This window comes from Ovis canadensis, chromosome 3 (assembly GCF_042477335.2).
Source record: "Ovis canadensis isolate MfBH-ARS-UI-01 breed Bighorn chromosome 3, ARS-UI_OviCan_v2, whole genome shotgun sequence".
NCBI lineage: Eukaryota > Metazoa > Chordata > Mammalia > Artiodactyla > Bovidae > Ovis > Ovis canadensis.
This window is the reverse complement of record NC_091247.1, coordinates 201,723,392-201,861,182: the sequence shown is the minus strand read 5'-3', so window position 1 is coordinate 201,861,182 and position 137,791 is coordinate 201,723,392. Positions and strand designations below refer to the sequence as shown.

General features: G+C 39.3%; 1 protein-coding gene and 2 pseudogenes across 3 annotated transcripts; 2 read left to right on the top strand and 1 right to left on the bottom strand.

Annotated features, from left to right (window-relative positions):
• Positions 1–16,261: 16,261 nt before the first annotated feature.
• AEBP2 (AE binding protein 2) lies at positions 16,262–82,180 on the top strand. 3 transcript variants are annotated; one of them, XM_069585593.1, is made up of 9 exons: positions 16,262–17,211; positions 39,529–39,736; positions 47,463–47,570; positions 66,239–66,425; positions 68,915–69,039; positions 75,597–75,664; positions 77,591–77,704; positions 80,004–80,030; positions 80,882–82,180. In XM_069585593.1, exons 1-9 carry the CDS (start codon positions 16,559–16,561, stop codon positions 80,952–80,954), a joined length of 1,563 nt encoding a protein of 520 aa, XP_069441694.1. In that variant the 5' UTR covers positions 16,262–16,558; the 3' UTR covers positions 80,955–82,180. The 3 variants fall into 3 exon arrangements, with proteins under 3 accessions (XP_069441694.1, XP_069441695.1, XP_069441696.1); XM_069585594.1 differs by having other exon boundaries at positions 80,577–82,180; XM_069585595.1 differs by lacking the exon at positions 16,262–17,211 and adding an exon at positions 17,488–17,573 and having other exon boundaries at positions 80,577–82,180.
• On the bottom strand, positions 50,742–51,201 carry LOC138437746 (BET1 homolog pseudogene; annotated as a pseudogene).
• Positions 82,181–125,315: 43,135 nt separating the features above from the next.
• On the top strand, positions 125,316–133,803 carry LOC138435231 (ubiquitin-conjugating enzyme E2 variant 1 pseudogene; annotated as a pseudogene).
• Positions 133,804–137,791: the final 3,988 nt, after the last annotated feature.

The window sequence follows — 137,791 nt, the reverse complement described above, 5'->3', positions numbered from 1 at the left end:
GGATTATATAGTCCATGGGGTCTCAAAGAGTCAAACACGACTGAGCAACTTTCACTTTCACTGTACACACTTCAGTTCAGTTCAGTTGCTCAGTTGTGTCCGACTCTTTGTGACCCCATGGACTGCAGCACACCAGGCCTCCCTGTCCATCACCAACTCCCAGAGCCTACCCAAACTCATGTCCATTCAGTTGGTGATGCCATCCAACTATCTCATCCTCTTGTTCCTTCTCCTCCCACCCTCAGTCTTGCCCAGCATCAGGGTCTTTTCAAATGAGTCAGCTCTGCGCATCAGGTGGCCAAAGTATTGAAGTTTCAGCTTCAACATCAGTCCTTCCAAAGAACTCCCACTGATGTCCTTTAGGATGGGCTGGTAGGATCTCCTTGCAGTCCAGGGGACTCTCAAGAGTCTTCTCCAACACCACAGTTCAAAAGCATCAGTTCTTCGGCACTCAGCTTTCTTTATACTCCAACTCTCACATCCATACATGACTATTGGAAAAACCATAGCTTTGACTAGACGAGCCTTTGTTGGCAAAGTAATGTCTCTGCTTTTTAATATGCTGTCTAGTTTGGTCATAACTTGCCTTCCAAGGAGTAAGCATCTTTTAATTTCATGGCTGCAATCACCATCTGCAGTGATTTTGGAGCCCCCAAAAATAAAGTCTGCCACTGTTTCCACTGTTTCCACTGTTTCCCATCGATTTGTCATGAAGTGATGGGACTGGATGCCATGATCTTTGTTTTCTGAATGTTGAGCTTTAAGCCAACTTTTTCACTCTCCACTTTCACTTTTGTCAAGAGGCCCTTTAGTTCTTTGCTTCCTGCCATAAGGGTGATGTCATCTGCATATCTGAGGTTATTGATATTTCTCCTGGCAATCTTGATTCCAGCTTATGCTTCTTCCAGCCCAGCGTTTCTCATGATGTACTCTGCATAGACGTCAAATAAGCAGGGTGACAATATACAGCCTTGACATACTCCTTTTCCTATTGGGAACCAGTCTGTTGTTCAGAACAGTCCAGTTCTAACTGTTGTTTCTTGACCTGCACACAGGTTTCTCAAGCGGCAGGTCAGGTGGTCTGATATTTCCATCTCTTTCAGAATTTTCCACAGTTTATTGTGATCCACACAGTCACAGGCTTTGGCACAGTCAGGAAAGCAGAAATAAATGTTTTTCTGAAACTCTCTTGCTTTTTCGATGATCCAGCGGATGTTGGCAATTTGATCTCTGGTTCCTCTGCCTTTTCTAAAACCAGCTTAAACATTGAAAGTTCACGATTTATGTATTGCTGAAGCTGCTTGGAGAATTTTGAGCATTACTTAACTAGGATGTGAGATGAGTGCAGTTGTGTGGTAGTTTGAGCATTCTTTGGCATTGCCTTTCTTTGGTTTAGGATTGAAATGAAAACTGACCTTTCCAAGTCCTTTGGCCACTGCTGAGTTTTCCAAATTTGCTGACATATTGAGTGCAGCACTTTCACAGCATCGTCTTTTAGGATTTGAAATAACTCAACCAGGATTCCATCACCTCCACTAGCTTTGTTCGTAGTGATGCTTCCTAAGGCCCACTTGGCTTCACAGTCCATCCAGGATGTCTGGCTCTAGGTGAGTTATCACACCATCGTGATTAACTGGGTCGTAAAGATCTTTTTTGTACAGTTCTGTGTATTCTTGCCACCTCTTCTTAATATCTTCTGCTTCTGTCAGGTCCATACCAATTCTGTCCTTTATTCTGTCCATCTTTGCATGAAATGTTCCCTTGGTATCTCTCATTTTCTTGAAGAGATCTCTAGTCTTTCCCATTTTATTGATTTCCTCTATTTCTTTGCTTTGATCACTGAGGAAGGCTTTCTTACCTGTCTTGCCTTGCTATTCTTTGGAACTCTGCATTTAGATGCTTATGTCTTTCCTTTTCTCCTTTGCTTTTCACTTCTCTTCTTTTCACAGCTATTTCTAAGGCCTCCTGAGGCAACCATTTTGCTTTTTTGCATTTCTTTTTCTTGGGGATGGTCTTGATCCCTGTCTGCTGTACAATGTCATGAACCTCCATCCATAGTTCATCAGGCACCCTGTCTATCAGATCTAGGCCCTGAAATCTATTTCTCACTTCCACTGTATAATCATAAGGGATTTGATTTAGGTCATACCTGAATGGTTTATTGGTTTTCTCCACTTTCTTCAATTTAAGTTTGAATTTGGCAATAAGAAGTTCATGATCTCAGCCAGAGTTCACTCTTGGTCTTGTTTTTGCTGACTGTATAGAGCTTCTCCATCTTTGGCTGCAAAGAATATAATCAGTCTGATTTCGATATTGGCCATCTGGTTGTGTCCCTGTGTAGAGTCTTCTCTTGTGTTTTTGGAAGAGGGTGTTTGCTGTGACCAGTGAGTTCTCTTGGTAAAAGTCTTCTAGTCTTTGCCCTGCTTCATTCTGTACTCCAAGGCCAAATTTGCCTGTTTTTCCAGGTGTTTCTTGACTTCCCACTTTTGCATTCCAGTCCCCTATAATGAAAAGGATATCTTTTTTGAGTATTAGTTCTAAACGGTCTTATAGGTCTTCATAGAACCGTTCAACTTCAGCTCCTTCAGCATTACTGGTCAGGGCACAGACTCGGATTGCCATGATATTGAATGGTTTGCCTTGGAAATGAACAGAGGTCATTCTGTACACACTACTATATTTAAAATGGATAATCAACAAAGCCCTGTTGTATAACACATGAAGCTGTGCTCAGTGTTACGTGCCAGCCTGAATGGGAGGGGAATTTGGGAGAGAACATATACATGCATATGTGTGGCTGAGTCTCTGCTTTTCACCTGAAACTACCACAACAATGTTAATTGGCTATACCCCAATGCAAAATGTTTTTGATGTTAAATATATATATATTTCTTAGACAAAAAAAGAAAAAAATTATTCAGTGATTTGAATTGTGTGGGTGCTGGCCATTCAAGATGAGTACAAAGCACAGAACAGTAGGCGAGGCCTGGAGACTCCTGATGCCTTTTTTTTACCCTGTAGTTGCTGGATCCTGAGGAGGATCTGGGAGTCCTAGGGAGGTAACATGCTTCAGAATTTTAAAAGCTCTGTGTGAAACTTGGGAGTTCTGAGCAACCACGCTTCCTGCCATGTTGTCGTATTGCCTCTGTAATAATTTACTTTAAAATACTTCCTTCTAAACAGTGTAATGTACTTGTGTGTAAATTAACTCTAATCTACACTCTAGGGGAGGTTAGTTATCATTAGAGTTAACCTATTAGGAATTCACACTCCAGAGGTGGTTAGTTATCATCTGAAGTGCCCTAATCAGGAATCCATACTCCCCAGGTGGCTACTTAAGCCTTTCAAGGATCTTTATTGAAATTTATATCAGAAGGTTCATTAATTAGCATAAGGGATGTTAGAAATACATTTTCATTGGTGAAATGAATGGTGTTCCTGATATATGGCTGGCCAGAAAGACTTCAGAGCCCTGTCATACTTGTGAGAATAAGGTACAAGAACACCTGATCAGAGTTAAGTTCCAGGAAAGCAGGAATTTTTCTTGGATTTAGCCCCCCATAGCTCTGTATCAGTGCTGAGAACAGTGCCTGACACATAGGATATACTCATAGATCCAATATATGGTGAATAAGTACTAGAAAGCCCAGCAACCTACTGCCTTCCCAATCGAAATTCTATATGATTCTGTGCTGTCTACCTCTCCCCAATGCCTTCTGTTCAGTTTTTTAAAAAATAGTGTCTTTTGTTTTCTTTATTCTTTTATTTTTTAAATTTAATTGAAGTTGATTTATAGTGTTGTATTAGTAATAGTTTGATATACAGCAAAGTGATTCAGTTACATATATTTTGTGTGTGTGTGTGTGTGTGTGTGTGTGTATGGAATTACTCAGTTGTGTTCAGCTTTTCGACCCCATGGACTGTAGCCTGCCAGGCTCCACTGTCCTTGGGATTTCCCAGGCAAAAATACTGGAGTGGGTTGCCATTTCTTCCTCCAGGAGATCTTCCCGAACCGGAGATTGAACCCCCATATCCTGTACTGGCAAGTGGATTTTTTATTGTTGAGCTTCCTGGGAAGCATACACACACACATACATACTCTTTTTCAGATTCTTTTCCATTGTACTTTATAACAAGATATTGAACATAGTTCCCTGTGCTATATAGTAGGTCATTGTCATGTATGGATGTGAGAGTTGGACTGTGAAGAAAGCTGAGTGCTGAAGAATTGATGCTTCTGAACTGTGGTGGTGGAGAAGACCCTTGACAGTCCCTTGGACTGCAAGGAGATCCAACCAGTCCATTCTGAAGGAGATCAGTTCTGGATGTTCATTGGAAGGACTGATGCTAAAGCTGAAGCTCCAATACTTTGGCCACCTCACGCGAAGAGTTGACTCATTGGAAAAGACTTTGATGCTGGGAGGGATTGGCGGCAGGAGGAGAAGGGGACGACAGAGGATGAGGTGGCTGGATGGCATCATGACTTGATGGACGTGAGTCTGAGTAAACTCCGGGAGGTGGTAATGGACAGGGAGGCCTGGCGTGCTGCGATTCATGGGGTCGCAAGGAGTTGGACTCGACTGAGTGACTGAACTGCACTGTTGTTTATCTACGGTATATATAGTAGTTGTTTCTGCTAATCCCAAACTCCTAATTTTTCCCTTCCCTACTTCCCCTTTGGTACCCATAAATTAATTTTTTATTTCTGTGAGCCTGTTTCTATTTTATAAATAAGTTCATTTGCATCATTTTGTTAAGATTGCACATATAAGTGATATCATGTGATACCTCTTTGTCTTTGTCTGGCTTGCTTCACTTAGTATGATAATCTCTAGGTCCACCTGCTATTCAATTCTTGGAGGTGTCTCTTGACTGACTGACTCTGCTGTTTGGACATTGCTCAACCCACGTCAGAGTGAGCCTCTCATACAAGATGCTTTAGGCATGCCTTAGGACAGAGAATGAGGATTTCCTTTACCTTAACTGGGCACATATGACTTCGTTTTTGTCCACTTGCAAATAAAAATTTATACATTTCGAAGAATTTGGACTAAGTAATCTTAGCCCAATCTTGCCTTGTAATCTACCATCTGATGTGAATGTTGGGTGGGGGAAGGGGCTTGCATAGCTTCCTCCTGATTCAATTAGTTGCCTCTGTTGATGTTCACTCAAAGAGCCTGACGGTTCCTGAAGGACACAAAAAAGCTGCAGTCAATTGGTAATACATGAGGAAACTGTGGGACAGACACACATACAGTTTTTTCTACTGGTGCCGTATAAATGAAGGAACCGCCATGTTAGGGAGGCATTGGTGCTCTCCAGCCATGTAGATAATGAATCTGAGAGACTGATCTCATCCTCTGTCGTCCCCTTCTCCTCCTGCCCTCAATCTTTCCCAGCATCAGTGTCTTTTCAAATGAGTCAGCTCTTCGCATCAGGTGGCCAAAGTATTGGAGTTTCAGCTTTAACATCAGTCCTTCCAATGAACACCCAGGACTGATCTTCAGAATGGACTGGTTGGATCTCCTTGCAGTCCAAGGGACTCTCAAGAGTCTTCTCTAACACCACAGGTCAAAAGCATCAATTCTTCGGCACTCAGCTTTCTTCACAGTCCAACTCTCACATCCATATATGACTACTGGAAAAACCATAGCCTTGACGAGACGGACCTTTGTTGACAAAGTAATGTCTCTGGTTTTTAATATGCTGTCTAGGTTGATCATAACTTTCCTTCTAAGGAGTAAGCGTCTTTTCATTTCATGGCTGCAATCACCATCTGCAGTGATTTTGGAGCTCCCCAAAATAAAACCTGCCACTGTTTTCACTGTTCTCCCATCTATTTGCCATGAAGTGATGGGACTAGATGCCATGATTTTAGTTTTCTGAACATTGAACCAGCTTTTTCACTCTCCTCTTTCACTTTTATCAAGAGGGTCTTTAGTTCTTCACTTTCTGCCATAAGGGTGGTGTCATCTGCATATCTGAGGTTACTGATATTTCTCCCAGCAGTCTTGATTCTAGCTTGTGCTTCTTCCAGCCCAGAGTTTCTCATGATGTACTCTGGATATAAGTTAAATAAGCAGGGTGACAATATACAGCCTTGACATACTCCTTTGTGGCATGAAAGAAATCAAGAGAGAAGAGGAAGATACTCCGCAAAGTGCATGCACAATACAGAATTTGATCTGAGACTTATTCTCATCATGATGTGATGGCAAATTTGTAAGGTCAGAACTGGATGGGCAATTAATGATTCTACTGAGTAGTTTATGAACATGTAGTGGGATCAGACATCATTTTGCAGTGGTGGTTTTGTCGCTAAGTTGTGTCCAACTCTTGTGATTCCATGGACAGAGGATCCTGGCAGGCTACAGTCCATGGGATTTCCCAGGCAAAAACACTGGAGTGGGTTGCCATGCCCTCCTCGAGAGTATCTTCCCAACCCAGGGATCAGACCCAGGTCTCCTGCATTGCAGGAAGATTCTTCACCAACCAAGTTAACAGGGAAGCCCATTAATGTGCAGTAGGGAGATAATATATGGGAGGTGAAAGAGTGAACAAGCAAGTGCAGTTCACATTTTTAGATGTTTAGATGAAAGTGGAATCAGTACTTTATAACCACAAAAGTACTTGATCATGTTTATGAACTGAAGAAAAGAATAAAAAAGGAGGATGTGATTGAATACTCAGAAGAGGAAATGGAAGCTAAAAAGTTAAGTTGTAAATGTTTGTTAATTTCAGTGAAGGCTAAGTTGCCATTTTAAGAAAAGTCAAGGCAGGACTTCCCTGGTGGTCCAGTGATTAAGAATCTGCCTGCCAATGCAAGGGACTTTTTTTTTTTTTTTTTTTGAATAGCTACAAAGACATGGCATATTTTATTTGTAAAATCATCTCTCCATAAAAACTGTACACAGTAATATCTATCTTATCATAGGAAAACTCATAAGGGCTACATTGCCACTTGTTGAAAAGGAACAAAGAAGATCACAAATGCCATGGGGCAACTGTGCCCATGTGCTGCAGCTACTCAAGCCCATGCATCCTACACCCTGTGCTCCACAATAAGAGAAGCCACCACAATGGGAAGCCTGTAGATTGCAACTAGAGAGAGGAACTCTGCCCACTGCAACTAGAGAAAGTCCTTGCGCAGCAATGAAGACCCAGTACAACAACAACAACAACAACAAAAGTCACTCTAAAATAGAGTAGCTTAAATAGAAGCTTTTTTCTCTGACAACATATAACAGTCTGGTAAGTCTGGATAGGCATGAAGCTTTACACCATGAAATCAGTCAGGGGTTCATATTCCTTTCATCTAGTTGCTTCGCCATCATGGCATGTTGAAGTTGGGTCGATGGCACAGCCCTGTTCAAGCACATGGGAAAGAAAGTCAAGGGCGCTTCAGGTGGAGGTTGTACTCATCACCTCTGCTCATATTTTCCTGGTGAGGATTTAGTCATGGAACTACCACTCACTGATAACATTTCTGTAATTCACTTAAAAATACTGTATTTCAGTATAGTTAGTGTGATGTTATATATATCTGCCAACAATGTAAGCTTTAATTCTGTAAAGGGTGAGCTTATGCTTAAAGAAACACTCAATTCAGTAGTCCTCTGCCAGCATTAAATCAGAAAGGGACACACTCCAGAGCTTGCTGATAACACATTCTTCTATGATGAATACCTCCATAAGCCTTGCTAATTGGCATACTGACTATAAAAATGGGTTTGGTATTGGTGAAGCTGGTGATTTGTTAAATAGAATGTGAATGTTAGAGTGAAATTAAAGTTACTCAAGGTATGAGGATTATCTGTAATGGTTAGGAAACTTATGCTTGCAAGAACAGTAACTTTGTTCTCTGATGCCCTTAGCAGTAACTCCTAAGCCATTCTCTGTTGAGCCAGGATTTCTGATTTCATCATAATAGCTCAAGGGCATAGAATCCTGCTCCTTAAATGTTTCTGTATCTGAAGTCACTGTTCATTCGGCAAGTAACTTTTGTCCTAAAAGTACAAAGGGAGCTAGATTTTCACCTGAGGTTATAGAACTGGTTATATTCACATATCTTTGGTAGCTGCTCCTCTCCACCCCAAAGAATCCACTGCTTGGATTGACCACATATGCTTAGGTCTATAAACTGGGTGTAAGGGAGCGTAAAGGATGCTGGAGAAGCATGATCTCCACCTGAGTTGCTGTGTGCCCAAGAAGTGGAAGAAAAGATCCATATATACACTTGTGGTCTTTTTTTTTTTTTTAAAGATATCTAAGACTCTGCAATAGTATAAACCTTGATTAGGATAGGGACAGAAAAATGAGTGAGGATATAGATGAGTTTATAGATGGAGAGGCAGGAAATTGAAGGATTTTACTCACCAGAGCCTCAAATTGCTAGAAAACAGGAAAGTATGTTTGTCTCTTTATTTCACCTGCATTAATTAAGATATTGATTTGGCCAGTTTAGAAATGACAAACTAAGTAAAAGATTTCTTTCTCTTTTACAAGGAAGTCTGAGTTGTTAATCCATGGGGGTGAGTGGCACTGAAGTCATGCCATGATGTCATCTGCAGGCTGGGGCCCTGTCATCCTAGGGTGTGGTCCTGGTAGGCATAGTGGAGGATGGCTCAGCCCCACCACCATGTGTGTGTTCTAATCTAAGGATGGGGCCCAGGAAGAGTGAAATGTTGTTGTTCAGTCTCTTAAGTTGTATCCAATCCCATGAACTACAGCACACCTGACTTCCCTGTCTTTTACCATCTCCCTGAGTTTGCTCAAACTCACATCCATTGAGTCAGTGATACCATCCAACCATCTCATCCTTTGTTGCCCCCTTCTTCTCTTGCCCTCAGTCTTTCCCAGCATCAGGGTCTTTTCCAGTGAGTCAGCTCTTGGCATCAGGTGGACAAAATATTAGAACTTCAGCTTCAGCATCAGTCTTTCCAATGAATATTCAGGGTTGATATCCTTTAGGATTGACTGGTTTGATCTCCTTGAGTCTTCTCCAGCACCACAATTTGAAAGCATCAATTCTTCGGCACTCTACCTTTTTTTGTGGTCCAGCTCTCACATGCGTATGTGACTGCTGGAAAAACTATAGCTTTGACTATAAGAATCTTTGTTGGCAAAGTGATGTCTCTGCTTTTTACTACACTGTGTATGTTTGTCAGAGCTTTTCTCCTAAGAAGCAAAGAGTGAAATAAGGGAGGGCAAGCAGCTTCCTTGGGAGTTTGTGATCCCTTCTGCTTATATATACAGCTCATTGGCCAGAACTTAGTCACATAGCCAAACTGAGTTGTCTGTGATGCTGGGTGGTTATATGCCCAGCAGATCCACATGGTGGGAGTGAGGAGGGAGGAGGCTTAGTAGGTTCTACAAAAACAAAACCAGAATAACTCAGTCAAATTCACTTGAGAAAATAATTTAACAAGATATATAAGGACTGTAAAATAGATAAGAGCAAGCAATGAAATAAGGGAGAAACGGAAGAGGAAGGAGAAAAAGAGGGTGAGTAAGATTAGTAGTCAAAACAGGAAAGGAAGAGGTGGGTTGCCTTTTTTTGGTTTGTTTTTATTTTGACTTCAAACAGGCTGTTTATCCAAACTGCTGATACGCTGTTTTTTTAAAACAAGCTCAAGGCTGCCTTTTTTTTTTTTTTTTGGCCATGCCCCTTGGCTTGTAGGATCCTTGTTCCCCAACCAGGGATTGAATCCAAACCTGGGGTGGCAGTGAAAGTGAAGAGTCCTAACCACTGGATTGCCAGGGAATTTCCAACTTTCTGCCTTCTTAGAGATTTGATGGATAAAGTGCTAACTAGTATTGTTACTTGCATGTTATAGTAACTAATCCATCAAGTTCAGTTTCCGTAACTGAGAGACTTTTGGATGTTGAAAAAAAGTTACTTGAAACATTGTAAATTGATAATACTTCAATAAAAAGTTTTTAAAAAGTTATTGGTTAGCAAGTTAGATATAAATTACATGAAAGGTCAAAACCATGGTGTTTATGTTATTTACTTTTCATACTTTTCCTATCCTTTCACTACTAGTTTACAGGAAAAGCATTTTACTAAATTAACAATGAGAAACTATTCAAAAATAGCAGACATGTATATGATCTCCTTATGGTAGAAAATTACCACCCAAAAAGCAGTTACATCTTTAAATGGTCCTACCGACGAAAGAACCTTAAAAAAAACTTTAATTGTGGGCTTTCCTGGTAGCTCAGCAGGTAAAGAATCTACCTGCAATGCGGGAGACCTGAGTTTGATCCCTGGATCAAGAAGATTTCCTGGAGAAGGGAAAGGCTACCCCCTCCAGTATTCTGGCCTGGTGAATTCCATGGGAATTCTGTATAGTCCATGGGATCGCAGAGTCAGACACGACTGAGTAACTTTTAGTCACTTTCCATCTGCAACATAGGAGATCCAGGTTCGATCCCTGATGCGGGAAGATTCCATATGCCTGGGAGCAACTAAGCCCATGCGCCACGACTATTGAGCCTGTAATCTAGAGCCCACGGGCCGCAGCTGGAGAAGCCATGCAATGAGAAACTCGCGCACTGCAAATGGCAAAAAGCCTGTGCAGCAAGAATATGCAGCACAACCATAGGTCAATAAAATCATTAAAAAAAAAATCCTATAATTCTCAAGATGATGATAATGATAGTAACTAACATGTATTCTTTTGAGCCCCTCATGGATACTCAACTTTTGATCTTCACAACAGCCCTCAAGGAAGTACTCTTTTACACCTCCTTTTACAGGTCAGAAAACAAGTAAGTTGCCCAAGGTCGCAAGTAATGACTGGAAGAAACACAATTTGAACCCAGGCAGTTTGGTCACAAAGCTCATGCTTTTAGCATCATGCCACACAGCTTTTCCAGTTTCATGAGATAAGGGATGCTACAAAGCTTTACAAACTAGAAAGTGCTACAGTAAATGTAAGATACTTCTATAAAAGCAAAAACTATAATCATTATTTGGTTGTATTTTGGTGGATGACAATCTACAAATTGGAGAAGCTTTCATCAGATTTTGAGTTATTTTCAGCTTTAGCGTGTTAGTCATTCAGTTGTGTCTGATATAGCCTGTCAGGCTCCGCTTTGCATGGGATTCTCCAGGCAAGAGTACTGGAATGTGTAGCCATTCCCTTCTCCAGGGGATCTTTCTGACCCCGCGATGAAACCCGCATCTCCTGCATGGGCAGGCAGGTTCTTTACGTCTGAGCCACCAGGGAAGATCTAATCATTCCATCTTCCAATAAGATATTGTCTCTTTTCACATATACTTTCTTTAGATGTCAAGTCAATCAGAGAGTGAGGTCATTACACTGTTACTGATTCTGCTCATCATGACATTGTTAACAAGAATGAGGAACCTTGAATAAAGACGCACAACCTGCTCTGGCTGTGTATTTTAGAGAATTTTTCAGAAATATGTTATGTGTGATGTAGTAGGAATCTCAGCCTGACTCTAAGCTGGGTGTGCTGCTGAGGTTCAGGCTTGTCTGGGCATGTCTGGGAACTGCTCAGGTAGGGCTGAAAGAAGCCTGCTTACCTGGGGGTGAAACTGCTTCCTCGAACAGGACTCATGTTCATGGAAGAGAATTAGAGAAGCCCTAGAAGAAAGACTTAGTCATTGGATGGGGAGTAATAAATACAGCTGGGAGTAGCTGTTAGTCAACTCTGTCGCCAATCTAGGTTCATGAAAGCATGTCTGGGTTCCTAAGAGAGACAGATCGCTGAGTAAAAACATAAAGAACTGTTTCATTGAAAACCGTGTGGGCCAAACAGTCTGCTCCAGGGTTCCCCTAAAAGAGGTCAACACAGTGATCTCCATTTCTTCAGGCTAGACCGTGGCTTTGGCTGTTACGCTTGTATTACAGGTCCAGGTAGTAATACCATTTACCTCAGACTGGGACTTGAACCCATGTGCTAGGACTCAAACCCAGCCAAAAGCCTAGTTTGAGACTCAAATCCACGTGGCCAGGACTTGAATCCAGTCAAAACCCTGCCTGTGACTTGAGCCCACATGGCTGGAACCCAAACCCAGCCAAGACTCATGGTCTTCCAACTGAGATCATAGAACCTGGTTTTAGGACCTAATGAAGCTCAGGTTCTTGATGTCTCATCACAGAAAGAATTCAGTGAGGGACAAAGTGTTGGGTAAGAACTGGATTTATTCAGAGAGAAGCACACTCTGCAGATAAGAGTATGGGCCATCTCAGAGGGTGAGTGCGGTGTGAAGAAGTGGTTAGTTTTTGTGGACTGGGTGAATTTCATAGGCTAATGAATAGGAGGATTATTTGAACTATTTGGGGAAAAGGGGTGGAGATTTCCAGGAATTGGAAATCCACTGCCCACTTTTTGGTTTTTTGACAGTGCCTTGGAACTGTCCTGGCACCTCTTGGTATGTCATTTAGCTTGCTGATTGAAGATCAAGGTCTAGCCCAAGTTGACTTGTCTGCCATCTTGGACCCATTTGGTTCTAATCAGTTTATGTTGTGCCCTCGGGCTATGTCATTCTTTCAAAAGTTGTGCCCTGCTCCCTTCCCTCTTGTTTCAGTAGGAATCTGCGGTTCCTGAAGGAGCAGAACTGGGGAGGGAGCCATTGGGTGAGCAGGGTGTGAGCAGAGGAGAGATTCCCCCATCCCAGGGGCTCCCAGAAAACTAGGGGTGAGCTGCCTATGTTAGTAGGCTTGGTAGGTGGAAGTGCCAGTGAAATTCAAGTTATCATTGTTAATTTGACCCCATTAGTACTGTGGTTGGTGAGTTTGAATACTATTCCTAATCAAATAGCTCTTATGCAATGGTGTGTTATTGGGTAACATAATTACAGGTAGAATCAGTCTCTAGGCAAGCAGGTGGGAAATACACAGCAGTGATTCTCAGTCTTTGAAGGACAGTGTTTTACTTTCCAGGGGACTGATACTTTTGGAAAATTACCAGATTAAGAAGATAAAAAATAAACTGACAACATAATAAAAAATAAAAGCCTCTTTTTGATGATTAGATTTGGCAGATATAAAGTTACTCTGCCAAGTTGTTATAGAAGTTCTGTGGGACTTTCCTGGTGGTTCAGTGGCCAAGACTTGGCACTCCTGATGTTCAATCCCTGGTGAGGGGACTAGATCCCATATGCTACAACTAAAAATCCCATATGTCCCAGCTAAGACCGGATGTAGCCAAATAAATAAATAAATACAAAAAGTTTCCTGAAGCTGATTTCCTGTAGCTAGCTGCAGGCTGGTAAGGACCAGGGAGTGGATGGGCACTGGTCTACAGACCATGGTGCTTTCATTTCATCCAGCCTCTCACCTGAAACCACCTGAAAAAATTCTGTCACCCAGAGGACTGCCTCTGGCCAAACACTTCATGAATCCCTCAGTGACATTGTGACCTAGTTCTAAGGAGATGCTTGCAGAGTGATTAATCTGCAATTAAACCAAAAGAAAGAAACAGAGACAGAGGGACATAGACTGCACAAATGTGGCAAAATACTAGTGATTGATGAATGTTGTCAGGTTAATGGGCTTCCCTGGTGGCTCAGATGGTAAAGAATCTGCCTCCAATGCAGGAGACCCAGGTTTGATCCCTGGGTCAGGAAGATCCCCTGGAGAAAGGAATGGCTACCCTCTCCAGTATTCTTCCCTGGAGAATCCCAGGGACGGGGGAGCCTGGTGGGCTAAGAGCTGGACACAACTGAGCAAGTAACACACATGCACACACACATACGCACACAGGCAAGCAGGTATACAAGTGTTTATTATTATCCAATTCTTTCAATTTTTCAAAAAATTGGCAATTAAAAAAAAACCACTCCAGTGATGGGAAACAAGAGCTGTTTTTTTTTTTTTTTTTTTCCCAGAAAGCCAGTTCTAAGATTGTTTTTGTCTTCAAGTAGAAATACTGCAGTCAGAGCATTCATTTGTGGGTTTGATACCTGCCATTTCCACTTAGCTAATTGCCATGCACGTTTCCATCCTTTCACGTTTTTCTCCATATCACCTGTAACATTAGATAACCTTATAACATAACTTAATCATATCACACCTTAAAAAATTTTTCTGACTACAAACACACACTCACTCACTCACTCACTCACTCACTCTGTCATCTTTCAAAGTCAACATTTTTTTACTTAGCGTTTTCTGTGATCTCATCTTGAAGTCTTTTTCACTTTTGTAGCTTCATTTTCTCATGCTTAACAGTCACAAATTAAATTTTTATGCTTTTCCAATGTCTCAGTCTTAGAATTCCCCCTCACACAGATTTCTCAGTCTATTCAATCTTCAAGATCTGGCTCCATCGTAAATGTATTGTATGTTATGTACACAACTGTTCAAATCCTACATTCTTCATGATGTTTTCCTTTAGTACGTCTGCCAAACGCAGCCAAAATCTCTAGGGCTTAATACAGTGCTTGGCACATACACTTAATACACACTTTTCAGTTAAACTATGATAGTTTTTAACTGACAACACAGGAGGATGAAAATACTTTCCCAGTCTATCTCAAAGAGTGGCTTTGAGGTTGAAATGTTTGTGGTTAGCATTTTGCCTTGTATGAGCGTTGTGAAGGTATCTGTGAGCCATAATGCCCCATGGTATTATTTATTATTTTTATTTTTGCTTTCTTTTGAGGCAACATACGGAACAAAGCTGTCCAAAGGCCTAAGGCTGTAGACATAATGCTGGGGTATTCATGATGTATGAAGACTTTCTAAGATGTGTTTGAGCACAGAGCCTGTTTTAAGGCAATCAGTTCTCTGATTCTCCCTTCTCTTACACCTAGAATTGATCTGTCTGAAAATGTGCCTCAGGGTCAGATGTGAGGTGGGCTCCTTTCCAGCTTCCCTTATCCCAAGTGACCCTTCACTGCTTTACAAAAGAAAGGCATAACTCTGCCTCACCCATCTTCCTAACCTACCTAGCAGGGTATGCAAAATCCTCCCGGACACCAGAAAAAGGAACAATCGAGTGGTGAATGAGAATAAGTAACACATCTTCTTACAAGTCAGGTGGTGTTCAGTTACTTGCTTTCGACAAAGTTGAAAGAGAACCTAGTCAGAGTTGTCAATGGATAGATCATTAAAAGTATTTTTTTCTTGTTAGATCTTTATGTGATTTTTTGGGGGACATATAATTTAGAAAGAGTTCAAAGAATCGAATTGCATTGCTCTGACAAAACTCCATTCATTCTCACGTACTTATTAATGTGAACAAGTTTTTTCAGTGCTTACATTCAAGAAATTAAAAGTTTGTAACTGAATGGAATCATCTCATTTTCATTCTAGAAATACTCGTCCACTGATCAATAATACAGCTTTTAAAAAAGTATTCAATTCCATTTCTGTAAGATGCATTGTCAACAAAATTCCAATTGGGGGTTTAGTATCTATTTGTAAATATTTGAAATATATTTGTTTTGATCAGTTGAAACAAGTGTTGAGTGTTATGATCTCAGGAGATTTAGAAACAACCCTTGAATTTCAATTTCGATACACATTTTTTGTGTATATAAGATGTATACAGGAAATATATAAGATGAACAATAAAACAGTTCAAATATAAAATATTAGGATAAAATTCTGCGAGATGTAAAATGTAAATGAGCTCCAGAGGATAAAGGATGGAAATTGCCCAAGTATAAACGAGACTGTATTTTAAAAGATATTGGTGGGTATTAAATCCGTATGGAATTTAGGATTCACTGGTTGACTACATTTACAAAAGTGTGACAGTCGTAAATTATGAGGCTGGGAAAAAATGTGGTTGTCACTTTAAACATGTGGATGTACGAAGATGTACAAAATCGTCTCAGAGGGCTCAGGAGCTAAAAAGTTTGAAGATCTTGCCCACAGATGTTTGCTCTCAGACTGAGATTTAACCAGTCCTCGGGGTATTCGAACGTAGGTTAGATAAAAACCTGTGGCTCTGCGTCGCGCGTATGGATTCAGTACCTAGCACTGTATTATTCATTTTTACTCATTTTCCTCGCCTCTCCTCTTAGACTGTCAGCTCTCAGGAGCCCAGGGACTTGTTCGATTCTTGGCTCAGCGCCCGCGCGCCGGGGACGCTCCCCAAACACTCCCGGAATGAATGACTCGATCGTGAGCCCTCGGGGCGGAGGCTGTTAGAATCCCCGCCCGGCGCCCAGCTTTTCGTTCCGCGTGTTCCGCCCGCCGCGCGGCCGGGGAAGGCGTGGGCAGGCCCCGCGGAAACTCTGAGTCCCGGCGGGCCGGGGCGGGGGCCCAGAGGGGGCGCGGCCGGGGGCGCGGGCGCGGAGCCGGCGGCCGAGGGGAGGCGCCACCGCGTGCCGCCGCGCAGGCGCGCAGCCGTCTCCGCGTGAGTGCGCGCAGTGGCGCGCCTGTCCCCGCGCGGGTTCCGTAGCGCGTGTGCAGGCTGACGCAGCTCGCGGGCCCTCCTCCCCCTCTGCCGCGGCGTCGGCCGAGTTTGGAGCGTTTGGGAGGGGGACGAGGGAGCGAGAGTCGAGAGAGGGAGGCGGCGGCGGCGGCGGGGAGGCGGAGGAGCCGGAGGAGGAGGAGGAGCAGGCGCCGCCATGGCCGCCGCTCTCACCGACATGGCCGACCTGGAGGAGCTCTCCCGCCTGAGCCCTCTGCCCCCCGGCAGCCCCGGGCCGGCGGCGCGGGGCCGGGCTGAGCCCCCCGAGGAGGAGGAGGAGGAAGAAGAGGAGGAGGAGGCGGAGGCCGAGGCGGTGGCGGCGCTGCTGCTGAACGGCGGTGGGGGCGGCGGCGGAGTGGGGGGCGGCGAGGCGGAGACGATGTCGGAGCCGAGCCCCGAGAGCGCCAGCCAGGCCGGGGAGGACGACGAGGAGGAGGAGGAAGACGACGAGGAGGAGGAGGACGAGAGCAGCAGCGGCGGGGGCGAGGAGGAGAGCAGCGCCGAGAGCCTGGTGGGCAGCAGCAGCGGCGGGAGCAGCAGCGACGAGACGCGCTCGCTGAGCCCCGGCGCCGCCAGCAGCAGCAGCGGGGATGGGGACGGCAAGGAGGGCCTGGAGGAGCCCAAGGGACCGCGGGGCAGCCAGGGCGGCGGCGGGGGCGGCAGCAGCAGCAGCAGCGTCGTCTCCAGCGGCGGCGACGAGGGCTACGGGACCGGGGGAGGCGGAAGCAGCGCGACCTCCGGGGGCCGGCGAGGCAGCTTGGAGATGTCGTCGGATGGGGAACCCCTGAGCCGCATGGACTCGGAGGACAGGTCAGTGCTCCGAAGCGTTCCTCCGCCTCCCTTCCTCCTCTGGCGCTCCTGGGCCCCTCCGAGGGGGACTTTTCTGCTGAGAGTCCCCCCTGTTCCCCGAATCCTCGGCCCCTCCCCCCTCCCCCCGGCTCTCAACTCGGAAACCTCTCCCTGCCGCCGCGCCCCTCTCGCTGCGGATAGCGGCTTCCAACTCTTCAAAACCCTTTTCCCCCCAACTCTCCTTTCCCCGCCCCCTTTCCCCCTCGGCTCTGCGCTCCGTTCGGACCGAAGGACGGCTCCAACTCGGAAACCATCCCCAAAGTAGGCCCAGAACCTCCGGCGGAGCCGAAGAGGGCCTTGATGTACACACCTCGGTACACAAGGTTAGCTTCCCCGGGCGATGTTGGCGAAGACTTGTCACAACTGTAACTGACAAGTGTTTTCCAACATGGCTGGTCTCGCCTGGATGTAAGAGAACTTCCTTGTTCAGGGAGGGGGACCCCAACCATCACTTTTCTTTTACTTAAAAAAAAAGACTATTCTTTTCTATTTGACTAGCGCTTCCAGAATTCCTCGTATCTTCCTTAACCTGGTCTCCAAAATGATTTTAATAATCTCTCTTTATTTGGTTGGTGGTCAAACTGGGGAGAAAGTTCTCAAACTGTATACATCGTTGTGTAAGAGAATAATGAGTTGGTGTCGTTTAAGGTAATTTTACCGAGCCGAAGAGAGTTGCAGTGGTAACAAAATGCAGTCTTAGGGTACAACATGTTAGTATGCGTTTTAAAATCTGTGTACACTAATGGTTCAACAAGAGCCGTGATTTTAGGTGATAGTATTTAAAGTCCTGTTTTGGCGAGATTTCTGAGGAGATTAGTAGTAGTTTTCTAAAGCTTTTTAGAAAGTGTGGAGACTGACAAAAATGCGCTTCATTTTCTGGGGTCTTTAAGATACTCATTGTTACGGTATGTTTCAGATGTTATTGTCATTTTTCATCTCCAGAAGATTTCATATTTTAACTAATTGGTTGTTAATGTATTTTATTTTGATAGAACAGAACCACGTCATGCGTATTGTACTGCATCTAAAGTATGTTAGCAATTATTTTGACCGTCTGCTAATGTTTGGATGAGCAGTAGAATTTTAACTATCGGTATTGGATTTGAAAGTTTAAGTATTCTAAAGTTCTAGGAATTCTATTGTTAACTGATAAAAAAGGAGCACCTTGGCTTATATTTAGTATTATGAGGAATTCACAGCCCTAAGTATTTTGAAAATACAGCATCAAATTCTATTTGACATTTATTTTAATATCTAAGGAAATGACCTTGAATGGGGTAACATAGACTGCAAACCTTGAAAAAATTGTCCTGAACTATGTATGCAGGATAGGAAGGAGAATGTCTTTAAGAAAATTAAAAGATTGGTGTGAACTGCCTAACGAAGCATGTTATTTGTCGTTTTACTGTATACGCCTTCGTTGGTACCAGTAGATATTTAAAAGTTGACATTAGTTCATACAATTCGGCGTCTTCCACAGTTGTTCCATTTACCTACCATACACACGTACTTGCCTAGTAGCACTGAAGGATTTAAATGTGCCAATCATGTCATTTTCACAACTCTGGTGCAAGACTTAAAAACAGAGAAGAAGCAAGTTAAGTGTCTTACTCAAAACAGTAACTATGGAATGGAAGTGGTGGAGCTGGATCTGAACAAAGGTTCTCAGGTCCCCTGCTAGTTCGACTTCACCAGAGTTAGAATTATTCTCTTTAAATAAGCTACAAGCAGTATGTGCCAGGTTTTTGTTTTTTTCGTTTTTTAAATTTAATGTCTATCTACTATGTCATTTTAGGAGACTGTGAGTAGTTGGTCCAGTAATACTTCAGCAAGTGGAGTTTTGACGTAATTTTTATTAGATACTCACTTGAATAAGTAATTCTTACTCATTTCAGAGTAAGGAGTAAGATACTGGTGCCACAAGTCCAAATAAGGTTAAAATTTGATTAAAAAAAAGCATGCTTGCTTTTCTGGATGCTTAAATATTAGAGACTACAAAATACTATAATCTTTTTCCTATTACAGGGTAATGAATTTATCACGTATGAAAAAACCTTTATTGCTAGTGAAACTGTTTGTGATCTTGATAATATTAACTTTGAAATGCCCCCCTCCTTTGCCTTTCAGTTTCTTTTTTTTTTTTTGAGTTCATAATTCTTATAAATTGATGCAGATTACATCAATCTGTGGATTTTATAGGTTGATTTCATGGTAGGAAGTCTTTATATTTGTAACTGATGGAAGGATATCGTGGTTTTAAAGTGCTTTTTAAAAACAGGAGGCATTCCTGTTGCAAAGATTTTATTATCCTTAGAATTTACTCTTGTTAGAATGTCTATTGAGCTTTCACCTTGAAATAAGATTATACTTTCGAGTTTATGTAACATTCTTTAGAACATGTTGAAATATCTTAAATATTTTTAACTTTAAGTGCTTCTTTTGAAGAAAGAACTAATTGTAAAGATTTGGATATAAAGCTTGTGATCAAGGAGCCAGTTTACAACACATATTTTAAGTGTTGTGAAAGTGATTAACTTATAAAATGATTAAGTCACACAATTCCAAAAACATTGTTTTCCCCAGGAGAAAGTTATTCAAAACCAGCCTTAAGTGTACTGATGTTTATTTTGGTAAGATTAGGAAACCTTAAAGTTGATACACAGTTTACTCTTACTTCCGTTATAAAGATAATGGAATTTTCTTTGGGGAGAATATTTAGCCATGTGAGGCCACTAAAAACTAGCTTTTATTTTACTTTGAATCTAAGCTTAAGTATGTTTTAAAAAGTTACCACCTTTTAAGTTAATTTCAGAGCCTAAGTTGACTTTTAAATAGAATTTTAGAACTTGAAATGCCTCTGAAATTTTTTTTTTAGTGTAAAAGTTAGTTTATATTTTTAGTTGTTTGTCTATATAAGTGAATTGATAATAACAGCCTGTATTTTGTGGTTATTTGTCTCTTTTTTGTATTATGGTTTTTCCTCCCCAGCTAGAATATAAGGTATGACTTATTTTGAAAAAGCCACTTTTATCAGCCTTTCTAGGTAAATTCAGATGTCAAGTGATGGGTCCATATAGGGAAGGGCATTTAGTGTGAAGCTTAATGATCAGCATAGACTGACTACAGGCCCTTACAGTTTTGAGAATTAACATTTGGATTCCCAGCCTTATGGGTTGCAAACTTCAAGGTATAATTAAAATCGTTTTGACACTGGGAAAACAGGGTTATGTTGCCCACTTTCCCAGTAGTATGATTGGGAAGATTTTTTTTCCTAGTATGGAGGCTAAACTTTTAAATTGGATTAATACTAGAAAGCTTCATGCTGAGGTTATCATCAAGATATATTAAGGCTCTGATATGGTTGAGACAATCAAATACTGATAAAAGTATTTTGCTCATACTTCATGGTGGAATTGCTTTTCACTATTTACCTTTCAACTCTGAAGCAGCTGCTCATAGTCTCTCCGGAACCACTTTTAGTTTTGACTAAATTTAGAGAAGAGCTGCTAACAAGTCTCAGTTTTCATTGATTATGTATTGTAATTCTCAGTTAAGGAAGGTATGGCTCTGTGCTAAAAATAAAAAGTAAACAACAATAAAACTACAGCTTTCAGGATTGAACTTATATGGAAAGATTCAAGGGAACCATTTTACTTTTAAGAAACTTTGAGGCTATTTCATTGGGTCAGTTAGGAAATCTTGTGTGTCTGCTAGTTTGTTACCAAGCTTAGATAATTACTATGTGCAGAAAGGACTCCATTGGATATGGTGAGAGAGAGACAAAAAGCTTCTCTCTCATCCATCTTGCATATTGCTCTGAAACTTTTAATTAGCACAAACTTTGATGCCAAACAAAGTTAGCGATTTCACACCTTGACTATTGTGTTAGCTATTTATTGCTGTCTAACAGATATGCTCCAGATTTAGCAACTTAAAGAAACAAACATTTATTATCATGTGGTTTATAAAAGTCAAGAATGGAGCTACTTAGCTGGGTGGTTCTGGCTTAGTCTCCTATTGCAGCGAAAGTGTTGGCCAGCACTGCAGTCATCTGAAGGCTTAACTGAGGCTGGAAACCATCTCACTTATATAGCTTTGGCAGGAGGCCTCAGTTATTCACCAAGTCAGTATCTCTATAAGGCTACTTGTGTGTTCTTAGGACCTAGCAACTAGTTTCCTCAGAGCAAGTCTTCTGAGAGAGAGAGCGCCAAGGATTTTATGACCTAAATGTACCTGCTCACATTTTCTTCATACATCTTCACTTAGCAGATATTTTCCCCACTTTTTTTTTTATTCATACTATGATACAAAATAATTGCTTCAAATTTCTGTTGATGGAGACAGCCTTTCAAAACCCATCAAAATACCACGACAAATTGTTTCCAGGTCTTTTTAAACGATATTAATTTCTTCTTCCTTTTAATGAAAAGGAAATATGCTCTTCCTTTTAATTAAAAGAAAATATGGTCTTTTAATTAAAAGGAAATATGGTATTGCTTTTAGTACCATATTTGTATTTCTTCCTTGCTTTTTCAACCCAGTTTTTGGCTCTGTTCTATATAGATGGAAGAATGTAGAATATTGCAACATGAATAGCCTATAATCAAGAGTCAAAGGATAAGATTCAAATCTTAGTATTGCTAACATCTTTGACCCTTAATTCCTTAACTGTAAGACCAGGTTAGGTTTTCCCATGAAGGTGTTTATTAAGGTTTACATGAATTTCTATTAAGGGACCCTGTCGACTATTCTGAAGAAGACCTCTTATTTGGATGCTTTGCTTCATCCTTTTTGTTGTAACATGGTAGTTTTGAGAGCAGGGACAGTTTAGCTCATTTCCATCTTTGTAGTATCTAACAGTATGTGCTTATGGTGTGTACTTAGTTATTAGAATTAAATACCAGCAGTAGAATTTGTATAAGGAAGACTATGAAGTGAGGGCCAGGAATTGATGCCTTTGGTTGGATTATTGTATTTGGTATAGTGATTTAAGGCCAACTTTTCTCTAGGGGCATACTCTAGTAAGGTCAGTGAGATTGAATGGAAAATTTTATGTGGACGTTTCTCTGAGAAGATGTCAGTAGTTTTTATCAGTCTCAGAAATGTCTGGTCTAAGCTAAGAACTGTCAGTTTAGAAGCAATCCAGAGGTGCCTAATAAATACTTTTTAAATGATTGGAAACTCTGTAAATTTCTGTAAAGAGCATATTTACAAAATAAGTTGATAGAAAAATCCAAAATGGATAGGCACTTGGGGTTTTTTGTTTTTATTTTAACCACTGTTTAGAAGCATTTATAGTAGAAAAATGCCCAACGTTTTATCAAAGGCAGATGGAAAATTTGAAGATAATGAGAGAAGGATAGCGAGAGAAGTGGTTAAAAGTATACTATGAGTCAGAATACTTGGATTTGAATTCTGGTCACTGAAGCTGGGTGACCGTGGGACAGTCATTTAGGTTATTTAACATCTTAATACTACTTCAAGTTTTTTATCTGCAGAAGAGGGACATTAATAGTTCCTTTCCTGTAAGGTGGTTGTGGTGATTACATGTGCAGTATTTGGCACACACTTTACTAAGCATTTATTACGTGATAGGTAGGTATTTAGTCCACAGATGTATGCAGAAGCCCCATTATGTGGGTAATGGGTATTCTAGGTGTTGGGTACACATGGCAGTGACTGAAACAAAGCACTTGACCTCATGGGCGGGGGCACAAACTGTGTTTGAGCCAATTGTAGCTAAGCTAACATTGGTCTCTTGTTGAAGCAGTTTAAGATCTGAAATGCCAAAAAATACTACGCTGTTGTTCAGTTGATCAGTTGTGTCTGACTCTTTGCAACCTCATAGCCTGTAGCCCGCCAGGCTCCTCTCTCCATGGGATTTTCAGGCAAGAAGACTGGAGTGGGTTGCCATTTCCTTCTCTAGGGGATGTTTTCCAGCCAGGGATCAAACCCGCATCTAAGGAGGATTTTCCTTTTTTTCTTTTTTTTTTCCACCACTGAGCCACCTGGGAAGCCACATCTAATTATGTGCAGTTCTCAGTTGCATCAGACTTTTTGCATCCCTTTGGCTCCTCTGTCCTTGGAATATTTCAGGCAAGAATACTGGAGTGGGTTGCCATTTCCTCCTCCAGGAGATCTTCCTGACCCAGGGATGGAACTTGGGTCTTTTCTTGCATTGGCAGGTGCATTCTTTATCATTGAGCCATCTGGGAAGCCCCCAAAAGTACTAAACAAGCTGTTAAATATGTGGCATGTTATCTGTAAATGAATGCTTCAGAAACTTGCAAAAGAATATGCCATATCAAAAGATTTTATTACAAAATCTGCATCTTAATCATTTACTTTAACATATATGGTTGACCTAAAAGGCTTCTTAATGCCTTTCATTTTTAATAGTTTTTGGTATGTAACACTGCTGATGTAATACTAAAGGGTTTTGGGATTTGTTTTCTAGTAATGGTGATGGGTTTGCAATTAATTTTACCACAGGTTGAGTTCATTTTTGTGACCGATAGTATACATTTGTGGAAATAATAATGACATTGACCTTAGAACTAACTGAACAGTTTTGGGCATGGATAGGAGCTCAGGTGGATGTTTGGATGTTTAAAAAATCTTTGTTGAGCAGTGAATGATGGTTGGCATTGAACCCTGTTTAGTGATACGAAATATATATGTGTTGTCTTACCATTTGGTTAGTTTTTAAGGAGACTAAAAAGACAATTCCATCATTTTCTAGTTTTTCTGTAAATTGTGACCCGGTATATTAAAGTTAAAGCTGTAGAGGACTTCCCTGGTGGTACAGTGGTTAAGAATCTGCCTGCCAGTGCAGGGAACAAGGGTTTGATACCTGGTCTGGGAAGATACCACATGCTGCGGAGCAACTAAGCTCATTCGCCACAAGGAACAGTAGCTTCTGCTCGCTGCAACTAGAGAAAGCCCTTGCGCAGCAAGAGACCCAGGGCAACCAAAAATAAAACGATGATTTTTAAAAGAAAAAAGCCGGTACTGTAGAGTATTACAGTCGATAACTAAAGTTTTGATGAGAGAAACGGACTGGATTTTAGGGTTAGTTGAGTAGTTGAGTGATGAAAATTTCTAGAAAGCTTAAATGAAACATAGGAAGGAAAGAGCCTAGCATATTCAGGAAACTTCCTGCTGAGAGAAGAGGTTCTACATTGAAAACTGGGAAATAATTAATGGGAAAAGTGTGGCCCTTTGTGCCAACACAGGTGTGCCCATCTTTCTCACTGTAGGTTGGTGAATTGGTTTCTTTGGCTCTCCCCGACTTCTGTTTTTGTAACTCCCAATCATGATCAGGTTTTCCCTTGAACATTTGCTCAAGCAGCCTCTCCATGATTCTTTGTTAGACACACAGTGCTAGCACTTCAAGTTCTGCCTTGCCTTTATCACAATTTGAGTGATGATTTACTGCTCGTCGCTCTTGGGAGACTGTGTGCTGCTTGAGAATGGGAACCGCGTCTGTTTTGATTATTGCTCTATCTGCATTACCTGGCACAGTGCCTAATGCTTATTTTAGGTATTTTAAAATGTATTTTGAACGAATGATGAAACTTTGTGTTACAGGAAAATTAATCACACGTGGCAAAGGTAGAGAAAGAAAGCTTGGGAGCTGGGAGACCAATTAGGAGGTAGAAGGAATAGTACAGGTGTGAAGTGAAGAGACTTTGAGCGGGGGTCAAGTTGGGGAAAAAGTCACACTTGGGAAATTGACTTAAAGGAAAGAAAAGCTAATCTCTGGAGTGATGAATAAGAGAAATAGTGTTACTATTTCTGAGTAAAAAGTTTTTTCCTTGAGGATTTTATTGGAACAATACCTTACTGTATTTTTGTAGACGTGTCTATCACTGAAACAATGAAAGGAACATTGGGTAGTGAAAGAGCATGAACCCGTTAAGTCAGAAAGCCTTGGTCTTATAATTTATCTTCTCAGAAGTTGTTTCCTTAGCTTTCAAAACAGGAGACATACCTTAGTGTTATGATTAAGTGAGATGGAGTATGTAAAGGGCCTAGGGCTGTGATTAATTCATATTGTCAATTACCCTCCCATTTCTCATGTGTAAAATGCGGAAAGAATACTCTAGTGAGAATAATCAGTATTGTAGCTCTGGCGTTACTAGAGACTGTCTGCAGGAAATCTGGCAGTGGATTTCGTTTCTCTGAACTTCAGTTTGACTCTCTCTCTTGGAAGTGAGGGTTTTGGACTAAACAATAAAAAGTGGTTTGGAACTCATATGATTTGGCAAGTGCTCTAAATGGAAGTCAGGAGATAAACATAGTAACTCCTATCTTGATTAGGACTTACCTTGAACAATTTCTTAGGCAGACTATCCCCAATACTCTGTTAGACTCATTGTCCATTTCAAATTCTGCATTAGCCCTGTCACAATTGGAGTATTTACTGTTCATCTCTTGTTAGAATGTGTGCTGAGAATAGGAAACTGTTAATATATCCTCAGTGTGTCTGTATTTCCTGTCCTTTAGATAAACCCAGAATATTGTAGGTTGTGTCTTTGCTATTTCCAAGATCTCAAAGATACTTCAGGTTCTTCTGGGTTCAAAAGTCACTGTAATTCTAATTCATATTTATGATGTTGTTTTGAAGTATCCATTTGTGTTTGTCTTCTGTAGGCTATAATATTTTAAAATCAGGTCCTATTTATCTTTATACTTCCAGCACTTAGCTATACTACACTGACATGTTACACTCTCTGTGTAAAGTAACTCATGAATTGAATTCAGCTGATTGTGGATGATGATTAGTTGCTAAGCCGTTTCCGACTCTGACCCCATGGACTGTAGCCTGCCGGGTTGCTTTGTCCACAGGGTTTCCCAGGCAAGAATACTGGAGTGGGTTGCCATTTCCTTCTTCAAGGGAGCTTCCCCACCCAGGGATCGAACCTGTGTCTCTGAAGGTGGATTCTTTACTGCTGAGCCAGTAGGGAAGCCCAACCGTGGGTGTAGATATTTCTTCTTTCTTGCTGTCATTTGTGTGGCTGCAGGAAACGAGGAGAAGAACCATCCTGTGCCTTAGGTCTTCCCCTAGTTCCTTTTAATCAAGTCAGTTCCGTCACTCAGTCATGTTCGACTCTTTGTGACCCCATGGACTGCAGCACTCAGGCCAGACTTCCCTGTCCATCACCAACTCCTAGAGCTTGCTCAAACTCATGTCCATCGAGTCAGTGATGCCATCCAACCATCTCATCCTCTTGTCCCCTTCTCCTCCTGTCTTCAATCTTTCCAGAATCAGGTCCTTTTCCAAAGAGTTGGCTCTTCGCATCAGGTGGCCAAAGTATCGGAGCTTCGGCATCAGTCCTTCCAATGAATATTCAGTTCCTTTTAATAGCATAAGCAGAAACAGTATTTGAAAAAAGTTGTGATTATTTAAATAGTTTTAAAAAGCAGGATTCCCAAACTTACATTTTCTCAGGAGAAAAAAAATAGATCGACACACTGTTTTAGAAGAAAACCACTATTGATTGTCTAGTTTGCTTAAGAATCTGAGGCTTGAGCTTATTGAAAGGATTTGATGAAGTTCACTGCATCCACATAGTTCACTGAAGCTGTGATTAAGTTCATAGCTTCCCTGGTGGCTGTCTGGGTCAGGAAGATCCCCTGGAGAAGGAAATGGCAACCCACTCCAGTACTCTTGCCTGGAAAATTCCATGGACCAAGGAGCCTGGTAGGCTACAGTCCATGGGGTCACAAAGAGTCGGAGACGACTGAGCAGCTTCACTTTCTTTCTTTCATAACTGCATCCACATAACCAGTGAGGTGAGAAAGTACACACAGACTGTATCCTGCCCAAAGTCACACAGCCCCTGCAGAAGGCTGGCGGTCCTGGCTCTGGGTGGGGTCTTAGCTGTTACACTGCCGGTAGGACTGTTTTAACAGCTTTGACCAGGGAAACTTAACTAAAATGTATTGGCTGTTTTAATATTCATCCTGTCTTTTTTGCAGAGTGTCTTCTGTGCTTGAGCTCATTTACATTTCTGGGCTTTAGTCTCTGTTTGTAATTGTGTAGTTAGACTAGATTCCTTTTAAGACAATGAAATACAGGAGTTAATTTTTTTGAAGTATTGTAGTTACTCAGTTTTTAGGGGAATAGTGTCTTTATTGACATTTTTTCTTTAATTGTAACATTTTTCAAAGTCCTTGACTTGTTTTCTGGTTTTGATTTATATTTCGAGTTTCTAGAAAGATAAAATATAAAACCAATTAGAGAAAACAAAGATTTTAGATGGGTATTAGTATTTCTTAGTAAATACACTTACTAGTTCATTTCTTTCTTTACTTTTATTAACATTTCTCTTTTATGTAGTTATTATTTATTTATGCCTGTGCTGGCTCTTCTCTGGTTGAGGCGGGCAGTGGCTGCTCCGTAGTTGCGGTGCACAGCTTCTCATTGCGGTGGCTCCAGTAGTTGGGGCACGTGGGCTCGGTGGTTGCAGCATGTAGGCTTAGGAGCACAGGCTCGGTTGTGTGGTGCAGGGGCTTAGCTGCTCCTCGGTGTGTGGGATCTTCCCAGACCAGGGATCAAACCCATGCCTCCTGCTTTGGCCAGTGGATTGTTTATTACTCAGCCACCAGGGAAGCCCACTAACTAGCTCATTTCTAAGTTATAAAATGTTTGTCATTCCTTTTATAAATACTTGTTAAAGTACTGAGGGTCGGATGAATGAGCAGTAGGCTTTTTAGTGATTAAAATTGCTGTGAGCAGTCATTCAAACATGTCTTTTGAGGTGTTGGATTCTACTGTAGTCGTTCTTAGGCTGAAGTCATCTGATAAAATCATTTTCATGATTTAACACTTAAACACAAAATGAATATGTGATTGCCTCTGTATAAAGTGAGTATTGTTTTTCATAGCAGATTTTTATATCATTGTGTATAGATAGTTTTTTGGAAACCTTTTTAAGAAGGTAAAAGATAACTCAGTGTAATTTTACTGAAGTAGAAATGTTTCTAATATTACAGTTTTTCTGAAGATAATTGCTTGCTGACGTCTTAAGCTGGGTGAGAAGCGTGGGTGGAGTAATCTTACAGGGCAGTAGACTGGAGGTGAGAAGCAGCTGGGCATAATGTGCACCGTGCATGGAGGGGATGCAAGACGCCATGCCTTGTTTTCCATGAGCTATATTTCATCATCGTTGCATAAAGTCCCTTTTGGCCAATTTGGTGAATACTGCTGGATCTTGGGGAAAAATCTTTTGTCTTTATTCAGAGAAATAATTGTGGGGATAGAGAGTAGTCTTTTTCTTGATTAGAAAAATCCATTTAGCTTTTTAAATTACAGTGATAATAGCTTGTAATTACAGTAATAATAGTAATAATAATATCTTGGTGTTGGCCAATGATTTTGTGTGCCTCTAATTAATTTTTATGATTAACTCAGTGTGACAAAGCCATATATTTTACTTGCCTTAGAACGCCTACTTAAATTTATCACTAAAATGTGAGCATTTCCCTTGTGCAAGGCACCAGCCAGGTTTAGGAGTTCAACCTGAATAAGAGGTTTATAGGTGACTGACTCATTGTATACATACAGATCAACTGGATCTTCCATCTTAGATGAGTAGGAAAGACCTTAGGGAAGTTTGACCTGAGCATATATAGCATTAAAATAAAAACAAGGCACTTACCTTTACTTTTTTCCCCCTACTTGCTTCTGAGTTTAAAGCTCTGAAAGCCTACAGGACCATGGCAGTTTGGAAGGCAAAACCAAGCAGTCTTAGAGAAATTAGATGTGGTCTAAATTCCTTAATTCTGGTTAAGACTAATCTCAAAACTTACTGTTTGTTTTTCATATGTGAAAACTAAAGTGACCGCTCGCTTCCTTGTCCCTGAAGCAAGTATTTTGGAGTTAAATTTTACACTGATATTGTTAGGTTCATGATCTGGTTCCGTGGGCTACGATCTAAATTTGGGACAAGTTCTATGTGAGAATAGTGTTGCTTTCTATGACTGACCTTGAGTTTATGAAACTAATTGACTTGTAGAAATCAAATTTAATACATCATCTTGTTAGTAAAACCATCTGTTCAAGCGAGGCAAATTACGTGTAGATGTTAAATATCTTCTGTGTGTATGTATGCATTGTAGATACAAAAGCAAAGAAATAGTTTCCTATGAGTACACACCAGCTGAAACTCTGTCGCCTTATCGTGATGTGTAATATAGGCAACATTTTCAGTATTTCTAAAAGCAGTAATTGACACATTTGTCCTTCATATAAATGCGACAGATTGTTTGGCATTAGTGCTCTGGACAAGTCACATAATTTTTGTGTCCCTTTTATCTGCTCAGTCTTTTTGCTCAGCCTCTTTTATCTGTAAGATGAGGCTACTCATACTTGAATATTAGTAAATAGTGATTCCCTCATGTGGCTGTTGTAAGCATTACATGAGTTAATACGCCTCAGGCATTGTTCCAGTTACTAGGGCTGCATGACAAGCAGCCCCAGCGTTTAGTGGTTTTAAAACATTACTTTGCTTACAAATACCCTGTCTGAGCAGGGCTTGACATGATTAGATCATTCCTGCTCCGCTTGGTGTCAGCTTGGAGGAACATAGAGTCTGCGGACACCAGTCGCCAGAAAACTCGCTCACGAAGCTGTCCCATGTGTGGGGCCTGGACCCAGAAGGCTCAGACAGCTGGAGCTGGAACAGCCGGGGCTCTGGCATCTCTAGCCCTGTGTACTTTCTTCCTGGGATCTCTTTAGCATAGTGGCTTCAGGAGAGCCAGGCTTCTCTACTGGGTGAGTGAGTGTGGTTCAGGGCTCCCACGCTGTGTCCCAAGAGCTAGACTGCCTTTGATGGCCCAGCCTAGGAAGTTCTGCAGTGTCACTTCTGCAAGAGTGGTAGGCTTGCTGAGATGAAGAGGAGGCAGGCTAGACACCCCTCCCCTCAGTCCCCCATTTCTTGATGCCATGTTGTAAGAAGAGGATGCGGGAAGCTGCGAGCATGGGGTGGACATCTCGGAAAATACAGTCTGACACAGTGCACAGAAAAGTGCAGGGCATGCAGCCAGCAAGGCAGGGCATATGGTAGTCCTCGTTCACTGTTGTGGGCAAGAGTGGGGAGTCGCCTAAAAATAGCAGAGCCTCCCTTTTGTGAGACAAATTTTGATATAGTAAGTTTCATAATCTCCTTTTTCCTTAGGATAAAGTCATAAAATGTAATCGGCAGAGGCAGTTCATAGTTTTCTTGAAATACCTATTTCTTTTAACTGGTTCAGTTTTAGCTTTTAATTTCTGTCAATTCCTGGAATAAAGAGCAGGGCACAAAATGAGAGTCTCTTCCAACAAAAGGAGGTGAGGGGTGGTATTAATAACTGAAGTAAAGATATGTAAGGTCTTAAAGTTGTGTAATATCAGGCATACAACTTCAGACTTTTCAAAAATACAGGATTGTCATTGATTGACGAGCAACTGGAACAGTTTGACATCAATATGGACTTACCATCCCCTCCACATGTGTCTTAGTTTGCCTAAAACAGAAAATATGGTCTTTGTTTTAATTAAATTAATTAAAATAAATTTATTTGAATTAAAAATAAAATATCTTAAATATTTTGTACTGTTGAATTTTAATTTTTAATAATTTGATTACAGGTATGGGGGAGACAGTCATCTTTGTAGTAGTGAGTGGCAGTTTTATTATGGATGAAAGGAGCATGCATCATCTTTTAACTAAATACTAGTTTACCTTGTTATATGATTAGATAAGGAATTCCCTGTGTGTAGTTAACATTTACCTACAACATTTACCTACAATTTGATAAGTACTTTGAAAGCTAATTTCTACCCAAAGTTTATTACCAATAACAAAATTAAACAAGGTTTATAATTTTTGTCCCTGTTTAAGTGTTCCTTAGAGTAATTGAATTTTTGTCTTAACTCATCACTTTCTTCAGTCCATATAGGGAACAATATTTCATTCTTAGTGAAGTACATTTATAGAATAAAAGTTAAAATTACAGAATATTTCTTTTGAAGTAATTCAGATACAATGAGCTGAAGACATCTTAAAGATTATGTATTTTCACTTATAGAACAAAAATAAAACAGCCTTGATCCTTAGAGATTAAAGGGGGTTCTTTTGTGTAACTTCCATGAGTAACTTCCAAATCTTGAAGAAAGTGGCTGGATGCCTTGATCATTCTGTTTTCCTCCTCCATTTTTTAAAGTTTATAACACTCGATCTGTATATAATAGAGCTCAGTGGTTTTTAACCTTTTTATAAAAGTTAGTAGTTTGGCAGTTTTGAGGTCTGTTGTTACAGATTTTTATCTGGAACCCCAATGCATAAGATACATTAAAATGGTGTTTTGTTACTATTTGTAAGTTCAAAAATTTGACAATTTGTCAAGTCAATTAAATCAGGAAAGTTTTTTGAGATGAACTTAAATTTCATGTTAGGTTTGTGGGTGATACAAGTTGATGTCAGTCTTTAGCATCCAGTTTTTTCCTTACTCTGTTTGGGCTGCATAGCTGTGAAAATGTGACTTGTGGACAAGAACACTTTGTCTTTAGCCTGCATTTACACTTTAATTCTCCTGGCAGAGAGCTGTGACGGGGAATTGCCAGTAGGGAAATCTTGTTTGGAAGACGCCATGAGTTAGTGGTTGGTCATAATAGTGTTTACTTCATATCACAAATACAACAGTGATCAGAATCTTAAATTTAAACAATAAAGAATATTGTTTCATGACAGCTCTTTGATTTGTTAGCAGCCACCTGGCCAGTCCTCTAGCAGAAGAGAGCATTCAGCAAGTAATTGAGTCTTGGGGAGACATTTAATTGGGTAAAGCATAAAGTGTATGATTCACAGACCTAACTTTTTATCAGAGTGGACAAGTGGAGACCTAAGTTAGGGTTGGAGAAGCACCAGTGCAGAGCTGCAGCTTTGCTAATCAATGTTATAGGAGATTCTGAAATTCCTATATTTTAGTTTTTTGAGAAGAATAAAATACATTTGATTTCATGTTATACATTTACATATCATGTTATACATTTGCTATGTATATCAAGTGTGTGTGTATATATGTACATAATCATAATGACACCTCATCCTCAACCCTCTTGTAAAGTTACACATTTCAGTAGCCTAGAAAAAGGAGAAGGACCCAGATTTAATAAGGAAAATTCATACCCCAGATGAGTTTCCTCACAGATAAGTGGAAAGAAGACTGTAGATAAGACTGCCCCCATCCATGTGACCTCAAAATGAATTTCAGATTCAGCAGTTAACCCTAGAATAAAATCAGGATATTCCAGGTCAGAAACATACTCTTTCCAAGCTATTTCAGAGAGACCTTGAAACTTTGCTTTAAATACAGTCTGGATCAGTGGTTCTCAAACATTTTGCTCTTAAGGACCGCTTTGCTTTCTTAAGTATGGAGAAATACAAATTAGATATCTCAGTAAAGCTGTTAAAAAAGTTATTGAAGAAACCAAAGAGCTTGTTTATGTAGAGTACAGTTACCACTATTACAGGGTCAAAAATCAAAACTGAGAACATTAAAAACATTTGTTAATTTTAAAATAAGCCAATTAAAAGTAATTTTTTAAAATAAAAAACTACTTTTCAGTTAAAAAAATAGAAGAGTGACACTGTTTTATGCTTAATGTCTGCTGATGCTAAGTCACTTCAGTTGTGTCCAACTCTTTGTGACCCCATAGATGGCAGCCCACCAGGCTCCCCCATCCCTGGGATTCTCCAGGGCAAGAACACTGGAGTGGGTTGCCATTTCCTTCTCCAGTGCATGAAAGTGAAAAGTGAGAGTGAAGTCGCTCAGTCATGTCCGACTCTTAGTGACCCCATGGACTGCAGCCCACCAGGCTCCTCCGTCCATGGCATTTTTCAGGCAAGAGTACTGGAGGCTTAATGTCTGGCTGAACAACTATTTCTCATGTCTGCTTCTGCATTCAGCCTGATGCAGTGAAGTGATTTGGTTGAGCCATATGAAGAAAATCTGGCTTCATGCAGATATTTAGTTGGAAAAAGAAGTATTTTAATATACTTTTTAAGTTAATTGTGTGGCAATTTGATAATTTGCCAGAACTTAACAGTTCGTTTGTTTTTTAAGAGACTGTTTGCAGTGTAGAATCTGAAACCATGTCAACAAACTTCTTTACTCTGTCACTTTAAGACCACTGTCTCATCCTTCTCCATAATGATAAGGTAGCATCCTTGTATTACTTCCTCTGCTCTTGTATCTTGGCATTTAGCAAGCTGATCTTCTCAGTATTGACAGCCCTATTGGCAGTGGTCATGTCTGCCAAACATGTTTTGCTTGGAAGTAGTTTGAGTTATCAAAGAAGAGGCTATTCTTTTTTTTTTTTTGAAGAGGCTATTCTTATATGTAAGTGTGAGTTGGCCCTTGAATTTCCAAAGGAAACCATTTTCATAAAATCCATGTAGTTGGTTACTCTAAATGTTAGTCTGATCTGCTAGATAGTTTCTTAACAGGGCCCACGGGAAAAAAAAGGAAACAGGGAATGTTGTTATGTTAAAAATAGCTTGTAGAAGTGAAGTGAAAGTTGCCCAGTCGTGTCCCGACTCTTTGCAACCCTGAACTGTAGCTCACCAGGCTCCTCTTTCCATGGGGATTCTTCAGGCAAGAATATTGGGGTAGGTTGCCATGCCCTCCTCCAGCTTATCTTCCCAACCCAGGGATCGAACCCAGGTCTCCATATTGCAGGCAGATTCTTTACCATCTGAGCCACCAGGGCAGCCCCAAAATGGCTTATGCCCTTCCCTAAATATTGCATAGGAATCTTTAGTAATGCGTGTGTGTTTTAACTTAAGGATTTTTGCTTGTCATGGTGTATGTGTGTTTGCTTTAGCTTACTATTCTACAGTAAGAGACAATTCCTTAGTTGGGTCAGTCTCAGTTGGGTAATAATAATGAAAGAGATCTTTTAGAGTCTTGCTACTTAAAATGTTGTAGCAGCATCATCAACAAGTAAGCTCTTGTTAAAAACACAGTATGTCAGGTCTTACCCCAAATCCACTGAATCAGACTCTGCAGTTAATAAGACCACAGATGTTCATATACATATTAGTTTGAAAAGCACTGCTTTAAGTTACTGAAACTTATCTGAATAGACTGAGTGCTTTTTCTGGCTCAGATTTTCTTCCATATCCCAGGCTGCTTTTGTTCACATCTTATAGAGTCAGTAAGTGTTCATTGGGAAGGAGAACTGACAATGAAAGATTTTAATATATGCTTGAACTTAGACATAAGATTGGGTGGAAGTGGTCAGTTTTTAGTTCTGATCATATTGTTATACTATAGGAAGAAGGACACTGCTTTCTGTGAAATCTGTATCTATCCTGTCAAGATTATAAATTACTTAGAATTTGTCTCCTTTGCTCTCCTGTATGAAAACTGTTGTCTTTACCAATCTTAAGACTGGAGGGAACCACTGATTCTGGCGTGAATCTGGGACCAAAAGAGAGCCTGGAGATTTAGGATTGGACTCTTTCTAGCAGTTGGAGGTGCCAAACAGGGGTCATGTGGCAGGACTCCACTTTGTCCTGCTGGGCAACGGGAGGCTTTGTGGGGATGCCGCCCAAATGTAGACTGTCTCTCGATCTTTCAGGGCAGAGAACGTGCGCCTTACCTCCTGCACTCTTGCATTTGCCAGTGGTAGGCAGAGTTCATGGGCTTTAATACCTGCAATATGCTCTCCTTTCATGAGCATCTGTATCCACATGAAGTACTGGTTTTCAAGTGAGTAATATTGCATGTGAGCAATATTTCACTATTGCTTAGTGTTCATGGCTATTTGGACTCAGAAGGCTCTCCTTCTGGGGTGAAGTTCATAAGCAAAACATGGTAGGCACTGCGTAGATGGACACTATTGCTAGTTGAATTTAGCGCAAGGGTGTGAGTCTCTTGACGTTGCTCTACTCTGTTCAATTTAAAGCAAATTAATTTGGTTTCATTTTCAGCTAATTTTGGACTTTCAAGTAAAAGCAATGGAGATATGTGGTTAAAGTAATACAGAAGTTTATTTATAGTTAAAGTCTGTCTTGCTTCTCCCGCCCGCTCCAACACAGACAGCACTTTGTGTATCCTTGAAAAGAGGTTTGCCTTTGGGGGGTGGCTGTATCTCTGTGTCTCCCTCCACTCAGGTATGCAGAGTGGAACAGTACTACCCTGCACTTGCGTGGCTCCTTTTTTTTTTTTTTCAGCTTGGAGGTTGTACCATAGTAGGTCATTGAGATTTACCTGTTTTCTGAGGTTGTTTATAAATTGAGCGTGCTGGATTGCTCATTTAAAATTACTATTTATTTGCCTTTGGAGTTAATCAGTATGGTTTATAAAAGTATGAACTTTACAGGGAAAATGTTTTCAAATATATGAAGCAAGTGTCAAGGAAAATAGGGGCCTCATGAAACTTGGAATTTCTGGGGCTCAAGTAAAAATTTGTATTTTAGTATAAACTATACTTACGGTTTATTTCTGCAGAAACAATATACAAATGAAATTTCATATATTCAAGAGTTGATTCACATTTAAGAGTTTTCTAGAGATTACGGAGTTTTAGAATGAAGGGTTAGAGCTGAAATTTAGAATCTGTAGATAGACTGGGAGATACTTAGCCAGATGAACTTAAATACGTGAATATCCTTTAAAGAGAAATCTTGAGTCATTTTTCCTATCTTTTAAAAATCTTTATTTATTTGTCTGTGCCATGTCTTAGTTGCAGCATTAGGGGATCTGGTCCACACATCGGCGGTGTGGACTCTCAACCACTGGACCACCAGGGAAGTTCCTATTTTTCATATCTGAACCATCCTAAAAACATTTTTGTTATCTTTGAAAAATGAATGCATTTTATTTTAGACAGTGCTGCTGCTGCTAATTCACTTCAGTCATGTCCAAGTCTGTGCCACCCCATACACAGTAGCCCACCAGGCTCCCCCGTCCCTGGGATTCTTCAGGCAAGAACACTGGAGTGGTTTGCCATTTCCTTCTCCAATGCATGAAAGTGAAAAGTGAAAGTGAAGTCGCTCAGTCGTGTCCAACCCTTAGCGACCCCATGGACTGCAGCCTACCAGGGTCCTCTGTCGATGGGATTTTCCAGGCAAGAGTACTGGAGTGGGGTGAATTTTAGACAATATATAAGTAAAATTTCAGATGTTCAAGAATTGATTCACATTTGAGAGTTTTCTAGAGATTATGGAGTTTTAGAATGAAGTGTTAGAGCTGAAATTTAGACTCTGTAGGTTGACTGGGAAATAGTTGGCCAGAGGACTTCAGTTCAGTTCACTAGCTCAGTTGTGTCTGACTCTTTGTGACCCCACGGACTGCAGCACTCCAGGTCTCCCTATCACCAACTCACAGAGTTTACTCGGACTCATGTCCATTGAGTCAGTGATGCCATCCAATCATCTCATCCTTTGTCGTCCCCTTCTCTGCCTGCTCTCACTCTTTCCCAACATCAGGGTCTTTCAAATGAGTCAGCTCTTCGCATCAGGTGGCCAAAGTATTGAAGTTTCAGCTTCAACATTAGTCTTTCCAGTGAACATTCAGAAATGATTTTCTTTAGGATGGACTAGTTGGATCTCCTTGCAGTCCAAGGGACTTTCAAGAGTCTTCTCCTACACCACAATTGAAAAACATCAATTCTTTGGTGCTCAGCTTTCTTTATAGTCCAACTCTCACATCCATACATGACCACTGGAAAAACCATAGCCTTGACTAGATGGATCTTTGTTGGCAAAGTAGTGTCTCTGCTTTTTAATATGCGTCTAGGTTGGTCATAACTTTCCTTCCAAGGAGCAGAAGGACTTAAGTATGTGAATATCCTTTAAAGAGAAATCTGAGACATTATTAAGCTTACTTAAGAAGTTAAAATTCAGTCTAAGTCTTAGGTGTGAACAAATAAGGTTGCAGTGGTTAAAGATGAATGTTCTTATTTTTAGAAGGGATGTGCTGAAATAATTGTGGTTGAAGTATCATGTTTGCAACCTGTGGATGATTGAGAAAGACAAATTATATATAACAAACAGGACAGTGTTAATATTGAGTTCAGATTTAATTATTCTTATTGCAATATAGTTGATGGTACAATATTATATATTTCAGGTGTGCAGCATAGTGGTTCATAGTTTTTAAAGGTTATGAAGATATCCTCTGCCCGCCTTTTGTCTGTAGAAAAAGCTTTAGCCAAAGAAAAAGTTTAATCAGAAATGTGAAAATGGAGAAACAACGGAAAACAGAGAACACCAAATAATGTAGTCAAGGACCTTTAGTTCCTTCTCAAGGGCTGTAGGTAATCCTCTGAGCCATATCCTGTGAGCAGTCTTAGATACTGAAACTCCCACCAGGTAGAGAAGTTAATGTACGTGATAACCAGACTGTGGCCATGACATAAGCTGCCACAATTCTGACAAGTGGCCTCCGGAAATGGAAACAAACGGACCCTGGAACTGAACTGAACTATACTTAAAACAATCAAGATGACTCTGATGAGACCACAGATGACCAATTTCTGTATGACTGTCAGAGCTGACTGTACTGTTTCTACATGTAACCCCCTCCCTCAGCCTATAAAAGGTCTTGCCCACTGATGGTCATTGGAAGATGTCGGCCCTTTGGACAGGTTCCCTCCCATTCCCCCCTCTCTGCCCCCATCCAAAAGAAAGCAAACTTGACTTTCCACCAGCCTGGCCTCTTTAATGATTGCTTTTGAGCAGCAAGCAAAGTAGCTGGACCCCACTTTTGATTACAGGTATATTCCATTTATTAGTTATATTCCCTGTGTTGTATAGTATATGCTGCTAAGTCACTTCAGTCGTGTCCTACTCTGTGCGACGCCGGAGACGGCAGCCCACCAGGCTCCCCCATCCCTGGGATTCTCCAGACAAGAACACTGGAGTGGGTTGCCATTTCCTTCTCCAATGCATGAAAGTGAAAAGTGACAGTGAAGTCGCTCAGTCTGTCCGACCCTCAGTGACCCCATGGACTGCAGCCTTCCAGGCTCCTCCGTCCATGGGATTTTCCAGGCAGGAGTGCTGGGGTGGGGTGCCATTGCCTTCTCCTAGCCTGTTTATTTTATACACAGTAGCTTGTACCTTTTCATCCCTCCCCCTTGTCTTTACTTCCCCACTACCTGCTGCCTGCTGGTAACCATGAGTTTGTAGTCTGTATCTGAGTTCAGGTTTAGATATACTTTTTTGTGTTTTTGAAATTTTCTATAATAAAAACTTAGTGGAATGGGGAAGCATGCCCCTTAAAAGTTAATGTGAATTGTATAGTTTACTGGTACTTAAATTAAGTATAGGCAGTTTTAGATTTTAATAGGTTTTAGAATCTGAAGCATTCTTACTGTTGGTCCTTCTGTGATTGATGCTACTTCCATGTAATTTCTCTATTGAGAAGATATGAAGAAAGGAAATAAAGTGAATTGCTTTTAAGATGAAGGCAAAATGTGTTACAATTTTTATGATGTGAAATTCTTAACATTAAAAATTATTCATTTTTATTAATGACTTATTACTAATATTTTTTAGTAAATAAAAATTACTAGTATATAATACTTTGTTTATTACATAAAAAGTAAAAGGGTTTGAAGTGCATAAGACTTTGAAAAAAATTGAGGACCAGCAAAGTACTTTTTGGACTTTGGTAAAATCAGAGAAACTTTTCTTGCACTTAGTTCTCTCTTTTGCTTTTTTATTAAGAGGGAAAATACAGCAAAATTTCCCAACTGCTTTGAGATGGAAAGAGGTAGGATGTGGTAGCAGTTGTCTTCTCAGGTTAGTGAATGGAAGAAAAGACCAACAAGTGATTTGCAACACTGTAAAGATAATCTTTTGATTTTAAATTATTTGCAGCTGGAAACTTTATTATTTTATCATGCTTCTTAGACTTCTGAAGGGGTGGAATGTGGTGAGCTGTGTGTGTGTGTGTGTGTGTGTGTGTTGGTTTGTTTTCTGTGGGGTATGGTGTTGGGGACTTCATGTCTGCCAAAAGTTGCTTAAATTATTCCATGGCTAGTTTGAGGTACTAGTTTTTCTTTGCCTTGATTTGCAATTTATTGCAAATAGTATTTGAAATTTAGTTTTAGAGAATAATTATTTGAAACTAATTTTAAAGCATATTGTTTTCTGGTGGAAAATACGGGTCGTATGCTTTATGGGGCAGAATGTCAAGTGGTAATCTTAATTATTTATAAGATCATATTCATGTTAGTGAACTTCTAGGAATAACACAGCCTTTTTTCTTCTTTTGTAGCATAAGCAGTACTATAATGGATGTAGACAGCACAATTTCCAGTGGGCGTTCAACTCCAGCAATGATGAATGGACAAGGAAGCACTACTTCTTCAAGCAAAAATATTGCCTATAATTGTTGTTGGGACCAGTGCCAGGCTTGCTTCACCTCTAGTCCAGATCTGGCAGATCACATCCGTTCCATACATGTAGATGGTCAGCGAGGAGGGGTTGGTTTTGTCATTTCTTTTTTTCACTCCCTGTTTTCATTAGTTTTATTAATTTGTATTTGCTAGTTAGGCTTTTTTCTTTTTCTAAGTAATTTTGAAAAATTTTTATTTTTCAAATGTTTTTTCCCTTTTATTTACTTTCCACATATTTGATTGAATCAAATTAAATAGAACATATTATGTGTTGGATTTTAATTTGCTCTTAGGTGTATTACTTTGAAGAAATTAGACTTTTTAAAATATGGTGGGAGTATTGTAAATGAATACTGTGTATCTCAAGGTTCTGATGTTTTGACTTGAAGGCTTTTAGCAGTTGGCATTCTTAGGGATTTCTGTTGTTAGAGTGGTCTTAAATTGTCCCTGATGCTGAAATTAACTGGAAAAACTATTGCTGTCAGGATTGGTATATACAATCCTGTTAAATGGCTATCTGTACTCATTATTTGTGACTATTGATCATCTTTCCCAGGTCTTGTCAGAGCTCACTTAATATTGACCTGTAAACTTTTAGGAATCCATTTAGTTGTGTCAGTTCATATAATTTTTATTGAATAGTAAGTAAAGAGCTAAAGCAAATTAGGTGAGTCACAGCATAATGGACCAAAATATTTGTAAAATTGATAGTACAATACATACTTATCAACTTTATCTAGATTTTTGTCTTGAATAGTTAACCATTCTTAGTATGTTTTTTAGAAATTTAATGTCACATTTTTAAGTACAGATAATTTATTAGGCCATACACTGCCTATAAGGGATTCCCTGGTGGCTCAGATGGTAAAGCGTCTGCCTGCAATGCAGGAGACCCAGGTTCAATTCCTGGGTCTGGAAGATCCCCTGGAGAAGGAAATGGCAATCCACTCCAGCACTCTTGCCTGGAAAATCCCATGGACGGAGCAACCTGATAGGCTACAGTCTGAGGGGTTGCAAAGAGTCGGACATGACTGAGTGACTTCACTCACTCACTCACTCAAACTGCCTATCAGTATGGTATCATTATTGAGATACACTAATACTAACATGATTAAAATCTTAAGTAATTGGGTAACTGTTTCCAAGGTAGTATTAATATTTAGATTGTATTACTGGTCTTTTTTTAAAAAGCATACAGCCATAATAGGGACTCTTAACATTTTTACCAGTGGTATTGCATTTGAAATTTCTTTAAAAAAATATTTACTGTTATCACAATATGTTACAATGTTTCAGCAGTCTTTCAGTTACTTGAACTTGTATAACTGAACATATGTCTCATTATTAAATTTAATACATATGGGGTCTGGGTAGATATCAGAGAGTGTATTAACATATTATTGACTGGGGGATTTTTGCAGAAGATAACATGTATGTTTGGCAATGTGTTATGTAAGTGAATATTGAAACACTCTGGTCAGTAACATTCGGGTAACAAGACATCTCTGGTCAATAAGTTGCTAATGAACTCTGCCCATCATATGGTATTTTCACTGCATAACCCAGCTCAGTGGTTAAGCTGCTTTTGTAACAGTCTTTATTTCCCCTCGTGTATATCCCTTGGTTTCTTGGTCATTATAGAGTTGCCTTTTGTAAACCAGTGCTTGAAGTCACCTGTTATATCACCAAGGCAGTCCTGTGAACCGTGGCATGGTGCTTTATAGTCACTCAACTTGGCAGCTACATGCAGGATCCCAGGCTCTGCAGGCATGATCTCTTAGTAGTAATAGGAGACTTACACATTTCTAAGTCTTGATCCTACAAGTTGAGTTGTCACACAACGTTTATGAGAATGTTTTCAGCCTTTGACAGATTTGTAGGAAAAATGGAGTTACGGACTGAATGTGTAATGTAATCACTGCACCTGCAGGTATCTTACTGATATTACAGAGCCAGGCGTGAAGTTTTGGTATTTCTACTTTAAACTTGTTGAAACGGAAACCCCCTATGTCATTTCTTGAATGCTTATTCATAAAATTACTTTATTACAAATAATAAGATTCTCTGGCTAATTTTATTTTGACTTAAGAAAGGAGTTCTGATCTTTGAAGGACATTAGTTGCTAAACTACAGACTTAAAGGCTCAGCTAAATGAACAAAATATATTTCATTATATTCCCATTATTTTTGCGTACCAGACTTAAGCTTTCATAATGAAAATTTGAACGAGAATTTGAAAACTTGAGGCGTTGTGTGCTCAGTCGCTTCAGTCGTGTCTGACTCTGTGCAGCCCTGTGGAGTGTAGCCTGCCAGGCTCCTCTGTCCGTGGAATTCTCCAGGCAGAGCTACTGGAGTGGATTGCCATGCCCTCTATGGGATCTTCCTGACCCGGGATTGAACCTACATCTGTGTCTCCTGCATTGCAGGCAGATTCTTTACCACTGAGCCACCAGAGAAGCCGAAAACTTAATTACTGCTAAATAATTTAGGAAATCTCAATCTGGTTTGTGCTTTAAAATAGAGTAGTTATGTTATGGCCATACCACCCTGAACACGCCTGATTTCAGCTACAATTGAGTAGTTGTTAATTTTTTTTTTAATGCCCTCTTTGAAAGGATATTTTTAAAAAATCGTTTTAATCATTTTTAAGTGTGCACTTCAGTGGCATTATTAAGTACATTCACGTTGCTCTGCAATGATTACTATCCCTCTCTGTAACTCTCTTATCATCCCAAACTGAAATCTGTACCTATTAAATAATACCTCCCTAATCCTCCCTTCTGCTAACCTCTAGTAACCATGGTCCTACTTTCTGTCTTTAAATTTGACTATTCTCGCTTTCTCTCCTGTATAGTGGAAAACAGCTGATTTTGATGACATTTTTTAAGAGTTTTTAATTCTCTTCTTTCTACCCCAATTGTGAAACTGTCACAGTGGAACAGAAACAAGTGAGGAAAATTATTGGCAACTCTAGAGGGTTTTATGTTTCTAGTTACTGAAAGATGACAGTTCTTCTGGAGCAGTAAGGTAGCAAGATCTACATCCTGCATTAATTCCTGTTCTTTTTCTCATCCCACTCTGCTGTTCACCCTGGGAAAACCAAAACTATAACAGCTTAGTAACTTCTTTACCTGCCTTAAGCTATTTATGTTGCCATGCCATGTGGACTTTAATTGTATTTGGAGGCTGAAGGCAAGTGGAATTTTAAGGTTTCCTGACCTTTTCATATGTCAGAGTGGGTGGATACTTAATCCTATAGTAAAAGTTAAACTTCTCATTTAAGCACCTTTTTTTTTTTGAATATACCTTTTTTTAAAAAAGTCATGAAAGTACTTTTCTATAAAATAAAGATAAGCAAGAAAAAACTTAATCTTTTTTTGTTCAGTAAAACAGAATTATGTTCTTGGGTTCATACTTCCATGCATGACTGGATTTCAGAAACTAGACCGAGCTATTTTGCTAGTCAAATTTCAAAGGCCTGTCCTCTTATTATACACGTAAGTCTTGGTAGAAGGGGAACTTCATCTTGTAGGATTTCAGTGGTTCAGTAAGATCCATTAATGTACTGGTTTTTTTTTTCCCTTGTCTTAACTATTTCTCACTTTAAAAACAGTTGCCAGAAAGAAACCTGTTTATCAGGGATGCTCTTACACGTGTTATTTTTATTAAGTTTACTTTTGTATATGTTCTTTGGTGCGCTTGAGGCAAGAGGGCCAGAGGGGTATTTTGGGGGAGGTGATGACAGGGTATTACTATTTGGAGAGTTGAATGAGTTACCTTGACATTACATAACATTAGGCTTGTAGACTCTCATGGTTACATTGAATGCTGCTAGGAAATGGGGTCAATTTTAGGAGGTCAGATTGAGTTTTGATTGCCAGTCTGATATTACTAGATTCTGAATACAACATTAAATTGGGCATATCTTTTGCAATAAATGAGGGATGTTTTTTCCTTATATTGTGAGAGCTTACCAAATAGTTGTCCTCTGTTTATTAAATATCTTTTAACAGAGGAGATTGAAAATGTTAACACATTTAATGTGGTTAAAAATTACAGAATACAAAATTATAGCCTTCATTTTACATCTTGAAAGAGTAGACTGATTAGAGACAATAATTAGATATAAAAACATTTACTTCTCTTTTATATGTTCACATTTTGTGAAAAACTGAAATAATTTTTTTTCTGAGAGCGTAAAGGAACCTTAAGATCATCCGTTCAACCCCTTCCTGACTTTAGATTGTCTGTCTCTTATTTAATATAAAATCTTTTTGTATCATTTTACTACAGAAGGAATGTAATTATTTAGTAAAAGTAGGGTTTTTTTTTTACTCCCTCTGAGGATGTAAATTATATTGCTTACTGGCTCTATTTAGAGTATTACACTGATTTTACTTTACCAGTAGTAACAGAATTTTCCTTACATGTGCTTGTTAGACTTTATTAGGTTGTGTTGTATTATTTTGCAGTGAGTCTTAAAATTTACTTAATTTTTTGATGGATTCATTTATGCACTTCATGTATGATATGTTGGTAATCAGGTGTAAGTGCATTTATGTTTACTGTCACACAATCCATCATAGGTGTAGAACTTGTGGTGTTTTTAGTCTCTCAGTTGTGTCTGACTCTTTTGTGACCCCGTAGACTGTACGGGCTCCTCTGTCTGTGGGATTTCCCAGGCAAGAATACTGGAGTAAATTGCCATTTCCTTCTCCAGGGGATCATTCTGACTCCAGGGATTGAACTCAGGTCTCCTGCATTGCAGGAGATTCTTTACCGTCTTAGCTACCAGGGAAGCCCATGCATACATTCAGGTAAATACGCTAGTTCAGGAAAATTGACCAAAGTAAGGAGACTAGGACTACCCTCGGTTTGTACAAGCTTCTTCATTTTAGGCCTTTTGGAGGGGACCCCTGACGGTAAAGCTGACCTGTTCTGACAGTAATGGGCAAGGTTTTCTAGAGGAGTTCTTAACAGAAAGCCTGAACTTCCCTCTAACACTGAAATTTTAGACCTCTTCATCTTACAAGTTAGGTCATTGTAAATCTGAAGTTAGTAGTAGAAAAATATTCTTTTAATGGCCATGCGCCGTTTTTTTCCTTGGACAGTCTGTCAGAAAAAAATTGGCAGCAGTTATTTTGAGGAGGGACCTCCAGTGTCTAATGTAAACCCAAGTTTTCTGTTAACTAGTTCTGAGAGAAAATATTATCTTGTATTTTCATTGTGTTCTGGACTTACAACAAGTGTGTGCTCGAAGCATCTATTTGGTGACAAAGGAAATAGAGACGTAAGTTCTTTGAAGATTGTGTAGCTGCAAAATAAGAAAGGGCTGGATAGAGTTTAGGTTGTTTACTTTTGTCCTGTTTGTTATCTGTAATACAGCCTGTTTTAACTAAGCCAGTTTATCATGAAAGACTGGACTGTGAACCTCAGTGTTCTAATTAACATAGTTAGATCTGAATTCATTTTAAGATAGTTTAGAGGAACCATGTCAGACTTTCTTCTTGAATAATTCCATTCATATTGAGCTGTAATGTTTTCAGGGTTAATTTTTACAATGAGAAAGTTTCTGAAAATGGAGTAAATGTTTTTCATATGTTGTGCATACAGAAAGTCTCAGATCAAATACCCCTTTGTCAGATTTTGGACTGGACTTAAGGAAATTTAGCTCTTTAAAGATTTGTGATTTGGGGGAATACTTGATGATGGATTTTTAGTGCCCATTTTGTGTATCAAGATTATCCTTATGCAAGTTTACTTCTCCGCTCTCCCCTCAGAGTAGTTTTCATGTATTAATATTCCGTATAGCTAAACATAGTTTGCTTTGATTTCTTTACACTTATCTCATTTCCTATAAAATTCACTAGGTTGAAGGTTATGGTTTTTCTTTGAACCTGAAGGTGTTGCTGCCCTAATAGTGTTACTGGACATTATTCCATCTAGAAGGATAGACCATACCTGTTCACACTAGAGGCTGTTATCTGATGGAATCACATGGCCGGTAATTGCCTCCTGTTAGTGACTTCACTTTAACTTTTTACTTCCATCCATTGGAGAAGGAAATGGCAACCCACTCCAGTATTCTTGCCTGGAGAATCCCAGGGACAGAGGAGCCTAGTGGGCTGCCATCTGTGGGGTCGCATAGAGTCGGACACGACTGAAGTGACTTAGCAGCAGCAGCAGTGTTTGTTCAGAGAAAAAAGAATTAGAAATCAGACATGGTTGCTTCTCCCAACTGTAGCTGTTGAGTAGGGACAGAATGTGAGTATTTATATTGTTGTTTCTTTGAGAGTAACTCAGCACAGGCATTTCTTAAGTGTTCTAACAATTCTTTACTGTTAATTTTTTTTTTTTTTTTTGTATAACTGAGATTAATTTTGTTCCCAAATACTTGCTTTAGGACATACCTGTTTGTGTATGACTTGTGAAAGCATTTTAAACCAGTCTATTTATTACTTGGATTGAAAATTTAAGACTGAGTCTTTGTATTCTTGAGCTAGGAAATTGATAGGATTGATATCTACATATGATTATTAAACACTGAATTAGTCTTCACAGCATATTGGTATACCTTTAAAGACTTCTCTACATTCATTAAAAAGTGGCTTTTAATTTTGGGAACTTTAGGAATCATTTTATAAACATGTACTAGGGTCAGGAATTTTTTATTTTTTAAGGAATTTTAAATATTGAGGAGGAAATGTGACATCATATGCTTAACTAAAAGAAACTAGCAAATGCATTAAGCACAGCAATAACAGTGTTATCTCATTGTGAAATGGTTTTGAGTAAAAATTGATCTCAGTTATTTTAGACTGTTTTTCTAGATTTCTAAAAATTTTCCTTCAAACATACTGTTTACTGATTGTTTCCTCAGTCCTGTGTGTATCTTTGTTTTGTTCTATATGCAGTACATTATAATCTTCAAAGTATGGCTCTATTCATAATTGTTGTAACCTTAGAAAAGAACAGAGCCTATAAATGGTTCTTTGAATGTAATGGTTACTGTAGGTTCATACTTCTTTCACCAATGATGGGGAGCAGTTTTCAGTTTGATAAAAATAGAATCAGTCAAAAAAAATTGGTATCTCAGTGTAGGAAGATGGTAAAAATCATGTTAGTTGATAACCCAGTCATACTCAGTTACCTGAACCCAACAATGTGGGTCTATTATCATAGAGTAACTGCTGTCATAGCTTCTGCAACTGTATGAATTTTAGCATTCTGTATTAGATTTTGCTTCATAATCAATCGGGAATCATTTTAAATTAAACAATATAAATATAGTATAAACATATTGGTATGCATTTGAGAATAGGAAATCAAGAGCAGCAAAATTATGATTGCAAAATTTGTTCACTCATTTTTTGAAGGTGAAACTATCAGTAACTACCAGTTGACTTTTGATTTATTGTCGGCATTTCTTTGTACCTTTATATATTCCTAATATTTACAGTTAGTACATGCTTGTTCCTTCATGCAGTAAACAAAAAATTAAATTATGGTCCATTGTTCTAGTTCTTAGGACTGTATTGTTAATATTTTGTAGATTTCCTTCTGAATGGCTCATTGGAATTGGTATATCAGTTCCTTATTGAGGGAGTGGACAGCAGCCTTAAAGGGGAATGGTTAAAACTGTGCCTCATGTGGGAGGTTCAGAAAATACCTACAGTAAGCGTTTTGATTGACTGGTACATTCAATGTCTCTTTGTCAGTTGAAGACTTGGCAGCATGTTTATTTGAATTTACAGGGAATAAAAGTCCCTGTTGAAAAAAGTGATGAAAATGATTATGGCTCTTCTGTTAACAGGTGTTTGTTTGCTTATGGAAAGGCTGTAAAGTATATAACACTCCATCAACCAGCCAGAGTTGGTTACAGAGGCACATGCTGACGCACAGCGGAGACAAACCTTTTAAGGTAAGTAAGTGTAAGAGTTTTTCTTCTTAACTTCACGTTGACACGTTTTTTGATAGGCATACTTTTGCCCTCCTAAAAATTTTTCAAAGAACCATTTGTTTTAATATTTCTGTAGATGCATGCGATTTTATAAAGTAGATGAAGGTAAAGATAATTTAATCTGACTTTTATAATTTGAAAACCAGAAAAAAGTCAGTGTGGAGGTAGGGTCTTTGCACAGCTAGTAGGCAGAGTAGCACCTTGAATGGATGTCTTTAAAACTGATTGGTTGTGGTTAGTACCTTGTACTCTAATTATGTTTTCTCAGTGGCATAGGTTTCAGCCTTTTTAATTGGCGAACAGTCCTGATTATTACATGAAAAAATTTTGAAATTGTGGAGCATTAAAGGATTTGATTTCTTTCCCTCACTTTGAGATCGTGTTACTAAGCTTAGTCATAAATTACTGTGTCAAATAGATGTATTTGGGAAATTCTGAGCAATTTCATGTAAAAACGATTTTTCGTTTTATCCTCATAAAAAGTTAAAATATTTTGCTTTGTAACTATGGAAAGCATATACCATAGAGATGAAAAGTTTGTCTTTAAAGAAATTTAGTAGTTGTTAAATACAGTGTCTACTGGTATATATTAATAAACACTGCTGTGCCAGAAACTCACTTTGGGTTTCATTAGAGGAGTAGGTAATTCGTGTGCATTTTCTTTTTTAATTACTTAATTTTCCTGGAAAAGACAATCATTAACAATTTTAAGAAATTTATAAAGAAAATTTATATTCAAAAATCTTTATACCTTTCTTATTTTCTCTCCCCTGAATATATAATTATTGTTCTTAATTACTGATGAATTCTTTATGGAACTACAAGTAGATTCATATGTAGTATCGTTATCCTTCTGCTTACACAACATCTAATAAATTATATACTCTATCTTATTTTTTATAACCTTTATATTTTAGAGCAGTTTTAGTTTTACAGAAGCATTAAAAGATTAGCATTCCCTTATGTCCTGTACCAAGTTTCTCCCATTATCAAGAATTTTATTGTGTGTATGTGTGCCTTGCTTGTGTAACGTGCTTTGTAGTAGAGATCTTTTCATATCTGTTCATAAAGAATATTCTCTTTTTAACAGCTTCTTAGTATTCCATTGTGTGGCTATAGCCGTTCATTTAACCAAACTTGTGTAGCTGCTTCGGTCGATTTCAGTCCTGTGCTGTTGCAAGTAGTGCAAAAGCTATATAACCACTGATAATTTTAATGAATATTGCCGCACTGCCTCGCTGGGGGTTGTGCCTTTATCAGCAGTGTTAGAGTGTCTGCTTTCTTCACAGCTTTGTTAAGAGGGTTTTGTCAAACTTTTATATTTTTGCCAATCTAATAGGTGAGAAATTGCATCCTGATGTAGTGGTTGTCCCATCAGTTGCATCCCTCTCCTCCCCTTAAGATTTATTTTGGTCTTCCCTGGTGGCTCAGTTGGTAAAGAATCCACCTGCAATGCAGGAGACCTGGGTTTGATCCGTGGGTTGGGAAGATCCCCTGGAGGAGGGTGTGGCAACCCACTCCAGTACTCTTGCCTGGAGAATCCCCAAGGACAGAGGAGCCTGGAGGGCTGCAGTCCATGAGGTGGCAAAGAGTCAGACTCAGTTCAGTGACTAAGCCTAGCACAGCACAGCACAAGATGGATTTATCTGGTTTTGACTACTGTGGGTCTTCCTGCTGCGCATGGACTTTTTCTAGTTTCAGGGAAGGTGCAGGGGTGGGGCTGCACATTGTTGCGGTGCTGGAGCTGCTCATGTGGCTTCTCTTGTGGAGCCCGGGCTTTAGAGCACAGGCTTAGTTCCGCCGCATGTGGGCTCTTCCCAGCCCTGGAATAAAACCTTTGTCCCCTGCATTGGCAGGCAGATTCTTAGCCACTAGACCACCAGGGAAGTTCCCAGCTTGTGGGATCTTAGTTCCCTGACCAAAGATTGAACCTTGGTCCCCCCAAAGTAAAAGCGCCAAGTTCTAACCACTGCACTGCCAGGGAATTAATTCCCTCCCCTGATGTAGTTTTAATTTGGTTTTCCTTTATTATCAGTGAAGTAGGACATCTTTTCATATGTTTAACCAACCCATTTGGATTTCTTTTTTTTTTTTTTTTTAGGTTTTATTAAAAATTTTATTTTTGAAGTCCATAAATGAGCAAATTCCAAAACAGTAGCAATACAGACAATTTCACAACATTTTGACATCTACTTAGCAGTCCACTTTTGCATTTTGTTTCCTATAAACAAATACACTGGAATAAAACAACAGCACCCTTAACCCCAAGTTCAATGCCTGAGTATTTATTTTGAGCACATAATAAAGCAGAGGCAATTACTTTTCCCGAACATTTTATTTCCATTCAGAGCTTAGCAATTACTTTAGCGTCACATTATTCTGTCATAAATGATAACCAAATAGCCTATCTAAGTGGCTAAAATCATAAAACTATTATAAGCCAAGTCAGTGTTATATATATATAAAGTTAATATAAAATGACAACTATACTGGTACACATTTGTTTTGGATCCTACTAGAAATATGCCAAAATAACAAGTTTTAGTAAAGACTGAGGTCCTTGGGTAGAGGAGGGGAAGAAGAGTCATATCATCAAAAATTATTAGGAAAACTGTAGGTTAAAAAAAAAAAAAATCTGCCTACAATTTAAACGAAGTAGAGGAGGAAAGAAGAGTACAACATTGGGGCGATGACAATTCAGGAAGACACATTTCCCATCCATCAGAGACTTGCTCACCATCTCAAGAGCACAGCACCAGGCTCTTTAGGCATTGCTACTCTCCCACAAAGTTCTTTATGTGGAATGGAAACCTACATTTATGGTCACAACAGAATTTTATAACTGCTCTTTAATCTCACAGCAAAAACAGGAAAAAATTGTTAGGGCCAGAGCGACCTTCAGAACATCTCAATGCCCCTGAAAATTGGGGCAAAAAGTGAATCATTAAGAAACAGTATCCAAAGAGCACTGTATTATCTGGTGTGATTTATAAAACAGGATTCAGTACTCTCTGATGGGAAGAGCCACAGTAGCTGAAATTTAGGAATGTTTTGATGCTGATTTTTTTTTTTTTTTTACTGATGTGGTACTCCAAGCTGTTAAGTTCGAACAAATTCCAAACTCACAGTGACTTGCATCACCTCAGTTTAATAATCCAGTAAATGACAAAAAAGACAAAGAATGAGAATAGCATCATATAGCACAGCAACTTCGTTTGGCTTTCTCTGGATAAAATCTTCAGTTTTCCCATAGTTTTACCTAGAAATCCAGTTGTAGAATCAAACTGGGAATCCATTTCAGCTAATAATTTATTTCGATGTTTAACTTCATGCCCTATTTCAGTGGAAAGAGATTTTATAGCAGTTACTTTGTTTCTCAGACTTTCCGTGAGTCTCTCGTTCTCCACTTCACAGGCACTATACCCACTATTAGGATAGCCATAGTTCCCATAGTTGCCAGGGGGTACTCCTTCACCCAGGCCTACACGCCTCATCCTGCCCTAGGAGCGGGGGGAAAGGCGGGCAGAGGGGTGGGTAGGAAGAGGCCAGGGACCACCTGGATCGCGTCCTCAGGACCAGGGCCCGGCGAAACAGCAACTTCTTCCTCCAGTGCGCCACGACATCAGTAAAGTCTAAACACCGCGTCCTTCTTTTTCTGTATTATCTAAAAAATAGTCTCATTGAGCTTTCTGTTGGCATGTGTGTTCTGTAACATTAACTTCCTAGTCTTCTCTCATACTGCAGGTTCTGGTCCTCATGTGACCTGGGGCAGTTGTTTGAACTTCCTGTCTTAACTTGTAGCTGGTAATAGTGGTTACCTCATAGAACTGGTGGCTCAGACGGTAAAGCGTCTGCCTACAATGCAGGAGACCTGGGTTTGATCCCTGGGTTGGGAATTTCCCCTGGAGAAGGAAATAGCAATCCACTCCAGTACTTTTATCTGGAAAAGCCCATGGACAGAGGAGCCTGGTAGGCTACAGTCCATGGGGTCGCAAAGAGTGGGACATGACTGAGCGACTTTGCTTCTTAGAACTGTATGGTATATAGTAAATGTAAGAGCTTATTGTTAAAAGTAAGAGAGTCATTTACTTTCCCATTATGTTCCTTTCCGTATATTTTTCTTTAAGGCAGCCATTCTTTTACTGGTTGGTTATGATGTTCAAGTTAATTTCACAGTCCATAGAAATGGATTTTTTCCCCCAAATCTCTTTTTTAGAAGCTGTGGAAGAGTTTCATTGAAGAGGGGGAAAGAAACTGTCCTTAAAAGACAAGTTAAAGGGTGTGATTTAGTGAGGCATTGTTCTGTAAGTAGTAGCAACCATTTGATTCAAAAAAGCTTTTGTTGATGTTTGCATTACATAGCATTGTGCTAGACATTGGAAAGCAGGGTGAATGAGAATGGAGACCTCTGCCCTTGAGAGAACTTTTTTTCTTAAGGATTTTACAGATCTAAGTAGGTTTTAGTAATAAAATGTCTTCAGTTCAGTGCAGTAGTGACCCCATGGACGCCAGACTTCCCTGTCCATCACCAACTCCCTCAGCTTGCTCAAGCTCATGTCCATCAAGTCGGTGATGCCCTCCAACCATCTCATCCACTGTCGTCCCCTTCTCCTGCCTTCAGTCTTTCCCAGCATCGAGTCTTTTCCTGTGAGTCAGTTCTTTGCACCAGGTGGCCAAAGTATTGGAGTTTCGGCTTCAGCATCAGTCCTTCCAATGAATATTCAGGACTGATTTCCTTTAGGATTGACTGGTCAGATCTCCTTGCAGTTCAAGGGACTCTAAAGAGTCTTCTCCAACACCACATTTCAAAAACATCAATTCTTTATCACTCAGCTTTTTTTGTAGTCCACTCTCACATCCATACATGACTACTGGAAAAACCATAGGCTTGAGTAGACAGACCTTTGTTGGCAAAGTAATGTCTTTGCTTTTTTAATATGCTGTCTAGATTTGTCATAGCTCTTCTTCCAAGGAGCAAATGTCTTTTAATTTCGAGGCTGCTGTCACCATATGCAGAGATTTTGGAGCCCAAGAAAATAAAAAAACAAAAGTCATTGATTTGTTGTCATTCAGTTGCTAAGTCACCTCTGATTCTTTGCAACCCCATGGACTGCAGCATGCCAGGCTCCTGTGCCCTCCACTATCTAATAAAATGTTAAGTGGCAATAAATATCTGTCAAAAGGTTCTCTGGAAACATGGATTAGCGACCAATTAATGGGACTGGGAAAGAATAGTAGAAGTTGAGTGGGAGTTGACTACAGAAAGGGGATCATGTGATGATTCTTGAGACAACTCCTTTTGGAAATTTTTTTTTTTTTTTTTAGTTATAACATCACAGCGTACATTAAAGTGCTTCAGTTCAGTTCAGTCGCTCAGTTGTGTCCGACTCTTTGCGACCCCATGAATCACAGCACGCCAGGCCTCCCTGTCCATCACCAACTCCCGGAGTTCACTCAGACTCACGTCCATTGAGTCAGTGATGCCATCCAGCCATCTCATCCTCTGTCGTCCCCTTCTCCTCCCGCCCCCAATCCCTCCCAGCATCAGAGTCTTTTCCAGTGAGTCAGCTCTTCACATGAGGTGGCCAGAGTACTGGAGTTTCAGCTTTAGCATCATTCCTTCCAAAGAAATCCCAGGGCTGATCTCCTTCAGAATGGACTGGTTGGATCTCCTTGCAGTCCAAGGGACTCTCAAGAGTCTTCTCCAACACCACAGGTCAAAAGCATCAATTCTTCGGTGCTCAGCCTTCTTCACAGTCCAACTCTCACATCCATACATGACCACAGGAAAAACCATAGCCTTGACTAGACGGACCTTAGTCGGCAAAGTAATGTCTCTGGTTTTCAATATGCTGTCTAGGTTGGTCATAACTTTTCTTCCAAGGAGTAAGCGTCTTTTAATTTTATGGCTGCAGGCACCATCTGCAGTGATTTTGGAGCCTCAAAAAATAAAGTCTGACACTGTTTCCACTGTTTCCCCATCTGAAGTATACTTAAGTATTTCATATGTTTGTATGTAGCTGTGTAACCACCATTCCGATAAGGAATATTTTCACTCCTTCCCTTAGACCAGATTATGATTTCTATCATCTTGGCTTAGTTGTATGAGCTTTTGTGTCTGGCTGTTTTCACTCAACAAAATAGCAGTGAGATTTGTCCTGTTGTAGGTTGTTATCTTATTTAGTCATTAAGTTGTGTCTGGCTCCTTTGTGACCCCGTAGACTGTAGCCCGCCAGCCCCTCTAGGTCCATGGGATTCTCCAGGCAAGAATAGTGCAGTGGGTTGCCATTTCCTTCTCCGGGGAATCTTCCGGAGCCCATGTCTTCTCCATTGCAGGCAGATTCTTGACTGCTGAACCACCGGGGAAAGTTCCCTGTGTACCAGTCATTTAGAAAAATAGTTGGCTGTGTAGTATTCCAGTGTACAGTAAACCATAGTTTATTCTTTCTCCTGCTGATGGGCAAGTTGGTTGTTTCTAGTCTTCGGCTGTTACTAATCAAGCTGTCTTAAACATACTCTTCCACATGTCTTCTGAGGGTAGACATGTACTCGTTTCTCTTGGTTGTATAGTTAGGAGTGGAATTACTGAGTCACAAATAAGTGTATATTTAGCTCTAGAAACTACAGACTCTTTTCCAAATTGGTCATACATTTTATGTTCCCACCAGCAGTGAATGAGAGTTTTAGTTGCTCTAGATCTTGATATTTGCCATCTTGTTAATTTTAGCCGCTCTAGTGTCCATTTAGTAGTATCCCATTGTGACTTTAATTTTTACTTCGCTGCTGAGTAATGGTTGAACACATTTTCAAAGGCTTTGGCTATCTGAATTTCCTCTTTTGGGTGAAGTGCCTCTTCAAGCCCTTTTTTATTTTATGGAATGATTTGTGGATATAAGTACTTTGACAGATATATGTATTTGAATCCCAGTCTGTCTTTGGTTATCCTTTTTACCTTTTCCTAACAGGATTTTTTGAAGAATAGTTTCTAGCTTTAGTGAAGTCTAATCTATCAATTTTTTTATGGTTAGTGTTTCTTGTATTGTGTTTAAAACTTTGCCAATCCTCAGTATATGAAGATGAGGAGGAACTTACAGAGAAGAGTTTTGTCTTATAGTGATAGAGGAGATTATTTCAAGAGGTGTGTGTGTGTATATATCAGCTCAGTTCGGTCGCTCAGTCCTGTCTGACTCCTTGCAGTCCAAGGGACGCTCAAGAGTCTTCTCCAGCGCCACAGTTCAAAAGCATCAGTTCTTTGGCACTAGCTTTCTTCATAGTCCAGCTCTCACATCCATACCTGACTACTGGAAAAACCATCCCTTTGACTAGATGGACCTTTGTTGGCAAAGTATTGTCTCTGCTTTTTAGTGTGCTGTCTAGGTTTATAATTTTCTTATCTTAATACTTAACAGGTATATAATTAAGTAGTTTTTAGTGTATTCATAGGTTTCTTCAACTGTCACTACTACTTACAGAAATACATGATTTTGAAAAAAAGACAAGCATAAAAGAGTAAGTGAACTATTTAAGGAATAACATGCAGTTTCATATATTCAGTGATACTTTATGGTGACAATTTGAAATCGTTAAAAAAATTCTGAGTAGTAAGCTTGGACTGTCTAGAAACTAAGTATAAAAGCAATTCATTGCAAAATGTCTTTCCATACTTTTATTATCTTACGATCTGTCTGGAATCCAGTTATTACAAGGAGTTAGCATGATTTATTTTGTCTTTTATATTTACCATATGTTTCAAGCATTTGCCAAGGAGTTCAGTTTTATTCCTATCTTAAGCAGCCTTGATGTTGGCTGCTCTGGTTTGGTGGTTTGTGTGTGGGATAATTGATAGATTGATCTTGATGAGGGATTTTTAGAAATGGACACTGTCTTTACTGAAAACATTTGAAGTTATTTTTTTGTAAATTTAATTGGAGGCTGATTACTTTACAATAGTGTTTTTTTGTCATACATTGACATGAATCAGCCATGGGCGTACATGAGTCCCCCATCCTGAACCCCCCCTCCCACCTCCCTCTGCATCGTATCCCTCAGGGTCATCCCAGGGCACCAGCCCTGAGCACCCTGTCTCATGCGTCAAACCTGGACTGGTCATCTGTTTCACATATGGTAATACACGTTTCAATGCTATTCTCTCACATCATCCCACCCTCGCCTTCTCCCACAGAGTCCAAAAGTCTGTTCTTTACATCTGTGTCTCTTTTGTTGTCTTGCATATAGGGTCATCATTACCATCTTTCTGAATTCCATATATGAATGTTATTATACTGTACTGGTGTTTTTCTTTATGACTTCCTTCGCTCTGTATAATAGGCTCCAGTTTCATCCACCTCATTAGAACTGATTCAAATGCATTCTTTTTAATGGCTGCATAGTATTCCATTGTGCATATGTACTGTAGCTTTCTTACCATTCATCTCCCGACAGACATCTAGGTGGCTTCCATGTCCTGGCTATTGTAAACAGTGCTGAGATGAACAGTGGAGCACACATTTCTCTTTCAGTTCTGGTTGATTGTTGAGAAAGAAGCCTGAATAGAGAGAAGGGATGGAAGATAGGAAAAGAAAGGGCTAGTATAGCGTTGCTGACTGCAACAGACTGTGACCGTACACAGCCAACAAAGCTTTGTCTTGATTCCTAATTATCGCTTGCTCTTCTCCTGCACTCTGTCAGATGGAAGTGTGTTACAAAAGTCATGCTTGCTTCAGTTTAAGAAATTTGATTTTGAAAAGTTTACTGTAAATATAATCTAACATTTATTATATTTGACTTCTTAGCATATGTGTACAAAGTAAAGAAATAAATGGAATCAGTTTGCACCTACATAGTTGAATCTTTTTTTTTTCGGCTGTGCCACACGGCTTGGGGGAATCTTAGCTCCTTCACCAGAGGTTGAGCCCATACCCTTGGCAGTGGAACCATGGTTTCCTCTAACCACTGGACTGTCCCCAGGGAATTCTCTAGCCTACCTTTTTAGTTTTGTATTGGACATCATTTCAGGTTATTTAGTATTTCTGTAGAATAGTTTCCCTATATTTTATTTAATCATTCCTTAATGGGCTTTTTTGGTCCAGTTTTTCACAATATAACCTATGAGCTCATTTTTATACACTACTTTTGTGAGCTAATATAAATTCCTAGAAGCTCTTTTGCTAAGTCAAATAGTATATGTCTAAGCTTGCTTTTGAAAGATACTGTTAAATTCTCTCTGCAGAAAAACATACCAATTTATATTCTCACCAGCAGTGTTAGAATATGGTAGTGCCTGTTTCCCAACAGCCTTCTTGAGGCTTGTTATTTATTCTCTTCTATTTTGCCAGCCTGCCAGTGTATGGTAATACCTGTCTACTTACATACCATGCAGGTACATATAATGTAAATACAGTATAAATACTTTCCTGTATATTCACATTGTTTTTCCCCCATGTTAATTATTTTTGTATTTTTAGGATGGAAAACTTTTTGAGCTTACTCATTATTCTCATTATTCTTTTTTATAGAGTAGAAAAAATATTTCCTTCCTGTGATAGGAGTCAGATATTTTCCCCATTTTGACCTTTTTCTAAAATGCAAATTTTTTAAACTTACAATGTTGAAAAATTTCACCTTGCAAAAAAGATGGGAAAACTCCCATATATTTCTCTCTCTCACAGGTATGTGTAAAGAAGGAACTCCCATATACCCTTTAGCCAGATTAACCATTTTGCCGCATTTGCTTTCTCTCTGTCCCTCCCATCTCTCTCTCTCTCCTTTCCTCCCTTGTTTCTTGCACACACACTTCACACACTACACTGTTTGGAGGAGCCATTTAAGAGGAGCAGTAGCCCTAAATTCTTCAGGGTGTGTATTTCCTAGGAACACTCATTTATATAACCTTCGTACAGTTACCAAGATCCAGAAATTTAACATTGATGCTATTAGCTATTCAGATTTCACTGACTGTCCCAGTAATGTCCTTCATAGCCATTTTTTTCTCTTTGTTTAGAATTCAGTTGAGCATCATGCATTACATTTAGTTTTCACAGTGCTTTGGAACTTACTTTCCTCAGCCTTTCTTTATGTTTTATGGCAGTAATATTTTTGAGGAGTATAAATGTTTTATTTTGTAGTATATTCCCTATTTGGGAGTTATTTGATGTGATCAGATTCAGTTTATGTCTTTTTGGAGAAAATAAAAATTCTCACTATTATCACTTCAGGGAATACTTGATAAGAGTTTGTTCCATCATAGATGAGGTTACCTAGCATCACTTGGTTAAGGAGGAATTTCCAGGTTCTCTACCACAAACTTTTCATTTGTACCTTTACAATTGATAATCAGTTTTTGGAGGGACACTTTGAATCTATATAAATAATATTGTTCCCCATGAGAACTAGTTTTAGTATCCATTGATGCTTCTTGCCTGAATCATTTATTACTATGAGGGTTGTTACAAAATGAGTATTTTTCTAACTTCGTTGCCATCTGAATTTATTAGTTGATACTCTGTTTTCAGAGCTTTCTACCGATTGTTCTATCATGTAGCTACAGAATGGACTCATGTATTGTTATTCTTAAGCTTGTAATACATGGCTGTCATTTTGATGTTCATTTAATACAGATTTTTACATATTGAATTTTATCAGTGTTTGCTCATGTGGCTTCTGGGGCAACTGTCTCAAGATTAAAGATTCAGATGATAAAAGTCTGTTGGAGTTTTTTTGGTAATGGCAAAGGTTAGAAACGAAAAGTCCAGAAAGACCTAATTGAGTTGATACGGGAAATCAATGAAAGTCACTGATGTGTTGTTTAGGTTTAAACTGAATTTTATATTTCCTATACTTGTTTTGCGCTAGATGATAAAAAAGTTAATGTCATATGAAAATAATCTTGTTAGCTCATTATCAGATTTTAGTTTTATAAAATCATACTCCTGACATGCAGATGTAGTTTTTTCTTTTAATAATGTTAGTCTTGTATAATGAAAATGCAAAGATTATTCCTTAAAAAACAAGCGCCTTCCCTGCACCCCCTCGCCACATTCATGTTGTCTTGTATATATACCCCTGCTTTGTATGTGCCTTTAGAGTTTGTGTGAGGGGAGTTGCTGTTGCCATTTTGTTAAATTTAGTGAAACCTTTTATTATTAAAGTTTGAAAAACATTACATGTGTTAATAGGACTAGGATTTTGAAATTATTTCTGCTATTCTCTGGTCTTTATTTTCAATGGTGATTTTCATTCTGCTTGGTCATTTGGTATTAAGCTTTATCATGGCTAATTGACCTCAGCTCACCGTTCTTAATAATATTTTACTTAACTGAAGAAAATAAAAATTAGTCATACACAGCATGTTTGGTGATCGTTTTGATTTCCATTTTGCCAGTGTGACAGTTACTTGTCTGGACAAATTTGTATAGTGTGATAGAAATTACATAGTTGCACTCTTTAGATAGTCTCCATAGTTTTCTTTTTATTTCTATATGTTTCTACTCTAGTATTTCTGTTTACTTTGAACACAGTACTTGTAGTCACTTAGTTGTCATGGGCTAATGTATTTATTGGGCTTCCCTGGTGGCTCAGATTACAGCATCTGCCGATGTATTTATTATAGTATTTATTATTATAACTTTTCCTCAGCAGCTAATCTCCCGCAGCACAGTATGTTCTTTCATAATAGTGACATATCTGAATGACTTCTCATTGTGATAGAGTATTGCTTGAAAAACTAAAGACTTTCTTTCAGATCTATATACGAAATAGCCAGTTGTTTTAAGTGTTTTGGAGTCAAGAACGTAGCCTAAATTGTGATAAAGAAAAAAGAAATTTCATCAGATCAGGATTAAACTGTTGTATCCTTGTTAACTGTGCGTGTCTTACAGTTGTGCATATAAGCAAATTGTGGTAATTGTTACAAGACACAGTGATGCCAGTATTATTACATCATTCACTGTGATGGGTGATGAAAAAGTTCCTTCTTCAGTTCCTTTGTAATGTGTTTGATAATGGTAGTTGATCATGATAATTAAAAAAAATTTTTGCTTTTTCTCTCCAGTTTTATTGAAATATAATTGACAAATGAAATTCTAAGATATTTAAAGTCCACATTGTGATGATTGGATATGCATTACAATTCTGAAAGGATTCCATCCAGTTAGTTAATTAACACATCCATCACCTCACAGATATTTTATATATATTACATTATATATGTATGTATATTTGGGGGGGGTGAGAATATTTTACTTTTCAACATTCTCTGTAATAATACAAAACTTTAAGCACCCTGTTCTGTCTTTAATTCTCCTTTGTCTTTTTGTGTCTCTCTGTTTGAAGCACTCATTTTACCTAGCCTTGGCAGCCAGGTTTTAGGAGGTTTCCACTGACCAAAGATGGTACAGTTTGAGTATAAATAAGGAAAATAAGTGTAATGAGGATGATGATACTGAAAAACAAAACATGATTCCTTAACACACACACACCCCTACCCACCCACCCACCCATGAAACTAATTGGTCACTGGTGGGGAATGCTAGGGATCTGGTTATTTGGAAATCTAAGAAGAGTCTTGTGGTCATTCTATCTTGACTATATGAGCTGTGCCACTGGGTATTCAAATTCTGGTGCTCGAGTTGCGCCCATGACCAATTAGAATCTTCTTGATGTGCTGCTGGTTGCTCCTTTATTTTAAAAAACCTTTCTGGTGATTTGGATGTGCACCTGTGCTTAAGAACGCTTTATGTGGCTGCGATGGATCTCTGTGCTGCATGTGGGCTTTCTCTAGTTGGGGTGGGCGGGGGCCGCTCCAATTGCGTTGCATGGGTTTCTCATTATGGTGACTTCTCTTGCTGCAGAGCACAGGCTCTAGGCGAGCAGGCTCAGTAGTTGTGGTTCATAGGCCTAGTTGCTTCACAGCATATGGAATGCTCTTGGACCAGGGATTGAAGCATGTCCCCTCATTGGCAGGCAGATTGTTATCCACTGTACCACCAGGGAAATCCAAGAACTTCTGTTTACAAAGGTTTTCTCTTATGAGGGGACCCTGTAAGAGAAGTACCACTTACTACAACACTGGGTGAATGTGGTTAGTTACCAAAACTGATAATTAAACATCATTTCTCTAGTAAATGAGGATACCAACTCAAAGCTCTTTGAAAGGAGGGATGGGGGGGAAGAACAGGGAAGAAAGATGTATGCTCTGTTTACTCTGTGAATGTTGCGTATGGGGTCTTGGTTTTTACTAACTTACTCTTTGCTCTCTGGTCCTCCTTAATGCCACACTTGCCTCTTCTTCATCCCCGTCGAAACTCGGTGGCTGTTCCTTCGGAGTCTGCTTTGCTGTTCTGCCTCACTTTTGAATGTTGGAGACTGCTGTCAAAAACTCTGACCCTAAGTGTTTTTATCTTATCAAGTTCTTTGGTTTTTAAATACTCTGTATAGTCTGCTTACTTCTAGATGTTTACATCTAGCCCTAATTTTCCCTCTTGGATTCCAGAATAGAATATTCAGTTTGGATGTCTTATGGAGCATTTCGAACTTAATATGTACAGAAGCTTGGTTTTCCATTTCAACCATGGTTCTATTTTAGACTCAGTAAATAGTAAGATCTTCCATCCAGTGACCCTGACTTTAAGAGTCCTTGATTATTCTTGATTCTTCTCTCGACTTCTCATATACTGCCCCCACATACATTCCCAAATCCTATCAATTTGCTTGCCTCTCAGTGTATTGTGAATACTATTACTACTTCTCATTCTGCTCTTGTATTATTCATCTCCCAGTTCATCTTCTAAGGTTCACTTAGTTATTGCTATTTGAAATCCTTGGTAACTCCTCCATCTCTGTAAATGAAAACATCCTTATTTCTTAGCATGATGTATAATATCATATCTGATACTTATCTGCTTCTCTCTTCTCATTTATTCCTTTACTATATCTTCATAGGAATTGTGTTCCAGCCAAATACTGAACTACTTGTACATCTCAAATGGATCTCCTTTTGCCCTGCTTGTGGTTTTGTTTAGGCTGTGCTTTCTACCAGAGAATGTTAAAAAGTTTGTTCCAGAAAAATTTTAAAGTTACAGAAAATGTGCAAAGATAGTACAGAGAGTACTCATATACCTTCACCCCATTCTTTCCCCCAATGTTATCATCTCACGTACTGTGGTACATTTGTCAAAACTAAGAAACCAACATTTGTACCTGGAATTTTTGTTTTCTTTTAGATTACTTGCTAATAAATACTCCTGTATCTTCTGTTTTCTGCTCTGTGTTTCAGTAGCCCCTTGTAGATTTTTATAGCACTTACGGGAATATGACCATGAATGACAGTCTTGGTGCTGCTTCATTCGAACAAATCTGTTTGAAAAAACTGCCATTCCATGTTTCAAACTTTGTAACAGCTACATGCCCACAATAGCAGCTAACAAATGTTTCAGTGGATTCAAGAGATAGAACATTTGAAACACTTTTCCAACATTTGAAACACTTTTCCAACCACCAGTTTTTCCCCTGATTGCTGAAATGGGTTTGCTTTTTTCTTTTAAATCAGCACCATGTGTGGTAGCTTATGTTCAGTGGTCATTATTGATGTGTGGATGAAACATTGACTATTTGAACAGTAAAGTCACTGAACACAATGAAATACTTGTGTTACGAGGAGTGAATGCACTAAGACCATTTGAGGCAACAGATTTGTCTCTCACCTTGTTGTCCCTGATAAACACTAAATGAGTGGAATATTGATTAGTGACATTTAAAATTTCTGTTAGGGTAAATGAATTTGTGTTTTAGTGAAAGGTGTGTGATTCTGTTGTATTTGTTTTCATTGAAAGTGCTCTTTTCTGTCATTCTAAATTCTCCTTTACTCTATGTTTTCTTTTTAGGATTTATTTTTGATTCTTTGTTTATTTTTTGATTCTTGATTGATGAGTAATCAAAACCAAAGATAAAATAATTTTCTATTAGGATTCTCATTGTTGATTTTATTTCCTGAGCATTGAATCATTGCTGGTTAAAATAAACTTGAGGTATTCACTCTCTTAGTTCTAGGTACTACCAGGGCTTATTTTTTGCAGTTGTCAAGAAACCTAGGACAAAATGAATCTGTTAATTTATTCAAATCCTTGTAATTAAGGATAATCCTGGGTGGATTTGTATGACAAAAATCCCTAGAAATTTAAACCTGGGGAGTTGGATCTGAACAGTTATTGTCATTGCTGCCTTAATTATAGTCAAGTAGCAATTCTGAAATTTGGAATGTGGAATTTGTCTATAAATTTGTTTGACTAACCAGAACTCAAGCAAGAATCTTAAGGGTAAAACTGTTTTATTTACTGCATTCCTTGAAGTATCTGTCACATGGGGCACAAAATATGTAATTGACACATGTTTCTTTGGGACTTCACTGTTGGTCCAGTTGCTGAGACTCTGAGCTCCTAAGGCAGGGGGCCTGGGTTCGCTTCCTGATCAGGGAACTAGATACCATATGCAGCAACTAAGACTCAATGCAGCCAGATAAATAATAAAGTATGTTTTTAGAGTAGGTGTTAGGAAATACAGGGGTGATATCTTTTAAAATGGAAAAGCAAGAAAAATAAGTGCTGCACGTCTTAGTCTATGGCAATACTATACAGTTTAACAGAAATGACATGTGAACTGAATGTATTATTCAATGTTTAAAAATTTTCAATGCTGTGTTAAAATACTTGAAACACGTAAAAATGAAAATAATTTAAATAACATCTTTGAATGAATGAATGAAGTCGCTCAGTCATGTCAGACTCTTCGTGACCCCATGAACTGCAGCCCAGCAGGGTCCTCTGTCCATGGGATTTTCCAGGCAAGAATACTGGAGTGGGGTGCCATTTCCTTCTCCAGCGTATCTTCTCAACCCAGGGATCGAACTCCGTGTCTCCCACACCTATTTGATCATTTTAGCATCTTGTCAGTATACATAGTAAGACCTTTTGCATTTTCTGGTACTAAATCTTCCCCATTTGGTGTGCAGTTTATACTTGCAACACTTTAAAAAAATCTGAACTAGCCGCATGTTAAGGACTCAGTAGCTCTATGTGTCTAATGACTGGCATGTATTGAACAGTGCATAACTAACTATCCAGGGTGATTCTCCTTCAGCACTCTTCATTCAGGCTCTGAACACTTGCATCTATATTTATTTTATTTTTTAACCCTTTTTTAATTGAATTATTGTTATTTGCACTGTTAAGTATAGGTATACAAACGGATTCAGTTAGACATACATACATACATTCTTTTTCAGATTCTTTTCCATTATAGGTTATCACAAGACATTGAATAAACAGTAGGTCTTTGTTGTTAATCTGTTTGATACATAGTAGTGTGTGTATGTTAACCCCAGTCTCCTACTAATTTACTCCCTCCCTCACTATCTTCATCTATATTTAGATTTCATAAAATTTGCAGTTGGAGAATAGATTCACACACTCACGTTTTCCAACCATATTTAAATTTTTTTTTCAGTATTGAGAAGGAATTATCAGGTTTTAAATTAAAATGATTATTAAGGAAATAATAAGTGAAAACCACAGTGAGATTCCACTTCATACTCATTAGGATGGTTTTAATAAAATAAATGAAAAATGACAAGTCTGGGCAAGGATGTGGAGCTGTCCTTATAAACCTTGTATTTATTTGTAGGTTGTAAATGCACTAAATACTACTGAATTATATACTTTAAAACGGTATGTTATATGAAATTCACCTCAAAAAATTAATATAATTAAATAAAAATAAAAATTCAGTTTCTTCTGGTAGCATTATTTATAATGGTAAGTAGCAGCATCTGGCTAGTGGCTCCTGTAGTAGATGGTGGTGTTTTCTGGCAGTGTGGTAACCTGCAGAAGATGGAAACTTGAAAAAGCATCATTCTTTTTTTGGTGCTCAAAACTACGTGTAGTAAGATTTTAGGTTCTAAGAATTCAGCAACCATCAGATGCCCAGCTTCTTTCTCAAGGTCAGAATCTGTAGCTGAGCCTTCTGTGATGTAGGCAATCCGAGGACCACACTATTGATGAGTTGTAAGAATTAAATGAATTGTGAAGCCCTATACATGGCTAATTGTTTCTTTTCAAGGTTCCATAACTCTTTGTGCCTTAACCCTTGGTGACAGTCCTTTGAAGTTGTTGCTTTATATATATATGTCTTGCTGATCACATATAAGCACCTTCAGTGCCAAAAGTGTATCTCTTATCCATCCTTACACTTCTAGCATCTAATGTTGATAGTACTGAATATGGAATAGATAAATATTTGAACTAAAATCTTGAGTCATTCTTCTCTCTCTTAACCTAGTGTGCCCTTTAGAACGGTAAAAGGTTTTTGTTAGCAATACTGAGTACCATTGGAGTGCTTAACATGTCTCATGTAGTGAAATGAGTAGAGTAATTTTTAATGGTACTATGCAAGGATTTTGCTGTGCAGTGTTTCAGCCAGCACTGATTTTTATCAGAATTTGTAAGCCAATATATTTAGAGACAGCTATGATTTGCAGGATGCTTCTGGTAATGTATATATTCATAAGAGTATATTCTTGCCTTGAAAATGCGTGGAAAAGATGGGCTAGGATAAATTATCTAATTGTGATCTGAAAGTATGAGGATGTTCCTCACAGGAGGGTGAACTCTTTTCACATGGTCAAATTTAAAGAGATTTTGTGAATAAAGTTACGATCTTAACTAATAGAGGGCTGTTGGTCTGGAAGATCCCCTGGAGGAGGAAATGGCAACCTACTCCAGTATTCGTGCCTGGAAAATCCTATGGACCGAGAAACCTGGAGGGCTACAGTCCATGGGGTTGCAAAGATTCAGTTGCTTTTGTGAGTGTGCACACACACACACACACTCTCACTCTTACACTCTGTCTCCCTCTCCCTCTCCCTCTCCCGGGCTCTATTGTGCTTTTAGAAGTTTGAAATGGTAGCCATATCGCAACTGAAAGACTACACACAGTAGAGGGCAGTACTGTGGAAACATGTGGAGTCTTTTGTGGTATTAATCTAGAGAAATGTAAGTTGAACCATTTGGGAATAATGTGTTGGATACATTTAGTGGCATACATGGCAAATTTGCCTGCTTGTTGTTTGGTTGTCAAGTCAGAAACTAAACAACTTGAATAAAGCACTGATGGCAACCCCACAGCAATCCAGTGTGGATTTTACTGTTTGAGGATCACTTTTGGAAAATGTTTTAGTAACATTCATTTCTTAGAAGATCTGAAAATATTATTTTTTAAGATCTAACTAGAAATTACTAAAATTGTAATTTTAGTGATTTCCAAACACTCTGTATCCATTGTTGGCATAGCAGTTGCCAGGAGATTTGGGTAGTTAAGTAGACCTTGTTTTCTCAGTTTTGCAAGTACAGAAGACTCTGGTGGTGGTGAGATTTAGTTGCTAAGTCGTGTTTGACTTGCGACCCCATGGACTGTAGCCCACCAGGTTTCTCTGTCCATGGATCATAGCTCCTTTCTGGAATTACTTCAGTATAGTGCTTCTTAGTAGTGTATTTACTTCTGAAAATACAGAATATCCACTCGTTTCTATTTTGCTTGCATCTTATCCTGCATTCCTGACACTATTATTATTTTTTATTTAGTGTGTCGTCGGTGGCTGCAATGCCAGCTTTGCTTCTCAGGGAGGGCTAGCTCGCCATGTACCCACACACTTCAGTCAGCAGAACTCCTCAAAAGTCTCTAGCCAGCCAAAGGCCAAAGAAGAGTCTCCTTCTAAAGCTGGAATGAACAAAAGGAGGAAATTAAAGAACAAAAGACGACGCTCATTACGTAAGTATTCAGTACACACTGAAAGGCAGTGTGTGTCAGATGGTTTGGTTTTTAATCTTAGACTCTCATGCAAGTTCAGTTTCTACCATTCCTCAACTCTGCTCATCTGTTACTGTTAGTCTAGTTTGAACAGATAGGATCTTGGTCTGTCCCTGTGAGAAGTCAGATGTGTATTTTACGTTCAGTAGCTAAGGGAGCAGAAGTATATGTGGACTTAGAGTACAAACTTTATAGAATTAGATTTTGAGGGCTATTGTAATTCTGAACTAAGACAATTTAAATTATGACAATGGTGCTGTTCGTAACAATATTTCAGAAAATTTGAACATGTTAAAGATTTAAAAATCAGGTAAAAATAAAGTAACCTGTCTATTCCAAAGTGGTGTGTGTGAATAGGGAAACTCAGTGTAGTCTGTGTCTCAGTGCTTAACAGTCTATTGTGATGCATATGTATAGTGTTTAAGTGCTTAATTACAAAATTATTAGATGTCCCCTCCATATTTAGGACCAAACATAATTAGATGATTGTATACTTTTGAACCACAGGAAAATAGTCTTTATTTTCGTGGTCTTCAAACAAAGTTTTTGATTGTATAATTTACTAAGAAAAATGGTTGTGTTCGGTCTTAACTTGATGTACTTACAGTGTATAGAGAGAACACTGCTGGTGTACATTGACAAGAAGGAATACTGAAAAGCATAGAAATGGGGAAAAGAAAGAAGTTGTATTATTTTCTTCCTCATGCTAGTGGATCATGACACACACCTGCTTTGGAGACTTGTTCTAGTTTAGTATTCTTGATCCTTTAGTAGTATACATAAAATGGTTAAGGTCTGATGCATAGAATCTGAAATTTGAGAGCTCTTCTTCTTATTCCGAATTTAATTCAAGTGATGACCTCTGTGTTTGTTTAATCTTGAGTGAGGAGTGATAGATTTGAGTGATTTAGAGGGGTGAGTCATTGTTAATAAGCTTATTCTTCTCAAGAGAAAGCATATTTGGAGAGTATGAAGAAAGTACACATTTTTTCACCCAGTAGCAGCAGATGAAGTAGGAAGGGGATTTGTTTCTTAGCATTAGGTAAAATCATGACTTTTTTCCTCTCATAAATAAATGTGAGTTTTTAAAAACTGATTTCCCATTGCCATTGCATTGTTAATCTTGTGGGTTCTGTTAGTTTATTACTAGCTGGTGTTCTGTTTATTTCCTTTTGAGCAAAAATCCAATGAGAAAAGAGCTATTCAGATTGCTTTATTGAGTATACCAATTGGTAGATGTGTGTAGGTGTACTGAGAACTGCATGAGTAATAGAGACAATTTTAGTCTACCCATGTGTTAAGTCAGAATAGTGTGGTAAATTAGCATATATGTAATTTAGAATATGCTGTACCAAGAAATTAGGCTGTTTCTTTTATTGTCAGTAAAATTTAATTTTTAATTACAGATGATATTGAGATATTTTATATGTATTAGAAATCTCCACAATTGTAAAATAATAAATGCACTTTCCTTACTTTGAACAGTGTTATTAGGAATAGAAACAATACAATTTATAGTTACTAATGGGATAAAAATAGAAATTTAAAAAATGATCTTGTCAAATCTTTAGCGTATAACTTTGTTGTGATCATACTAAACGATTGCTTACTCTAGGTTTGTCCATCTATTTTTTAAAAATGATATAAGCGTATCAGTATAATTGCATTATGGCTTAAGGCATTTTTCCTGTGTATTTATTTTACTCATCATCTATAGCTGTTGCATTTCCATTTCTCAAATTAGGAAACAAACTAAGAAAGATCAGGCAGTTTGTGCAAAGTCACATAGGTGATAACTGATACAATTGGGTGTTTGAAAGAATTTTGGAGTACTCCTTGGCATTTAAATGTATTTATAATTTTTTTAGATTATCATTAGAAGAGTTACTCATAATCAGGAAAATGTTTGTGAAAAATTCCAAAATTTTTAAATTTTAGTATTACTACTTTGTCGAATCTGAAGGAAATTTTTATTACATATTAATATAAACTGTTGATGAAGTGTATTTCATATGTTTGGCTGAGGTGAGTGAGATCTTGTTGTAGTGCACAGATGAAGACGTTTGTCATATTGTTGGAAATGCAGGACTGGTGCTCAGGAGCGATCCTGGAGTAAAATGCAAAACTATATGAAAAAGAGACTGAATTGAACTGAACTTAGTGTACAGTCATGAGGTTGAAGGTTAAAATCTCACACACCAAGGAGCAGAATTAAACCACACTTGCTTCTTAGAGTTCTGCTTCTTACACCCTTAGCTTTGTCAGCTTGGTTCTATGTTTTGAAAGCAAAGAAAATCTTGACATTTAAACACTAGACAGATAGATTGTTAATTGTTTCAGTCTTTTCTACTTAGTGCATATCTTTGTGAAAAATGGATCACTAATTATGACTGTTCTGAGACATCTGCATTTTTCTAAATATTCTTTACCGCTTTTGTATTGACTTTTAGCACGACCGCATGATTTCTTCGATGCACAAACACTGGATGCGATAAGACATCGAGCCATATGCTTTAACCTCTCAGCTCATATAGAAAGTTTAGGAAAGGGACACAGTGTTGTTTTTCATAGTACTGTAAGTATCTGATTTTATTTTATTTTTCAAATATTTCCCACAGTTTTATGTTTAAAAGATCACATGAAGTTTTTTAGCCTTTAATTTGAGCTATTTAGGAAATTGGGATGTCATTTGGGTTACTAAGCATTTGAAGATCTGTCTCTGACTTTAAGTAAACTAGGTGTGTTTTCTGACCTCTGGTTTCCTTATATGTAAAGTTAAAACATTAGACTTCTTTTCGTACATCCCTGTCCTATCTTATGTTTCTGCATACTGTCTCCCCTAAAAGGCACATCTAAAGCTTGTGTTAAACAGAAAATAAGATAATGGTTATGAAAGGAAAGCTTCATGAAAGAAGGAATTTTTACCTTTTTTTCCCCCTGTGGATGTATCTGAAGTGTGTAGAATTGTGTGTATATTTGTTGGATAACTGTTGGAAAAAGCAAAATATCAAATTAAAAAAATAGTTTGTTATAGTTTGATTAACTAGAAGTTAATAGTTGTTTTCTTCATGCACCTTGCCATTTTATTATCCAGTCATCTTTATATTGCTGTAGTTTGATGTAGGTGAGTTAGTAGAGATAAACCTTAAATCAGACTCAGTGATTTGAATCCCTGGAAAGAGAGTTTCTTTAATTTTGGCAGTTGAAATAGAATTTAGGTTTTATATATTCTAATCAAAATGCATGAGAATTTAAATATAAAAGATCAGTATGGATATTTCTACTGGTTTGGATCTTTTATTTTTCCCAACTCCTCTATTAATGAGATTTTCTTGTACTTTCACTTTTTCTTCTATGACGACTTCCAGTTCACAGTCCCTGATTTTGATTCCCAAAGTTAAAGACAAGAAGGTAGAAGACTAGACACAAGGAAAGGGAATCTTTTCTGAGCTTGGAGTACATAATAGGTTTGAGTTGGGTTTAAGGAAAGGTTTGCCATACGTTTATGTGCTTTTAAAGAATGTTGGAAATACATTTATTAAATAAGAAAGGGTCAGAAGGAAAACTAGAGGCTTTGAAGACAAAGTTAAAATGGCTGTACTGGGAATTTTGTTGGGATTCAGCAAGATTAGGAGCTTGCTTATCAGTGATGGTTAAAGTCCTCCTTTGGAATTTGATGACATTGGTTTATGATTTGGTAGGTCTATAATTGTTATTTTTTTTTAAGTTGAAATTAACATTTATTATCCAAGTTTACATTTATGTTTTAACACATAGGAGATAGAAAATATTAATCATTTTACAACTTGAAATAAACTGAGGATTGGAACTTTGCTGACTGTCCTCTGGGTTAAGACTTGGCCTTCCAGTGCAGGAGGGTGTGGGTTTGACCCCTGGTTGGGAAGCTAAGATCCCACATGCCTTAGAGCCAGAGAGCCAAAAAACATAAAATAGAAACAATATTGTAATCAATTCAATAAAGACTTTAAAAAGGTTCACATCAAAAAAAAGAAAGAAGCCTGAGGATTGACTGATCATAAAAAATATTTCATGATGATTTGATAAAGTAGACTTTTAAGGGTTTTGCTGAATAAAAAGCATGTGAGATAGAAAATAAGTTACTTCAATTTTATCCATGTGATCTTTTTCCCTTCTTGAAATACAGTTGATTTACAATATTGTGTTAGTTTCAGGTATATAGCAAGGTGATTCAGGTATATATATGTTGTTTTTATGGTTATATTCCTTTATAGATTATGATAAGATATTGAATATAATTACCTGTGAAAGTGTTAGTTGCTCAGTCATGTCCTGACTCTTTGGTGATCCCATGGGCTGTAGCCTGCCAGGCTCCTCTATCCATGGAATTCTCCAAGCAAGAATGCTGGAGTGGGATGCCATTCCCTTTTCTAGGGGATCTTCCTGACCCAGGGATTGAACCCCGGTTTCCTGCATTGCAGGCAGATTATTTACCTTCAGTTCAGTTCAGTTCAGTTCAGTTCAGTTGCTCAGTCGTGTCCAAGTCTTTGCAACCCCATGAATCGCAGCATGCCAGGCCTCCCTGTCCATCACCAACTCCAGGAGTTCACTCAGACTCACGTTCATCAAGTCAGTGATGCCATCCAGCCATCTCATTCTCTGTCGTCCCCTTCTCCTCCTGGCCCCAATCCCTCCCAGCATCAGAGTCTTTTCCATTGAGTCAACTTTTGCATGAGGTGGCCAAAATACCGGAGTTTCATTCCTTCCAAAGAAATCCCAGGGCTGATCTCCTTCAGAATGGACTGGTTGGATCTCCTTGCAGTCCAAGGGACTCTCAAGAGTCTTCTCCAACACCACAGTTCAAAGGCATCAATTCTTCGGCACTCAGCCTTCCCCACAGTCCAACTCTCACATCCATACATGACCACAGGAAAAACCATAGCCTTGACTAGACGGACCTTAGTTGGCAAAGTAATGTCTCTGCTTTTGAATATGCTGTCTAGGTTGGTCATAACTTTTCTTCCACGGAGTAAGTGTCTTTTAATTTCATGGCTGCAGTCACCATCTGCAGTGATTTTGGAGCCCCCCAAAATAAAGTCTGACACTGTTTCCACTGTTTCCCCATCTATTTCCCATGAAGTGGTGGGACCGGATGCCATGATCTTCGTTTTCTGAATGTTGAGCTTAAGCCAACTTTTTCACTCTCCTCTTTCACTTTCATCAAGAGGCTTTTGAGTTCCTCTTCACTTTCTGCCATAAGGGTGGTGTCATCTGCATATCTGAGGTTATTGATATTTCTCCTGGCAATCTTGATTCCAGCTTGTGTTTCTTCCAGCCCGGCGTTTCTCATGATGTACTCTGCATACTAAACAATAAATTCTAGTTTCTAGTCTGTTTTGCGTATAGTAGCTTGTATCTGTTAATGCCATACTTCTCATTTGTTCCCCCTTTCCACCTTCTAAGTTTTTTTATTGTAATTTTTTTTTAAGGTTGGTAAGATGTGGTCCTAGACTCAAAAGGAGTGTGGCATTAGGGCTAATTTGTTCATTTACTTAAATGTTAAGCAGCTGTATGTGCCAGGTACTAATGATACAGAAGTGAACAAAATGGACGAAAAACAAGAAACCAGATATGCCTACACTCTGATTTGGGATACATAATAAACAGGGTAAATTAATAAAATTAAAAGCTTGAAAGTGAGGATATAAACCATTCAGTTATTAGGGGGAAGGGCATCCTAGCCAGAGGCAAGTGTAGAATCCTAAAGTAGGAATATGCTGAGTATGTTTGAAACCGGTGAGAAGGCTAGTGTAGCTGGAGGAAATGATTGAGGCAGAGAGAGTAGAAGTGTCAGAGAGGTATTGGGGAGAATCTGGTTGGAGTGACACCTTGGCTTTTTATTCCATTGTGTATTGGGAAGCCATTGGAGGAGTTTGAGTAGCCATGCTCTGATGTGATTTTTTTAAATAAAAGTTCTGTTGAGGTGTAGTAAATATAAACTCACCAATTTTAATTATACAAGGGAATTCCTTATGGTCCTGTGGTTAGGACTTCATGCTTTCACTGCTGGGGCCTGAGTTTAGTTCCTGGTCTGGGAACTAAGATCCTGCAAGCCGTGTGGCCAGGAAAGAAGAAAAAAAAAAGTATACAATTCTTTGAATCTTGACAGTTTTACTTACCAATGAAACCACCACCACCACAGTTTAAAAATATGTTAAAATATTCCCATTACTCACAGCTTCCTGGTGTAGCTTTGTGTGTTCATCTTTGTCTCTGCCCTCCGCCTTAGAGAACTCACCAGTCTCTTGCCTGTCATGTAGGTTTTAACATGCTCACTTCAGTTCCTGCACTGAGAACATATTGTAGGTCAGTGTGGGGGAGAGGAGGAGTCAGTCTTTTCAGTATCTTGAGAAAAGACCAGAGTAGTTACAGTGAAGACACTAAAAATTGTTAGGCTCTGGATGTCGTTTGAAAGTAGTCTCGATGAGAATTACAAATGGATCAGGTATGGAAACAGGAGGATAAGATGACTCCAATGTTTTTCGCCTGGAAGTGAAGTGAAGTCGCTCAGTCGTGTCCGACTCTATGCGACCCCATAGACTATAGCCTACTAGGGTCCTCTGTCCATGGGATTTTCCAGGCAATAGTACTGGAGTGGGTTGCCATTTCCTTCTCCAGGGGATCTTCCCAACCCAGGGCTTGAACCCAGGTCTTCCGCATTGTAGACAGACGCTTTACCGTCTGAGCCACCAGGGAAGTCAGGGCAGCTAGCCAAAAGGATGGAGTTGCCTTTAATAGAGTCTGTGAGGTGAGCAGGTTGAGGGAGTCGTTGTTTAGTTGCTAAATCATGTCTAACTCTTTTGAAACCCTATTGACTGTAGCCCACCAGGCTCCTCTGGCCATGGGATTTTTCAGGGAAGAATACTCAAGTGGGTTGCCATTCCCTTCTCCAGGGAATCCTCCTGACCCAGGGATCAAACCTGTGTCTTCTGCCTGGCTGCTGGATTCTTTACCACTGAGCCACAAGGGAAGCCCAGACTGAAGGAGAGGGGAATATCAAGAGCTGTAATTTCAACACATTCTGTGGAGCATTTAATGCTTCTATCATGTAGGCAGGTGGATATGAGTCTGAGCTTAGAGGAGAGATGTGACTACAGATAAGCATGGAAGTTTCTCATGTATTAGGGTGTTTAAAGATACCAGACTGGATAAGACCACCTAGGACATATTAAATAGAAAAGAGAAGAAATTGAAGGACTGAGGTTTATCATTTAATGATTTAAAAGGGTAATAAATCTGATGAAATAATGGTCTAGTATTTAACAGGGACCTTTACCTGTTAGGGAATAGAGGCAACGATGATAGATAAGGTTCTGTTTTAAAAAGTGTAGCATCAGTTTTCACATGATTTCATTAGTGCCAGTCCTTGAGATGAAATCCTTAAGCTGACCACAGGAGAAGTAAAAATGATTAAAAAAAAAAAATGGAGGAACTAAAAATGTGATATTAGGAGTCTGGAAGAAAACTTGAAATTTACTCTGTTAACATAGTCTATGAAAATGAAGTTTTCCGTTTGTGGAAAACATCTATGAGGGTTTAAGAACATGATTGATAGCTGTTTGTTATCAATAAAATTTTAAAAACGTAGAATAAGAATAAGTTATTTTGCACCCCAAGCGACATTGTGATAGCAGAGGCGCCTTGACTGAGAAGTAACAAAGGTGTCATATAATGTGAAGAATGCTTTCTCCTGGGGGAATTGGAAGGAAGAAACATCCCTAATGGGTAATGGTCTTCCTTGGACACACCGAATTCTAGGAAAGGAGCTAGGTGAGGAAATGCTTGAAAGTCCCATGACTGTGACTGAGAAAGGTTGATGAAGGCAGTTTGTATTGAACAGAATCATTTCTGTTAGTAGTCAGTGTTCAGTACTAACTGTGAATAGAAGTTTTCTAGTATCAAATTAGCTTTTATTGGTAGTGAAACGTTTTACGTAAGAATATTTATATGGTGTACTATGCTGTTCAGTTTGCCTAATTTGTCTTCCTTAATTGAAACGTTTTCTTTGAGCCTTCTCTCCAGAAGAGGTCAGCAGAATCCCAGTTACCAATCAGTTGACTTGCTATACTTGGTTGCAGTGTATTATTCTTATATCTTATTTTTTTGTCTGTAGAGATAGCTTGTTTTAGTGTCTTCAGATCTGTCTTTGGGCTTTTAAATTAATCCTATTACCGAGTCTAGAATTAGAGTACTTAATATAGGGTTTTAAATAATGAGGCTAGAAAGTGTTTTGTATTTGTGTGAAGTACTGCTTTTACTTCTAATATATTTTGAGGATGACATGTAACATTACTTTGTGAGGCTATTTAAAACTTAAAAACTTGGTAAAAATATTGACATGTAGATTATTAAAACACTAGCGTTCTAACTTCATTAATACGGAAGTTCTCAGAGTTATAAAATGCCATTTTGATCGATTTTTAAGAATCATTACTTTAGTTTTTAGAATCTAGTAATGAAAGACAAGCATTTTGGTTTTCTTACATAGGTCATTATAGTTCTGGTTGATCCACACTTTAACTTAGATTCCTTAATCAAATCACACCTTAAGATCAAACCAGATTCCTTAAAATCAAACCTAAACACTGATTGATTCATATTTCATTTAAAATAACACAAATCAACCCTCAAACAAAAAGCCTCCACACAAATGACAAACACCTTAATCATAAAAAGGAGACTTGTCCCTTCCCAGTGTTATTTTTTCCTTCACTATTCATTTGTTCTTCACATTTCATTACCCGCCCCCCACCCCAAATCCCCCCCAAATACCCATTTTAGCCAATGTGGATTCTTGGTTGGTATTCTGGCTCAGCTAAAGACTTAGTAGATAGTAAAATAAACAGCAGATAATATGGTTTTTGTGTTTGACTGTATAAAGCTACTTCACTTTTTCTCTTCGTTTTCTTTCGTGAAAATAGATGATCAAGGGTGAAATTGCTGTGAACTAGAGCAGGACAAGATGTGGTGGTGGTAACATCTGGTCCCAGACATGAACACTTCAGTTCTTAATTAGGACCGAAAGCTTTCTTAAAGCATATTAGAATGATGTTTTATAAATAGTTTTTGTAATTTATTTCATATCATTGCTAGGTAATAGCTAAGAGAAAAGAGGATTCTGGAAAGATAAAACTTTTGCTTCATTGGATGCCTGAAGACATGTAAGTATTTGGAATACCGCATATATAACTAATAGACTGATGTCTTATTCTTACTAAAATCTTGTACTCAAAAATTACTTAAGCTATTGGGTTCAAATGTAGAAGACATACAGGAATGAAATCACAGAACATTTTGAGGTTGTCAGCATGAAAAAGATAATCTCTAAAGGCTCTTAAGAGTACCTGGCTCAAGGTATAAGCTTTAAAATTAACTTTTAAAATAGTTTTTTTTTTTTTTAATGTAAGTTGCCATAGCAATTTTTAGTCATTTTTAGGATGTGATTATTTTTAGAACTTTTAGTAACCTTCAAGTAGGATAGGGCATAAGCAGCCTTAGTTATGCCTTTGAGACAATTATTTTTAACAATTTCTAAACATTTTTCAGGGCACTATTAATGGTATTTTATTGAAAAAAGCAATTGGTGAGTTTTCTAGGGGTGTTATATTTTTCTTTGAGTTTTAGTACCCTTTTATTAGAGTGGTTCTGACCTATGTGCTCCTTAATTTGGATATTTCATGTTCAGTATTCCTTTTATTCTTAAACATTTTTTTAGTTGTTGCAAAAGTTATATGAAGGTATATAATAGAAAAGCACCAGTAATAGAATAAATTGAAATGAATGGAATCTCATTAAAAATTAATAAGATGTGTTCCATATTTATTCTGTTACTATATATTTTTCTATAATATCATTTCCCAAACTCCAGTCCAAAGAGATGTTAATGAACATGATATGAATTCAGAGCTTTAAAAATAGATTTGGGATGGGGTGAGGGGTGGGGAAGGTTCAAGAGGGAGGGGACACATGTACATGCTGATTCGAGTTTTTGTATGGCAGAAACTGGCACAGCATTGTAAAGCAGTTATCCTCCAACTAAAAATAAATTTAAAAAATAGATCCGGGAGTTTACAGTGCACGTTAGCATATTGAAGTAAAGAAATTTTTGTTTAACTTTTTAAAAATCCTATGATTATCAAGTGTCGGTGAGTGTAGGACATACTTTCCACTTCCTTTTTCCCCCTCCCTTCCAGGTTTTTAAAAAATGCTACTCTAAAATATTTTGAAGTGTCCGTGTAAAATTTATTTAATGAACTTTTTACTGAACATTTAAAGCTATCCATTTTTCTCCACTGTTTAAAAAACATTAAACTTTGTTTTTATTTACAAGCTATGGAAAATGTTATGGAGATAGGCATTGCCTTCCTGAAAGTTTTGTCAGCTTCTAATATCATCTGTGAAATTAGAGAGCTTATTTCTGACTTATTATCAACACTGGCTATTGGAGTTCTTACATTTTGCATTTCTTTGATGATGAGCAACTGCATCTTTGGCGAATTGATGGTTGATGTCCTTTGTCTCCCCTATTCTTTTTCCCTTAATGAGAGTTCACTTTTTTCATACTGATTTGTAAGAGCTCTTTTTATAGTAAGCTTATAACAGTTCCTTAAAACATTCGGATATCTGTATTCTTAATATTTTAGAAATCGATCGATCCAAATATCAAAATGCTTTTATTCCGAAATTCATTTTTTTCAAAGTGAAAATCTGGTGGGGTTTTTACTTCTTATTTCTTTATACAGAAACTAGATTTCAGCTTTTTTTCACATCATGCCTCTAATTTCACTTAGCAAGCTAAGAGACAGACAGTGTGTTAATACGTGTTTCCAAGTTGTGGGATGACTTTGCCATCAAAATTCATTTCCAGATTTATGTCTAAAATTTCACCGTACCATTTTCTGGCTGTGTCTTTACATCCCATTACTTAGATCACTGAGTTTCCTTGGTGTCTGATAAGCTTGTTAACCTAGGTGACCCAGTCAGACAAGTCAGAAAAAGCTGGGTAAATGTGAGTAATGTGAAGGTATGCGAAGGATAAATTTAAACTTAATGTTATTTTATATATGACTTGTTTTTTAAATTCACAGTCTGCCTGATGTGTGGGTGAATGAAAATGAACGACATCAATTAAAAACTAAAGTAGTTCATTTATCAAAGCTACCCAAAGATACTGCCTTGCTCTTGGACCCAAACATATACAGGTAATTTAATTATTGCTTTGATGTTTCACTTTGAATTGTAATCGTAAATCTTCTTAAAGTTTGGATATAAGGTCAGGACTTATTTTTTATAAGTACTGAGTTTCAGTATCAAGCATATCTTGCTTTCTTGAGCTTTGTGTATGGAAATTACATCACAGTGATACATACATTGTAGACTCTAGAAGGGCAATATTTTGGTCAAGTTTATATGCCTGGTTAATTCCAGATTTATCTTGAGTAGCTTAGACTGTGATATAGAGTGTTTTGAAAATAAGTGCCTTTTGTTTAAGTATGTAATTCTTTTTAAATAATATCAAATATGTAGACCTGGGCATATATCACATGTTCACTAAATACCATTAATGGTTGAAGTTCTTAAACTTAGACTCTTCCCAGACTTTTCAAAAGAGCAGTTCAAATATTACTGTGCTTGTTTTTAAGAGGTAGCTTGGAGTGTTCACATTTCTAATTTTTTTTTATCTTACCTTTGTTTTTGTGTGTCGTGCATATGGAATATGTTTAGTGGGGGAAGGAGAAGAGACCACCGTTTCTGGCTATTTGCTGAGTCATTGTGCTAGGTGCTTTATGTAACACTTCTCACATCAGGCCTGTGAAGTAGGTGTTCCTATGTCTGTTTTACAGGTTAGAAATCTGAGGCAAGAGGCACATAGCTTGCCCAAAGTGACACAGCTAGGATGCGACTGAACTCCATTCTGCCTCTGTGCAAATGACATCTACTATTGTGATTAAAAAAGTGGCTGAAAATGCTTAAAAGGCATTCTTAATGAGTGAACTTTCTGTATTTTAAAAAGGAATTCTAGTTTGGTATATACTTTATATAGTAGTAGGTTGGATAAGAATAAGGTGACACAATGATTGAGAATCCCAAATGTGAATTTCAGCTGTGCTAAAAGTACTGTGTCTTGTGCCAAAATTTGAAACAAAGACTTTGATTTGAAGGTTTTGTTCATTCCACGACTGAACTTTTTGGAATGTGAAACATCTTTTGAGAGTGAGATTCTCACGTAATGGGCCTTGCTGCAAGGAGACATTGAGATGCTTCCAGACTTTTAAAGCATCTTTTGGTGAAGGTTCTAAATCTGATGTAAATGTGTGTTTTTTTGTGGAATGAGCTAGGTTATCAAGAAACTAGCTAGCAGAGAGAACAGTGAAATAACCTTAAATGATTTACCTTTCTTTTTTTAAGGAAAAATAATTGAATATTTATTGGCTTATTTACTGGCTCCTAATTTAGGGCTTATTTCTGCTTATTCTTTGAAGGGAGTGATTAAAACTAGCATCCTAAAATAGTGGTATTTTGGGAGAACCAAGAATGGTCCTAAACATGCCTTAAGCAGTGAGTTGATTAAGAAGCATGAATTTTAAATAAATGGTTGAGACTAACTTTTGTGTTTCTGCCCTGCATTATACTTCCCACTCTCTATGAGAGTCTTCCTTTTTCACAGAATCAGCTTATTTTTGCTGTTCTTACGCTATATAGGAAGCAATTTAGATATTTTGGTGAAAGTGAGAAAAAAATCATTCAAGCTCAGAACTGATGTCCAGAAGTGCATAGGACTTGCATCGCCTGTTCTCAGGGTATAATTCTGCAATTGTTACTAATTTCTAGGGTAATGAAGATATACATTCTTAAGATGTATTTGGTACTTCTGTGGAGTTAATTTTCTTTAGTTGTAAGCCATCCTCCACCCATCTTAACGTTTAATTTCGAGTCTATAAACTTTCATGCTTCTACAGTTCTGGAAATTAGAATCAAATCTACCCTGAAGTGGTGCGGAGTTATAGAACCTCCTACATTTGTGATGCTGTAGCAGCTTGGCAATGCTTGGACTTTGAGTGAGAAAACATGTGAAATTAAGAGGGGAAGAAAGCAATTATTCTAATTTGTTTTAGGAGAAAAAATTTGCAGCTTATGCACATCTCAAAATGAAAGCATGACAAACATTCCAAAAATATATTAACTTCAAAAGTAGCAATAAAAAGGACATACTTATATGAAATTTAAACACTAAACACTAATTTACATTTCATATAAATTTAAACATGAGATTCTTTTTTAGAAACACATTAATAGGTTACATGAAAAGGATTTGTTAAAAAGCTGTATTTTATGTAACTAAATTTATATCCATCATGTGAATGCTTAGGAAATAAATTTTCATGGTGATCAGTGATTGTCACATTTCCTATTTCTTATACATATTTGTATTTTTGAAGCACTTCATATGTGTTTTTGATTCAGTTGAATAAAAGATTATCCCTTTTTCTCTTTTTCTAGAACAATGCCGCAGAAGAGGTTGAAGAGGTAAAAAATAAATAAATACATAAAAAGCAAACAAGCGGGGACACCTGCAGTCTTAGTCACTGACAATGGGTTTTAGTAAAAGTTGCACATTAGAATCAACCCCCTTTTTTTCCCTTAAATCCAGTATTTAGAATATTTATGCTTAGTGTAAACATTCTGTGAATGAAGTAGGCTCTTCTGTGGAATATATTAATATATTACTGTATATCCACATTTTCATGGAGTGGTACTGTGGGAGACTGAGCAAACACTCTTCTGGCAACTTAGTGGAACAGCTTCTTAAAGGCTTTGCATGCTTGCTGCTTTAAGCTGCTTTTTTTTTTTTAAACCCTTTAGTGATCACAGTAGTTGATATTGGAAAGAAAACCAATTACAACATGTGCCCTTACAAATACCAAAAGCACTGTAAGGATATTTGTCTTGACAGTGTCTATTGATTTGGAGTCTTATTAGGAAATATTTAGACAATGAAAATTATCGAGAGATAATTTACCTTTCAATTATGATAAATAGATGTGATTGGTTGCCATTTGTGTTCTTTTGCAGAACTCTGATAAGAAAAGTGTTCAATTTGTATTTAAGCAAACAGTGAACGACATTTGCAATCAACTAAAAATTCGTCTATCGAATTAGGGCTGAGAATTTCTGTTAAAGAGTGTTGCAGAATGTCTGGTGGCTCCCCTTTCAGGAGTAGGGTTTTCTCATGGAGTACAGTATGTTAATATTTACGTATATAACTAATCTGTTAATGGTTTTTGAAAAACCTCTATTTCAAATTATTTGAATAATCCTCATATTTTCATTTTAACCTATATAATAAGCCTCTATTTTTTTTTTTTTTTTGAGGAAAGCAGTTGGTTTGCGAGCTGTTTTTTTCTTAACATAAGAAAAATCGTATTTTTTTTACAAGTATCTTCAAACTGAATCCTTTATGCACCAAAGTTGGTTTTGAAAAGGAGAATAGAATCACTTTCTTGCTTGGTAAGCAAGAAGCCATATGGATTTTTTTTTTAACTTACAAAAATGGAAATATGTGTAACTTGTTAGTATTGTATCAAACAAATGTTGCATAGAGTTAATAGAACATTGCTTGTAAATATTTCAGATTTGTAATATATTTTTATATTATGAAATGTACTGTAGATGTTTTTCTAGAGGCATGAAAAGTTAAATGTATATATTATGGGTAGAAATAATATTGAAGGATATTGTAATTCACTAGTGCTGCCAGAGGAATTGTTAATAAAGCACCTTCTTTAACAATAAATGTCTTTTGCAGACTTAAGGGACTATGTACTACTGTTAATATCTATAAGAGCAAAACACATTGAACATCCTTCCAGAAAGTCTTTGAGGGAGGACCTATTACCCATAATAGAATTATGGCACTCATTTCTGACAGTGACCGTGAAATCAATTATTTCCTTACTGTTGGAAGGACATATTGTAAAGTATGTGGTTATATGCAGTCAAACTGCATATATGCATATATGCAGAAACTACTCCTGATTGAGGAGTTTTCACTTTACTACAGTGATATTAAAAAACCAGCAGTTTTTACACTAAAATTTTTTAAAGAAAGAATAGACAAAAATATAGAATTAATAAGCCTTTTGGTTCCAAAATGGGAAAGGTTCCAGGATACATAAATCATTTCTCATTTACTTTAAAAAATTTTTAAAAAATGATAAAAATTATGGGCGGCTTTATTCGTTAACAATGGGGTTAAAGAGCTATATACATGAAGTAAGTCATATAAAATTAAATGAAGTGCAAATAAAAGCACTGCTTCTGTAAGACATTCTGGAATGGTTGTTTAATAAGGGTATTATTCATACGATCTGTAGCAAATGTGATTTTATTTTTGAAAAGAAGAAAAGCAGTGTGTTTTCTTACTATTTTTTTGTTTTCTTTTGCTTAAGCACTTCATCAGTTGCTTTATTCTGTATCTATGAAGTAATCTGCAATCTCCTTTGTTCTTTTTAAATTTTGATTTGTTATAAAAATTGCCAAATAGTGTTTCAGATATATAGTTTGTACCTGTATTTTTATTTTATTGCCTCATGTTCTTGTAAGTCATTCTTAATTGACCGATGATTGTAGACCTTGCCTGAGTATTTTTTCTAATAAAACAAAGCAAATCACATTTAGTTTCAGAATTGTAACAATTCAATTAAGTTTTAAAACGACATCTGAATTATACATCTAATGTTTTCTTCAGGGGCACAGCAAATAAATTAGTTTTCCCATTGTGTAGAAATACTAAGGTGGTCAAAACCAAATTTCATGGTTATTGATTACCCTCTGAGTACTCAGTCACTCATGATACTCTGCTGCTTATCTGACTTTGTTCTGATACTATTTACACACACCAAAAAGAATATGGAATTGAAATAGTTTTATAACTTGTATGTATACATATATACACACATGCAATTATGATTGGGAAATAAGTGTGGAAATTTTTGCTTTATAATGTTTATTTAGTAATAGCTATCCATCTATATTATTATCCCTATCCCTGTATTCCCCACCCTTCTGCATCTCTTCCCCTTACCCATATATATATATACATATATATATATATAAAATATTCATTGTCTTTTCAGCAGCAGGCAAAATGGCAGCTCACAGACATCCCCATTCATTTACTTGTGGCTGCTTTCTTCCTGTGTGACAGAGTTAAGTACTGACACTTTATTAACCTGCAAGCACAAAATGTTTGCTATCTGACCTTTTAAGGAAAAATTTGTCAGTCCCTGGTTGTTATAGTTGATAAATTTTTCTATAAAATAAACCTAGATTGCACAAATTATATTTTAATATGATAGTATTATCTTGGTAATAAAGCAGCACATTAAATTTTGGTGAAGCTTTTTAATATACACGAGAGACTAAGATCCTGCCAGACTAAGATACAATACATGCAACAAATGGTGTTTGTTTTTTTTTTTAACTTTTACATTGGAGTCCTTAATAGTTACTAACATTTCCCCATTTGTTATTGTATTTTGTTTTACTCAATAGGACTAAATGAGATTTTGTAAATTGGATCATGTTTAAATCATAAGGCTCATCTCTATCTGAAAGGCTCTTGGAAGTGGAAAATATTGTAAAATTTAAAGTTGTTTATTTTTCTAATAAACTTTTTCAAATATAAATCTTCCCTAAAGTGGACACACATTACCTCTGAACTTCAGATGAAGGAAAATTAAGGTGGACAGTAGTTGACTCTCAATGCGTATTTCAAGATGTTTTATTCTCATTGAAAGCATTGGTAATCATATCAGTAAATCTTTGTGAAACTTCTCCTCCCACACTTTAATAAAATATTTTAAATATGTAAGTACTCATAAAAGGATAGAATTTGCCACAGTTATTTAATACATCTTTTATCGTTTTCTGTTTGAATTCTTTTAAAAATATCATATGATGGTTAGCAAAAGTTTAGATATTTGAATAAGGTATAAAAATGGGTAAATATGGTTGAAGTCTTTAAAATGAGGGGCTTTCTATATGATTACAACTTTTTTTCTTTTTTTTTTTATAGTCATACTTTTTCATATGTTCTCTAAAAGAGAGAAATTCTTATTTAGGTAGATTCTCTATTGGAAAAACTGATACATTTATATGTATAGCAAGGCTGGGGGTTGCACACCTACAAGGGAATGCTTATATATAAAACCTTTATTAAAAAGAGTACAATCATATACGTCATTTGAATGTCTTGGGGGTTTTTTGTTTGTCTTTTTAAGAGAAGTGGGTTTTTTTTGTTTTAATGAATAGTATTTTTCTACTTTTAAAATGTAAGAAGTGTTTCTTAAAAGGTAAGATTTTAAGATAAAATGTCTTATATATTTTTATTTTTTAATTCTTAAAAGAATCTGACCTAGTGGATGATGTTTTGCAGTTCAAACACTAGCTTTAATACAAATAAAGTCTGAGGAGTTTTTTTGTTTTTTAACAGTTTAGAGTATTTTGTCATTACTAATGGTTATGAGCTTCAGTAGCCTTGAGAATGTAACAAGTGCTGTATTACTTAAAATTAAAAATTTTTTAAAATATTTACATAGTCCAGTTCATTCTCTGAATCAGATTTGCATGGCATATAACACATGGTTCTATATTACTGTGAAAATTAAAAAGGACTTGTAAACAGAGCAGAAATTGCAACCCATTTTTTTTTCTAGGTCAGTAGTCTTTCTACTATACCAAACGGCTTTTCACAGTGTGAAAGAGAAAATAAATGTGTGCTGTAATACAACCACAAAGTTGTTTTCAGTGTTTCCGCCATAGCCAGTCTCAAACATAATACATGGTACAAAATTAGTCTCTAAAATATGTATTGAATGAGTGTTACAGGTGAATTACTTGTTACAGAAAGGTGTTTTGGAGAGTATGGCTGAAGCACACTGGCTTAAATGATACTCTGTGGTAATATTTATATGTGAACCTATAAAGGGAACTACAGTTTTCCTGAACATTCTCAATGAAAAGAATTATTGACGTTATATTTTTACATACTCAGTTGTAATAGTATTTTTAGTTTGTTTACTTTTGTGAAAAAATGTTCTCAATCTTGTTTTTGTAGAGTGCCCCTCCCCTTGTTGAAGCACAGTTGATTTATGTTTTGTTAGTTTTTGGTGTACTGTAAAGTGATTCATATATTTACACACACAGACACACACACATATTTGTAGAAGCCCTTTTTAAAATAATAAGACTTCAGTTACATGTATGGTATGAGTAACATGTTTTGAAGTATAACACTATTTTAAAGGAATTACCTAGTATTTGATTAATTTATCTTAATGTTTTTATCTTACAGCATTGTAAGGACCTTTTTTCCTTTTCAGTATTTATAAGACCCTGCTAGTGGGAGAGCTACATTTTTTAAGTCTTACAAATTTATTATTGAAATTCCTAAAGGTTTTTATGTTCCTGTTACAGAAAGCCATTTCAGGAGTTCATTTATATTGGAATGCTTAATAAAACTCATATAAGATTATTACATGTTTGAGGGATTTTTTTCCTTTTAAAAAAGCAAATTTGTGTAGCTAAGATTGTAAAATGTGAGCATGGTGAGCATTTACTCTTGGTTGCTGGGCCCAGTGCAAGTAGTTTTGTGTTAATATCATTGAGGATTGCAGAAGAGTAGGTCAGAAGATGTCCCATAACATTACATTTTGACTTCTGTATACACTGCAGTTCGCTCATCATCAAAAGTTGAGTTTCAATCTAATACCAGTTGACCTACTTTACCTGTTTTGTTCTTCTACACATGTATTTGATTTGTTACTATTTGTTGAGTACTTTTGCATCTGTGTTCATCAGTGACACTGCCTGTATTTTAATTTATTTAATTTTTTATATTGTCCTTGTGCTAGCCTTGTAAAATGAGTTTAGAAGCATTTCCTCTCTTCAGTTTTTTGGAAGAGTCTTGAGTCTAGCTTTTATTTGAATGTTTGGTAGAATTCGCATGTGAAGCCATCTGGTCCTAGACTTTTGTTTTTTGGGAGGTTTTTGATTAGTATTTCAATTTCTCTGCTAGTGATTGGTCTAATGATTGGCCCATTCAGGCTTTCTGTTTCTTCATGATTCAGTCTTAGGTTACCTGATTCCAACTATTTATCCTATTTTTCTTACATTGCCCAGTTTGTTGGTGTATAATTTTCATAGTATTCTCTTATAATCTGTTGTATTTCTGTGGTATCTGTTGTAATTTCTCGTTTTCGTTTTCAGATTTTATCAGATACTTTTTTCGTAGTTTAGCTAAAGGTTTGTCAATTTTCTTTTTTTTTAAATCTATTGTTTTTTACCCTCTAATCCGTTTATTTCTCCTCTTGATCTTTATGTCCTTCCTTCCACTGACTTTGGACTTTGCTCTTTTTCTGATTCCTTTAGGTGTAAGATCTGAATTTTTATTTGAAGTTTTTCTTGTTTCTTGAGGTGAGTACGCCTGTATTGCCATGAATTTCCCTCTTAATGCCACTTCGGCTACATCCCATAGGTTTGGTAATGGTATATTTACGTTTTGATTCATCTTCAGGTATAAAAGCATTTCTTTGGTTGATCCAATGGTTATTCAGTAACATGTTGTTAAGTCTCCACATATTTGTGATTTTTCCAGTTTTTTCTTATAGTTCATTTCTGTGGCTTGGAAAAGAGGTTTGATGTGGGTCTTAATTAATTTGAGACTTGGTATTACGTTCCAGAATATGGTCTGTTCTTGAGGATGTTCTATGTGATCTTGAGAAGAATGTGTGTTTGCTACATTTGGATGAAATGTCCTACATATATATTAAGTCCAATCTGATGTACTGTTTCACCTAACACTGCTGCCTCCTTGTTGGCATCCTATCTGGATGATCTGGCCATTGATGTAAGTGGGGTGTTAAAGTCCTGTACTATTACCGTGTTGCTGTCAGTTTCTTTCTGTAGGTCTGTTAGTTGCCTTACATATTTTGGTGCTCCTATGTAATACGGATATATATTATTCACTGTTATACCTTCTTGATGAATTGTCCCCTTTATCATCATATACTGTCCATCTTTGTCTCTCATTGCCCTTTTGGGGTCTGTTTTGTCTGCTGTTTGCTTGGAATGTCATCTTCTTTCCTTTCATTTTGAACCTATATTTGTCTTTAGAGCTGAGTGTTCTGGAGGCAACATATAGTTGGGTCTTGTTACTTTAATCTTTTCAACCAGCATGTATGTATCTTTTTTTTTTTTTGGTCTGAAGCATGTGGTTTGTGGGGTCTTAGTTCCCTGACCAGGGACTAAACCAGGGCCACGGCAGTGAAAGCACCCAAGTCCTAAATAAGCACTGGACTGCCAGGGAATTCCCATATCCTGTATCTTTTTGATTGATGAATTCAGTCCATTTACATTTAGGGTGGTATTAACAATTTATGAATAAGGACTTAAAATAATTTTATCTTTTATTTTCTGGTTATTCTGTATCTTTGTTGTTTCTTTTGTGTGTGTCTATTTCTGCCTGCCGTTTTAGCTTGGTGGTTTTCTATAATGTTTTTATTAGTTCCTCTTTTGTTGTGTTTTGTGTCTTACCTAGAATTATATTGCATGGTTACCATGGGATGTGTATAAATTTCTCATAGATAAAGTAGTTCTTTTCCTGCTGATAGCATCTTATCCTCATTTGCCTATATGAATTTTCTGTAATATTTTTGTGGTCCCAAATTATTCCTATTTACCAAATTGACATTACTTTAGTTATTTTTACTTCTTTTCCCTCTTTAACCTTTATGTTGTAATTAAATGTTTAACAGCATATTCTAGTACAGAATTACAGCTTTCTGATTCTGTTAGAATTAGAAATTCAATTACCTTACTCAAAAGATTTGTGTCTTTTCATTTCAGAAGGAAGATCTTCCAACATTTTTTGTAAGGCAGTCTCAGTCATAGTCTGACTGTTCATGACCCCATGGACTGTAGCCCGCCAGGCTCCTCTGTCCATGAAATTTTCCAGACAAGAATACTCTGATGGGTTGCCATTTCCTGCTCCAGGGGATCTTCCCGACCCAAGGATCCAGCCCTCATCTTGTGCCACCTGCCTAGTGATCATGAACCTCCTCAGCTTTTGTTTGGGAAAACCTTTATTTCTCCTTCATATCTAAAGAGTAACTTTGCTGGATAGGGTATTGGCTCACAGTTTTTATCTTTCAGTATTTTGAGTATGTCATTCCACTTTCCTGTCCTGTAGTGTTTCTACTGAGAAAGCTTGTTGTTTACTAGCTCAACCATGTCCCAGCTGATTTGCAACCCTATGGACTGTAACCCCACCAGGCTCCTCTGTCCATGGGATTTCCCAGGCAAGAATCCTGGAGTGGGTTGCCATTTCCTTCTCAAAGAGATCTTCTTGACTTAGGGATTGAGCCTGGGTCTTCTGCATTATTGCAGGCAGATTCTTTACCACTGAGCCACTGGTGAAGGCTGGTACTGAGAATGCTGCTGGTAGTCTAATGGGAGTTTCTCTGTAGGTTACTTTTTTTTTTTTTTTTTTTAACCTTGACTGTCTTTAAAACTCTGTCACTGGCTTTTGACAGTTTTAATATGATGTATCTGGAAAGAGGTCTTTTTGCATTGAGGGAATTAGGTGTTCTCTTAGTTTCATAGACTTGTGCATCCGGTTCCTTCTCCAGGTTTGGGAACTTCTCAGCAGTTACTTCTTTAAAGTCTCTTTTCCCTCTCTTCTGGGATACCCATTTTTCTTATAACTTGATAATTCTCGTAGAATTTCTTCTCCTTTTAGATCTTATTCTTTCCTTCCCTACCTGTATCATTTCTAGATTTCTGTTTTCAGAGTCACCTGAAGAGCAATTCTCTCTTCCCTACCATCTGTTTTATATTCAGTGCTTTCTAATGTGTTCTTCATCTCAGTTATTGAGTGTTTTAATTCCAGAATTTGTTTGGTTTTCATTTACAGTTTCAATCTGTTTGTTAAAGTGTTCCTTTTGTTCAGTAATTTTTAAAATACTTTTTCTGAATTTTCTTGTAGCTCATTGTGTTTCTTCATGACAGCCCTTCTAAATCTCTCAGATTGCAATATTCTGTGACTTCAAGTACGGTATTTGGAGAATTGTTATTTTCTTCTTCTGATACCATGTTACTGTGGTTTCTTGTGTTTGATTTCCGTTTCTGGTGCATTTGAAGTAGTGAATAGTGTTCTTCAGGTAAAGCTTTATTTACTTGATTCTGACAGTAGGTGAGTAATGAGAGGTCTTTGTTTTCCAGTTTAGTTGCTAAGTCGTGTCTGAGTCTTCTGCAACCCTGTGGACTGTAGTCCATCAGGCCCCTCTGTCCATGGGATTTTAAATCTTCTTATGATCCCTTGAAGCCCACTCTGGATACAATCTTGTGTTGTCATTGGAAGAAATCTCATGTAGTTTCCTTAGTTTTTCTGATTATGCTTGGGTGAAAAAACCTCCCTCAATTTCATGTAGTCATAGAAAGTCATTTTAGCCATTTAATAATTTCATGAAGTATTTATCTTGGTCAATTTTTACTGTTCTCAGGTGCATTTTGACAGACACTTATGAAATCACCCACACAATCAAGATACAGAACATGTCAGTCACCTCCTATAGGTTTCCTCCTGTGCCAGCCTCTGGCAGCTGCTGATCAGTATTCTCTCTCTAATATAGATTGGTTTGCATTTACTAAGATACTGTATAAATGGAATCACACACACACACACACACACACACACGTGCTTTGTGTCTGGTTTCTTTCAGTGTAATGATTTTGAGATGGATTAGCAAATACTGTTTTTACATTTTCTGTTTATCTAGAGACATTAAACACTTTTTTTTTTGTCTTTGTATTCTAAGTAGGCATTGGAAACATTAAAAATTAAATGCTTCTGACTTCAGATTATTCATTACGATTTATTAATAGTGAATAAGTGCAATATACTCCTTAGATATAATTGGGTAGCATTAAACACATTAAGGCAGTTTTTTATTAAATGGTTTAATCATGATTTCATAATTTATATCTGTTTTTAAGGTAGTTGGGGCTTCCCTTGTAGCTCAGTCGGTAAAGAATCTGCCTGCAGTGCAGGAGACCCAGGTTCGATCCCTGGGTTGGGGAGATCCCCTGGAGAAGGGAATGGCAGCCCACTCCAGTATCCTTGCCTGGAAAATCTCATGGACAGAGGAGCCTGGTGGGCTGCAGACCATGGGGGTCACAAAGAGTCGGGCACAACTGAGCGACTAACACTTGCGTAAGGTAGTTGTGTGACTTAGGATGGAAGTCCTTAGCTGTTTCTTTACATTGGAGATGGGAGAATAAATATTTCTAGCAAAGAAATAGGGCTGTCACACTTAAAATGTCATGAAGTTTACATACAAAATTAGTAAAATGTTAGTAGAAAGTAAAATCTTAAGTGAATGTGTAAAAGGCAAGGGCTTGCCACTATTCTTGATCTCATGGGACTGAAAACTGGATGGGAGATGAAAGGCAGTATACAGATGAATGAAATATACAGTGGGTTATGTGGTGTAAATGCTGTGAAAAAATGAGGATGGAAGAGGAATTTTGATGCAGTGTAAGTGGGGTAGTTGATAAAACCTATTGATAAGGTAACTTTTGAAGGTACTAAGTTCAGAGCCTTAATATAGATTAAGGTATCTCGGGGAAGAATGTTCTAGCAGAGAATAGCAAGTCTAAAAACGCTTGAGGCAAGAGCAGTCATTTCAAATATATATATATATATATATATATATATATATATATATAAAGTACTTGACCCCATCCCAGCATAATCCCAGGCATTGGTGATGCTACCTTGAACAAAGCATTAAAAGAATAATTTCAGCTTCTTGGATCCTGTGTTTAATAAATCTTAATGTGTTGTTGGGTTGATGCAAAAGGACTTCATGTTTGAGGAGGCGAGAAGAGCAGTTAAAAGACTATTAAAATAAGTAGCCGCTGGAACCAGAGTGAATGGTGGTAAAAAGTTGGGTATTAATTGGCAGGTAGATTGGCTGAGAGTTTGGATGAGATGTGAGTGACTCTAGAATGACCACGTTTGGAAGGTGAATTAAGCTTTGAGTGGTTTACACTTGGATTGCTTATTAGACACCCAGGTAGTAGTAGTGTGAGTCAGAACGGAAATGTGCAGTGGAAATGGTTTAAAATCAAAGACTATGAATGCAGTTTACATACTTCCATTGACATGTAGGTAATTTAAACATTCATCAGGGTGAGTTTATCATTTCAGTCGCAGTGAAGAGTTCATAAAGCTTCCTTTTGAGTCTTCTTGTTCAGTTGCTAGGTTGTGTCTGACACTTGTGACCCTATGGACTGTAGCCTGCCAGGCTCTTCTGTCCATGGGGTTTCTGAGACAAGACTACTGGATTGGATAGCCATTTTCTACTCAAGGGGATCTTCCCCACCCAGGGATTGAGCCTTCATCTCTTGTTGTTGCAAGCAGTTTCTTTACAGCTGAGCCACCAGGGAAGCCCTTTTGAGTCTGGGCTTGAGCAAAAAGCAGAACCCTGGGCCATTTCTAAATAAGCAACAGGCAGTAGAAATTCAGTCTAAGACCAAGAAGAAATAGTGTTTGATCAGTTTATCACTGCCAAGTGTTGATAAGGAATGAGTCAAGAGTTGCTTTGTGATAAAAAACTAGGCACAGAAAGACAATTGCATACCCTTTATATCGAGAAAGCAAGAGAGTTCCAGAAAAACAATATTTCGGCTTCATTGACTATGCCAAAGCCTCTGACTTTGTGGATCACAATAAACTGTGGAAAATTCTGAAAGAGATGGGAATACCAGACCACCTGACCTGCCTCTTGAGAAATCTGTATGCAGGTCAGGAAGCAGCAGTTAGTTAGAACTGGACATGGAGCAACAGACTAGTTCCAAATAGGAAAAGGAGGACGTCAAGGTTGTGTATTGTCACCCTGCTTATTTAACTTACATGCACAGTACATCATGAGAAATGATAGGCTGGAAGAAACACAAGCTGGAATCAAGATTGCCAGGAGAAATATCAATAATCTCAGATGTGCAGATGATACCACCTTTATGGCAGAAAGTGAAGAAGAACTAAAAAGCCTTGATGAAAGTGAAAGAGAACAGTGAATAAGTTGCCTTAAAGGTCAACATTCAGAAAACTAAGATCATGGCATCTGGGCCCATCACTTCATGGCAAATTGAAGGCAGGAGGAGAAAGGGACGACAGAGCATGAGATGGTTGGATGGCATCACCAACACAATGGACATGAGTTTGAGTAAACTCCAGGAGTTGGTGATGGACAGGCCTGGCGTGCTGCAATCCATGGAGTCGCAGAGTTGGACACGACTGAACGACTGAACCGAACTATATTTTCCACAGACTTAAATGAATAGTCTTCAATGTTTTTGGCAAAATGCGGGCTAAGTGGGCATTATCACTTGGACTAATAGGAATGGTGAACATCTTTTGAGACACCAAGTGCTGGGTTCTGTTCTGAGTTCCTTAGGTGCGTTATCAGTTTAATCCTCAAAAATAGCTCTATGAAGCTAGGATCATGCATTGTATGGTGGAGAAAGCAGGTGCAGAGAGGTTAGGTGATGTTTTCAAGATCACATAGTGAGCATTTGGAGAAATCTGTTGGGAAATTTGTGAATAATATCCCAGAGGAAGTGATTTTCAAACTTAGGGTGCAGAGGAAATAGCATGTGCAAAAAAGACTAAAAATTTTTGAAAAATGGTGCAACTATTTAGTGCCAAGCAAGTCCTTGGTACTTTGAATAAAAATGAATAAGGGGTTCTGTTCATACTTTCCAGACTTGAGGAGGAAGATGACAGTGGCATTAACATGACCACTGTGCAGTGTGGAGGGCTGTGCTGGAGGCTTGCCTGGACAGTCGTGAAAGTACCGAGAGCGTATGGTCAGCCTGGACCGTCAGGGCAGGCTCCCCTCGGAAGAGAACTCCGAATCACCTTGTAAAGATTACTTGGGACTCTTGAGTGGAGGGCGAGATGGAGTGGTTTAGGATGGAGGAAGCTCTGTGTGCCCCATCCCTGGAACAGCCTGAGTGTGGTGAAGAGGGAGGTAGGGAGTGGTGCAGGTGATAACGGCCTTGTTACCATGCGTTGTCATGGTTTGGGTTTACTGTGGAAGATGTGAGAAACTACTCAAGGTTTCTGGAAGGAAGTTAATGGTCAGATTATTTTTTTGGTTACTGTGCCTAGTAGTACATGAGAAGCTGGGCCTAGTGGGTTGGTGGGCAGACAACTAGTCAAACGCTGCTATTTTGCCTTACTCTCCACGGAGGGAGAAAGAAGAACATCATAATATTCAAAGGAGTGTATGTTTTCAAAGCACTTTTGTATGTATTGAAAGTACCTGAAAAGTACCTTTTCAGGATTTGAAAATAGTTCATTACTGGGGTGGTTAATATATGTTCTGTTATTACAGTCCTTAATCAAACAGTTTCGTCTATTAAACTCAGACTTGGGTAAGGTGGAGACTAAACTAAGTGACCTTTTAAACTCTATATGTTGCTCTGATTATACCATTATGTGTTTTCTTTTAAAGTGAGATGTACAGAGTACAGAACATTGTTCATTTTATCTTTGTGAGAGGTAAGACGTCAAAAATGTCCTTAAAGCACTTAAAAGGCGATCTTGGCCTTTATGGAAAACCATATTCAAGCTGGCAGACAGGTCCTACCTAGATATATCTACAAATAGGGGGAAACATAGTCTTATTAACATTGGACTGAGCCAAGAATTAACTTGGGGTTGTTTTTTTTTTCCCTTGAATTTTTGTGACATTGTGCAAATCACGTAGGAGCTTAGCAACTTAGGGAAGGTTTCCTAAAATAAGAAATGGTATTTATTGTATAGAGAGGTTTGTTGATGTTTATAAGGAAATTTGAACATGAAGCAGATATTCAAAGCTGAGTTCAGTTCAGTCGCTCAGTCGTGTCCAACTCTTCACAACCCCATGAATTGCAGCATGCCAGGCCTCCCTGTCCATCACCAGCTCCCGGAGTTCACTCAGACTCAGTCCATCGAGTCCGTGATGCCATCCAGCCATCTCATCCTCGGTCATCCCCTTCTCCTCTTGCCCCCAATCCCTCCCAGCATCAGAGTCTTCTCCAATGAGTCAACTCTTGGCATGAGGTGGCCAAAGTACTAGAGTTTCAGCTTTAGCATCATTCCTTCCAAAGAAATCCCAGGGCTGATCTCCTTAGAATGGACTGGTTGGATCTCCTTGCAGTCCAAGGGACTCTCAAGTAATCATCAAATATTTCAAGTTTAATCTTTCCCAGAGGGGAAAAAGGGGGGAGGGGAGCAAAATACAGAAGTTAATCATGGTGACCAGTGTGTATGTGTGTGGCAGGCATCTCCTGTGGTTGCGAACATGGCCAGTGGGCCTGCCTTAGATGCCATGTTGTGAACGTTGGTGGTTGAGGTGCTTCTAGAAGATACTTCTGAGGAGTATTTCATCCATTCCTTGGAGAAAATATGAAACTGTTGGCTTGTCTCTTTTCTTTTTATTTCTCTTCTTGTTTCAAAAGGTTTCATACTGTTGGAAGCAAGATAATGTTTTTAAAAATATTAATAATAAACATAGCACATAGAAAAAATTTCAAAGTATAGGTTGAGTGATGTCCCCGAAATGCATGCTCTGAAATTTTGTACATTTTTAGAGATTGGTCACAAACTTGTTAGCTCATTGTGAAACTAGTGAAAGGGGCAAGTCTCCAGGTTCATACTGCTTACAACTCAGTCATTTAGCATTTAGAATTAGCTGTTCAGAGGGCTAGGTGAGTTTGCATATTCTTTGCATTTAATCCTTACACTAATGTATGAAATATGGGTTTCATCATTTTTGTATTACAGATGAGTTACTCAGGCAACTTACCCAAAACTATACATAGAGCCAGCAAGTTGCTGAGCCTAGAGGTTGAACCACTTTTTTCTAAACCTAAAGGTTTTACAACTATGCCTTTTGGATAAATGGTTTATTATTGACATTTGAATGTATTTTGCAAGGCTGTGTTAAAAGAAGTATCTCTGAAGGAAAACATCTTAGTTACTGTCAAGGAGATCTTAACCAAGTCTTGCTCATCTTTCTCCTTGTCTTCTTGCAAACAGTTTCCACTTATTAATGCAACTCTGCCTAAGGATTGAAATTACTTTTAATTTATGACAAACGGCAAGGTAAGTATTGTATAAAATGATTGGAAGTATTTTATCTTTTACTTTTTCCTTAATGTTCTTTACTTATGCAGATCTGAGTTTGGGACCTGTATCATTCATTTCCTTCTCTCTGAAGAACTCTTACTATTTTTTGCAAGGCAGGTCTACTGGCAATGAGTTTACTCAACTTGTTTGTCTGAAAAAGTTTCTCCTTCACTTTTGAGTAATTTCACAGGATACAGAATTCTTAGTTGGTTGGGCTTTTTTGTGTGTGTGTCTCAACACTTTAAAATATTGCATTCCACTTTCATTGATTGCATGGTTTCTGAGGAGATATCTGATGTTATTCTTATCTTTGGTCCTTAAAAGATTTTTGCCCCCTCTGGCTTCTACCAAGATTTTTTCTTTGATTTTCTACAGTTTGAATATGATACTCTGCGGCAGATTTTGGGGGGCATTTTCCTGCTTACTGTTTTCTTGAGTTTCCTGTACCTATGTCTGACATTAATTTTGGAAAGTTCTCCATCTTGATCACTTCACATATTTCTTTTGGCCCTTTCTCTGTCAGAGGTATTCTCATCACAGATACATTATACCTTTGTAGTTGTCCCATAGCTCTTGGATGTTCTGTTCCTTCCTTGCTTGTTCCCTTTCTATTTCTTCTCTGCTTTTCAGCTCTAGAGGTTTCTATTGCAATGTCCCCTCGCTCACAGGTGCTTTCCTGAGCCCGTCAGTCTTTTTTCATTTCTAGCATTTCTCTTTGATGGTTTTAGTTTCCATCTCTGCTTACATTACTCATCTGTTCTTGAATATTGTCTGCTTTCTTCATAGCATATGAATACTTATTCTCTTATATGTTAACTTTAATTATTTTAAATTCTCAGTCTGATAATTACAAAATGCCTGCTCTGTCTCTTTTAAAATGTTGGGTTTTATTTGTTTGTTTGTTTGCATTTTAGTACCCATGTAATTTTTTGTTGAAAGCTGGACAGGATGTACCTGGTATAAAGAACTGTGGCTTTTAGCAGTGTGAAATGTTCTTTAGTCCTCTGTGCATGTTCAGTATTTTCACTGTAAGCATCTTTAACTGCAAGTGGCTTCACCATGTCACTCATTGGCCATAAGGCAGTTATGCTCTGAAAGATAAAATAATTGAAAATAAAAGAGGCACATTAAAAAGGACATAATGAAACATGAAAAAATCAACAGCAAATTTTAAAATATTGTGAAAAACAAAATATTTGAATACATTTAAAATGTGCACAGATTCATGTTCATGGTTGTATGTGGGTATATCTTTCGGAAAGAAATTATTCTGTCTTTTTTTTTTTTTTTTTTGGCTATGCTGCCTGACTTATGGGATCTTAGTTCCGTGGCCAGGGATTGATCCCAGCCCCCTTGCAGTGGAAGTGTGGAGTCCTAACCACTGTACCGCCAGGGAATTTCTTATACTGTCTTTCTTAAAGTCAATCATAAAGATTCAGAATCTTACTGTAGACATAAATTCTTTACGATATAAGGAAATCTACTTTTAAGTCAATTCACATTTCCTTGGAAGTGAACAGGGATGCGGCTGTTTCTTGTTCATACATATGATGTATGCAAGGGCTTCCCAGATGGCTCTGTGGTAAGAATCCGCCTGTCAGTGCAGGAGATGTGGGTTTAATCCCTGGGTCAAGAAGATCCCCTGGAGGAGGAAATGGCAACCCACTCGAGTTTTCTTGCCTGAAAAATCCCTTGGATGGAGGAGCTTGGCAGTCTACAGTACTTGGGGTTGAAAAGAGTCGGACGTGATTGAGTGAGCGAGCATGCACAGTATGTGTAAGTGGTACTGCCTGTCTGGACTGCCTGTGAAAGTTCTGTACATGCTCAGTCCTTACACTTCACTGAATCGTCTAAGCCAAATTCTGTGCCAAATACCAAAATTCCAGCCGCCACATGATTTTCACTATCAAATAGCAAAAGACTTCAACAATTTTGAAGAATCTTAGACTTATCAGGAGTCACGTAACCATTTCTTTTGCAGGGGAATCAGAGGAACTTGATTTCCTCTTTTACCTCCAGCATCTAATGTTACATGAAAAATCTGGTAAAGATGGTGTTAGAGAATAAACTCCTGGATCTCAATTAACTAAAAAGTCAAGAATGAATGTGCTTGAAGATTTGTGAATTGTCAGCCATAGCTTGGTAAGCTTCTGGTTTTGACAAGTGGGAGGGTGGAGGTGCTTGCTAAAAGCATCTGCAAACCCTATTTGTTATTTTGTACTGAAATGTGCAGTCTGGCTTTGCACTGTTATCTCTCACCACCAGTAAGTTTTCTGATGAAGTTGGTACACTGTTATCTTCCCCATCGCAAGACTTACATGTCTACTCATCACTGTATAGACCATTGAGGCCCAAGATTGCTGTAATATAAAAATGGAGTACTGCCTCAATGGAAAAGCAAAACCAAACTGCCAACGAGCTGAAACCAAACTGTTAAACCATCGAAACCAAATTGTCAAACCAAACTGTCAGCCAATTATTCTGTCTCTTACTGTAAAATCGTCTTAATGGCCAGTTGTCTGATGAAACTGCTTGCATCACACTTCTTACAACAGAATACCTCGATCCTGTCTTCCGAGTGGGTGGACCTGTGCCCCTGGGCTGTGACCTTTGGGAGTGCTGATGGGTTTTTTTCTGTTCCTAAATGGGGCAGGGTGCCTGGAGGAATCTGGAGTTGGGAATTTCCCTCTCCCACTTGGAAGATTTTCCCAGATCAGTTAGGCTCTGATAAAACTCCAGGAGGGGGACTTCTCTGGTGGTCCACTGGTTAATATTCCGGATTTCCACTGCAGGGAGCTCAGGTTCACGCCTTGGTTGGGGAACTAAGATGCCACATATGGCATGGCCAAAAAATAAAAATAATAAATACCTGAAAACAGAAACTCCAGAAGGGTTAAACTCTGGTGAAGTGGTTTCTTCTCTCAAGGGCTGGCCTTGTTAAGAATCGCAGCGTGCTTTGGGTGTATAGTTTGGCCCTCTGTATGTGTTTCACATCCTCGGATTCCACCAACCGTGGGTCCAAAATATTTTGGAAGAAAAAAAATTATAGCAAGTTCCAAAAACAAGATGTGAACTTTCCATACTCAGGACAACTGTTCACACAGCATGTGCCTTGCATTTGCATGTATTTATGCAGCCTTTATGCAGGCTTCCCTGGAGGCTCAGTGGCAAAGGATCCACCTGCTAATGCAGGAGACATGGGTTCGATCCCTGCTTGGGGAAGATCCCCTGGAGAAAGAAATGGCAACCCACTCTAGTATTCTTGCTTGGAGAATCCCATGAAAGAGAAGCCTGGTAGGAGTCCATAGGGTTGCAAAAGAGTCACATATGACTTAGCACACATCCATGCAGCTTTTACATTATATTAGATATAAGTAAAGACTTAACATAGAGGAGGATATGTGTACTTACATGCAAATTTATATGAGTTTGGTATCTGCAGGGTCCTGGAACAAGTATATTTCCAAACAGACTACTTACCTGTGAAAAGCAGGAGAGGGCTTTTCTGTCTTCATTATGAGAATCTAGTAGAACAACTGAAGGTAAAACTAAACAAAAATGTGACAGAGGCTCACTGAAACTAGGTCTCATTGGAGTTGATGGCTCTCAAAATTGTCCACACTGAGCATCTGGCAGTTTGCCAATTACAGTCTGGGTTTTCCAACCCCAGTATTGGTGTGTGGAGGCTTCTGCTTCAGTTGAGTTGTGATATTTTGTATCTCCCTGTCCCTCCAGTTTCAGGGGCAGTGGTGCGCCCTGTAACCACAGTTCTGATGGATCTAAGAAGAATTGTTTGACAATCCAGATTTTTACTTGTTAAGACCGAATGACGACTTCCAACTTCCTTACGTGCCAGGCCAGAAATGAGAAGTTTAATTCATTAGAAATGAATTTGTCATTGTTACTTAGTCTCTTAAGTCATGTCCGACTCTTTGCAACCCCAGGGACTGTAGCCCGCCGGCCTCCTCTGTCCTCCACTATCTCCTGGAGTTTGTTGCTCAGCGTTTCCATCGAGTCAGTGATGCCATCCAATCATTCATCCTCTTCTGCCCCTTTCTCTTTTTGCCCTCAGTCTTTCCCAGCATCAGGGTCTTTTCCAGTGAGCCAGCTCGTCACATTAGGTGGGTAAAGTATTGGAGCTTCAGCATCAGTCTTTCCAGTGAATAATCAGGATTGGTTTCCTTTAGGATCGACTGGTTTGATCTTGCTAATGATTAATCCATTGCTTTGGCTTCATTACTATGAGAGTTACACATGTATAAGGATCAAGATTGTGTTTCAGACTGTATGTCATATGATTTATATCATCTTACATTAAGCATCCTCAGACAAAATAACATTATTTTCGTGAATTTTAAGTTTTCCCTCTACTGCACTCCAAAATGGAAGAACTTGAAGGAAAAGGAGGGATCAAATGAGGATCAATAAAAATTCATCAGTTCAGTGCTTACTGATTTCCTACTATGCACAGTGTTCTGGACATGTCTTCCTGGAACCCACAAGCTGATGGGGAGGAAAGGGCCGAGATGTTAAACAGATACATGGAGTTAGTGATGAGGCCATGAGAAAGGGATGGTGCAGTTCAAGTCAGCACAGCCCAGGCAGTGCCCCTTTGTGGCAGTAACCTTTGAGCAGAGAGCTTTCTGACAAGGGGTCAAGGCGTGCACGTGTATGTAGAAAGAGGTGTTTTGGACAGAAGGTTCAATGCAGAGGCCTGAGGGGGCAGGAGGCTTGGCCCAATTATGAATGGAAAGCCAGTCAATGAAGCTGGAACCCAGTGGGTGATGCCTGGCATATCATGAAAGATAGGAATCTGAAAACTGTAGAAATAATAAAAAAACGTTTAACTATGGGGGCTTTAAGGTCCCTGCTGTTGGAGCAGGAAAGCAGCCATAGGTATTATATAGACCAATGGGCAGCTGTGTTCCAGGAAAACTTTCTTTATAGGAGCAGGCACTGGCCCAGATTTTGCATGTTGGCTGTACTTTGCTAACTTTCACCATAGGGTCTCAGCGGCCATTGGAAAGCGCTTTGGGTTTTAGTTTAAATATAATCATAGACACTGGAGTGTTAGGAGCAGACCAGTGAAGTGAGAGGATTAACTTTAAAAGGATTGCTGGGGGGCACAGACGTTTTCTCTTAACTAAGAATGAAGCAGGGAAAGCGACTGGGGGTTTTGTGTGAGTTGAGAAGATGGTAAGGGGGTGTTAGATGAAGAGTGAGTGAGATTGAGTGAGAGTGTGTGTGTGCATAGAGGCTTCTAAGACTTTGAGCAACTTAATGAAAAGATAGGTTCAAGAAGACTTCACCAGGCTGGGATTTTGTGGAGAAACCAAGTGTGGTTAAGTTTGAGATGCGTGTTAGACATCCGGGTGCCAGAATTGAACAGGCAGTTGGATGTATTCCACCCTTACCTCTTCCAGGGAGAGGAGAAGGTGTGTAAATCATGTGGGAGAGTGACTGGAATAAGGAAATGAAAGAGAAATGCTAGACAGCCCTGAAATAGCACAAGGCCTGTCCTCGTACATTTGTAGCGAGAGTAGATGCCATTACGATGTACGTCCTCCCCGAGCCCTGATGAGCTGTGTGGGTGCAGGTGTGGGGGTTACTGGAGGGTTGGGTTGAACTCGAACTTGGATTTTGTTAAGCAGGTAGAATGAAGGGAGTGAATCCTAGGAAAGTATGTGGTCTGTGGACTCCAGTTGGGGTGGGGAGTGAAAAATGAATAGGTCATAGGTCCTGGTGGAGTTGAGGAATTGTTGGACTCATTGTTACTGGAGGAAGTGAAATAGAAAAGCAGGCGTTTGGTCAGATTTTGCTCTTGATGCATTAATTGCTACCACAGAGATCCAGCACACGGCCGTGAGAGCAAGTAATGGATATGACTGAGGATGTGACGACTGGATATCAGGAGTCCAGTAACTGAGAGGCTGGAGTGAGCTGTTACGTGCATTTTGGAGTCAGAATGATCGTCAGAGTCGTCAAGGAGACCAAGGCAGTAAGCTTGGAAGCCAGTGAGACTCTTCAGTGAACAGGAATGATGACGAGTGAGCCAGAAGGTGGTTGTTAATTGCTGATTTTAATCAGCTCTGTGACTTCTGGCCAGTCAATTAACCTCTTACGTATCTGTTCCCTTCTGTTTGTATTAGTGTATATACAGCAAGTGAGGGGAGACTAAGGGCACATTGTGAAGGACAAGGATCGGCCAACTTCTTTTCTATAAAAAGAGTATTTTTTTTTTTAATGTTGAGGACATCATGGTCTCTGTTACAACTGCTATCCTCTACTCTCGTAGAAGCATTGTTATAAACATGAAAACCTCAATTATCATACTTGTTGGAAGAAGCAAGAAAGGGCTGGAAAGGTAAAGAATGGAATTTCCCTTTTAATGCAGTGATGTCTTTGAGCATTATTTCCTTGAAGCATCAGTTAATGAATTCATTGATCCAGAGTGTTTGTCAGTGATACAACCACACATTTGTCACCAAAATCTAAAGTCAAAATACTTTTCAGTGATGACAACTGACTTTTTATCTCATGTCTCTATTTCTCAGTCTCTACCATAATGTTTCACATGTTACAGTGTCTTTAGTAAATTGTTAATGAGTGAAGATAAGAGACTTCCTAAAATTAACAGTTTTTAAGAAGCAGTTTTCACCCTTTATGCCAATACAGCATGATGAAAAATTAGAAAGTAGTGGTTATACTTCTGCATATTTTGCTTAACATTTGAGACATTTACTAGTTTTTGTATGTAAATAATTTTAAAGGGTATAAAGTCTATTAAGGATTCTGAAATGTGTAGTAATCAACAACCAGTATGTCTCAGTAGCCAAAGTATATTTATGATGAGATAGGAGTTATTTAGGAGAAGGCAATGACACCCCACTCCAGTACTCTTGCCTGGAAAATCCCATGGACAGAGGAGCCTGGTAGGCTGCAGTCCATGGGGTCGCGAAGAGTTGGACATGACTGAGCAACTTCACTTTCGCTTTTCACTTTCATGCATTGGAGAAGGAAATGGCAACCCACTCCAGTGTTCTTGCCTGGAGAATCCCAGGGATGGGGGAACCTGGTGGGCTGCTGTCTATGGGCTCACACAAAGTTGGACACGACTGAAGTGACTTAGAAGCAGCAGCAGGAGTTATTTAAAACTTAATTAGGTCAGAAGGAAGCAGGAAAATGAATCTATTTCCAGTAAGGTTTGCAATTTGATTTTTACTTTCTCAAGGGTGTCATAGTGTCAGATAAGGATATTTCTTCTCTCCTTTAAGCAGTTCCTAAAAAGTCATCTGTGAATGAATAGTCTACGTTGAGGTGCTGACCAGTGATGCATTTATGGATTTAGGTATTTATTTACTTATTTGTACTTTCGTAGCACTTACGTTCACAGCATTTACTATGTGCTATGTAAAGCTAGCTGTGTGTGTCTGTGTGTGTGTGTGACTGCTTAGTCACCCAGTCATGTCTGACTCTTTGCGACCCCATGGACTGTAGCCCACCAGTCTCTTCTGTCCAGGGGATTCTCCAAGGAGGACCCTGGAGTGGGTTGCCATGTCCTTCTCCAGGGGATCTTCCCAACTCAGAGATCGAACCCATGTCTCTTAAGTCTCCTGCATTGGCAGGCAAATTCTTTATCACTGTGCCACCTGGGAAGCCCCTAAAGCTAGTTGTTGTTCAGTTGCCCAGTCATGTCCGACTGTTTGTGACCCTATAGACTGCCCAGGCCTCCCTGTCCTTCGGCATCTCCTGAAGTTTGCCCAAGTTCATGGTCATTGCATCAGTGATGCCATCCAGCCATCTCATCCTCTGACACCCTCTTCTGCCCTCAGTCTTTCCCAGCATCAGGGACCTTTCCAGTGTGTCGGCTCTTCTCATCAGCTGACCAAAGCTTCAGCTTCAGTGTCAGTCCTTCCAGTGAGTATTCAGGGTCAATCTCCCTTAAAATTGACTGGTTTGATCTCCGTGCTGTCCGAGGGACTTTCAGGAGTCTTCTCTAGTACCGCAGTTTGAAGGTATCCCTTGCTGTCCAAGGAACTTTCAAGAGTCTCCTCTAGTACCACAGTTTGAAGGCGTTCTGTCTTCTTTAAGATCCAGCTGTCACAACTGTACGTGACAGCTGGGAAGACCATGGCCTTGCCTATAGGGACCTTTGTTGTAGGAGAACACACTGTCTAGGTTTATCACAGCTTTCCTGCCAAGAAGCAATGGTCTTCTGATTTCATGGCTGGGGTCACCATCTGCCATGATTTTGGAGCCCAAGAAAAGGAAATCTGTCACTACTTTCACCTTCTCCCCTTCCATTTGCCATGGTGAAATGGAGGCAGATGCTTTGATCATAGTTTTTTTTTTAGTATTTAGTCTTAAGCCGGCTCTTTCACTCTCCTCCTTCACCCTCATCAAGGGGCTCTATAGTTCTTACTCTTTGCTTTCTGCCGTTAGAGTGGTATCATCTGCATATCTGAGGCTGTTGATGTTTCTCCTGCCTGTCTTGAGTCCAGCTTGTAACTCATCCAGCCTGGCATTTCTCATGATGTGCTCAGTGCATAGGTTAAACAAACAGGGTGACAGCAGACAGCCCTGTTGTACTCCTTTTTCAATCTTGAACCAATCAGTTGTTCCACACAGGGTTCTATCTGTTGCTTCTCGACCTGCATATAGGTTTCTCAGGAGATAGGTAAGATGGTGTGGTATTCCCATCTTTCTAAGAGTTTTCCACAGTTTGTCATGATACACACAGTCAAAGGCTTTAGCATAGTCGATGGAACAGAGATATTTTTCTGAAATTCCCTTGCTTTCTCTCAAATCCTGAGATGTTGGCAATTTGATCTCTAGTTCTTCTTCCTTTTCTAAACCGAGCTTGGACATCTGGAAGTTCTTGGTTTGCATAATGCTGAACCTTAGCGTGCAAGATTTTAAGCATGACCTTACTGTCATGGGAGATGAGTACACTTGCCTGATGGTTAGCACACTCTGTGGTACTACCCTTCTTGGGAATTGGGATGAGGATTGACCTTTTCCAGTCCTGTGGCCACTGCTGGGTCCTCCAGATTGGCTGGCATAATGAATGCAAAACCTTGATGGCATCATCCCTAAAGGATTCAAATAGTTCTGCTGGAATTTAATCTCATCCTCTAGCTCTGTTAACTGCAGTGCTTCTTAAGGCCCGCTTGACTTCGCACTCCAGAATGTCTGGCCCTGGGAGACGAAAGCCAGTTAAGCACTTATAAATAGAAGCTCAGTAAATGTCTTGAATCTTGGCATTCGGATTACCTGGGGATTCCCTGCTCTCTTGTCCTTTCTAGGTGAGTATCTGGCTCACAGAGAGAAGCCCTACTGCACTTACTTCTGTTCTTCCAGCACTCCGTGCCATCTTCTGCTTCTGTGTCTGTAAACATGCTGTTCTGTCTTCCTGGGACATTCTCTATACATTTCCTCCTGGTTACCTGGCCTTGATCATACATCCATCCTTTTCATCCATCATACATCTCATCTTGGCTTGAGCACCACTTCCTCAGCACAGCCTTCTCTGGAGCCCTTCTCTCGGTGAGACTGCCTTGTGTTGGGATCAGCACCAAAATACCAATCATATTTGTGTCCACCTTTGCATCAGTGCTCCAGTCTTCTCTGGAGTAGAAGAGCTTTATTTCTCTTTTCCTCCCTACTCCCCTTCTGGTGTTCATGTCGTCTGGCACCTAATAGGCATGCAATGAACTGGAGTTGCAAAAAATGTTATTGGCACGCGTAGTCTTGGCTTTTGTTATTGGAGACATTTAAAACTCAGTTTCTAGTTGCCATGAATAATGGTGGATATTTCCTGACTCCCAAGACAAAGCTGGAGAGAGGTGTGGCGCAGCTCATCAGGGAAGGCGTGGGCTGCAGTTTGATTCTGAGCTCATGGCATGTGATCAGTTTCATTGATGAGATATCTGGTGCTGAACCCCTTGATCGCTGGGCTTCCCTGGTGGCTCAAACAGTAAAGAATCTGCCTACAATGTAAGAGAACCTGGTTCAATCCCTGGGTTGGGAAGATTCCCTGGATAAGGGAAATGGTTACCCACTCCAGTATTCTTGCCAGGAAAATCCCCATAGGGTCACAAGAGAGTCGGACACAACTGAGCAACTAACACTTAAACAGTTTTCACTTTGCTGGGTCACTTGAGCAAGGATGACAGTACTGTTAGGAATCCAGTATTAGCTGCTGTGGTGGGAAAAACTGATTGTGTCCAATTGGTGTTTAGGTTTTATTTGGATAGAATATATTTTGGCGTTATGTGAGTGTCTAAAGAAATGGTCTAGTCTTAGATCATGGAATTGCTAAATAAAGTTTGGCTTCTCTGTCTGCCCCAGTTATAGTAGAATGATATTCCCATTTTCCTCACAATCTTTTTGTGGAGGAGTAAAATTAATTTCAAAACACAAATCTGAAGTTTCCCAGGAGCTGCGTGTCTGTTTTTTCACAATGCATCTTTGGTTTTACCTCAGAAGCCCAATGATGACTTCAGGTGAAAAAAAGCAAAGACTGAAAAAGAAAAAAGCAAAGACTGTTTCCTTATTAGCCAAAAAAAAAAAAAAAAGGACATATTCAGGTGAAGCCTTGATATTTGATGTAAATGTATTGATAATTCAGGTTTTTCTAAAGCTAGGGGACTGGGATGCCCACATATAGCTTTGCTTAGTGAAGTCGCTCAGTCGTGTCCGACTCTTTGCGACCCCGTGGACTGTAGCCTACCAAGCTCCTCTGTCCATGAGATTCTCCAGGCAAGAATACTGGAGTGGGTTGCCATTTCCTTCTCCAGGGGATCTTCCTGACCCAGGGATCGAACCCGGGTCTCCTGCATTGGCGTCAGACGCTTTAACCTCTGAGCCATCAGGGAATATTTTAGGATTGTTATATGTTCTGTGTTATGTGTTCTTGCTTTCTATTTGAGAGGAAAAACTTGCTCTTTGAAGAAATGTGGCGCACACACTGTTAAGAGAACATGAAAGAAAAGGTTCTTCATGCCAAGAAATCCCTCACGTGAGATGGAATCTCTTTCAACAAATCTGGTGACAAGCTTTTTTCTGAAAGCTTGAAAGATGAAATAATCTTTTGTGTTAAAGAAAAAGTTATTTATTTTCGGCTGTGCTGGGCCTTCACTGCTGTGCAGGCGTTTCTCATTGCGATGAGCAAGGGCTTCTCTCTAGTGGTGGCTTCTCACTGTGGTGGCTTCTTTTGTTGCGGAGCATGGGCTCTGGAGCATGTGTAGAGTAGTCGTGGCACGTGGGCTCAGTCGTTGCAGCTCCCGGGCCCTAGAGGACAGGCTCAGTAGTTGTGATCCACGAGCTTAGCTGCCCTGAGGCATGTAGGATCTTCCTGGATCAGGGATTGAACCCGTGTCTCCTGCATTGGCAAGCGAGTTCTTTACCACTGAGTCATAGAGGAAGCCCAGGATGAAATAATCTTAACCTGTGTTCACGGCCAGCCCCCTCAGCCTTTCATTTGGAGTGCGTGAAGCCTGCCTGAAAACAGACTCAGCGCCGGCAGCCCCTGTTGTACAGCCAAACAGTGTGCAAAGCCTGCTTCTCTGGGCAACTTTTCCCGTTTCCAGGTGGCAGTGATGATGTTTAGATCTACAGCAAGATCTAAATCTGCTGGAAGACAGTGCGATTCAGAAAACAAGGTGTTAGGACTCCCGGAGTGAGGGTAACCCACCAGCCTCTCAGGGTCACGTTCAAGTTCAGAACTGTGAGTGTCGGCAGTTCAATAAGGGAAACAAGCTGCTTTGCAGGTTTTGGGGATTTTGGTTTTTTCTCTCTATCCAAGGACTGAACTATTTTTCCTTTATCACATTGGGCTCCATACCTTTTCCTCTGTACCTTCCTTCCCTCGCGGCTCAGTGGTAAAGAACCTGCCTGCAATGCAGGAGACCCAGGTTTGATCGCCAGGTGGGGAAGATCCCCTAGAGAAAGAAATGGCAGCGCACTCCAGTATTCTTGCCTGGAGGATTCCATGGACAGAGAAGCCTGGTGGGCTACAGTCCAAAGGATCAGAAAGAGTTGGACGCAACCAAGTGACTAACGCTTTAACTTTCTTTCACATTTTCCTGAAGCAGCAGCCCTGTTTACAAGTTCCATTTTGCTTAGGGTATCAGTATCTTGCTGCTGCTGGGAGCTTTCCGCCTTCAATCCCGAGTCTCAGTAAAAGTCCGCCCACCTTCATATTTGCGAGTTTTCCCATGCTGTTAACATTCCTCTTTAAATGGAAACACAATGTTTCCAGCTCTGCCCTGCTTGCTTGACCCTCTGTATCACTGATGATTTGTAGAAATCAAATAGGCATCATTGCCTCTGCATTCTTTTCCCAATTTGAGTCTTTCCTCTGTTTGGAGAGACGGCTGCGTGCTGTTAGTGAGGGCCTTATGACCTCAGTCTTTGGCAAGAATTCAACAAAGGCAAGACCTCAGCCAAGAAATTTAACCGGATCAAACTTCTGAACAGCATCCAAAACACAGTATCAGGGATTCTATCATCCCAAGTAAGGACCCAAATAACCCCTGAAAGCCATGTCTGTCGGCGACACAAATGTAATAAAAATACATGAGGATATTACTACTATTTTTTCTTTTAATCAGTAATATCCTAGGGTGAAAAATGATTATTCTTTCCTTCCTATTGGAAGTGGTAGCCATCACAAGTCCCCCCGCTGTTTTTTCCCGCTCTCAATAGATGCATTTTTTGTTTGTTTTTAGTTTGCTTTTGTTGTCATGAAAATCAGAATTTAGCTCTCTACCCAAATACGTGAGAATTATTTTTTAAATTTATGACAAATCTCAGATGGGTCTAGGGTAAAGAATGTACACTTGTTGAGGTATGAAAGGCAATCTCTTGAGAGCATTTTGTGGGAATCATGCTATTTATGTATTTCTGTGCTTTCCCAAACCACTCTTGGCTTCCTGCCCTGGGGAGTGAAGCCTCATCGCAGAAGGGCAGGGGAGAAACTCTGGATTAGAAATCGAGAGATATAAAAGCCGACCTCAATACCTACTGCAAATTCGTTTTGTCTTCCTGGGCAGATCTTTTCCTTTCTCTTTACCCCGTGGTGAACTGATCAGTATGATGATATGGTTAAAACTGAGCCCGCTTAAATCAGTTTAAACTTGATTTAATTTTGTTGTTCTTTTTTCCACTGCAGTGTCCTCTTATCAAATTGTAAACTTACATAAACTCTTGTACATCATTTAGATAAAAGATAATACATGAATTCTAAGTTAATCTTCATGAGAGAGTTAATCTTCATGAGAGAGTTAAGCCATGAAAACTGGCTGTTTGAACCTTTATAAACAGTTGAAATGGGAGTCATATTAATTTCCTAAGGCTGCTGTAACAAATTACCACAAACTGCTGGTATCTCTTTTTTTTTTTTTTAATATTATTTATTGGGCTGCATCTGGTTTGAGTTGCAACTTGCAGAATCTTCCTTGTGGCACACAAACTCTAGAAACGTGGGCTTATTAGTTGTGGCAGGGGTCTTACTTGCTCTGAGGCATGTGGGATCTTAGTTCCCTGACCAGGGATCAAACCTCTGTCCCCTGCATTGTAAGGTGGATTCTTTACTACTGAACCACCAGGAAAGTCCCAAACTTAAACAACAGAAGTTTTATTACCTCACAGTTCTGGACGGAGAAGGCAATGGCACCCCACTCCGGTACTCTTGCCTGGAAAATTCCATGGACGAAGGAGGCTGGTAGGCTACAGTCTATGGGGTTGCGAAGAGTCGGACATGACTGAGCGAATTCACTTTCACTTTCATGCACTGGAGAAGGAAATGGCAACCTACTCCAGTGTTCTTGCCTGGAGAATCCCAGGGACGGGGGAGCCTGGTGGGCTTCCCTCTACGGGGTCGCACAGAGTCGGACACGACTGAAGCAACTTAGCAGTAGCAGCAGCACAGTTCTGGAGGCTGAAGTCCCAAATCAAGGTGTGGTCAGGTCCATGCTCCTAGCAAAGTCTGAGGAAGGATGCTCCCTTGCCTCTTCCAACTTCTGGCCACCCCAGACATTCCTCAACTCCCAGCACCATAATTCCAATTTCTGCTCATCTTCCCATGGCCGTCCTTCCTCTGTGTTTGTGTCTCTGTGTTCTTACATGGAGAACTTTTTTCTGTCTGTTTTCTAAGAACATCAGTTATTGGGTTGAGTGAAAGTGTTAGTCACTAAGTCATGTCTGACTCTGCAACCCCATAGACTGTAGCCCGCCTGGCTCGTCTATCCATGGAAGTCTCTAGGCAAGAAAACTGAAGTGGGTAGTCAGTCCCTTCTGCAGGGGATCTTCCTGACCCAGGGATCCAACCTGAGTCCCCTGCATTGCAGGCAGATTCTTTACTATCTGAACCAACAGGGGAGCCCACATTGGGTTGAGGGCCCATTCCAACTGAACCTGACCTCACCTTAATTATATTTGCAAAGACTCTATTTTTTTTAATATAAAGACCCTATTTACAAATGAGGTCACATTAACAGGAACTGGGGTTTAGGATTTCAGCCTATCATATGGGGGGATCAATTCAACTAATAAGAGTGACAGATGACATTTTCAGGGTTGTGCTAACACTAGTAACCAATTCACTTCTGTGTTTTTTTAGTAATACCATATGGAGAAAAATACTGGTGCACACTAATCAGTAAATATAAATGATTTTTTTTTAATGTAAACATGTCATTTTGCTGTCTCAGTCTTGATCCCTTCAGTTAAACTGATCCCAAGGTCTGAAAGAGCCACGTGGGGAAATGTATGCATCAACATTAAATTACTGACAATTTCTTGAATAACACTCACCTTCCTTATTGGAGAGTGTTCACTTTTTTAAAGAAGTTGATAAATGGACTCTGGAGGAAGCTTAAATCATCATTATATTTGGCTGACATTGTTTTTCAATGTCATCATACCCCGAGTTTAATGGCACCATTTGAAGACATCTCACTAGTGACATGTCCTGTCACATTCCTTCAAAATTTCAAGAGTAAAAATAGTGTTGTTTCTGCTATTGTGAGCTATAATGGGGGGAGCATGAAATCCAAAGGAACCCTTTCAACTGGTTGAAAACAGTGTCCAGCTACTCCAGCAGGTCCAATTAAGTTATATTCATTGTAAGACCTGTAATAAATTTGACAGTTTTTATGGCTTTATCCAACTTCTTCCAGAATTGCTGCACAACCTTTCAGCACAAGTGCAGTGACCACCAGCACGTTTCAGTAACTGCTTTTATCTGAACAACTCTTTCTATACCCTCAGTATATACATGGTTCATTTTTGGTAAGTTGTTCAATATCATAATCTAAAAGCATTTTCCCCCCCTGTTGTGTTTTATCTAATATGTCTTCCTTGGGTTCATTTCGATTACTTCATATAAAAAACATGCAAAATGCAGAGATCAGCCAATTCATATTTTCATTCAGCTGAATTATAAAAGTTTTAAGGGAATTAACCAGATGTATTTTGATGTGTATTTTCGGGTAAGAGTGGTGGTGCTACTCAGCATGGTATGGGTCCTCAGGGGTATTTATTTGCAAATCTGTGGGGGCATTTTGCTTGACACTAAGTTTCCTTGAATGAAGGTTGCTAAGTAACTTGTACTTGTCTCATCTGAAATGCTAACAGAAAATAAGGGTAATTACGTTTCTGTACATGTCAGCTTGGGCTTTCTGGTGGCTCAGTGGTAAAGAATCCACCTGCCATTGTAGGAAATGCAGATTTGACCCCTGGGTCAGGAAGATCCCCTGCAGAAGGAAATGGCAACCCACTCCAGTATTCTTGCCTGGACATCCGTGAACATAGGAGCCTGGTGGGCTACAGTCCATGGGGTCACAAAGTCGGATACGACTTGTCCACTAAACAATGCAAAAATGTCATTTATTTAACACAGCTGAACCTCAAACAAGCTCTTTCTGATAGAATTTGTCTTTTCCTCACTTAAACCTTTGGATTCTCCCATTAAGGAGTTAGTTTTCATTATCAGATTTACATTTGGTTCACAAAAAAATTTGTGCTGTTGACACCAGGCAGGATCATCTGAGTTCCTTACCTTTTGAACTTCTGTGTTTTGTTTCCAAATCCCGTAATTGTGCAAGGTTAGAAATGGTACGCGGAGAAGGCAATGGCAACCCACTCCAGTACTCTTGCCTGGAAACTCCCATGGATGGAGGAGTCTGGTAGCCTGCAGTCCATGGGGTCGCAAAGAGTTGGACACGACTGAGCGCCTTCACTTTCACTTTTATGCATTGGAGAAGGAAATGGCAACCCACTCCATTGTTCTTGCCTGGAGAATCCCAAGGACGGAGGAGCCTGGTAGGCTGCTGTCTACAGGGTCGCACATAGTCGACACAACTGAAGCGACTTAGCAGCAGCAGAGATGGTACAGCTTCACTGAATGAAATACAAGAAGTTGAGCGGTCTTAGATACACTGAAATGACTTTCAGTGATGGATATTTCTCATTGTAACTTTCTTGACTTCAAAAGCTCTCCTGTGAAACTTAAAGACATTTGCTTTCATTTCTTACAGTGTTGTTACAGTGGTATGGTTGATTCTTGATTATCACTTTGTGCCAAATTGGCGCTTTAGTCATGAGACAATCGTATTTTACTTACAATCTTGTTTTCACATTAGATTTAATTCTTTAGCCAGTGATTCACTTCTACTTTTAAAGGTAATTACTTTGTCTCATGAGAAAAAATTTTTAAAATATCCAAAATTTACCATAAGCCTTAAGCTTAGCCTTAATCACAACATATGTGACTTGTTGGCCACACAGCTTTCTGTGGCTTTCTGACATGAGCAAGTGCTGAGTAGAAGCATCTGAACCTCACCTGGCATTTGATGAATCTTATTAATGTCTGCTAGGGTAAGTCTACTCTCCTGCCTAATTTTACAGGAGAGGCCACAAGCAAGCCTGAATTAAAAAAAAAAAAGAAAAAAGACTTGCAGAGTTACTACCTTTTCGGTGTATTTTATATATGCTAAGTAAAGTGTTTATTGCTCAGTAGTGTCTGACTATTTGTGGTCCTTTGAACTGTAGCCTGTCCATGGCATTCTCCAGGCAAGAATACTGGAGTGGGTTGCCTTGCCCTTCTCCAGGGGATCTTTCTGACCCAGGGATTGAACCCAGGTCAGTTCTTTACCATCTGAGCCCCCAGTGGCTAAAAAAGCTATAATTTAAGGTCTGCATAAAAACGAAGAAAACCGAATGGGAGTTAACTGTGTATTCAAAGTTGGTGTTTTTAGTGGTATTTTTTAAAAAACTTGGTTAAAATCTAGCAGCTGGTTCCCCACCATCCCAAGCTCTCAGGTCCTTGGTAGTGTTCCGCTTGGTCTGGTCCACGTCTTCCTTTTCTTTATCTCAGTCCGGTCTCCTCATTTCCATGTCAACTTCAGTGTAAGTGATTCCAGTGTAGACAGGAGCCCATCTCAAGATCTTTGTCCTTTTCCCTTGTGTGCTCAGTCGTTCAGTTGTGTCCAACTCTTTGTGACCCTGTGGGCCCTCAGTTCACAGGATTCTCCAGGCAGGAATGCTGGAATGGGTTGCCATGCTCTCTTCCAGGTGCTTTTTCCCTTACCCAGGTCCCCAGTTCCAAACTAACAAGGGCTACCCCAGATAACTAAGAAAGGGATACTTCACTTCTTGGTCTTTTCTTGGCTTGTTTCCCCTGGGGAGTAAATGCCAGGTCTGCTTGTATTTTTTTAATTCACACCAAACAATCTGGCTTCCCTGCTGGATCAGTCAGTAAAGAATCTGCAATGCAGGAGATCAGGGTTCGATCCCTTGGTTGCGAGGATCCTCTGGAGAAGGAAATGGCAACCCACTCCAGTATACTTCCTTGGAGAGCTCCATGGACAAGAGGAGCCTGGTGGGCTAGAGTCCATGGGGTTGCAAAGAATTGGACATGACTGAGCGACTGAACTGAACAGAGTGATTAACACTTTCACTTTCTTCTTTCTTACAACCTGGCAAAAATTATGGCTCTGAAATTGAGCTTCGATATTCTCTTTTCTTCATGTCAGAAGGCCCAAGTAATGTGTTGCACCTTTGCTCTGCAGATGGTCTGGCCGGTGGACACTGTGGCTATGCATGTGGGGCTCATGGAAACTTCTGGGTCTTCACCATCCCCTTAGGAGCTGCAGGGAAACCCAGGGGGCTATTTCTAACTTTTCTTGGTTGCAGTCTCCAGAGACTTGTCCCCTTACAATGCAGAGTGCTTCTGTGTGTCTGGGGCTTTTGAAATTGGAGCTGAACACGTGTTCTCTTTACTTTGGGATTCCCCAATGAAAGGTTTTCCATACTGCCTTCTCTCTTCTGGTGACTGGCCACCATGCCACCACCATGCTGCTTCCCTTCCTGAAGCTCTCCTTTTTCCTTCTGCTGAGAGGTTTTTGTCTTATTTGGAGTGAGGAATAAGGGAGAACAAGGAAAATCTGTCCTTCCAGTGTGTGTCTACTTTTTGTAATGTTTTGTTGTCCTATCTGGGTAGGAGCGAGGAGTGCACTTTCCTTTGAGTTAGAGATTAAGATCATGACATCTTTTCTTCTCCCTGTTTTACAGTCACAGATACACTGACAAGTCCTAGGAGGATCAGTCGTTTTACTGGGCATGTGCAAAGGAGTGCATCATTAACGCTTTGAGATATCATCGTGCCACATAAATGAAGCACACACAATGAAACAAAAAATTAGCACCTTAAAATAATCAGTTCTTCTTCCTTAAAATTTCCTTCCTTGAAAGTGGTTTCGCTAGAAGATGTCGAAAGTTCCTTCAGAGAAACCCTCCAGTTTTACATTTGCTAAGTGATGATGACAATTATACTTTGATTTCTCAAAGATTAACACAGCGAAACAATCGCTGGTCATCCCCTTAAACAATAGCGGTATCAAGGAGATTTTTCTCTGCAGAGAAAATGCCAGTTAGTGGCCTGAAGGAGGAAGGAGAAGAGAATTATAGGATCCTTACAATAAGGAAAGCCAGAATCCCTATTAAAAGGAAAAAACATTTTTCCCTACCCATGGACCACTTCTGACACCAAATATGTATAGCTTTTTGTTTTGTTTTGTTTTTCCCTCAAACCAAGAAATTCTTCATCTGTCTCAATACCGTTTGGGTGCTGCAGTCCAACTCTGACACTAACTGTTCTGAATTAGCAGAGATCCCAAACAGGTTAAGGGCTCAATCCCACTAGACTACCCGCCCCCCCCCCCGCCCCCCCACTTCTGATGCCAATAGCAGATCTCAGGATGTCTTCTCTGTACTTCTGACCAACTGGCTATAAGTCAGGTATTCCCACAACTTTTTTCTCCAGTTCAATAATTTGCTAGATGGCTCACATAAGTCAGAGAAACATTACATACACTTATGGTTTATTATGAAGGATATAATAAAGGATACAGAAGAACAGCCGGATGATGGGGTACAGAGGGCAAAATCTGGAAGGGTCTTGAGTGCAGGAGCTCAAGGGGAAAGAAGCTCCTTGGAGGTCTGGAGTACCATCTTCCCAGGATGTAGATGTGTTCATCAACCCAGAAGCTCTATGAACCCCATGGTTTTGGGATTTTTATGGAAACTTCATCACATAGGCATGATTGGTTATTAATTCATTCTCCAGCCCCTCTCTCCTCCCTGGAAAATGGTTTATGGGGCTAGAAAAAAAAAAATCCCAAACTAAGCTATCATGGCTTAATCTTTTGGTGAGCAGCCACCATCCTGAAGGTATCTGGGAGCCACCAAGAGTCACCTCATTAGAACAATGACTGGGGAAATCCCAAGGGATTCAGGAACTCTGTGTCAGGAACCTGAAGTAGAGACCAAATGTATATTTCTTGCTATGTCACACCTGTGTTAGGTGAGATGAACTTGACCTGATAGGTGGGTGTAGCTTCAGTATAACACAGAGGGAAAAGACAATGACCAGTGGGCCCTAGGTCTTACTTTCTTTTTTTAGTTGTGGCTTGTGAACTCTTAGTTACATTATATGAGATCTAGTTCCCCTACAAGGGATAGAAACTGAGCCCTCTGCTTTGGGAGTGTGGAGGCAGCGAAGACAAACTCGTTTGAACTAGAAAACTCATGAGATATTTCTATAGTTGTTAAGGGTCAAATCAAGGAGATCCAGCAGAGTAACTGAGGAAAGATTAAACATTATATATATATATATATATATACACAGACACATATAAATTTCAAATAAAAGATAATTTATCAATAAAGCTGGTTTCTGTAAAAATAATATTTAAATTTCAAAAAGATCATAAAAACATAAACAGGCTTATGTAAGTTGGTTATCAGCCTTTGAAAAACTTTAATGCTTGATACAATGATACTAAAACTATCATTGAAAAGATTTGTTATTTTGATATTAATGCATGTTTTTAAAAAGAAAACTGAAGGAGGTATTTCCTTCCTGAGAAGAACCAATAGATATTATAATGTAATAGATATAATAGTATCTTCAATAGCAGTCCTAATAGCTAACAAAACCTAAAATGCTTTGATTTAATTATTTTCCCTTTTGTTTAATACATGCACATTTGAGAGAAAAATTCATCCAAACATCAGATTAATCTTTGATTCATAAGAACGCTGAGTTGGAAGATGTTAGTGTTCTGTTTCCAAGTATCTTGTCTATTAGATAGTGTTCATGAGTTTTGCTGAGAGAAATCATAATTAAACTTCCGATGGTTATAGTTGGGAAACTGTGCCTCCTTTCATGGTGACACAGTATTGTGACACGTTGTAAAGGTTCAATGTCCTTGTTACAAGTTTGTGGCATTTTTAGGTGGAAAAAATGGACAGAGAGAGGGTTATAGAAGATCTTATATGAAAACAGACTCTAAATCCAGAATCCAAATTCTGAAACGCAGTGCATGGAAGCCTCTGAAGAATGGAGAGAATGTCTTTCAAGACCATTGAAATTGATGAATTGAGACTTAATTTTGACTTAGATATAAACTAGCAATAATTCTTAAATAATTAATTAATATTAATTCCTATAATTCTTTTACTCTGGTGCAAATAATGATAATACAATTACCAATAAATAGAGCTACACATCCTTTTAAATATTTAGATCTTCCCTCTAGATTTTGACACTGACTGGCAACACTGAACAAGTCAGTTGGATACTAATATGTCACATGCTGCTGCTGCGTTGCTTCAGTCGTGTCCGACTGTGCGACCCCATAGACGGCAGCCCACCAGGCTCCGCCGTCCCTGGGATTCTCCAGGCAAGAACACTGGAGTGGGTTGCCATTTCCTTCTCCAAATATGTCACATGGTGTTATTTAAACTGAAGATATTGAATTTTGTCATTTGTTTAACCACATCCTTTTTTTTTTTTTGGCCTCTAGGCATGTAGGATCTTAATTCCTCAACCAGGGATCAAACCTGTGCTCTCTGCAGTGCACGAGTGCAGTCTTAACCGCTGAACTGCCAGGGAAATCTCAGGAAATTTGTTTAAGAACTTGTCACAGTATAACAGTGAAAAGGTTATATTTTTTTCCCTCTTAGGTCTCATTTGTTCAGCATGTAAATAAAACCAAACTTTTATGGCCAAATGTTTTTCCTCCAAAGCTTTTTAATGTATTTTCATTTAAAAAGAAAACAGTTCAGTTGACAAGACTGCAAATCCTATGGTTGATGCTTCCAAACTGTAGGATAGTTGTCAGAGAAATCAAAGATGAGCAGATGGAGTTATGCTTGTAAACCTGCTTGAGAATTAATCATCAAAAAGTTGGAGGAAAATAGTTTTCATGGTCCTTCAAAGGGTAAGACTGATTTCCCAGAGACTTAGATAGCTTTAGTTTGAATTGCCATCCACAGGATAGCTATTCTAAGACTTCACTTTCCAGAGCCTTCTCCTGACCTTGAAGAGCAACATGTGGTCTGCAGATGTCTTTGCCACCTGACAAATGACTCTGAACAATAGCCAGATCTCTTCTGTTCTTCAGAGAAATTTTCTTAGATGAACATTTTTTTTTTCCAGCAGCCTTTCCTTTTCTGAAGTTTCATATGAAGAGAGACATTCTCTAAATCATTCATCTGAATAAACTGGTCAAATACTGCTTCATACATACCACACAGTCATAGAAATGTCTTCTCAGAAAGTCTATATTGACCTCTAAGAAACTGCTACTCCTGCTTTTTTTCAAAAGAATAAAACAAGATTTTGATATCATGTTCAAGAGTAATTCTGAAATGTAACGTGATTTTAGAGACTGCAGATCTGTTCTAGAATTTTGCTTTAAGGACTGGAGGGACTGGTAAAGTAGGAGAGATGGGTCCTAGAATCTTCTCCTTCTGAACTCTGTATGGCCTTTTTTTTTTTTTTTTCTCCCGGGGTAAAGAACAGGTTGGTCTAAAATACATTACCTTTACAGTGTTTCCAGTCATATGATGTGACTTCGTTTTCTTTATGTTATTATTGGGCTGTAGGGTACCCTTCTGGAGTGGATGGTGGTGATGTTGATAGTGAACTGTAATGAGAGATATCATTGGAAATGTAGGGCTGGGTAAATTTTGGAAGACTTGGACTCCTAGACCTAAGAGTTTCTATTTAATTGAATGAGAATACAGGCTTTTTCAGCATGATTTGCACATTCTACTTGTCTGCATAATCACTTACACATCTTCGTATTTTTTTTTAATGGTAAATGGCATGTTATTTATTTTTAATTACTATGGGGAAAAAAGGAATGCAGGATTCATACATGTTACAACATGAATAAACATTAAAACTATCTTTAGTGAAAAAAATCCATATAGAAAAGGCCACCCAGATCCCATATTCACCATGTCTGCTTTTTTTTTTTTAATGTTTCATCGTTGTATTTTAATTCTCCAGGAAATGACTGTTCTTAGAGTATTTCAGTCTGAATCATGTATATGAAAACAGTTGAAAATGAAAGCAGCATGGCACAGGAACTGAGATCTTGGATTCTAGAGTCGGGAAGACCTAGATTAAGACCAACTCTACCACCCACCATTTGTGTCTTTTGGGGCAAGCATCTTAACTTTCTTAAGCCTCAGGTACCTCACCTTCCATGGGAATACCTATCTTGGAAGGTTGCTGTGAATATCAAATGAGAAAGTATGTATAAACTACGTAGTATAGATTAGGGCACATGGTAAGTTATTAGTAAATATTGTTATAAATAGTTATTATTGAAATTTAAAAATCACTCTTAGAGTTATTGTGTCCGTCCCTGCCACTGCCCCAATTCATATGTGGAAGTCCTAACCCCCAGTGTGACTGTATATCAAGAACGAGCTTTTAAGTAGATAATTAAGGTTAAATGGGCCTTTTCCGGTGGCTCAGCAGTAAAGAATCTGCCTGCAGTGCAGGAGCCATGGGAGACGTGGGTTCCTGGGTCAGGAAGATCCCCTGGAGGAGGGCATGGCAGCCCACTCCAGTATTCTTGCCTGGAGAATCCCATGGACAGAGGAGCCTGGTGGGTTACAGTCCATAGGCTCGTAAAGAGTCAGACGTGACTGAGTGACTTGGTACACATGCACAAGGGTAAATGAGGGCAGAAAGTTTGGAGCCCTGTCTGATGGGACTGGTGTCCTTGGAGAAGAAGAGATAAAAGAAACTTTTTCTGCACCTGTGTACAGAAAAAAGGTTGTATGAGGGCATAGTGAGAAAGTAGCCATTTATCCACCAGAAACAAGCCTCCTCCAAAACCAACCTAACAGCACCTTGATCTTGGACTTTTAGCCTCCAGAACCATGAGAAAATAAATTTTGGTTGTTTAAGCCAGCTAGTTTGTGGTATTTCATTATGCAAGCCCTAGCAGACTAATATACTGTTTAATGAAATTGTACTCAATAGTAAGATCTTATAAAAAAAATCCTATTTTGTATGCCAAATAAATCAATATCACGGAACTTACCTTTGAGCAAGACAGTGAAGACTTTTCCCATCAGCATAGACAGTGATGGTTCAAACACAAATATTTAGTTGCAGCTTGAGAAATTCATCAGAAAATCAGCTGGTGAGCTGACTGTCGAACCAGGGTGACGGGGTCACTTGTCTTTTATGCTCCAGCAAAATAGTCCAGGTTTGTTTACATGGTGGGAGAGTTCCAAGAACAGCCGAGGATAAAGTCCAGTGTGAAAGCAGGTATTAAGCTTCTGCTTGCATTACATTGGCCAAAGGGAGTCACATGACCAACATAGATTCAGGAGTAAATCTACTTTGGCAGGGGGATAGGATTTGAGGCAATTTTTGCAATTTCCCACATCTTTTATGTTACCTACAGAATAAGACCATCTGAAGTCTAAGCTGAGCTACCTGTGTTGAATAGTCACAGAGCTATGTCAGTCCTTTGAAGTGTTACTAGCTGATGAATGTAGTTACTGATCTTACTGTAAGCATGTCCTCAAACTCTCTTTTTACATGTCACTAATGTTGCAGCCACCTGCTTGATCTTGTTTGTTCAGGGACTGGTAGGAGGGGACTTAAATAAGCTTCCAAAGAATCATTTATCTTTTGTTGTTGTTTAATCATGGGAATTAAATGCTGGTTTCACTGGTAAAGAATCATGAACGTTTTGAAACTCCTAAAACTGATATACTGTCTGATTTTATAGACAATATAAAAGGTCTTTTGGTTTTCTTTACTAAGAAAGTCCTTAGGTCAGTGGTTAAGACTGTGCTTTCACTGCTGCAGGCCCAGGGTTTGATCCCTGGTTAGGGATTCCACAAGCCAGATGGTATGACAAAAAAGAAAATCAGCTGGTTTTTTTTTTGTTGTTGTTTTACTAGCGGCATTTCAATATAATACTGCAGAATTCTAGAATGCCATCTTCTATATTGTATGGGTAGGGGCATGGCTGTTACTTCTGCCACAGAAGTTCAGTTCCAAGAATCCTCTTCCTCTTAATTCCAGGATAACTGAGGCCTCCCTGGTTATCTGTAATGCTGCCCTCCATTTTGAGGAATTTTAAGAGCTGGAGTGAGGGGTGCAATTGATTCTGTCCTTTGAGCCTGGTACATTCTCTGATTGAGGGCAACAAACGGTCTACATGTGGTCACTGAGTTAGCAAACTTGCTGAAATTACTGGATTTTTGGATTATACAGTGTGTAGAAAGAAACCTCTTGATGCAAATAGTTTGCAAGCTTAGAATTTTTTGTTTTCCCCTGCGAAAAGCTTTATTGTTTCCATCTGCTCCATGGCTTGGGCTAGAACTCCAAGATGGTTAAAAAGCTGCCTAGTGGCTGCAGGGAGAGGCTTGGACAGAAAGCCTGACACTGGGGGACTGCCAGAGAGGCCCCGCAAAGGCTGCTGGGCTCCCGAGGCTCCTAGTTAATGCGTGCGAGGGTGAGGGGTATTTGCCCAGCCTGGAGGCTGCCAGGCTGTGGAGCGCAGGCAGGTGGGCTCTATCTTCTAGATGAGTTTCACCTGCTCATCTAGTTAAGGAGGCAGCTTCCAGGAATTTGGATGGAGTCTGTGCCGGCAGAGCTCAAACTGCTTGGTTCAGGTTCTCCTCCCAGACCATGGCGGCTTCCGTGTCGTCCAGGGTTTCACCCCACTTATGGGGGCGGTTTCTGCCTGTCCTGGAAGGGGTGTGTCTGACACCCTGGATTTGCCTCTTCAAGGGAGGCTAGGTACTCTGACGCTTCTCCTCAGCCCATTCACAGAAGAAGCAGCGTAAGCCCTGCAGACCCACTTTGGGTGGAAATAGAAATGGCAGCCCACTCCAGTGTTCTGGCCTGGAGAATCCCAGGGACGGGGGAGCCTGGTAGGCTGCCGTCTATGGGGTCGCACAGAGTCGGACACAACTGCAACAACTTAGCAGCAGCAGCAGCAGCAGCAGCAGCAGCAGAAGCCCCAGGAGAGGTAAGTGTGGGAGGCCCACAGATTCGGTTGACCCGAGGGTTGACGGGTGGACTTTATCTGATGGATCTGGGAGCTCCTGGTTGATGGGCAGTAAGGTGCTAAGCACAAAAAGCCATGCTGGCTGGTTTTGGAGGTAGAGGATGGAGGGCAGAAAGGTCCCGAATGTTGCTGATGACGAGGTGGTTGGAGGCTGAAAGAAGCTACAGGCCTTGGGTCTGCTGTGTGCAAACATGGGGTACCTGGGACCCTCGAGTGCACTGCCAGCTCACATAACCTTTGAGAAATGTTCTCAGGACTTAGAGCACAGGATATATATCCAACTATATTTATATGAACCTGGATCGTTTCTTTTCTCTCCAGTTGTAAAAAGGTGTATTCTGTAAGTAATTATTTATTAAACACTTTCAGAAAATTTTTCTGGGATGACTTCTAGAATAGCTCCTTGTGTAACAAATACAATTTTATTGTTCAGTCTCTAAGTCCTTTCCGACTCTTTGTAACCCCATGGACTGGAGCATGCCAGGCCTCCCTGTCCCTCAGTATCTCCTGGAGTTTGTCCAAGTTCACATCCAACTTAATCTTATCCTTTCTTGGAAAAGTGCTTCCATCTTCTTTTGGAGAATTGTTGATGCTTTCTTAGTCCAAACACATGGTTTTGGTGAGGCTGTCTGTACCATAGGATGGTGCTCTCGCACTACTTCATTTCCCAAGCAGGAGAACAGCTTGATCAGAGATGGGAGAAGTTAGATGGACCAAGACCTCCTCCAGCTTTTTTTTTTTTTTTTTTTTATGAGAGGTCATGCATGCTTTCTTCTGTGGTTCTTTAAGGATGTTGCTAAGTTGTTTATATGCAGTCTTGTAACCTCTAGAAGCAATTGTCTTTATGCTATTGATTCTCCACAATAGCATTATTCCACATGCTATTGAATAATTCTGCAGTACTCCACAATATTGATGTTCCTTGTGGTGTTCTAAGGTGTTCTTGTTGCCTTAAGGAAGAGAGCAAGAAAACTGAATCTCAGCATTTTTCTCTTTTTCTTCCAATAAACAAGGTTTTGAAAGTCACAGGAGAGGTCCTGAAGAAATCTAGACTTAGAATTTAGACTCTAACTTACACAACTAGCGAGAAACCTGAAGAATGAGATTGGCCTCAGCTGTACCCTTGAGACCAGAGGAAGACAGCTGGGTTAGGGGAGATGGGGCATTGCTTACAGGAGATGGGAGTCGGAGTGAGTGGTCCTCACGTGCTCCAGGTGAAGAGGAGTTGGATCAAGACTTGGAGCCTGATGGGTTTCACTGGTGGCTGTCTTGAGGCAGCCAATGGGAGTCCCGCTGATGACTGTAACTCATCATCCTTCAAGAGAGCACCATGTGCTCTGTGTGGATTGACTTTGATAAGCTCTATTGAAGTCCAGTCTGTATATTTCAGGGCTTCCCAGGTGGCTCAGTGGTAAAGAGTCCGCCCACCAATGCAGGAGTAGCAGATTTGGTCCTTGGGTGGGGAAGATCCCCTGGAGAGGTAATAGGAACTCACTCCTGTATTCACTCCTGAAAAATCCCATGGATAGAAGAGCCTGGCAGACTACAGTCCATGGAGTCACAGTCACACACACATGCTGTATATTTCATGAGTCAGCTATACTTCGGTTCCTGCTTTTACCTCTTTTCTCCAACAACATGGCAGGGAGGAATCTCAACATTCATAAGAATTTGTTTTTTTTTCTTCCCCCTGTACAATGAGCGATTTTCTCAACCCCCTCTAATAAACAATCTATTCTTTTCCCATTACTCAATTGATACCATATGTAACACTTACATATATAAATAGGCCTGTCTCTGGCAGGTCGCCATTTAAAATAAGAGGCCTCAAACTTCCTGCATTTTCCATAAAGGCTGAAGGATAGAAGGAAAGAGCTGTGAACATACCCACAGTCTGTCAATGGCCTGAGGCAGCAGGCAGGCAGCATTGAAACGGCAAAACTAATCAGAGGCGCCTGCCTCGGTCTTTACTATCTGGGGGCTGCACAAATGGAACTTCATAAATCTGAGTGGAGAAAGCTGGAGAATTTGGCAAAGCAGCACTATATCTATACGACTTCAGTTAAAAAAGAAGCACAAGCTGGGGGAAAATGGGAACAGTGCAGGTGGGTTACATAGAACGTTCTGGAATATCCTGAGCACGTTGTGGGTTAAAACCAATTTCATTGAACTTGCCCTGAGAAGCTGCTGACTGATTCTCAGCTCAGGCTATGTGGAACACAGTTCCCTTCATCACTACTCCAGAAAGATTGACATGAATTTTGTTTTTTCTTCACTCTGACCTCAGACATGGGAACTGTACTCTCTGCAAGCTGACCCTTTACATATAGAAGCCGGAACAAGCTTGCCCCAAATGTACATGGCAGGTGGAAATGTTGACTTTCATCTCTGTGGAGAAAAGCAATTTTACAGAAGGGAGAGTCAGGCCTCTGATGCCCAGATCCTAGTCATATGTATGTATCTTCAAGTGGAAAGTGGGAACAGAGCCCAGAATTCAGAATTTAGTGGGAAAGCAGGCCAGGGTTCCTCCTTTCTTGCTTGTGAGCCCTTGACTTCTTCATGTGCTGGTTGACTTGCAAATGGCTGAGACTCACTGAACTCTCTTCAAAGCCAATCTGATATAAAATGCCACATTGACATTGTATCTCTTTCCTCTTTCGTTTTGGGGACCGGTGGGATGGAGATGCCTGGGCATAGCCTGTGGATGTGGGGACTGGGACGGGACTAAGCACGGCCAGCACCTGTCTGATTCTGTCTGGAGAGCTGGGGAACATTGTTTCTCTCTGACTTCATTGGTTTGAACATGAGACAAAGATGAGATTTGATCAGGTTTGCACAGATTTGGTCCAAAATATTCTTAAAATTATGGGCTTCCCAGGTGGCTCAGCGGTAAAGAATCCACCTGCTGATGCAGGAGATGTGAGTTCAATCCCTGAGTCAGGAAGATCTCCTGGAGAAGGAAATGGCTACTCACTCCAGTTTACTTGCCTGGGAAATCCCAGGACAGAGGAGCCTGGCAGGCTACAGTCCATGGGGTCCCAAAGAATTGTACACGACTTAGTGAGTAAAGAACAGTTCTTAAACATGCACTGAAAGTGGCTAATATCTTTTTATCTGTTGTCTAGACACAGTAACTTTGTGATGGAAAAATATATTGGTATCTGAACTCAAAGAAATGGAAGTATTAGGTGTTTTGGGAAAACCGATGGATAACCTCTCTCTGTCCCCATTTTGTACCCTCCCCTCCATCTCCCCATTTTCTCCTCTTTAAAAGTTAATTTAATAGATAAAGGACATTGTTAAGTGACTATAAAAATAAGGTTCATGTTTAGACAGTTTCCCCAGCTGCAGTGCTCTGTTTAAAATACTCTGTTTTCATGGCCTACACTGTTTATTTTACATTCAGAGATGTGGGCACATGGGAACCATTTGCAGAAAATACCTTTGTTTGCTTCTACGATTGATATAATACAGAAGCAGGGGGTAGAGTTTCAACAAGCTGCCTTTCTAAAGCCAGATGTATACTCTATCTTCTTCTTAATACTAGCAAGTACATTTATAAGAAAAAATGAAGTTATGGAAAGTAACGAAGAGATAAATCCATTCTGTCTTTGATTGTCACACCCAAGATTTACACAAAATAGAAAGTTCTTAGGGATCATTGGGGGTCAAATTCTGGTGGAAATGCTCAGAGCAATTTCACCTACCTGCTCTGAAAAATTAATCATCGATGATAAAAGTGCAGTGCCTTAGATTTGACTCTCAGTACATCTATTACCAAAGATTGATCTGCAGGTGCCTTCAGATAGGTTTCTCCACATTTGATTTCAATTTCTCCTTCTCCTAATCAATCCATCCTGTATTCTTCCACCAGAGCAATCTTTAAAACTGCAGACTGACCATAGGTCCTCCCTGTCTTAAGTTTCATAATGGTGGTTCCTTTTTGCTTCTAGGGGAGGTAAAAATGATCTGTTGGCTGAAACCAACTTTAAAGAATATATAATACTTTTTTTGACCACATACTGTGAGCCTGAAAAAACAGGTAATAGTTGCCAACATTTAAAAACCAGAGAATTTGATAGAAAAATCTGGATAGTCTGCTGTTATTAAAGTGGTATGCCTGGCAACACTAATCTTACACTTTGTATAAAAATTATCAAACTGTTCCATCTGGAAGGGCACTGTCTCCCCAGTTTCCCAGAAGACCCACACTTTCTGTCTTTTTTTCTCATTTGCATGATTTCACTTCTCTAATTTGCATGATCAGTTTGGCATTTACAGGCATTTAAATGGTCAAATCCTGGACCATGGGCTGAAGTCCAGCTCTTTGGCCTCACACGTAAGGACCATCTGACTCCTATTAACTTTTTAAGGCTCACTTCTCTCATGTATTTTTTCTTCTGGAGCTTTCTACTCCAAAAATACAGGTTTTCCCCCAAGACACTGTGTTATATTGCTATTTCCAGGTCTTTCCATCTATCTGAAAAGTTTGCCCACTTACCCAAATTATATTTTCCTTCTGTTTTTCTTAGAGTGAACCATCCTTCTTGGTATTTTTTGGAGCATCTGAGCATACTTCCATTACTGATTACATATATAAATAAAATACAGAGTAATATAAAGTCAGGAGAAACTCTTATGAGCAGCAGGTATAAAATTCCTTGAAGCGAGATGCAAGGCTCTGCAGAGGAGAAGCTTGCTCAGGACCTGTAGGTGAGCCCCCCAGGCTCAGGGAACCCACTGAATCTCTATTCAGGTTCCTCTTTGGGAAGAGGGCTTCAGGTCCTTGCAGTGTGGCTGGGGGTAAAGTTGAGAAGATGTTGTTCAGTCACACAGTCATGTCCTACTCTTTGCGACTCCATAGACTGCAGCACACCAAGCTTCCCTGTCCTTCACTATCTCCTGGAGTTTGTGCAGACTCATGTTCACTGAGTTCATGATGCCATCCAACCATCTCATCCTGTCACCCCCTTCTTCTCCGGTCCTCACTCTTTCCCAGCATCAAGGTTTTTTCCAATGAGTAGGCTCTTCACATCAGGTGGCCAAAGTATTAGAACTTCAGCTTTAGCATCAGTCCTTCCCATGCATATTCAGGGTTGATTTCCTTTAGAACTGACTGATTTGATCTCCTTGCATTCCAAGGGACTCTCAAGAATCTTCTCCAGCACCACAATTCTAAAGCATCAAATCTTTTACGCTCAGCCTTTATGGTCCACCTCTCAACATCCATGCATGACTACTAGAAAAATCATAGCTGTGACTATATGGACCTTTGTTGGCAAAGTAATGTCTCTGCTTTTTAATATACTATCTAGGTTTGTCAATAGCTTTTCTTCCAAAGAGGATGCATCTTTGAAGATAGGGGAGGCTTGAAAGGGAGACATTTCAAATGGAGGGTTTTTCATATAAAAACTGTAAAAAGAACTGAACGTAGAATTAATTGAAAGTAATGAGAAGAGGTTGGCCCTCAGGGATGACGTAGAAGTGTGAAGAGTGGGTTGGGTGGGGGGGAGTTGCTTCTCGCCATAAGCCTCCTATAGTCTTTAATTTTTCAAAATCAAATTACTTAGATAAATTATAATTAGGAAAACATGAATGTAACAATTGTATTTGCTGTGATCCTCTCCCATGGTCTTAGAAATCATCAAGAGTTGTTAAAAAAAATCATTAAATCTGCAATGATTATTTTTCTTAGGAAAACCTGTGAAGAATCTGGGTTCTAAATACTGGATAATGTGAGACCTGAAGTGTCAGCACTTGTGAAGGTCAGAACAGCTGGGATCTTGGTTATGTTAATATTTTTCTGGGTATGATCTTAAAAGAACTGATCATACAAATACATGCAATTGATTAAAAAATATATTGCAGAAGGCTATAGATAAAAGCCACAGACCCCACCCTATTAATCAGTTCCAGTCCCACCCTCTTGGCCCAGGTTCAACCATTTTTTAAAAAATGATTTTTTAGAAAACTTTATTGGCCATATTCATACCCAGCTTCCCATGTGGCTCAGTAAGGAATCTGCCTGCCAATGCAGGAGATGCTGGTTTGATCCCTGGGTCAGGAAAATCCCCTGGAGGAGAAAATGCAACCCACTCCAGTATTCTTGCCTGGAAAATCCCATTGACAGAGGAGCCTGGCAGACTACAGTCCATGTGACTATAAGAATCAGACGTAACTGAGCATGCATGCACATAATTTCAGGTATCATACCACAAGGGTAGATGTTCAGAACTTTGATTAAATCAAAGGAAGACTTAGATTTCTAGCAATGGTAAATGATAGTATATACAGTTTGTTTGTTTTTCACTTAGAACATTTTAATTCGTTACATAAATTCTGTATTTAGTTCTTAGGGTAGTGATCTTCATAACCCAAAATAGTATGCTAAGGTCACTGCAGCCCAGCTTTACAACTGAGAAAATAAGTAGTCATGTAGTTAGTATGTAGCCGGAGCACATTGTTCAGACTTGACCTGCATCTCTCTCATTCAGGCATCCTGGGGTTGTTGCAGGCTCTTCCTCTAGCTCCCTACCATCGCTTCCAGATGGCAGAGCCAGATATCCGGATCTAGGAGAGCCTCTTGTGTTCTGGGGCAGGGACCTCATGGCCATCAGTAGTGTAGGTATCTTTGGAAATTTAAATACAGCACGGGAAAGTCCTGAACTGGGAAGTACTAACAGGGACTCCAAAACTTCCCTGATGGTGCAAACGTTGAAGAATCTGCCTGCATTGCGGGAGACCTGGGTTTGATTCCTGGGTTGGGAAGATCCCCAGGAGAAGGGCATGGCAACCCACTCCAATATTCTTCCTGGGAAATCCCATGGACAGAGGAGCCTGGTGGGCTACAGTCCATGGAGTCACAAAGAGTCAAACATGGTTGGGCAACTAATATACACAAAGGGGACTCCGCCAATCAAACTGATTAAACCCCTGTCCTAATAAGCCTGATGGGGCTGACCTTCCACTCTCAGAGGGGACTTGCTGATCCTGGCTCATAAGTGGTGCTGTCCCTCAAGTGAGTGAGTAATGATGGGATACCCCATGGAGAGATGCTAGCAAGGGGGTGAAGAGGAGGAGGACATGGTGACAGTCTTATACACACAAATAATTGCTTGCTGATCTATATAAGGAAAAGTAGACAGTGCCTCAACAAGCTACCCCAAAGTGGTGACCACAATTCAGATCACAAAATAGAACATTATCCGTAACCCAGGAGACTTCCCAGAGCTCCCTGCAGTCACTAGGCCCTTTTCTTCCAAAGATAAACACCATCCTAATTTACAACATTGTAGTTGTTTGTTTGTTTGTTTTTAACTTTTATATTGCAGTATAGCTGATCAGCAATATTGTGATAGTTTCAGGAGAACTTGAAAGGACTCAGCTGAATATACACATGTAGCCATTCTCCCCTGAACACTCCTCCCCTCCACCCTGCCACATAACATTGAGCAGATTTGCATGTGCTATACAGTAGGTCCTTGTTGTCTAACACTATAGTGTATTCAGTTTTATAGCCTTGGAAACTCGTACGTGAGAAAACATAAATGTTTATTTTAGCATCGTTTGTTTTTGTTCACTCACTAAGTCGAGTCCAACTCTTTTCAACCCCGTGGACTGCTGCCCACCAGGCTAGCCTGTCCTTCACAATCTCCCAGAGTTTGCTCAAATTCATGTTCATTGTGTCAGTGATGCCATCCTATATCTCATCCTCTGTCACCCTCTTCTCCTCTTGCCCTCTTATCTTTCCCAGCATCAGGGTCTTTTCCAATGAATAGGCTCTTGGCATCAGGTGGCCAAAGTTTTGGAGCTTCAGCATCAGTCCTTCCAATGAATATTCAGGGTTGATTTCCTTTAGGATTGACTGGTTTGATCTCCTTGCTGTCTAAGGGACTCTCAAGAGTCTTTAGCACTGTCATTCAAAAGCATCAATTCTTCATATAATTAGATTTGCCTCTGTTTTGAACTTTATGTAAATGCAGTTGTACAGTATGTATGTGAGATTCATCCATGTTGAGGCATATAGTTGTGACTGACTCATTTTTTCACCCCTGCATACAGCTGCGTGCAAGTGTCATGATACATACATACTCATGAGATACATACAACTAGCTTTCCTACTGATGGAAAAATTTGTGGTGGTTTCTAGTTTTTGGCTGTTACAAACAGTGCAGCAATGAGCATTCTCTGGTATGTAATTTTGGTACATATGTGTGCATTTCTGTTGGGTATGTAGTGAATTACTAGGCCCTACAGTATATGCAGTATATACAGTGGAAACAGTGTCAGACTTAATTTTTTTGGGCTCCAAAATCACTGCAGATGGTGACTGCAGCCATGAAATTAAAAGACGCTTACTCCTTGGAAGAAAAGTTATGACCAACCTAGATAGCATATTGAAAAGCAGAGACATTACTTTGCCGACTAAGGTTCGTCTAGTCTGGGCTATGGTTTTTCCATTGGTCATGTATGGATGTGAGAGTTGGACTGTGAAGAAGGCTGAGCGCCGAAGAATCAATGCTTTTGAACTGTGGTGTTGGAGAAGACTCTTGAGAGTCCCTTGGACTGCAAGGAGATCCAACCAGTCCATTCTGGAGGAGATCAGCCCTGGGATTTCTTTGGAAGGAATGATGCTAAAGCTGAAACTCCAGTCCTTTGGCCACCTCATGCGAAGAGTTGACTCATTGGAAAAGACTCTGATTCTGGGAGGGATTGGGGTCAGGAGGAGAAGCGGATGACAGAGGATGAGATGGCTGGATGGCATCACTGGCTCGATGGACGTGAGTCTGAGTGAACTCCAGGAGTTGGTGATGGACAGGGAGGCCTGGTGTGCTGCGATTCGTGGGGTCACAAAGAGTCGGACAGGACTGAGCAACTGAACTGAACGGACAGTATATGCAAAATTTTCATTTCTCCTCCAGATTTGAGATCTGATGAACATGTAACATTGTGTAAGTTTAAGCTGTGTAATGTGATGATCTGATATCTGTGAGTATTGCAAAATGGTGACCATAATTGTGTTCGTGAACATCTCCGTCACTTCACATAATTATCCTTTTATTTTGGGGCGAGACATATAAGACCTACTCTGTTAGGAACTTTCAGGTATATAATATGATATGATTAACTGTAGTCACCATGCTGTATATTATATCCCCAGTGTTTATTCACAACTGGAAATTTGCACTCTTGGATATCTCCCCATCTTCCCTACCCCTCAGCTGTTGACAACTACTATTTACTTTGCTTCTATGAGTTCAGCTTTTTAAGATGTCACAGATTAAGGAGAACAGATAGTATTTTGTCTTTCTCTGGCTGACTTATTTACTTTAGCATAATGCACTCATGCTCCACTTGTGTCACAGAAACAGTCCGTCCTTCTTTCCCATGTCTGAATAATCTCATTGTACTTTTCACCACATCTTTGTGTGTGTGTGTGTGTGTGTGTTAACTTTTTATTTTGTACTGGGATATAGCCAATTAACAGTGTTGTGATAGTTTCAGGTAAACAGTGAAGGGATGCAGCCATATATATACATGTATCCATGACCCCATCTTTTAAATGTTTAAAGTTTATTTTCTACTGAAGTATAGTTGAGTTGCGATGTTGCGTTAATTACTGCTGTACAGTGAAGTGACTCAGTTATTTTTTTCCATGTTCTTTTCCATGATGGTTTATACCACGTCGTTTTTCATCCATTCATCCCTTGATGAACACTAAGGTGGTTTCACATCTTGGCTATTGTGATTAATGGCACAGTGAACATGGGAGTGTAGATATCCCTTTGAGAACTTGATTTTATTTCCTTTGCTTATATGCCCCCAAATGGAATTGCTGGATTATATGATTTAGTTCCATTTGTAATTTTTTTGAGGAACTTTAATAAAAATCTTTGCCATAATGGCAATAGCAATTTGCCTTCCCACTAACGGTTCACAAGTGTTCTCTTTTCTCTGCATCCTCACCAACACTTATCTCTTGCCCTTTTAATAATAGCCATCCTAACAGTGTGTGGGCTTCCCTGATAGTTGGTTAAAAAAAAAAAAAGCAACCCACCTGCAATGTAGGAGACCCTGGTTCGATTCCTGGCTCAGAAAGATCTGCTGCAGATGACATGATCCTCTATATGGAAAACCCTAAAGACTCCACCAGAAAATTACTAGAGCTCATCAATGAATATAGTAAAGTTGCAGGATATAAAATCAACACACAGAAATCCCTTGCATTCCTATACACTAATAATGAGAAAGTAGAAAAAGAAATTAAGGAAACAGTTCCATTCACCATTGCAACGAAAAGAATAAAATACTTAGGAATATATCTACCTAAAGAAACTAAAGACCTATATATAGAAAACTATAAAACACTGATGAAAGAAATCAAAGAGGACACTAATAAATGGAGAAATATACCATGTTCATGGATTGGAAGAATCAATATAGTGAAAATGAGTATACTACCCAAAGCAATTTACAAATTCAATGCAATCCCTATCAAGCTACCAGCCATATTTTTCACAGAACTAGAACAAATAATTTCAAGATTTGTATGGAAATACAAAAAACCTCGAATAGCCAAAGCGATCTTGAGAAGGAAAAATGGAACTGGAGGAATCAACTTGCCTGACTTCAGGCTCTACTACAAAGCCACAGTCATCAAAACAGTATGGTACTGGCACAAAGACAGAAATATAGATCAATGGAACAAAATAGAAAGCCCAGAGATAAATCCACACACATATGGACACCTTATCTTTGACAAAGGAGGCAAGAATATACAATGGAGTAAAGACAATCTCTTTAACAAGTGGTGCTGGGAAAACTGGTCAACCACTTGTAAAAGAATGAAACTAGATCACTTTCTAACACCGCACACAAAAATAAACTCAAAATGGATTAAAGATCTAAATGTAAGACCAGAAACTATAAAACTCCTAGAGGAGAACATAGGCAAAACACTCTCCGACATCAATCACAGCAGGATCCTCTATGATCCACCTCCCAGAATGCTGGAAATAAAAGCAAAAATAAACAAATGGGATCTAATTAAAATTAAAAGCTTCTGCACAACAAAAGAAAATATAAGCAAGGTGAAAAGACAGCCTTCTGAATGGGAGAAAATAATAGCAAATGAAGCAACTGACAAACAACTAATCTCAAAAATATACAAGCAACTTATGCAGCTCAATTCCAGAAAAATAAACGACCCAATCAAAAAATGGGCCAAAGAACTAAATAGACATTTCTCCAAAGAAGACATATGGATGGCTAACAAACACATGAAAAGATGCTCAACATCACTCATTATCAGAGAAATGCAAATCAAAACCACAATGAGGTACCACTTCACACCAGTCAGAATGGCTGCGATCCAAAAATCTGCAAGCAATAAATGCTAGAGAGGGTGTGGAGAAAAGGGAACCCTCCTACACTGTTGGTGGGAATGCAAACTAGTACAGCCACTATGGAGAACAGTGTGGAGATTCCTTAAAAAATTGCAAATAGAACTACCTTATGACCCAGCAATCCCACTGCTGGGCATACACACCGAGGAAACCAGAATTGAAAGAGACACATGTACCCCAATGTTCATCGCAGCACTGTTTATAATAGCCAGGACATGGAAACAACCTAGATGTCCATCAGCAGATGAATGGATAAGAAAGCTGTGGTACATATACACAATGGAGTATTACTCAGCCATTAAAAAGAATTCATCTGAATCAGTTCTGATGAGATGGATGAAACTGGAGCCGATTATACAGAGTGAAGTAAGCCAGAAAGAAAAACACCAATACAGTATACTAACACATATATATGGAATTTAGAAAGATGGCAATGACGACCCTGTATGCAAGACAGGAAAAAAGACACAGATGTGTATAATGGACTTTTGGACTCAGAGGGAGAGGGTAGGATGATTTGGGAGAATGGCATTCTAACATGTATACTATCATGTAAGAATCGAATCGCCAGTCTATGTCTGATGCAGGATACAGCATGCTTGGGGCTGGTGCATGGGGATGACCCAGAGAGATGTTATGAGGAGGGAGGTGGGAGGGGGTTTCATGTTTGGGAACGCATGTAAGAATTAAAGATTTTAAAATTAAAAAAAATATTATGAGAATTAAAAAAAAAAAATCTGCTGGAGAAGGGATAGACTACCCACCTCAGTATTCTTGGGCTTCCCTTGTGGCTCAGCTAGTAAAGAATCCACCTGCAATGCGGGAGACCTGGGTTCGATCCCTGAGTTGGGAAGGCCTCTTGGAGAAGGGAAAGGCTGCCCACTCCAGTATTCTGGCTTGGAGAATTCCATTGACTGTATAGTCTATGGGATTGCAAAGAGCTGAACACGACTGAGCGACTTTCACTTTCATCCTAAGACTGTGAGGCGATATCTCACTGTGGCTTTAATTTGCATTTCTCTGACTAGTGATGCTAAGTGTCTTTTCGTGTACCTATTGGTCATTTGTAGTCTTCTTTAGGGTGGTTTTTTTGACTGCCTTCATCTAGACTGTTATGAAAGTGATATTATGTGACTTCCAAGGCCAGGTCATAAAAATGTCCTGGACTTCTGCCTTGTTCATGCATGATGGAAGGGTATAGGTGCAGAAACAGAAGAGACTGCCCACAGCACTGAAGCTGGAGGAAGGGGCCTGGAGCCAAGGAACTCGAGGAATATAGCTCTGGAAACTAAAAGCGGCATAAGGAAGGGAGTGACAGTGATGCAAGGTGGCAGCCACCATGGGCTCGGGAGTAAAAGTTCCTTGCAATTTCCAACTTTGGAAGAAGACCAGAAAGGTGTAGGAGATAGCACAGTTAGTCAAAGTCTAGAAGATGATGAAGACACGGCACTTACAAGATGGGCAGGGATGTTTGGGCTCTCAAGAACAATTTATAAAAACTAAAAATACAGCCTTAAAATAGAATATGGACCCCAATACTCAGAAGCACCCCCCTTTGTGAAATTTATAACAAAAATTAATATGAAAGGAGTTAATAGTTCTAATGGGGGTGGTGGAGCCCCATTAGAGCCATATCAATGCTACCAAGATGGCAGAATTAATAATAGCATCAAAGTTGTCCTCAAGAGCTTCGACACCTAATGATGTCTAAAGAAAATCTGAAACTCCCTCAGCCACCTGAAGGACTGTTATAGCAGCTAATGAAACGTGAGAAACCACAGGCCCGTCCCTACCCGCTGTTTGATTTCATCAGTCTTCATTTTGTGCAGTAGTAAACTTTCTAGAATAGTAACTTTTTACATCTTGTAGACTTCAGTGTACTATAAAAACAACTCTCATTCAAAGACAGTTTATCTTAAGATACTGTAAATGATACTCATTTTTTTCTGTCCAATTGAAATATGAGTTGTGCTATAACAACAACAACAAAAAGGTAAGGAAAGGATTCTCTTGTAGAGACTTCCAAGGAAGCAGAGCCATGATGAACCTTAAGTTTATTTCAGTGATGCTGATTTTCAGATTTCCTGTCTCCAGAACTCTGAATGAATACAATTCTTATTTTAAGCCACCAAGCTTATGATAATATATTACAGCAGCTGTAGCAGCCTGATACAAATGGCAAAAAAGTACTTGAAAAGATACTCAACACCATTAATCATAAGGGGGGTACAAATCAACACTGCCGTGTGATACTACTATATACCTCCCCAAATGGTTAATATGGAAGATGTAATAAACTGATCACTGTGCATGATACCCTAATTTTAGTGAGAATGCATTATGCAGATTTTCTTATGTTGTCATGAACACTTTAGAAGGATATCCAAAAAATTAATGAGAGAGAGGTTACTTTGAATTCAATGAAACAGAAGCCAAGGACTGTTTCCCAGAAGAAAGATATTTATCTAAACTGAAAGAATCGTGTTTTGACTAAAACTTGTTCTTCTTCGTATCTCCTGAAAGACAGCATTGCACTGCCACCAAAGACCAACTTAGGAGTCTTTCTCTGCCACCTATTCTCCCCCAGCCCCTACATCCCAGACACTGAGTCTTGTCAGTTTTATTTCTCAGTGTCCTTTAACTCCATCTTCTCTCCCAGGCTGCTTCTGTTGCCTCCATGGGGCCTTACGATATTTTCTGTGGGCACTGTAATTACCTCCCAATTGGTCTTCCAGCTGCCATCTTATCCTTCTCCTTTTACTGATGACCAGGTTGGTTTTGTAAAAATACACAAATCTGGCACTTTGCTGGCAGTCCAGGGATTAAGACCATATACTTCCAATGCTGGGAGCTCAGGTTTGATCCTTGGTTGGGGAACTAAACTCCCACAGGCTGTGTGGTGCGGCCAAAACAATTTAAATAAACAAATGCAAATAAAAAAACGTACAGATCTTAACAGATCAATGTTAAGGTTATATCCTTTAATGGATAAAAAGGTGCTGTGGTGGGTAATTCTTCGAGACCTGTCTTAACTGTGAAAAGAGTGCATAGTGAGAGTCAATGACAGAAGGTCCAAGGAAAAGACGACTGAGCAAGAATGTGTTTGATTGAATTCCTGTTTTGTGCAAGGGTCAGAGGGTAGAATGGAGCAACAGAGGAAAAGATTGATCTGGAGGCTCAGAAATGGAAAAGGTGAGATGAAAGGAACAGGAGGCAAAGATCAGAAAGAAAAGAGAGAGCATTCAAATTGGAATCATCACTTTTGTTTCTATTGAATTGGGAAGTCACAGAATTTTTGCATTAATGTGCAGGAAATTATTTTATAAATCCCAGAAGCATCTGTAACAATTCCCTAAAAAGATGTAGAAAGAGAGACCTCAATTGATATTGTAAAGGAGAAGGGGAAAAAAATGTAAAACGGAATGAAGTTGTGGTTGCCTTTTGAAGTTCAGAAGACCAAAGAAAGTTAAAAAAATTTTCTTTTCTTGCAAAGTTGCTTTGTGTGTGTGTGTTTGTGGGTTTAAGATCAAGAGAGGCTCCACCATTTTCATGGGCCTGGAACGGCAGTTTCTGACATCTGTTAAATAATCCTGAAACATGAACAGTGCAGGCCTGGCTGGTGGCATACTGTGTGCTGTATTGATTAGGCTTGTCTTTCAAATGGTTAAGTCTGGTACATCCATTATTTGAAAATACAAGAATTAAAATACAGAAATTTAAGGGAAGCTGATAGCTGATCAAGTACAGCGTGTTTCCATCTCTGTTAGAAGTAGCTATGGCATGACTTGTTAAAAAGCAAAACAACAGGGACAAAACAGAAACGTACCTTTTCAAGCAAGATGGAAGATTTAGGGCAAATAAACTGTTAGTCACTCAGTTGTGTCCTATTCTTTGAGACCCCATTGACTATAGCCCACCAGGCTCTTCTGTCCATGGAATTCTCCAGGCAAGAATACTGGAGTGGGTAGCCATTGCTTTCTCCAGGGGATCTTCCCAACCCAGAGATTGAACCTGGGTCTCCTGTGTCTCCTGCATTGCAGGCAGATTCTTTACTGTCTGAGTCACCAGGGAAGGCTGTAGATCTATTCAAAATTGTGTTGCTAAAACATTTGAAGATGACAGGTAAAGAAATAGCTAATATAAAATAGCTGTTTCATTGTGATATGGTTAAAAATAGTGCTGCCCTTGGGCTTCCCTAGTGACTCAGATGGTAAAAAGTCTTCCTGCAATGCAGGAGACCTGGGTTCAATCCCCTGGGTAGAAAGATCCCCTGGAGGAGGAAACGGCAATCCACTCATAGTGGATTCACCCATAGTCATAATGCATTGTGATCTAGAACATTAAAATGCTGTGGTTTTGTAGATAATTGAGGGACCTCTTAATGTGAGATCCCTGGACTGCTAGAGTTCCTCATCAGACGTTTACACAATTGAGTAAAAGACATCAGGTCTATAACACTGTATATCTGGGTAGAAAAATCCAAGACACAGGTACTGGGCCACTTCTAGGATGAAGTTATTGTTTAGTTGCCAAGTTGTGTCTGACTCTCTTGCGATCACATGGACTACAGTCCGCTAGGCTCTTCTGTCCATAGGATTTTCCAGGCGAGAACACTGGAGTGGGTTACCATTTCCTTCTCCAGGGGATCTTCTCTACCTAGGGATCGAATGCATGTCTCCTGCATTGGCAAATGGATTCTTTACCCACTGTGCCCCCAGGGAAGCCCAGGGGGGTGGGTTTTTGTATTTCTCCCTTGCTTTGGAAGATTACAATTAAAAAAAGAATCAGACCAGGATACAGTGCATGTACCCATATATGCATGCAATTTAGGGAAAGAGTTTAATTTTGTGAACTTGGCTTACAGAGACAGACTGATATTTTTCTGGGAGGGATGGGAGTGCTTTGCAATTACTGGGGAAGACACTTGGCAGCTTTCCCATGAGAGCTGGAATGGATTTTGTAGGGTTGTTTCAAAGTTCACACTGAGTCATTAATGTTCGTCAGACTGGTGATGGAACTGCTGAGAAGTCAGGCAGGAGGTGGGGAGCCAAGCCTGATACTGGATGGCAAGAAGCTAGTGTCACTCCTTGGCGGGAGGGACAGAGGAAGGAGTTGATGCTCCTAGAGCCTAGAGCCCAGAGCCCAGAGTCCCTCTGTGGGGAGTGAGGTCACTGTAGGCTGGGTCGTATGAGCCACAGCCCAGAGGGAGCTGAGGAGGAGGAATAGCTTGGGTTCTCCTTTCTTCCACGTATCCAGTCTCCCTCTCCTTTCCCCTCCCTGACTGATTTCAGATCCTCCAAGGACAGAGGTCCCTGGATGTGCAGCATGCAGGGCTGCCCCCGTGCTGTCCAGAGCAATCCAGGGGAGGGAGAAGGATACCACCTGGGGTACCTGGCTCAAGCCTGAAACAGTGGGAGAGAAGAAAATTTGAGATACTGCATAACCAAGAGAGCTACGAAGTTCTTTTTATAAAGTTGTTGAGAAAAGAAGGCGCATGGAAGGAGGGTTTAGGTTAGCAGTTAAAATAGATCAATATACAGTGACTGACAAGTCTACACGTCGAAGTTCAGAGAATGATATTTAAAACTGAAACGTGTTAAGAATTGGCATAGGTGATATAATTTACAAAGCAGAAATAGGCACAGATGTAGAGAACAATCATGTGGATACCAAAGGGAAAAGGAGAGTGGGATGAATTGGGATTGACATATACTGCTGCTGCTAAGTCATTTCAGTCATGTC

Coding starts and splice junctions, on each gene's coding strand:
- AEBP2 (XM_069585593.1), top strand. CDS start 16,559: ATGGCCGCCGCTCTCACCGACATGGCCGACCTGGAGGAGCTCTCCCGC. Junction 66,426..68,914: donor CAAAAGACGACGCTCATTAC/GTAAGTATTCAG, acceptor ATTGACTTTTAG/CACGACCGCATGATTTCTTC. Junction 69,040..75,596: donor GTGTTGTTTTTCATAGTACT/GTAAGTATCTGA, acceptor TATCATTGCTAG/GTAATAGCTAAGAGAAAAGA.